Genomic DNA, 144,179 nt, shown 5'->3' with positions numbered 1-144,179 from the left:
ATAAATTTGTTGCCTGGTGTGGGGTCTATTTCATTAGCTCCATATCAGATGTCGCCATCAGAGTTGGCGGAGCTGAAGAAGCTTGTTAGGAGTCTTTCGGCGAAAGACTTCTTTCGACCAAGCGTGCCTCCCTGGGGAGCATCGTTCAATTTTGTTATAAGGTATGATGCCTTACGCCATTACATGAGTGTGATGGGACTTTGTTTGGGAATGTGAAATTCTCTTCAGGGAAACTGAGTGTGTAACACTTGGTATTTGTGGCAAGGACCACACGCGATCTTGTATATGCGAGGTAGTGCATGTACAATTCGTTTGTGAGTTGAGTGGTCTCTATGACTCTAGGTTCACATGTTATTATTGATATGTTTCATATGTAACTGGCATGTAGATACCAGGGATAGTGCTGAACATGAAGTAATTACGATAAATCGTGGTAATGTATCGATGTTATTTCACCGTTATTGACTTTTAATTTTGCAGAGGCCATGGAGATTGAGGTATACTGTTGCATTTAGTATTCAAATTATTATGTTACTAAGATTAAAAATTTTGCAGGTGTACGTGAACTAAGGTACGTTACTATGTGAATTAGCATGTTAACTAACATGTATGGGTTGAAATGAACATGATTATGATTTCATACTGTGAAATGAATATGAATTTATTTTGAAAATAATGATTTATCAAATTGTAAGACTAGTCGATGTTAGAGTCATGGAATAGGACCAAACTCACTCGAGTTTTGTGTGGATTTTTGAGTTGTGGGGTTAGGTCACCTCTATTGAGAGAGTGACTGGTGATCCCAGAGAATTGAATGACGTTTTTTATGTCATTGTGAAACTTCAAGATTTGACGGTGACTTCCTTGTTTGAGGATGCACTTCTCGAGATTGAGACTGTGAGAGTCGAGAATGAGCTTATGGAGAAAACCAGGACGATATATCTTGGATTGAGATGGGACATCTTTGTTTGTGTGTCCAGTTGTTGTTATGCTTGAAGGTGGAGCTTGAACACCAAAAGCCATTTGGTAAGCTTCAACCTCTCGAGGTACCGCAGTGGAAGTGGGAAAGTATTTCCATGGACTTCGTTGTGGGATTGCCTAAGATTCAGGCTGGTTGTGACTCTTTTGGGGTCATCGTGGACAGATTGTCAAAGTCGGCCCACTTTCTTCCGGTAAAGGTGAGCTTTTCTTTAGAGCAGTTGGCCTAACTGTGTGTTCACGAGATCGTGAGGCTTCACGGGGTACCCGAGAGTATCTTCTGTGATAGGGACCCGAAGTTCACATCTCAGTTCGGGGAGGCACTGCAGAGAGCTTTTGGAACTCAGTTGAGACTGAGTACAACCTATCACCCTCAGACTGTTGGACAGACTGAGCAGACCATCTAGACCTTGGAGGACATGTTGAGAGCTTGCACTTTGGTGCAAGGCTCAGCATAGGATAGGTACCTGTCATTGATCGAGTTTTGTGCAACTGTGGTTTCCTTGCTAGCCTGGGCATGGCACCCTATGAGGCGCTGTTTGGTAGGAGGTGTAGAACTCCTATCTTTTAGTCTGCGGTTGGAGATAAGGAGTTGTTTGGCATGAACTTTGTCCAAGATTCTACCCAACAGATTCAGATGATCGAAGGAAAACTGAAGTAGGCGGATAATCGCCAGCAGAGCTACTTTGATGTTAAGCATCGTCCACTGGAGTTCAGTGAGGGTGAGCACGTGTTTGTGAGACTTTCACCTGTCACCGGTGTTGGTCGGGCACTTGGAGTGAGGAAGCTGAGGTCGCGATTCATTGGGCCATACCAGTTACTCGGTAGAGTAGGACCTGTTGCCTACCGGCTTGCCTTGCCTCTGAACTTGGCCAACACCCACGACGTGTTTCACATGTCTCAACTTCGCAAGTTTGTAGCGAACCCTTCACACATGGTGCAACCAGATGATGTGGAAGTTCGGGAGAACTTGAAAACTCTCATCGGACCACTTAAGATTCTCGACTGAGGCGAGAAGCAGCTAAGGAGCAAGATCATTCCGATGGTCAAAGTGCAGTGGACCGGAAGAACACCTGAGGAGTGTACTTGGGAGCGAGAGGACGAGCTTCTCCAGCAGTACCCAGAGTTCCGAGACAGGTATGTTTCTGATTTTGAGGGCAAAATCCTAAAAAGGTGGGGTGAATGTAAGAACCCGCAACGTTAATTAAGGAAGTTAATTAAGTAATTATGAGAAATTAGGAAATAATTCCATAATCGACCTTAATAATTATGAGAAGGCTTAAATAAATATAGAAAGTGATTATGAATGCTGAAAGTCGCTTTTCGGACGAAAAGTGCAGATACCGGTTCTACTACTCGGTATAAATGCGTACCGATGAAGTATCCCGGAAAATTATAATAATTGTGGGAATATTCCTAAAATAATATTTACGACTAGTAAAACAAGTTTCAGGTCAAAATAATTAGAAATGATGCCAGAACTGATACTGGCTATGGAAAAGCGCGTACCGCAAAGATGCCGCGAAAAATAAAATAAAAATATGATAAATCTTAAAAAAATGAGTAGGTTCAGAATCCTAATTTTGGAATTAAAATACTAAGCATAACTATTAGTGCTAATACTGTGCGCTTAAGATTAAATTGGCTATAAATATGACTTTTGCACTAAACCCTAGGCATTCCCTATTGTTTCTACGTGGCTTTGGGTTGCTGACCAGCCTCTTTTTCACTATTCCATTGTATCTTCTCCATCCCTAGAGCCTAGAGGTCCATTCCTCCATGAAATCTTCACCTAAACACTTAGTGTGAGTGAGAATGAGCTTTGGGAGTGCATTGGTGGTCCGTTTCTGGTTTGTTGCAGCATCTAGTTGGTGTGTGGGAAGACTGAGCTCTATGTTTAAGGGCTGAGTTGGTGTTCCTCTTGGATGAGAGCCATTTCCTTGCCTTTGGAGGCTTCAAGGAGCCCCCTTTTGATGTCAAGAACCCACCTTTGATCACATTTTTGTTTGCCTTGTGAAGTCAGTTGTGGTGTTGAGTAGAGGATCCATTGCGTGCCTCATTTTCAGAGTTTTAAGCCTTAGAAGTTACACCATTATCACCCTTGTGCATTTTGATGTTTTAAGCTTGTTTAAACAATTAAAAATCGTAACTTGAACCATTTGATAAAAGGAATGTGTTTCTGGGTTCATAGCATGTTAATAAACATCTATTTAAGGAGTTCTTGGACTCCAGATCGAGTTTGGATCATTGGAGGTCAATTATACCTTAAAAATTCAGTTTTCTGCATTCTGTCGAAGAAGTATTCGAATACTTGTCGGGAAGTATTCAAATACTTTCTGGAAAAATGCAGTAATCGAATACTTCGCGAGATAACAGCGACCTAGTTTAGTAAAATTGCGATATCTTGAGCTTTAGAGCTCTAAATTGAGTGAGGTTTGGACCTATGTGAAGCTAACACATAGGTCTACAACCCTGTAAACTTTCAGATCCATTGGATAATTGGATTGCTCTCGGTTTATGTTTGATATTGCGACCCTATTGCTGGAAATTCAGTTGTTGTAGGAACTTTGCAAAAATCATAACTGGAGTTATACAACTTCGATTGAGACATAAAATATGTCGTTGGAAAGCTTGTGATGTCTAGTTTAACATATTAAAATCTTAGAGTATTGGGATACTTTTCTGGGAAGAAAAGTATTCGGATACCTTGAAGAAGTAGTCGAATACTGGGTAGTATTCGAATACTTGTGTATGTGGTATTCGGATACCTTGTGGTATTCGGATACTGAGGGAAAAATATTCGGATACCCTGTGGTATTCTAATACTTTAGTGAAAGTATTCGGATACTTTCTGGAGAGCTGTAGTATTCGAATACTCATCGATGAGTATTCGAATACCTCCTATAGAAACAACATGAAATGACTTAAAATGATATGAAAAACCTTAATCACTTAATGTAACCTTGAGTAATGGTTATTGATGATTAATTACTGTATAAACAGATTGTGACTGTGTTGTTTGTGGGCTTTTAAGCTTGTGTGAGCTCTTGGTTGTATTCTTGGTTTGGATAGCTAGCTTGCAAGTTAGGCTTTCGTGTCCTCGGTTTAGCCATTGTTAGTTCCACCATGTCCCATGGGGGTATGGTTATATGCATGATGTTGTTTTCATGATATATTAATTTGTTGAAATGTTGTTGAGCTGTTATATGCGAGTGCCTTTATGATATACATGTGGTGTTCCACCTATACGGTAAGCCTGAGTATGTGGTACATACAAGAGGGTGAGGCTGTGGTTGAGGTGCAAGCGATGTTCCTTGTACTAACTGTAGGTAATAGACATATTCCTCCATTTCTCTAGCTAGTAGAATAGTGATAACACATATGGCATGAATATCTGTTACACTGCATAGTTTTGGAACTTATATTGAATTACTGCTTTTAGAACTTATATTGCACATGTAAGTGAGTTTGGGGTGGAAGATCCTTGAGGACCCCTTGTCTTACTGAGATTTCTGTTTAGAGATCTCACCCTATGTTTGGGGCACCATTTCAGCTTCAGGTAATGCGGGGGTTGAGACCTCTAGCGGCAGGAGGCCGGAGCTTAGCTGATATTGCTCTTTATATGCTGACATGTTTGGATGCTGGATTATATCTGCTGATGATATGCTATTATCTTGTTATTATTATGTTGCTGTTGTTGAGACTATGTTTGGCTGTGTTGCCTTATTTGGTGAGCATGAGGATTATCCATGCCACATAGATTGACTGTTTTAGTTTAGTTTTGAGCTGTAATAATGTATCAGGATTATGTCCGGACTACGTGTTGTAGTTCCATGATTTTAGATACTCACTGTTATTTATATATGAGGTATTCCAGTTAATGTTGAATTGCAATTACATACAGGCGATGTTTTTAGGGAAATGACTAAGTAATCAACTTGGCTAAGTATAATGACGTCATAATTGAAAAGAAAAAGATATTTCGCATTTTTAAATTAAGCGTGGCTTAATACGATGATATGAAAACAAACCGGATATATACGGGGTGTTACAACATACATATCATATAGCATTTGCACTTAACAGCTCAATAGCATTTCAATAAAACAATACATGAAAACACATCATGCATATAATCATCCCCTCGTGGGACATGGTGGAACAAACAATGGCTAAGCCGAGGACACGAAAGCTTACCTTGCAAGCTAACTATCCAACGTCAAGAGTCCACACAAGCTCAAAGTCCAAACACAGCAGAATCACAATCTGTTTTGGACCAACAATAATATCAATATTCATATTCTCCAAGCATACAATAAAAAGACAACGCCTTTCCTTTATGTTTCATGTCTTTAGGCTTCTCACAAAGCCACAAGCCCTTAATCACTTAGATTCTGACTTAGATTAATTATTCCAGAAGTCCCACTTCCTCAATCTAGGGTCCACAAACCCATAACTCAGTTTTGTATGAACAATACCTTTACTGTTCTCGGAAAACCAGAATATCCGGATATATGTAAGGGACATATCCGGATATATGCATATCCGGATATCAGGAGACCTCATATCCGGATATCAATATCCGGATATCATATCTGGATATTTCGCGACAGAATGTTGATCCTGCATTTCGCAAAGATATCGATTAAAGGTTGTGTTTTTAACACTTCTAAACGTCCAAGAACCCATTTTTAAGCATCTAAAGGTTCATGTACGTGATGGTTACTTGTTTAACTCATTAAACATGGCAAGACTCCACTTTTACCCATTAAAACTCATGATCAAAGTTGATGAACTTACCCAAGGCTCTTCAAACAGAACAAGGAAAGCTCTTGGATCTCACAAGCTAGCTCCAAGGTACTGACTTCAAGGGTGCACGAAAATGACACCCAAGCAAAAACCTTTCTCTACAAAGATCACACCTTGAAGCTCCCACAACCAAGGAAAAGGCTCTCAACACTCACACAAAGAAACTCAGCCCTCAAACTCTTCCCAACAGTGGCACAAACTTAGAAACAAGGTCCTCTCACTCACACAAGGTAGCTCACACCAAGATATGTTGATCAAAAGAAGGAACAATGACCAAAGGTGGTGTCTTTGGTGAGAAAATGAAGAAGGAAGAGAGTGACAAGGTGGCTGGTCACAAGGCTGAAAGTAGAATTGGCCTTGAAGGACGAAACATGCGTGAGGGAAAAACAAAATTTTTCGGAAGCGGAACACACATGCATATCAAGATACATACTTTAAGACGTATGTCATACCTTGTTCGTGAAAACTCAAGATGATCAAGGTAGGTCTGAAGGGTTCAGACCCTCTAACGTTGATCCACACCACCCGCGTCTAGATACAGGAACTCCTTCCAGTAAGGCCGCCGATTGATCACCACAATAAGGCTTGCTATGCGCTCAGTGTGTGATGCAGGAGGCTAGGTAAAAATGTTTAGAAGAGTGAAGTGTTCTAAGAGAAAACCTCACAAGGGGCGCATAGATGAGTAGAGAAAGGCTTGGCTTTTTCACAAAAACCTAAGGAGGAACTAACTGCTACTTAAGCACACAAGAGGAGCCTTTTAAGTTTCAAAACAAATCAGATTTTTCTCCCAAAAATCTGATCAAAGTGGCGCCCTATTGGGGAGAGAATAAGTGGAGTTGTTGCATTTCAAAAATTGCCAACAACATCCCAGAATATTCTCACGAGACTAAGTTCAAAACCTAGTCAGAAATCTGATCATGAACCATCATATAATCAGCTATATGGTGCGCCCCATATAGCCTAAAAGGTGACCAGATACATTTGAGTTAGTTGCATTTCAAACTTAAATCAACTCACTCAAATATTCTCCCAACAGACCGTATCTTCTGGAGCTGATTTTGATGATCAAATCTAGCCAAAATCAGCACCCCATTATCCTTGGATTATGTCCAAAAGATCTCCTCCTGATATGTTCCAACAAGATCTCATCTTATCCTTTTGTTATGAAACAACTTTTCATAGCCAATTCAAATTCGAATTTCAAACATTTGAATTCAAACTTTCAAACACTTAAATTTTAAATTCAAATTCAAATTCAAATTCTAAATTCAAATTCAAATTTAAAAATTCAAATTTCAAAATTCAAAATTTAAGTTTCAAATTTCAAATTTCAAATTCAAAATTCAAAATTCGAATTTCAAAATTCAAATTCAAATTTTAAATTTCAAAATTCAAATTTCAAATTTCAAATTCAAAATTCAAAATTTCAACATTTGATAATTAATTTAACTAATTAAATTAATTAGTAATGTCTTGGACTATCCAAGCCCATTACTTTGATCCATGTGCCCTCTACCCTATCTGTGGAGTTCCAAACTACTTCTTGGGCTAATAACAATTGTTAGGCTCAATACCTTTAATGCTAGAGCATCTAGACAATTAGGTGTTAGTGTGTGACCCATTAGGTCCAACGTAGCCACTGACATAAATGGGCTTGGGCCCAATAAGCCCACAACCCATCTAATGACAACACAGAGCACTAGCAATGCTTTGTTGCCCCAGAACTAGTTAGATTAATGACTTGATCATCCTATTACACATATTTGGTTGCCGTATATATTTCCTTTCGTCTCGGTTACCTTCCCATAAAACCTAAGGTAAGGAAGCGTATCAACCCCTGCGGTTTAGGGTAAGCTTTATTCGAAATAGGGAATCTTCAATTTACAGACTCTAAAGGCAGATCATCTCATGATCTCTTTTACTATGCATAGATTCCCGAGTCCCTGTAAATGTCACCCCGATTTCTCCGGTTTACAAATAACCTAATCTCTCACAGAGATTTGGCGAATTCCTTCAGCTTATCACCCTAGCCCTGTGTTCTTTCAGGACAAGCCCAACAGTATACCTATGAGTCTCCATGTTTCAGGAAGACGAGGTGCACAATCAAAGCATGCCTTCTAGAACACAGTTTGGGTAATAACTTATGGTCTTAGGAAAGACATACCCAAATATAAAGAGACTACTCTAATGATACTCTCTGTGAGAGTTCCTCATAGAGTCTCTTTGTGGGTCTGTTCAGTGCAAGCTATACCCTTATAGGTCCACCCACGACTTTAGCTAAGACATCTCCATATCTGTAGCTCATGAGGTCTTTACCTTGCATCCAAATACAAGTAGATAAGTCGTGCTAGTCTTACCCGAGATCACTGATCCCCATTCTCAGTGTCTCTAGACTAGGAACATAAAATTAGGAATAAACATGCAGTATCCTTGAATCCTCTTGATCGTGATCTCATCACAGATACTCAAGAGATACCTATTTTATTCCAAGGGGTTTATCCAGTTACTCATATAAATATTAATAGTAATATTGAGACAAAATATGAAACAGGATAAATAGTGCTTTTATTTGCGACAATATAAAAGGTCTACATATGTCCTAATCTAATCAAAAGATTGTCTCTAGGACATCCATATACTAACAAGCTCCCACTTGGCCTAGAGCCAATCAGACCTAAGTCGTATACCCAAAGCCTCATAATGACTTTCATGTTTTCTCTGAGAAACAACCTTTGTCAGAGAATCGGCCAGGTTATCATCTGTGGGAACATAATCTATCTTTACATCCATCCTATCAATGATTTCTCTAATCAGGTGATATCTGCGGAGCACGTGCTTAGATCTTTGATGAGACCTAGGTTCCTTTGACTGCGCAATGGCTCCAGTGTTGTCGCACACCAACTGTATGGGCTCATCCACGCTTGAAACCACCCTAAGTTCAGATATGAACTTCTTGATCCACACGGCCTCCTTAGCCGCTTCTGAAGCAGCTATATATTCAGCTTCTGTCGTTGAACTGCTGTTGTCTCCTGCTTGGAACTCTTCCAAGATACTGCCCCACCATTTAAGGTGACTACGAACCCTGATTGTGACTTGCAGTCATCTTTGTCACTCTGAAAGATGGCATCAGTGAACCCTTTCACTGTTAGCTCATCAACCCCACCATAGACCAGAAACACATCCTTAGTTCTTCTTAAGTACTTAAGGATGGTCTTGACTGCCGTCCAGTGACCCTCTCCAGGGTCCAACTGGTATCTGCTCGTAATGCTTAAAGCATATGAGACATCTGATCTCGTACATATCATGGCATACATGATGGATCCAATAGCCGAAGCGTATGGAATTCCACTCATGCGATCCTTCTCAGCCTGTGACTTAGGACACATGGCCTTTGAAAGATGTACCCCATGACTGACGGGAAGAAAACCCATTTTCAACCCTTCCATGCTAAACCTCTTTAGCATCTTGTCAATATACGTGGATTGAGATAAACCCCGCAGCCTGTTTGATTTATCTCTATAGATCTTTATACCAAGTATAAAGGCCGCCTCTCCCAAATCCTTCATGGTGAAGCTTTTTGAAAGCCACTCTTTCGTTTTTTGTAATGTGGGGATGTCATTTCCTATTAACAATATGTCATCTACATAAAGTACTAGGAAGACGACATTACTCCCACTAACCTTCTTGTAAACACAAGGTTCATCCTCGTTCTTGATAAAACCGTTACTCTTAACGACTTCATCAAAATGAATATTCCAACTCCTTGATGCTTGCTTTAGCCCATATATCGACCTTTGAAGTTTGCATACCATATGCTCCTGATCTTTGATTTCAAAGCCTTCAGGTTGTGTCATGTATACATCCTCCTTCAAGAACCCATTCAAGAAGGCGGTCTTGACATCCATTTGCCAAATTCCATAGTCGTGATATGCCGCTATTGCAAGCATGATCCTAGTAGATTTGATCATGGCAACAGGTGAGAAAGTCTCATCATAGTTAACTCCTTGTCTTTAACGATACCCTTTCGCAACCAACCTAGCTTTGTAGGTCTGAACGTTGCCATCTGCATCAGTCTTTCTTTTAAAGACCCATTTGTTACCAATAGGAACTATTCCTTGCGGTTTAGGAACCAAGGTCCATACCTTGTTTTGATACATCAAATCCATTTCAGATTCCATGGCTTCAAGCCATCTAGAAGAGTCAACATCCTTGACTGCCTCTTTGTAGTTACTTGGTTCATTATCCTCGACGGTTTGCTGATTCTCAATCACAAACCCATACCTCTCAGGTGGATGGATGCCCCTCGTTGACCTACGGAGTTGTGTGTTTACTTCTCCATTGGAGAACGTCGCCTGCGGAGCAGACTTGAGTTCCTCAATCTGTTCATGTGGTTCTTGAACTTCTTCAAGATCAATCTTACTCCCACTGGCTCCTTGAGAGATCAAATCCTTCTCAAGGAACTCAGCATTCTTTGACACAAACACTTTGTGTTCATCCATGGAGTAAAAGTAGTATCCCTTAGTAACTTTGGGATACCCCACAAATAGACATTTAGTACTCTTAGCACTAAGCTTGTCTGATGCCAATGCTTTGACATAAGCTGGCAATCCCCATACCCTGAGGTAACTCAGGTTGGGTCTCTTACCATTCCATATCTCATATGGTGTGGTCTGAACAGACTTAGACGGTACCCTATTTAGAAGGTATGCCGCTGTGTCTAGGGCATATCCCCAAAACGATTTTGGAAGTTGAGTCTCACTCATCATAGACCTGACCATGTCTAACAAGGTCCTGTTTCTCCTTTCGGAGACACCATTTTGGTGTGGTGTGTAAGGTACAGTAAACTGCGAGAGAATTCCATTTTCTCTCAGATAATCCTGAAACTCATGGCTCAGATATTCACCACCACGATCTGATCGTAATGTCTTAATCATCTTGCCACGTTGTTTCTCTACTTTATTCCTAAACTCCTTGAACTTTTCAAAGGCTTCGGATTTATATCTCATTAGGTACATGTACCCAAATCTTGATTTGTCATCAATAAAGGTAATGAAATAGGAGTATCCTCCTCTAGCCTCTATAGACATTGGCCCACAAACATCAGTGTGAATAAGTTCTAATAACTCACTAGCCCTATGACTCTCAAGCCCCTTGGGCTTGTGACAAGTCATTTTCCCAGCTAGACAAGATTCACATTGTCCATAGGATTCCAAATCCATAGAATCTAGGTATCCATCTGCATGCATCCTAGACAATCTTGTTTCGTTTATGTGCCCTAGTCTACAATGCCAAAGATAAGATTGATTATCTATCCTAGGTCGTTTCACAGCTACATTGAGCACTTCAGTTCCCATTTCCAGAACATACAATCCATTTATTAATGAAGCAGTACCATAAATAATATCATTCAAAATGATAGAAAATGTACCATTCTTAATACTAAAAGTAAAACCATCTTGTTCTAAACAAGAAATAGAAATAATGTTTCTAGAAATGTTCGGAACATAAAGACAATTATTCAAATGCAATAAAAGGCTCGTAGGCAAAATAAGGTCGGCATCTCCAACAGAATGAGCAGCAACCCTTGCTCTATTGCCAACGCGAAGATCCACCTCGTTTCTCTCCAATCTCCTTGGGCTCCTAAGCATCTGCAACATATTGCAGATATGAGAACCACAACTGGTATCCAATACCCATGAAGTCGGATTAGCACAAGAATAATTTATCTCAATCATGAAAGTACCTGAGGCAGAAGCATCACCATGCTTCTTGTCCTTCACACTCTTCAGGTAGTCTGGACAATTCCTCTTCCAATGGCCTTTCTTGCAATAATGGAAGCACTCAGCATCGCCTTTGTCCTTGGATGCTTTCTTACCCTTCTTATTGCCCTTCTTCTTCTTGGATTTTCCTTTGGGCTTAAGGGAGTCACCTTTAGCAGGCTCCTTACCCTTACCCTTGGCCTTGCTAGGCCCACCAATCAGAAGAGCTTGTGTCCTATCCTTCTTGATAGACACTTCAGCAGTTGTTAACATACTTAACAATTCAGGCAAGCTCACAAGCATCCCATGCATGTTATAATTCATTATGAATTGACTGAAGGAAGGTGGAAGTGAGGCCACGACTAAGTCATTACTCAGTTCGGCATCCATCAAGAAGCCTAGATTTCCTAGCTTCTCAATCAGCCCGATTATCTTAAGAACATGACTGCTAACAAACATGTTCTCAGACATCCTGCAAGAGAATAGTTCTCTAGAGGCCTCATACCTCTCATGCCTGCCTTTAACGTCATACAACTACTTGAGATGTAAGACAATAGAGGGAGCATCCATATGCTCATGCTATTTTTGCAGTTCAGGCGATATGGATGCCAACATGATGCATACTGCCATCGTATCGTCATCCATGTGTTGTTTATGGGCCTCGAAATCATATTCCGCGAACCCATCTTCCCCTTCCCTAGGAGCTACGGGTAATGCACCATCAAGAACGTAGCCAATCTTTTCGGCCCTAAGAACAATTCTTAGGTTCCGATACCAGTCCATAAAGTTTGAACCGGTCAGTTTATTCGTATCAAGTATTGAGTGCAGTGACAGTGGATTAGTCATACTAAAAACTGAAAAAAAATGTAAAGAAAGATTAATTAATATATTGTCGTGTTACACTTTATTAAAGACTTTAAATAAATTGCCCCTCCCAATATTTTATCTAAGTCAATGACCCTTACCATTTGACTTAGGGTTAATCTACTTTTAGATTTTACCTTAGTGAGATTAAGAGTGCGATTATTTATTTTAACCCTCGTCTGAGACTGCAAGATTAATTTAAATAATGGGTTAATCCTAATCAACAGTATCTCATACCCTCTCTTAACATTAGGTTGACAACTCCTTGTTACTTAGTGGTGCATCTCATGCAACCAACCTAGCATTATTACCCTAAGCCCATAAGCCCGGCTGGGCCTACAACTTATGCCTCGGTTAAGCATTAACCAGCACCCTAAGTGTCTAACACTTCTAATACTATTCTTACTCAACGAAACAGTGGGTCCCAACTAAGTTGTGGAGCACCACTATGTAGAGGAGGTTCGAGTAATATTGGTGGTGGGAGGTAATCATATGCTTAATAATTTATTCCTTTTAAGGGTTCCTTTTATTTAGGGATTTTATTAGGTCTCATCAAGCGCATTAATATATTATCATGCTAGTCGTAACCTATGTCATACATCTATCGGTTTAGACTAGTCGAAATGGGACGTGCATAATAATCATACAAACGCGATTTGTCCAATTCATGAATACTAGACGTCATAAGCAATAAAGCATACATATCGTGATGCACTATCTCATGCATGCTAGTCGTACAAAACATACATGCAAATAAAACAATTTATTTTGAGATAGTCATGGTGCTCGATCTTTTGTCCATCTTGCTTCTCAAGCCTCGGCTTCTTGTTGTCTATACGCCACTAGCCTAAATTCTTTAATTACAATTAAAGAAACTCCAAAACATTTTGGAGGGACAAAATTTAAAATACAAAATTTAAAAATCAAATTACAACTCTAATTTAAAGAGCAAAAATTACACATTAATTTTAAAATTCAAAATTTAAACTTCGGGCACCATGACCATCCCCTTCCTCTTTTGCACCTGAAATGTTAGACAACTCACAAGTACAAAATATTATCATATAATATGTTCTTCACATATGTCTTGATATTTAACAATTAAACATCAAAACAAAAATTAAAATTAAAATTTTCTTAGATTTCTCAATTGGCTGAATTATATACAACCATTAATATAACTCAAACTTTATTGACTCTTTCTCAAAGAACATAAAATTTAAACCATGCATGTAGCCATCTACACTTGATGGCCGAACCATATACTAATGTATATGAGATTAATTTTCGAAAAATTTTATTACATGCTTTGCTCATGAAACAATTCATGAAAAATAAGAAAAACAATCAAAGTGTTCAAAACACCTTTCATGGTCGAACTCCACCTTTCAAAAAGGTGTTTCCTTTTTAAACTTTCATAAAGAAAAGAATGATAACCATGATATATGGATATATGAACACAACAATCAAATTAAGATGTTCATAAAAAACAAAAACAAAACTTTAACCGTTTAAAGTATTGTAAATTAAAATCCATACATAAAAATTGAATCTTTAACTCTTTAAAGAAATTTTAACCGTGAGAAACAAGTTCACAAACAAGGTACCATCACCGGTCTATGGTAAAGTAACCGGGCTCTGCTACCACTTGAAAGTAGAATTGGCCTTGAAGGCCGAAACATGCGTGAGGGAAAAACAAATTTTTTTGCAAGCGGAACACACATGCATATCAAGATACATACTTTAAGACGTATGTCATACCTTGTTCGTGAAAACTCAAGATGATCAAGGTAGGTCTGAAGGGTTCAGACCCTCTAACGTTGATCCACACCACCTGTGTCTAGATACAGGAACTCCTTCCAGTAAGGCCGCCGATTGATCACCACAATAAGGCTTGCTATGCGCTCAGTGTGTGATGCAGGAGGCTAGGTAAAAGTGTTTAGAAGAGTGAAGTGTTCTAAGAGAAAACCTCACAAGGGGCGCATAGATGAGTAGAGAAAGGCTTGGCTTTTTCACAAAAACCTAAGGAGGAACTAACTGCTACTTAAGCACACAAGAGGAGCCTTTTAAGTTTCAAAACAAATCAGATTTTTCTCCCAAAAATATGATCAAAGTGGCGCCCTATGGGGAGAGAATAAGTGGAGTTGTTGCATTTCAAAAATTGCCAACAACATCCCAGAATATTCTCATGAGACTAAGTTCAAAACCTAGTCAGAAATCTGATCATGAACCATCATATAATCAGCTATATGGTGCGCCCCATATAGCCTAAAAGGTGACCAGATACATTTGAGTTAGTTGCATTTCAAACTTAAATCAACTCACTCAAATATTCTCCCAACAGACCGTATCTTCTGGAGCTGATTTTGATGATCAAATCTAGCCAAAATCAGCACCCCATTATCCTTGGATTATGTCCAAAAGATCTCCTCCTGAAATGTTCCAACAAGATCTCATCTTATCCTTTTGTTATGAAACAACTTTTCATAGCCAATTCAAATTCGAATTTCAAACATTTGAATTCAAACTTTCAAACACTTAAATTTTAAATTCAAATTCAAATTCTATATTCAAATTTCAAAATTCAAATTCAAAATTCAAAATTCAAAATTCAAATTTCAAATTTCAAATTTCAAATTCAAAATTCAAATTTCAAAATTCAAATTCAAAATTCAAAATTCAAAATTCAAATTTCAAATTTTAAATTCAAAATTCAAAATTTAAACATTTGATAATTAATTTATCTAATTAAATTAATTAGTAATGTCTTGGACTATCCAAGCCCATTACTTTGTTCCATGCCCTCGCACCCTATCTGTGGAGTTCCAAACAACTTCTTGGGCTAATAACAATTGTTAGGCCCAATACCTTTAATGCTAGAGCATCTAGACAATTAGGTGTTAGTGTGTGACCCATTAGGTCCAACATAGCCATTGACATAAATGGGCTTGGGCCCAATAAGCCCACAACCCATCTAATGACAACACAGAGCACTAGCAATGCTTTGTTGCCCCAGAACTAGTTAGATTAATGACTTGATCATCCTATTACACATATTTGGTTGCCGTATATATTTCCTTTCGTCTCGGTTACCTTCCCATAAAACCTAGGGTAAGGAAGCGTATCAACCCCTGCGGTTTAGGGTAAGCTTTATTCGAAATAGGGAATCTTTAATTTACAGACTCTAAGGGCAGATCATCTCATGATCTCTTTTACTATGCATAGATTCCCGAGTCCCTGTAAATGTCATCCCGATTTCTCCGGTTTACAGATAACCTAATCTCTCACAGAGATTTGGCGAATTCCTTCAGCTTATCACCCTAGCCCTGTGTTCTTTCAGGACAAGCCCAACAGTATACCTATGAGTCTCCATGTTTCAGGAAGACGAGGTGCACAATCAAAGCATGCCTTCTAGAACACAGTCTGGGTAATAACTTATGGTCTTAGGAAAGACATACCCAAATATAAAGAGACTACTCTAATGATACTCTATGTGAGAGTTCCTCATAGAGTCTCTTTGTGGGTCTGTTCAGTGCGAGCTATACCCTTATAGGTCCACCCACGACTTTAGCTAAGACATCTCCATATCTGTAGCTCATGAGGTCTTTACCTTGCATCCAAATACAAGTAGATAAGTCGTGCTAGTCTTACCCGAGATCACTGATCCCCATTCTCAGTGTCTCTAGACTAGGAACATAAAATTAGGAATAAACATGCAGTATCCTTGAATCCTCATGATCGTGATCTCATCACAGATACTCAAGAGATACCTATTTTATTCCAAGGGGTTTATCCAGTTACTCATATAAATATTAATAGTAATATTGAGACAAAATATGAAACAGGATAAATAGTGCTTTTATTTGCGACAATATAAAAGGTCTACATATGTCCTAATCTAATCAAAAGATTGTCTCTAGGACATCCATACACTAACAAAGGCTTCAGAAATTTCAACGTTGGAGGCTTAAAATAGACCTAGGATCATGTGTCACTAGGTATATATAGTCACTTAAGTCTTAATTGCACTGTATTAGCGCTAAATGCTACGCTTGGTATTTTAATCCCAAACTTTGGAATCTGAACCTACTCATTTTTCTAAGATTTAGCATATTTTTATTTTATTTTTCGCAGCACCTTTCTGGTACGCACTTTTCCATAGCCAGTTTCAGTTCTGGCACCAGTTCTCATTATTTTAACCTGAAACTTGTTTTACCAGTCCTGTATAATATTCTAGGAATATTCATGCACTTATTATAATATTTCGGGATATTTCATCGGTACGCATTTATACCGAGTAGCAGAACCGGTATCTGCACTTTTCGTCAGAAAAGCGACTTTCAGTATTATTACTCACTTACTATAATTTTTTAAGCCTTATCATAATTATTAGGGTCAATTATGGAATTATTTCCTAATTCTCACATTTATTTAATTAATCTCCTTAATTAACGGTGCAAGTTCTTACATATATAGATACAAATGGTTCAACGGGAGTAAGAATCTCCAGGAATATTTGGAACATTTCATTTCTGAGCATAATAGCCATTTTCAAGTAGTCTTTGATCCTTTCAAATGGCTAGAATCCGTTACTTGAATGAAACTAGATCTCATAGAATCATATTGAATATTTAATGATACATTCCTTACCTTGTTAAAAAATCGAGATTTTTGGGATTGGAATAGAGAAATGTATGTTAAATGCACCTACAATGGCGTTCAATTATTCGAAACAAAATTTCCAAAAAAATGGCTAATAGACAATATTCAGATAAAGAACCTCTTACGGGAATGATTTGGAAGATCCAAAGCCAAAAGTAGTGGTCTTTGCTAGGAACCACATCAATTTATCCCAAACTTGGTTGTTAAACTCTACTGCAATGATGATACTGTAGGTGAGGTCCTGCAAAAAAATAGCTTGGCGTCAGGATGATAAAAGAAAAAAGCTTAACACCTCTTATTCTTATTTGTTTTCAATATGAAAAATGAATAAGAATGAAATGTCATTCTATGGAATTACGAGTCTCTTTATTAGTTCTTATTTGTGGTATACAATTTCGTGGAATGTGGGTAGTGGTTATAATCGATTCAATAGAAAAGAGAGAATAATGTGTATTTTTCTTTTGGGATGTCTTATCAACAAAATTTCCATTTATCTGAGATTTAGGCATGGGTAGTAATCAATTCTATAATTTATTAATTATTTTTCGCAAGAGAAAATAATCCCACAAACTAAGGAATTGTACAATACATTATGAAATAACCTAAAAACACACTCATTAATTCAATTTGTCTATTTTAAGGCCTCCCAAACAAAAAATACACATTATTCCCTCTTTTCTATCAAATCGATCATAACCATTACCGACATTCCACGAAATTATACACAACAAATAAGAATTAAGAAAAAGACCCGCGAAACTCCATTAATAACTGGTTGTTTTCATCCTTTGGAACAACCTCAATAATTTTAGATTGGATAATTGTTCTCGGATAGCACCAGCTCCACTAGAAATTTCTCAATTTTGAAATGTATCGAAACCTTACCATAATAATTTTGCACTAACAGTTTGCGGCGGTAGTTATTACCATCGTAAATTTGCCAAAACTTTTGATTTCAAATTTTTAACAATGCCGCTTATTTAATTTCACGTTGCGACTGAATTTACATTTCAGTTTGCGATGAATAAAATATCCGCTGGCAAATCGCTAATTTTCGTCCCAAATTCCTTTGCAAGTTGCGACGAAAATCTATACCATTTTAAAGTGGGACAGCAAGTACCACCGTTCTACTCCCACTTAAGACTCTTTCTAGGAAAGTTGAAGTCTAGGTGGTATGAACCTTTCATTGTGAAGAACATGAAATCTTATGGAGCAGTGGAAATAAGCCCTCTTGACTCTGACATGAGCTTCACAGTTAATGGACAACGGTTGAAATTGTATCAGGGAGGAGTGATTGACAAGGGAACAACCATCGTTGCCCTTGTATAGGTAAAGTAAGTCAGGTACGTCAGGCTCATAACGTTAAACAGGCTAGTGGGGAGGCAACCCAACATTTTATTGTCTTCACTTTCGTATAGTTTTACTTTTTTGTTAAATAAAGAAAAACACAAAAAGAGTAGGTGATGAGAAAGTTACAAAGCATGTAGGTATAAATTTTTTCCAAGTTATTTTGTGTAAGTTTCAGTCTAGCTGAGCGCGCCAAAGCGTGCTAACTTAAGAAAATTTAGCTTCCAAGAGTGCGCTTAAGCACACTCAAGCACCCTAAAGTGCACTAAGACAGCGACTTCCTTCATCACAGGTGGGCTAGAGCGCTCTAACGCGCGCTAAAGCACGCTCAAGAATCTCAATTAGGCAAACATCTCTTCCATAGCATGCTAAAATGCGCTATAACGTGTTAAAGCACGAAGAAAGAATAAATTTTATGTACGAAGAGAGCGCTGAGTAGTGCATTTTAGCACGCATAGGTGCTAAAATGACTTAACTTCTCTGCCTGAGCGTGCTCTCGCACGTTTTAGCGTGCTAAGAATGACAAAATTTAGCTTTGAATAGAGCGTCCAAGCCCTTTGTAGAGCGCTTAAGTGCGCTCATGTGCTAAACAAGCCTTAAATCTTTGAGAGCGCGTTGTTGGAGTTTTTAAAATCCTTTCTTTTTCCCTCTCTCTCCACTCTCCTATTTTCTCTTACTTCTTCCCCCATGACTCCCAACCCACTCAAACCCATAAACCATTTCTTTGCAACCTCCACACCATCTTTCCATCCAAACCTTCCTCCACATCCTAACCTTCACAACTCACAACCATTATCACTCACACACCCCACCAACTTCGTCGGCACTTCTATAAATTTTTGGAATTGTCTTCACACTTTCACCAACCTCACACACCTTCATAAGTTCATCCATTGTTGTTCAAGGATACAAGGTATGTATCACTCTCCCCTTTCTTGCTTTGTATTTATTATTATTACCTTGGATCTTTATGATAAACTGAAGTTTCCTTCCCTTCTATAAACCCTACGAATTGAATTTCGTGTGAATAATTAGGGTTTTTAATATGCAATTTTAGGGCTCTTAGGATAAATTTGAGTGCGAATTGAGATTGGTTTATGAGAAATATTTTAATAATATTGATATTGTGTTGTGAAATCTTTTTCTGCATAATGTTAGTTGAAATCGATGATTTTAAAGGGATACTTAGAGAAGCCAATGGTTTAAACTAACAGAAACTACATAATTCAACCCATGGTGTTTGATAAAATGTCTAAATAATGTTTTGTGTAACACCTCGTAGTACTCCGGTTGTTAACATATATGATATTTAGCATACACAGCGAAAGACTTTATTTTAAAAGAATAATAAAACGTCTTATAAAAATATGAGTAAACTTTTTCCAAAATATTTTCACAGCGTTTATCTGATATATTGCATTCGCGTAAAATTAACATCTAATTATACTAAATAAAACCATGGGCCATCACTAGTGGCCGTTGACCATCAGGATATGACATCAAGTGTCATTCCTGACGGAGTCTCCCAGACAGCATAACGGTTGTATTTCGGATAACTGGGAACATGGTCTGACACATACACAACCTGATAGATACAATAATTAAACAGATAGCTCGCAAGTCCCACACGGACTGCGATCCCCTCTCGGGTCAATACAAACAATAAGGCTCCATGCCCAAATAACAGAAACATACATCAAGTCTATATAAATTTCAAAACGTCTAAGCATCAGTAAATAATCCATGGCTCCAATACTACAGTTATGAGCCTAAATAAATACATAACATAGTTTCAATGTAAGATAATAGGACATGTTAATAAATATACATGCCAGCATAGAGTCTAAACATAATAAAGATAAATCAGCAGCGTCATCCACTACTCTAAGGCGGGGGCCTTGCCCCCCTAGAAGCATAACCACTACTTTGGGTACCTGAAATGATGTCCCCAAACGGGGTAAGATAACACATCTCAGTACATAGAGGATCCTCTAATCCCCTGAACCCACTTCCTGCATGATAAGTCAGATATAAAGCATATAATACAAGCATACAATGTAACACCCCGTGTATACTCGGTTTGTTAACATGTCATCGTATTAAGCCACGCTTAATTTAAAATGTGGAATAACTTTTTACTTTCAATTATGATGTCATTGATATTACCAAGTTGATTACTTAATTATTTTCTTAAAACATCGCATGTATGTAATTGCAAATAAACAGCTATCTACACTGAATAACCTCAATATATAATTATAAGTGAGTATCTAAGTCACGGAACTACAACACGTAGACCGGACCATAATCCTGATACATTAATACAACTCAGATCTAAGATAAGACATAGTCAATCAATGTGGCATGGACAATCCCCATGCTCACCAAATAAGGAAACAAGCCCAGCAAGTCTCATCAACAACAACATAATAATAAAGCTAATGACATAATAGCAACAGGCATATCTAGCATCTCAGCACAATCAGAATGACAGATAAACATCAATCAACTAAGCTCCGGCCTCCTGCCGCTAGAGGTCTCAACTCCCGCATTACCTGAACCTGAAAAAGGTGCTCCAAACGTGGGGTGAGATCTCTAAACAGAAATCACAGTAAGACAAGGGGTCCTCAAGGATCTTCCACCCCAAGCTCACTTACATGTGCAATATAAGTTCAAAGCAGTTTAACAATATAAGTTCCAAAATCAGTGCAATGCAGCAGATAATCATGTCATGTGTGTTATAATTATTCTACTGATCAGAGAAGTGCAGGAATACGTCTATTACCCACACAGTACACGCTCATGCTGTACCCGCCCACAGGACCACCACATGGCTTCCTGGCGAGGCGAAACACCACATACATATCATAAAGCAATTGCACTTAACAGCTCAATAGCATTTCAATAAAACAATACATGAAAACACATCATGCATATAAACCATCCCCCCCAAGGGACATGGTGGAACCAACAATGGCCAAACCGAGGACACGAAAGCTTACCTTGCAAGCTAACAATCCAAGCCAAGAGTCCACACTAGCTCAAAGCCCACAAACAGCACAATCACAATCTGTTTATACAGTCATAATCATCAATAACCATTTACCAAGGTTACATTAAGTGATTAAGGCTTTTCATCTCGTTTTAAGTCATTTTAGGTAGTTTCTGCAGGAGGTATTCGAATACTACTCGAAGAGTATTCGAATACTCCTTGTCTCCAGAAAGTGTCCGAATACTTTCACTTAAGTATTTGAATACCACACAGTATCCGAATACTTTACCCCCCAGTATCCAAGTACCACAGTATTCGAATACCAAAACCCACTGTATTCGAATACTATCCAGTATTCGCATACTTCTTCAAAGGTATCCGAATACTTTTCTTCCCAGAAAAGTATCCCTATACTCCAGCAAGGAGTATTCGATTACCAGAGGACAAGTATTCGAATACTACACGAAAAGTATTCGAATACTTCTCCATCAGAATGCAGAAATTCGAAGAGACTTCTGCATAATCCCACTTTTAAGGGTTCAAACATGATTTGGAGTCCAATGTCTCCATAAACAGAAATTCAATACCATGTTATGAACTCAGAAACACATTCTTTTACTCAAATGGTTAAAGTTTCTCTTTTTAATAGATTAAACAAGTTAAAAACATCAAAATGACAAAGAGGTGATCATAGCTCACCTCAAATGCTCCAAACACAGAAAAAGACTCCTCATTGGAGCTTCCAACACAATCCCACAGTACTGACTTCCAAGGCCCACGAAAATACCACACAAGCTTGGACCTTTCTACTCAAAGATGGCTCTTTGAATCCTTAAGTGCAAAGAAAATTGTTTTCTCACAACCAACAAGAAAAACTCATCCCCTCAAGTCACCCAAACAGCAACCACACACACTCAGAAAGTGAGACTCTACACCCTCACAAGCTTGCTCTCACTCACCCACACTACTTTGGTGAAGGAACAATGAACAAAGGTGACTACTTGGAGGTTTCAAGTGAAGAAAAGAGGGTGACAATGGAGGAGAAAGGTGGCAGCTGCTGAAGACCAGAAAACTTCACGTAGAGGCTGAAGGTTTATGACCTAGGGCATTGTGCCCAAGCTTATTTATAGCCCACTTAAGTGTAATCACACAGTATTAGCAAAAATAGCTACGTTTAGCATTTTAATCTCAAACTTTAGATTCTGAACGTAGCCATTTTTCTAAGATTTATCATATTTTTGTTTTATTTTTTGCAGCACCTTTCCGGTACGCGCTTTTACATAGCCAGTATCAGTTCTGGCACGAGTTCTCATTATTTTAACTTGAAACTTGAAATCACAGTCCTATATATTATTCTAGGAATATTCATGCACTTATTATAATTTTCCAGGGGACTTCATCGGTACGCATTTATACCGAGTAGCAGAATCGGTATCTGCATTTTTTGTCAGAAAGCGACTTTCAGCCTTATTAAACACTTACCATAATTATTTAAGCCATATCATGATTATTAGGGTCAATTATGGAATTATTCCCTAATTTGTCATACTTAATTAATTAACTTCCTTAATTAACGGTGTGGGTTCTTACATACAACATAAACATAGCATCATCATATCATCCTTGTGTAACTTCAGGGTCAAAGCCGTAGACAGTTACACATGTGTGACTCCAAGGTCAAGCCATAGACAGTCAACACAACCTCTGTATGAAATAGCTCCCAGAGTCAAGTCATAAGCAGCCTACATACCATAATCACTGGCCAAGATTCTCATAACATATATCATCAGTGCATCATCATAACATCAAGAATCATATAACATCTATATGAATGTGAACGAATGCACATATACGTCATACCACATACTTTTATACAATACAACCATAATGCCTACCATTATGGTAGGGCCACAAGAGAGAGGATGCAACTATAATTAGGAGCTTACCTCACTGACCTTACCACAAGCCCAACTCCAACAGTAAAATACGTATGCTCCAATAAACCCTCAAGTGTCAAATTCTTTAGGCAAACCTAGAGCAGGAATCATTTACATCATTAATACTTAATCACTTAATGATTCCACATTTCATTCTTACATGCCAATAATATGCCCATTACAAGTCTACCAATTATTACATAATTACATATTTTAGTGTATTATGAAGTGTTCACTTAATCTTATCTTTGTTATGCCAATAATTATTTCATACTAATGACAGATTAAAATCATACTTAATGTTGTTATAAAAAAAAATCATACTTAATGTTAAATTATACTAAAATTATTACAAAAATACATAAATATAACTTATTGGGGATTAAAACAATATGATAATAAAAAAATAAATATATTTAAATGAGTATATAATTTAACCTGTAAAATATGTTAATTGTGTGACTTTAGTTTTTAAAATTTTTAATTTGCAAATAAAATTATCTTATCAGAATTGTAAATGTGACAATAAATTTAGAGTGTGTTTTCTCTTTTTACTGCAAATAAAATTTTCTGTAGCGAATGATTATAACTATGTATCATGGATAATATATATTTATAATAATAAAATTATTTTTTTTCTCTTTTTTCAAACATTGTCGGCTGATGTGACGAAAAAATAATATAATTTTATCATTGTAACTATATACTACGTGTAGTACATAATTAAAATCGATTGTTGCAAGAAAATTTTTCTACAGAAAAGTATATTTCCCATAAATTTATTCATTCAAAGATCAATTTATATATAAAGAAATATGAAAACTAAAACATAAGTAATATATTTTTGGACGAAATGATATATTTACTCAATACAATTTTCATAAAAATGATTTATCTTGCATCATTCTTAACCCAAACTCACCTTTTAACTTTGTCCAGCTTTCTAGCATAAACCGACACAACGTGGACCACTTCAATTATCAAATATAGAATATCTATGCAAAATCTAAAGTGCTTTCTCAATCTACCCAAAAAAAAAAAGGTGCTTTCTCAAAAGAGCTCCAAAGGTTAACTAACATCGTCACCGATTTTCTTGAAAATTCCTGATTACTTGTAGGGTCCATGTCCTTCCAACCATTAATATGTCACATGTTCATCCTCTGTACTGATAGCACCCCTTAATTTCCAATATAACCCCGCTATCCTTAAAAATTAATAATTTCTAGAGTTATGATCCATTTTTTTTATTCAATAAATATATCTATTTATTCTTTTCTTTTTTTCTTTTTTTGTATAAGATCTATTTATTCTTAAAAATGATACATTCCACTAATGTAGAATCACTTATAAAATAAAATATTGTGTATTAAACACGTAAGTAAGTTATAACTCTTATAAGTGTAGTATGAGTTATAAATATGACTTAAAATGTTAATAAGAATTTTTGTTCCATCCTTGCTCTTAAAATCTTAGATCTACCACACTAGTTTCTCAACATAATCTAATATTTCCTATCAATCACATTAATTAATATGCTAATTAAAAATATGAAACTAGCATTTCTCTTTTTAAATAATTATTTTACCCCAAAATATTAAAGTGTTAGGTAAGGTTTTTTTTAGTAATTTATATTATTATAACACTCTTTCTAATGTAAAGTGTGGATATTATAAAGATTCAATTTTATTTTTTTGATTTACCTTATGTTTATTTAATTCTACTCGAAAGTGAGGGGAGAAAAAATCAAACTCATGATCTTGTATAAAAAATTATTTCAACCTAAAACCTTAAGATAATGAGCGGAAGAAAATACATTAACAATCTTAATTAATAAAAATATTCCATTCATGCTACAATATTCTCTCTCTCATAACCGAGGCAACTATATCAGATTGCAACAGGTGTGTTTAATGACAACTAAGAACAAAACAAAGATCAGGATTTACTAACATCTGCTCCATAAAACATAAATTTACCAAAGATAAGATTCCTTGTCCCTTCTGGCTTTGGCGGTGTCATAGAAGTTTGTGCTTTTGGTTCTCTATCTGTACATTAGAGTGTTCACAGTTTAGCAAGATAGTTTAACCCAGCTTTGAAAAATGGGGTTTGGGGTACTGTTTGTTGGGATCTTGCTATCTTGTGTTCTATGTGTGAACAGTGTAGAGCTGAAAGACTCAACCCCATGTGATTTTCCAGCAATATACAACTTTGGTGACTCTAACTCAGACACTGGAGGCATATCAGCAGCATTTGTGCCAATCCCTGCACCATATGGTGAGGGCTTCTTCCATAAACCTGCAGGAAGAGACAGTGATGGCCGTCTCATTATAGATTTCATAGGTAATGAACATTGAAACACCCTCTTCTCTTCCTCTGCCTTTCCATATTAGCCTTTTCATTTTGCTGCTAACAACTTAAATACATTTTTTCATTTTATTTTATTGTTTGATGTGTGAAATAACATTTTTAATCACCAGCCACATGAATCAACTTTTAATCATAAGCATATAGATTAACTGGCACAAGTTGTTCTAATTTATTCAGGATATGTGTTAAAAATTTAATAGGGAGAGCTCAAGATGTACCGGTAGAGAAATCTGAACTTTTAATTTTAACTATGCTATTAATACTCTATTGTGCAGCTGAGAAGCTAAAGTTGCCATACTTAAGTGCTTATCTGAATTCCCTTGGAACCAATTACCGGCATGGTGCAAATTTTGCTACTGGAGGATCTACCATTAGGAGGCAGAATGAAACCATATTTCAATATGGGATAAGTCCATTTTCGCTTGACATGCAGATTGTGCAATTTGACCAGTTCAAAGCACGCACCAAACAACTCTACCAAGAAGGTAAATGCTAAGAACTCTGTTATAGTTCAACAAACTGGAACCTTGTTACTCCTTTTATCATTTCGTTTGTTTTATGTGTTGATCTTTGTTTCTTGAAAATTTAGCCAAAACTTCACTTGAAAGAAGCAAGCTTCCAGTGCCTGAGGAGTTCTCTAAGGCTCTGTACACATTTGATATTGGTCAAAATGATCTCTCCGTTGGCTTTAGAAAGATGAACTTCAACCAAATGCGTGAATCGTTCCCAGATATTGTTAACCAGTTAGCCTCTGCAGTCAAAGTAAGTAGCACTTGGTTCACTAGCAAAGTTGCAATAAATGAGTGCTTAAGAACTAGTAATTGAGTATTTGAACACTTAAAAGATTATGAATAACAAGTTCATTGTTAACTAATTGGGATGAGTCTGAAATCTGATTAATAAACTAATTGCAGATTATATACAAACAAGGAGGGAGGACATTCTGGATACACAACACAGCCCCTATTGGGTGCTTGCCAGTGAACCTATTTTACAAGCATAATCTACCACCTGGCTATCTTGACCAATATGGATGTGTCAAGGATCAAAATGATATGGCTGTAGAATTCAACAAGCAGCTTAAGGAAGGACTGATCAAGATCAGAACAGATCTACCAGAGGCTGCAATTACTTATGTAGATATCTATGCTGCAAAGTATGGACTAATCAGCAATACCAAAAATGAAGGTAATTTGTTCATTATTGACATGACTTAGTTAATCTACTAGGTGCCTATCATCTAAAACTAAGAAGCACTATATTTTTGTTATTTATGATTTTAAGAAAGATGTTTGGTAACAAAATAAACAAATATAAAGTCCTGAAACAGCCTCTTTGCAAGAATGCAAAAGTTAGACGGTGTGTGATCGACCCTCATTTTGGCTCTTGTATATAGGGTTTTGCCCTTAATGATTTTAAGCAAGATGTTTGCTAACAAACATAAGCTAGAAATAAACAAACATGATTTTGTGTCCATAGCACATTTTTTTTCTTCAAAATCTGAATTTGTGCCTATATAAATGTTGTCTGTTTCTAGACATTGGCTAAAAAGGTTAGGAGTGAAATGAAAAAGGAACATTGACAATTATTTTTTTTTACTGTGACTGGTCATTTTAGGTAAATCTATTTAACATGCCGGGAACCATTTTTTTTATTTTCAGGATTTGTGGATCCATTGAAGATCTGTTGTGGGTATCATGTGAATGACACCCATATATGGTGTGGGAATTTAGGAAGCGCAAATGGGAAAGATGTGTACGGTACTTCTTGTGAAAAACCTTCAGAGTATGTAAGTTGGGATGGTGTTCATTATGCTGAGGCTGCTAACCATTGGGTTGCTAATCGTATACTCAATGGCTCTTTCACAGACCCACCAACACCAATTACTCAAGCATGTTACAGGCATTAAAAGCATTGAGTCAGAACCATTTCTGTTTGGACATTGTTAAGGGAAACCATATTAAAAAATTCACAATGACACGAGGTTTATTTATGTACTAGATGAAAACCAGAAATTTGGAGCTCCTTGAATGTTCTAATACACAACATTCAGGAGATAGCCAATTCACCGGCTAATTCGTGTTTTCAAATATCTGCTTGCAACCACTTCATCATTGGCCTTAACTCTGTGAAAGCATTTTATTTCTCAACTAGCATGAATGAACTTCTTATGGAAATTTTATATTATGCATTAAGAAATTAAATTGATTACTAGTTGCTGCCTTCTCTGAAGTCAATTGTGTCTCCAAATATGTAATATACTTGAAAATTAGGTAATTTCCAAGTTCTGTGTAATGGGTTATGATGATCTGATTTATTAATGTCAATGTTGCACATTTATGGCCAGGAGGTGTGGATGTACATTACCTGTAGTAAAGAAAATAATTACTTAACCCATTGTTATCACTACTAGAAGGAAATCATGTAGATCTAAAGATTAGATAAAATTTCAGTGCACGTTAAGACATAATATTATTAGTAGAGGGAACTTGTTTAGGGTTAGACAACATTGTATCTAGATATGGCACATTAAGGACCACAGAAAAGACCTCAGTTTATAGAAACAAAGGGCAATGTTTATAAGGCCTACCTGCCACCATAAACGGCACATTTATTACATGATCAACGAAAACATCACACCACAAATAATTTTCATTGCTCAAAGACCAAAGTCGTTGATGTGATAAAAGAATCAAACTTGTGATTTTTTTTTTAAATGGAAAAGTTCAAATATTTCTATTAGGAGTGTTCATCAACCGATCCAAATTGATTCAAACTGCGGTGATCGAACTGAAAAACCGATAACCGAATAAATCGAAAATCGAAAAATCAAAAATCGAAAAAATAATTATATTACTGTTTACTGATGCTTCTATATTTCAAAAAAAAAAAAAATTACAAAGACAACATATGCAAAAGATATGTTATTTGCACAATAATCATGAAATAAATTTTAGGCTTTTCAAAAAATCAAAAATCAATCCAATCCAAACTGAAAAAAATTGGATCGGATCGGATCGGATTTGAAAAATAATCCAAACTGAACGGATGATTACATGATCAAACCGAAGGGATTGGATCGAATGATTTTTGCTTCCAAAATCGATTCAATCCATACTGCGAACACCCCTAATTTCTATGTGATTTGCCTTTAAATTACTTAACCTTTTTATTTATTTTATTATTATTTATCACTTGTGCTTTTTTCCAACCAAGTCCCTCCTTAACCGTGTTAGATTTTCTAATTAATATTGCTATTTTACCTATCTTACAAAAACACTTTATATATGATGAAGTATCAGACCTAATTTGAGACTAAAGAACTCTTCTAAGACTATTGGGCAAAAGAATTACCCAGATAAAGCTGATTGGATAAATTTTTTCAAACTAATGCAGTCAAACACGTCATGAAACCTTACGGGACTAGTCCCGTCATGATCAGAGCCACGTAGGCAGTTCTATCACCATAAAATTTCGGAAGACCATAACTTTTGACTTAGGTTTCTAAATTAGATTTTTTTATTTCACATAAATTTTTAATATTTATGCAATGACACCTCATTTGGCATATTTTATCTCCCACAAACGTAGTTTGAATTTGCAACAATTGTTCCACAATCACAAAAAAGTTTAAATTCAGAAGCTTCTAAGTTCTTTCTGAACCAACACCATGAGCTGCAGCACGTGCCATCAATTTCTTGACCTAGTTTCCCAAGGTTAGCCTCTGAACCAATGATTTTTTTAGCAACAAGGCTTTCCATAAGAAGAAACGTTGTTATCTGTTGTTGTCTGTGTTAGTATATGGATGTCCTAGAGACAATCTTTTGATTAGATTAGGACATATGTAGACCTTTTATATTGTCGCAAATAAAAGCACTATTTATCTTGTTTCATATTTTGTCTCAATATTACTATTAATATTTATATGAGTAACTGGATAAACCCCTTGGAATAAAATAAGTATCTCTTGAGTATCTGTGATGAGATCACGATCATGAGGATTCAAGGATACTGCATGTTTATTCCTAATTTTATGTTCCTAGTCTTGAGACACTGAGAATGGGGATCAGTGATCTCGGGTAAGACTAGTACGACTTATCTACTTGTATTTGGATGCAAGGTAAAGACCTCATGAGCTACATATATGGAGATGTCTTAGCTAAAGTCGTGGGTGGACCTATAAGGGTACAGCTCGCACTGAACAGACCCACAAAGAGACTCCATGAAGAACTCTCACAGAGAGTATCATTAGAGTAGTCTCTTTATATTTGGGTATGTCTTTCCTAAGACCAGAAGTTATTACCTAGATTGTGTTCTAGAAGGCATGCTTTGATTGTGCACCTCGTCTGCCTGAAACATGGAGACTCATAGGTATACTGTTGGGCTTGTTCTGAAAGAACACAGGGCTAGGGTGATAAGCTGAAGGAATTCGTCAAATCTCTGTGAGAGATTAGGTTATCAGTAAACCTGAGAAATCAGGATGACATTTACAGGGACTCGAGAATCTATGCATAGTAAAAGAGATCATGAGATGATCTGCCTTTAGAGTCTGTATATTGAAGATTCCCTATTTCGAATAAAGCTTACCTTAAACCGCAGGGGTTGATACGCTTCCTTACCCTAGGTTTTATGGGAAGGTAACCGAGACGAAAGGAATTATATACGGCAACCAAATATGTGTAATAGGATGATCAAGTCATTAATCTAACTAGTTCTGGGGCAACAAAGCATTGCTAGTGCTCTGTGTTGTCATTAGATGGGTTGTGGGCTTATTGGGCCCAAGCCCATTTACGTCAGTGGCTATGTTGGACCTAATGGGTCACATAATAACACCTAATTGTCTAGATGCTCTAGCATTAAAGGTATTGGGCCTAACAATTGTTATTAACCCAAGAAGTAGTTTGGAACTCCACAGATAGGGTGGAGGGCGCATGGAACAAAGTAATGGGCTTGGATAGTCCAAGACATTACTAATTAATTTAATTAGTTAAATTAATTATCAAATGTTTAAATTTTGAATTTTGAATTTGAATTTTGAATTTTGAAATTTGAATTTTGAATTCGAATTTTAAAATTCGAATTTTGAATTTTGAATTTTGAATTTTGAATTTTGAATTTTGAATTGGAATTTTGAAATTTGAAATTTGAATTTGAATTTAGAATTAGAATTTGAATTTAAAATTTAAGTGTTTGAAAGTTTGAATTCAAATGTTTGAAATTCGAATTTGAATTGGCTATGAAAAGTTGTTTCATAACAAAAGGATAAGATGAGATCTTGTTGGAACATATCAGGAGGAGATCTTTTGGACATAATCCAAGGATAATGGGGCGCTGATTTTGGCTAAATTTGATCATCAAAATCAGCTCCAGAAGATACGGTCTGTTGGGAGAATATTTGAGTGAGTTGATTTAAGTTTGAAATGCAACTAACTCAAATGTATCTGGTCACCTTTTAGGCTATATGGGGCACACCATATAGCTGATTATATGATGATTCATGATCAGATTTCTGACTAGGTTTTGAACTTAGTCTCATGAGAATATTCTGGGATGTTGTTGGCAATTTTTGAAATGTAACAACTCCACTTATTCTCTCCCCATAGGGCGCCACTTTGATCATATTTTTGGGAGAAAAATCTGATTTGTTTTTGAAACTTAAAAGGCTCATCTTGTGTGCTTAATGTGTAGTTAGTTCCTCCTTAGGTTTTTGTGAAAAGTCAAGCCTTTCTCTACTCATCTATGCGCCCCTTGTGAGGTTTTCTCTTAGAACACTTCACTCTTCTAAACACTTTTACCTAGCCTCCTGCATCACACACTGAGCGCATAGCAAGCCTTATTGTGGTGATCAATCGGCGGCCTTACTGGAAGGAGTTCCTGTATCTAGACGCGGCGGGTGTGGATCAACGTTAGAGGGTCTGAACCCTTCAGACCTACCTTGATCATCTTGAGTTTTCACGAACAAGGTATGACATACGTCTTAAAGTATGTATCTTGATATGCATGTGTGTTCCACTTGCGAAAAAATTTTGTTTTTCCCTCACGCATGTTTCGGCCTTCAAGGCCAATTCTACTTTCAGTCTGTGTGTTGATGGAGAGGAAACCACTGTCATGATTAGAAAATTTTGGGATACAGATACCTACTTTCTAACAAGTTGAATAAGTTTTACATAATGAGTCATCATTCACATAGATAAAGCGTGTGAATCGATTGCATGTGTTGCAGCTCATGGTGTTGGTTTGGAAAGAACTCGGGAGCTTCTGCATTTAAACGTTCTTGTGATTGTAGTACCATTGTTGCAAATTCAAACTATATTTGTGGGGGATAAAATATACCAAAAAAAGTGTCATTGCATAGATATCAAAAAATTATATGAAATCAAAAAAAAAATTATCTGATTTGGATACTCGAGTCAAAAGTTATGGCCTTCCAAAATTTTACGGTAATAGAACTGCCTACGTGGCGTGACTAGCATCACTCCTATAATAACCTAAACCAGTGAAATGGATAATTAGAAATATATATATATGTGTGTGTGTTGTAATTAGATTTTTTTAAGATTTTTAGTTGTCCTCGAATTGGTTAAAAATTTTTTTCAAGAAAATGAAGGATTATATAAAAATATGGGTTTTATTAATCTCATGCTAAAATAGATAAGTTATCTCATGTCATAGAGACAAATTTGTGGGCTCCACCACCTGAAAAATAAAAAAATAAAAGAAAAAAGTGGCACAGTTATCGAAGGGTGTGTAGAAGAGAAATTTATCACATGTAGCATGAGAGTAATTTTTTCCTAGAAATATATATAAAAGTTTTATTGTCTTAAATTTGTAAATGCTATGTTATCTTGTTTGCTTGGTTATGCATTAATTTTGGTTGCTTGCTTACTTTGTCTTTAAGGGGGCTCAAACTTTTAAGTTTAGAGGACGAAACTCTTTTAAGCAGGGTAGAATGTAATATCCCAGAAAAATAATATTAATTTATAATATAATAAATTAATAATAGTAATAAATTATAAATTAGTAGTAACCAAGTTGTGTTACTACCAAGTGACTACCAATCAATCTCACCGTTAGATCGATTATGTTGATCTAACGATTATATTTATTTCCATCTTTGTATGGTAGGGGTGTTCATCAACCGATCCAAACCGATTCAAACCGCAGTAACCGAACTGAAAAACCGAATAAACCGAAAAACCGAAAACTGAAAAAAACCGCAAATTTTAATTAGATTGGATCGGTTTTCGGATTGGTAGATGAAAACCGATCCAATCCAAACCGATCAAATATATAAAATTTTCTCTACCTACTTGGGTCTTTCCCCCATCATAGTCCAAAAATTTCTAAACCCAGGACTCATTAACCCATAAACTAAACTCAAGAAAAAATATAAATATTTTATATATGTAGAGCTTCATATCTTATTGTCTAAAAAAAAATTGATATTATCATTTACTGATACTTTTGTATTTAAAAAAAATAAAATTACAAAGCCAATATATACAAAAGATGTTATTTGAGCAATAATCAAGAAACAAATTTTAGGATTTTCAAAAAAACCGAAGACCAATCCAATCCAAACCGAAAAAATTTGATTGAATCGGATCGGATTTGAAAAAAAGTCCAAATCGAATGGATGATTATGTGATCAAACCAAAGGAATTGGATCGGATGATTTTTGCTTCCAAAACCGATCCAATCCAGACCGCGAACACCCCTTTTGCATGGTCATGATTCCCCATATTTAAAGTGGAAGCATTAAATATGGGAAATCATAACCATACAGAGGTGAAAATAAATATAAAGTATTAAATTTGGGCAGCAAGCCCAATCAGAGTTAGCAAATCCAGAAAGATGATCAGAGGAGGTGGAAGAGAAGAATAAACCAGTGCTAGGTGCTCCTTTGATGTATCTCAGAATGCGATGAGCAGCAGCCATGTGAGCATCAGTAGGTTTGGAAACATATTGGCTGAGCTGTTGTACTGAATAGGTAAGATCAGGTCTGGTTGTTGTGAGATACAGAAGTCGACCAATTAGTCTTCTATTTGAAGCTTCATCAGTGAGTACAGTACCAGTATCACAGCTGAGTCTTGATGTTGAATCCATGGGAGTCGAAACAGGCTTGCAAGCTAACATGCATGTATCGGATAGAATGTCTAAGGCATACTTTCTTTGATTCAAGATGATGCCTTTCTGAGATCTGGAGATTTCAAGACCAAGAAAAAACCTCAAATTGCCAAGGTTTTTGATTTTGAATTTTTGATCCACGAAGAGCTTCACACGATTGATTTCTGCCATATCAGTTCCTGCCAACACAATATCATCAACATAGACTAAAAGGGCTGTAAATGAAGATGAGTTGTGTTGTATGAAGAGGGAGTGATCAGCATTGGATTTTTTATATCCAATGGATAAAAGAGAGGAAGAGAGCTTAGCATTCCACTGTCTGCTAGCTTGCTTTAATCCATACAAGGATTTTTGTAGAGAACAGACCTGATTGGGCTTCGAACATGACATACCAAGAGGAATTTCCATGAAGACTTCCTCATTTAAGTCTCTATGAAGAAATGCATTGTTGACGTCAAGTTGTCCTAGGAACTAATTGTTGCTTGCTGCTAGAGAGAGGAGAACCCGAATTGTTGTGAGTTCTGCCACTGGACTAAAAGTATCAAAATAGTCAATTCCCTCTAATTGTGTGTAGCCTTTGGCAACAAGCCTGGCTTTGTAACGTTCAATGGTTCCATCAGTAAGGTACTTGATTTTAAAAACCCATTTACATCCTATGGGTTTCTTTCCTGGAGGTAGATCAACAATCTTCCAAGTATTAGTCATTTCAAGAGCTTGTAGCTCAGCTTGCATGGCCTGCTGCCAATGTTCATGTTTGGCAGCCTAGTTATATGTCTTTGGTTCCACATTAGATGGAACATTTAGACAGAAACTGGTAAATTTGGGGGAACAGGTATCATAAGATAAAACATAGGAGAGTGGGTATGGGGTAGGTTTAGTATTACCTGATGAATTACTGATTGCAGCAGCAAGTGATGGATGAGTGCAATGAAAGTTTTGTAAGTATGTAGGAGGTTGACGAATTCTAGTGGATCTTCTTAAGTTATCAGTTTCTGGTTGGTCAGGAGAAGGTTGTAAATTGTTAAGATTAATGGGAATGGGATGTTGTGTAGTGTTTGAAAAAAGATCATCAAACAGAAGAGACATATCAGGTTGTGATTGTTGTTCTGGTTGTGATTTTGGCATATCAGGTAGTTTAGATGTGAAAGGAAAAATAAGTTCATAGAATGTCACATTCCTTGATATGAAAATCTCTCTTGAAATTAAGTCATATAAAATATATCCTTTGGTACCCTCTCTATAGCCTAGGAAAATTGTTTTGCGGGCTCTTGGTTGAAGTTTGGTTCTATGAGCTGTGATTGTTGAGGCATAACACAAGCATCCAAAGGTTTTCAAATGAGTGAGAAGAGGTGTTTTGTCAAAAAGAAGTTCATAAGGGGTTATGTTATGCAGAATGGGTGTTGGTAAACGGTTAATGATGTATGTGGCATGTGTAATAACATAGGACCATAAGTGGATAGGTAGATTGGAATGGAAAAGGATGGCACGGGCTATATTCAATATATATTGATGTTTTCTCTCAACTACCCCATTTTGTTGTGGGGTTTCAATACATGTTCTTTGGTGTATAATACCTTTCTTCAAAAAGAATTCATTCATCATAAACTCAGCTCCATTGTCAGATCTCAAAGTTTTGAGGGATGTGTGAAAGTGGTTTTCTAGGTAGGTAATGAAATTTTGTAGGTGCTTTCTAGTTTCATGCTTATGTTTCATTAGAATTACCCAGGTAAACCGAGAATATTCATCAACAAGAGTTAAGAAGTATTGATGTCCATGAATGAAGATGGTGGAATATGGTCCCCAAATATCAGCATGCAAAACTTCAAATACTACATTGGTTTTATTCTCACTAGAAAAATGAGGTAATCTCTTCTATTTTGCAAAGTGACAATGATCACAGGGAAATACATGTGTAAAGGGAATAAAAGGAAAATAAGAAGATACACGTTTGAGTGCAGATTGAGAAACATGTCCAAGACGTAAATGCCATAACAAAGCATTATCTGAGTTTATATTTTTTTCTTGATTCTGAGTTTGTGTTGCTAAGGCTCGGGGTTTTGGTGTATCAAGAATGAAGAGTCCATCACATTGTCTAGCTGTACCAATCTTCATCTTGGTAATGTTCTGATAAATCAAACAAAGATTATCAGTAAATGTGAGTGAGCAAGGATGGTGTTTATCAGTTTTGTAATAGAAATCAAATTTACCTTGAATTCTGGAACAAAAAGGGCATTTTTGAGTATGAAGTGAGAGGATAAAAAATGTTACCAGCATAATGGCCATATACACATGTCCCATTAGGTAATGATATAGAAATAGGATGAATTTTTGACAAGGTTTGGAAACAAGAACTAGTGAAACTAATATGATCAGTAGCACCAGTATCTAGAATCCATTGGTGAGAAATGTTACTTGTTGTGTTTAAGGAACAAACATGATGTTGATCTAAAGAATTCACATTAGCTACAGCAGCTTGAGCAAAATTAGTGGAAGATATGTTAATGCCATTGCTATTCGAAGTATTTTGCTGAAGTAATCCAAGAATCTTCTGATACTGTTCTTGAATTTGTGCAAGGTTCATCTGTTGTGATTCATCATGGTTCTGCATATCATCAGTTGCTTCAAACTCATTATCACATTCTTGAGCAGAATTATGAGAGGTGTAATTGGCTTGTCCATTGTTTCTGTACCCAGGTGGAAATCCATGTAGTTGATAACAAGTCTCAACTGTGTGGTTATTTCTACCACAATGAGTGCAAGTCTTCTGTGGACGCATGCTTGGACCTCTTCCTCCATTTGAGCGTCCTCTGCCTCTGTTAAAAGATCCTCGATAATTGGTTTGATTGGAAGAGCTAATTAAAGCTCGAGATTCAGAAATATTCTCAAAAGAAATCCCTGAATGGAAGTGTCGTTCTTGCTGCACGACTAAAGAAAAGACTCTGTCCATATCTGGAAAAGGATCAATCATCATAACAATTGATCGAACACCTGCATATTGTTCATTTAATCCATTTAAAAAACGTATTACCAAATCACGTTCACGATCAGCTCTTACTTGTGTCTTAGCCCCACATGCACATGTTGGAAGGGGCTTCAGACTCTCGAGTTCATCCCAAAGAGTCTTTATTTGTGTAAAAAATTCTGTAACCGATTTGTCTCCCTGTTGAAGACGATAAATTTCTTCTTGTAAATCGGATATGCGAAATACATCAGACTGAAAATACCTTTTACGTAGGTTTGCCCATACATTAGAGGCTTTATCTAGCCAAAGGATTGATTGAGCGATTACTTCTGAAATGGAACGATGCAGCCATGCCAGAACCATTATATTGCATCTATGCCATATTGAAAAGAGAGGATCATCTTCACCTGGAATTGCTATAGTTCCATCCACGAAACCAAACTTGTTTTTCGAACGCAAAGCCATGGCCATGCCTCTCGCCCATGTGTGATAGTTATTTCCAGTTAAAGGTGAAGGAACAAGAACCAATGATGGGTTCTCACTGGGATGCAGGTAATAGGGATTTCCAGGATTTGTAAGAAAATCTATAGCAAAATTCTGATTCGCCATGGAAAGATACGAAAGAAAGAGTAAGGAAAGATTAATGCAGCGGAAGAGAAAGAAAGAATGGTTCAAGAATGAATAACAGAGCAATTAGCTCTGATGCCATCTTAGTTTTCTGGTATTCTTATCTTGAAAGAAATCATATTTCATCATTGAAGAAGAAGATGAAAAATACAATTGAAGAACTTAAAAGATTACAAGCTAAACTATCTACTACTTATACAGAATTAAAAGCAGTAACAGCCATAAAAGTAATAACTGTCTAACTATAATGACTAATTAAGACGAACTAATGAGGCACATGCACTTCCACATTTGTAATTCTTCTTTCTTCAGTATTAGAAGATAATACTAACTTCTATCACTCAATTCAACCTGTTTCTTAAGTGTCACGTACACAAACTCCCCGGAACATTGGGACAACGACGATTTTGCCACCTTTTTTTGCAAATATTTACCGGATTGTCACATCAAAAAACAATTTGTCAAAATGTCACATCACCAAACTCGTTGCACTGTGCAGCGAGATTACATGGCACCATATCAGCAAATTTAAGGCCACGTAATCTCGCTGCACTGTGGAGCGAGATTACGTGGCAGGGCCTAATTCGCTGCACTGTATAGCGAAATTATGTGGCGCCAGTAACAATTTGACACGTGGATTGAGAGGACCAATAAATGCTGATTTTTTTTGTTTTCTTTTTGAAAAATTAATAAACAATAAAGACGATGGAGTGTCCATGGAAAAATGATAAAGACGAATTAATGTCCAATAAATACTGATTTATTTATTTTTATTTTTTTTGAAAATATACACAAAAAAGATTATGGAGTGTCCATGGGAAAACGATAAAGACGAATTAATGTCCAATAAATGCTGATTTGTTTTTTGTTTTCTTTTTGAAAAATATAATACACAATAAAGACGATGGAGTGTCCATGAAAAAAGGATAAAGACGAATTAATGTCCAATAAATACTGATTTATTTTTTGTTTTCTTTTTGGAAAATATAATACACAATAAAGACGATGGAGTCTCCATGGAAAAATGATAAGACGAATTAATGTCCAATAAATGCTGATTTATTTTTTTATTTTCTTTTTGGAAAATATAATACACAATAAAGACTATGGAGTGTCCATAGAAAAATGATAAAGACGATTTAATGTCCAATACATGCTAATTTGTTTTTTATTTTTGTTTTGAAAAATATAATACACAATAAAGACGATGGAGTGTCCATGGAAAAATAATAAAGACGATTTAATGTCCAATAAATGCTGATTTGTTTTTTGTTTTCTTTTTGGAAAATATAATACACGATAAAGACGAATGAGTGTCCAAATGGAGTATTCATGGAAAAATGATAAAGATGATTTAATGTCCAATAAATACTATTTTTTTATTGGTTCTCTCAATCCACGTGTCAAATTGTTACTGGCGTCACATAATCTCGCTACTCAGCGCAACAAATTAGGCCCTGCCACGTAATATTGCTACACAGTGTAGCGAGACTACGTGACCTTAAACTTGTTGACATGGTGTCACGTAATCTCGCTGCACAGTGCAGCGAGTTTGGTGACGTGACATTTTGGCAAAAAAATTTCCTAAGGTGGCAATCCGGTACATTTTTGCCAAAAAAGTGACAAAATGGTCATTCCCCTGGAACACTTGCATATAGGAATTTTTTTAATTGACTCCCTTTTAATCTCACTTTGTAAGCATTGGCTTTTCTTAATCTTGAGACATTGAGTGACAATAACATCATCTAGCTTACAATTTTTCGTGTTAAACACCTCAAGGACTCTAGTTACTAGTATAATCCCGACAAACTAGAGTTGAATACCGAAGACAAACTATATCTCCTCGAGATCTTTCATTTTAAAATGTTTGGACAACATTTGCTTAGAAAATTGACCAACAAGGCCAAGTCAATGGCAGAGGGTGCAGTACATGCAAGGTGTCTGCATCACATGAAGCCTTTCAAAAATACCTTAAACTTCAAAAGCCATCCTCTTCGGGAAGACGTGTTTAGTACTCATTTTACACTATATTGTGGGTATATAATTTGGCTTAATTGGATAAAATGTGTATGGACTTGGGGTTAATTAGGCCTTTATACATTGAATTTTAAGAAAAGCTAAAGTTTAATAAAAGCAAGGGCAACTTGGTAATTTTTCTAATTGGTTGCATTTGTTTTAGGGAAAACATTTTCTAATGTTACATGAGAATTCAATTCTCATGTTATGACCCTTCGATTTACGTGCAAAGCTTTTCTTTTCTTTTTCTTTTTTTAATAAATATGGGGCCCACCACTAGTTGAGTCACAACATGAGAATTGAATTCTCATGCAACATGAGAAAATCAAACCCCTTTGTTTTATACTTTTCAGTTAGAATGCACGTGGTTTAGTTGAAATATCTTAGTTGTCATGCTTCAATTGCAATTCCAGCTGGCGGGAATGGACGGTGACCATCAGATCAGAACACAAATGAAGGGTGGTGATGAATATAACGCCTCGTATTTCTAAAATGTATAATTACATATGAAAATGTGAATTTAGGGGTAAGATTAGTGAAAACCTGAAATTATGGTCAAAATATAAAAGAAGGGTAAAATGATAATTTGTTAAACACGTAACCCTAGGAAAGAAAAAATTGAGTAGAAGGTCTCAAATGGAAAAAGTAACCCCGGAAATGGATTCAGAACGAAAAATTGAGTGGTTAGGCAAGTTTCTGGAAATTTGGTGAATAGTGTTTTTACCGGATAAAAATATTGCGGTACAGTTGTACTGTAAAGCGTGCCAAATGAATTTTGAGCTCTAGGTTTGGAAATAAGTTATAAATGGTACATAAGACTAGGAAATATGAATTCTGGTGAAAATTGATGGAAATTAGGGTTTTTGCAGAAGCGTGCCCACAGCGCGCATAACAGCTTAAAACTATGATTTCTCCGAACGACCGGAGAACTCTGAATTCATCTGACCAAAGACAATTAAAGGACAATGGTTAATGTTAAAAATTGGAGTTTCTAAATAGTTTAAAAATTTATGGACGTTTAGTGGAATGAGCGGGAGATTTGAATTAGTTTGAATCGTGTGAGGTGGCGGTGGGACCCACCCCACTTAAGTGACTTGTGCCACATGGCCAATTCACTATTGTACCATTCTCTTCCTCCCATTCTCTCTCTCCTACCTGCGGCCTCCCCCCCCCCTCCATGAGCAAGTTTGAGCTTAAATCTTCTCCTCCACCAAACTCCCTCATTTTTCACTCAAAACCAACAAAGTTTGTAATCAAAGTTTAAGCAAATCATCATCCAAACACAATCCACCCATTGTTAGCTCTTGAAACCCACAAATTTGAGAGAAAACCCCCATCTATGTCCGTGGTCAAGTGAGGAATTTTGAAGTTCTTGGAGTTGATTGATCCTTCAATGCTTTGGTATGATGTGGATGAGTCCTAGTCCTTGATTGTGGGTAAGTTTCAACACATTTCATTGATTGATTCATTAGATTTGATTTTGAAAACCTAAAGCTATTATGCATGGATTGATGTAGTTAGAAAGCTCCAATTGAAAATGTGTATTAAATAAAAGTGGCTTAGAATGATATTTTATGGTGATTGAGCTCAAAAAATTTATTGGTGAAAAAGTTGATAACTTAGGAAAATTTTGAGTTAAAATTTCAATACTTTGTGAATTGGTATGATTGTAGGATTGTATAATTGATTTATGGAGTATTTGTATGAGTTAATTATAGAATCGTATGGTGTGTGGAAGTGTTGAAATGGATCAAAAATCCTTTGGTGCACGTGCCTGTTGAATTCGGCCAATGAGGGGAAATAAGGATGGATGAAGTAAAAATCATGTAATTAGTGTTGTGTAGTTGTGAATTGTTTTTAAATAGGTTGTATGTTGGTGTGATGTGGTTGAATTGGAAGGAAAATTATTGCAGGTGTGTGAGTGTGTATTCGGCCATAATAGGGTAATTTAAGGAAAATGGTGTTGTGATGGTATTAAATTGAATTACGGGCTTGAATTGGTGTTATGGTGAGCTTAGGAAACCATTGGGACCTTGTAATAAAATTTAGAACATGACTTAGCATTTGAGGCCATTTGGCCGAACCTATGCTTGTGTGGGAGGGATTATGGTGCTTTGTAATTATTGGTTGGTTGCACCTTGTGTTGATGATCCTTGTGTGATCATTGTAGGTTGCCTCTTACGGAAGTAAACTTGGAGTATTGAGTTTGGTGGGTTGCCTTTGGTCCTTGACCAAAAGAATTGTGGTAAGTGGTTATGAAAATATGCATGAATACTTGAATATGCATGTATATGTTTATATTGATTGTAATTGGAATGGAAATGACCTATGTGTAGGCATTTTTGATGGACCAAGCTCGGTGGCATATTGCATTGGAGTTACCTAGAGTGGGAGCTTCCATCACGTAATCCATTGGTCAGTGGCGGACCTATGTGAGTGCAAGTGTGTGCAAGTGCACACACAAATTTTTTGGAGAAAAAAGAATAAAATATATAAAATATATTTTGGGTCATCAACAAAAATTAAAGAACCCAATTTAATCTCTTAAAAATAGTCGACTCGTGATTCCTCTAAATTCCAAAATAGACCTATGTTAGTCCTTTTGAGGGATTAATGTGGGTCTTTTTGAATTTCAGAGATCATGATTTTGATTATCTGAGTCTATTTTTGAATTCTGAGATATAACGAGTAGACTTTTTTTCCTAAGAGATTAAATTGAGGCCCGTAATTTTTATTGAAGACCCAAAATGTTCTATTATAATAGTTTAATTGACTCTTGATTACTTTTTTTATATTAAATTAAAGTTTTCTTTTCTTTTCTTTTTTGTTTATATTCTTTTGTATTTGAATATTTTTAAAATTTTCTTTAAAAAAATTTTCGTTTATTCTTTCATTTTAAGTTTGCAGACATTAAAAAAAAATTCTAGGTCCGTTATTGCCCTGGGTACTAGGGTTTAGTCCCCGTGTGTGCTCCACCATACCTGTTGGGGGTAGTGGTTAAAGGTGTATATTGATAGTATATTATAACATGCTCATGCATTTATGTATGTATAGTGGTACATAGGATGTACTGTGTCTCTGGCCAGTTGACTATTGCCTTCGGGCGTTACAAACTTCCACTCGATAGGTCTCCGTGAGGGAGTTCCAGTTGACCTGAGGTCATGGGGTGTCATCCGTTGAGGAGCACTATAGGAATGTCTCGGGTGTATATGGACGGAGGGTGCCTTGGTTGATGTTCTGGGAACACTTCCTTGGATGAGAACCCGTAGGCTATATGTCAAGGCCAATAGGCCGGATGTTGCGTGGCTTTGGCATCAACCATTCCAGCTTTATCGTATTTTTACTCCCTACACATCCCTACTTCACTAAATCCCTTGCTTTATCCCTCTTTGGTTGTTGTAATATGTTATTGATTTACATCTAAGTGAGCCATGGGGCGGAGTAAGCTCCAGAACCTCTGGGTTACTAAGATATATTCGTATATCTCACCCTGTTTTGGGGACTTTATTTCAGGTAGTAGCAGTGGGGCAGGAGTTGTGGGCAAAAAGCCCGTAGGATGAGCGTGCGGATACAGATTTTATTTTGCATTTTGAGTCCATGTTGGCATAGGCTAGACTTAGGGCATGAACATTGTATATGGAGTTAGGTTTATGCATATTGTCATATTTGCTCATGTCATCTTTTTCCTAAGTCTAGTTGTACAATGATTATGTCAAATTATGAAGTTAAATTCCTTATGTTGTAATTGGAGATTTATTTGTATTATGTTTCACTGGAGAAATATCAATTGTAATATTTGGAACTTGTGTAATATTGAAGGATGATGTATAATGAAAGGGCAACAGGCCAATTTTAGTTGATAATTATGTGTATGAAGAAAGAATACATGTAAATGGATCATAGTGATTGAAACGGTTTAAGTTTTGAAATTGTAAGTAATGAGATGTAAACTGAGTAAATTGATATAAATTGTGATGGGTTACACCAAGACATTACTAGTCTTGAGTTCCACCCTTGTATATTAGGTACCCTTGATGATAGATAACACACTTTTGATAAAGTGGGATAAGTTGAATAAACAAATGAGATGTTGTTGAATTTTTTAGAAAATAATAGATTTTGGGTGAACTTTGCGAGAGCATATCTCCCTCCACAGAAGTCCAATAGGGACTTGGCCTACATTATTTTGAATCTTGAGATGTCAAACACATAGTGCCAAAATGTTGTAGCCATTGGAGTTGTACACAGACCTGTAAAGTCGTTTGAGTAGAGACTGTCCGGAAGTGCCCTGCACATGGGGCTGTCAGGTGCTGTTTTTGGAAAATTATTCCCGCCTCAATTCTTGGTCAAATTAGGCCCATGATATGTCAAATTTAATATTGAGGTGTCTAGTTTACTGTATACAAATTTGAGAGAAATTAGTGGAGTATTTTGTTCAGAATCATTGAAAGAGTATAGGCTATTTGGAGCCCTGTTTGAGGTTGGCGGCTGCTTTGCTTGTCCAACTTCAAACGGTGATAACCGGAGCAAACAAGAACTTTATGGAGCGTGTGATAGCTTGTTGTAAAGATAATTACGTCTAGAATAATATACTAAAATATAGGAGGTTCGTAGCATGCGGATCTCTCTCAATATCCAGATTACTGAACCATGTTCGGTTATGTAAAAACCATAAAAGTGAGAATTATGCTAAGTGGATTTATGGAAACCCCTTAGTCACTTGAGAGAAGCATTATATGATATTTAGGCATTATTTATAATTATTTCGCGTTTAGTTTTCAGTTATGATCACAGCTTTTACTCATTACGTTTTATTATTGTTTTAAATGCTCGCGTAATGAAAATGAAAAAGTTTACTCGCATCTTTATAAATGAACTGCTGTGATTGTAACTGCGCTTAATATCATAATCAATGTTAACAATACTGGTATGTAACGGGCTGTTACAATGAAGAACTAAGGACGGGCATTTTCAATTACAGTTTCTATTTTCCGTTTTGTTAGTTTTTCTGTGTTTTGTTGAAAACTTCTGCAAGAAGGTGGAGGATTAGGGAAGAACCAGAACCAACTTTGAGGAATTCAAGTTCATAGGCAAGAAGAATTGGAGCTGAGGAATCTGCATCCAAGTCTCTTTAATTGCAACAAAGCACATCTTCTCCAAGATTTTTTATTCTTCGTCTGTTTTGTTTTCTTTAAGCTTCATTGCATAATTCTGTTTAAGACAATTTGGTTTTGTAATCCTGGAAAAATTCCTTTTCAGCTTTAATTCAGTATTATGTTTCAGTTTCAATTCTGCTTTTATTATAATTCTTGCACTATGTTAGGCTAGATTCTTGATTGGGTTTGGGAGGATTAGATGTGAATTCAATTTTTTTTCTAAAGATATTGCAATTGATTCATCGCTTCATGACTAGTCCGATTCGAGACGGGTCCCGAAATTAAAGTTTTAAATTTCTCCCAAAGATGGTATTGGGGAATATCGAACACATGCATCTGGCCAATGAAACTTCAGGGTTGGAAAACCCAGAAGTGCTGTAACGAGTTTTCTTGCATTCGAGGCATGTTGTCGCAGATTTTGGGCTTCAGGTGTTCAACGTTCGCAAACCATGAATTCCTAAATCCAATCGCATTTATTCTCGATAAAAAATCCAATCATCTATGTTTTTTGTTTAGAAATCAATACATACTTTCTTATTTTACCTTTACTCTCATTAATTGATTATTGTTCTTTAATTTCTTGTTTTAGAATTCTTTTTCAATCAAATTTCTAATTAGCTAGCCTTTTTTACCATTATAGCCTTTAATTAATAACAAATTATCATCTTGCCCCTATTTATAAACTATTCAAAAAAATTGACTTTTTCACCAAACATAACATCAATCTACCCATATTTGATCGTTGACCATATATTTACCCGAGTACTGAGCCATTTACTCGGGTATATTTCGCGAATTATAGGTGTTCTTACGTAATTTGAGTTTATGCTCGGGTATTCAGTTAAATACCCGAGTACACACCTAGATACCTAGGTATTTGTCGGCCATAAACCCCTATATCAGTGGGTTTTGGCCTCTTTTATCATTTATATGTTTTGTACCCTCAAATCTCTCTCCTTTCTCATCTCTATTCTGAGTCGTCAAGATTGTATTTCATCCCACCGTCTCAAAATGCCTTATCTTGTGAAATCATTGGCATTACACCTACTTATTCTTATTTTTTCTCAAAAATCTGAACCAAACCCAAACCGAGACCCAATTTCGTGTGAAAGATGAGTTCAAGTTTAAACACGTATCTGTAGTTATTTACCATAATGGGAGGCAATTTAAAGGTCCCAATGGTGTCCGATTTGAAGGAAAAACAAAAACAATGAAAATCAAAGTAGGCACTATATACAATGAACTGAAGGAGAAAATTCATCAAAATTGGGGCTACAAGGCAGCCAATCCATTCATTGCATGATAGCCAGGTTAGAGACTGTAGTTTATATGGATACAATATACTATATTGGTAACGATATCAATGATGATGAAAATGTGGAGTTTGTCACAGATGCATTTGTTGAGTAGAAAGTATTAAAATTTATTGAGATATATCTTGAAGTTGATGTTGGTCAGTCTTCATCTTTACCGACGCATACAAGCACTCCACAATGTTTTGGTCAAGAATATACAGTTGTCGATTTATCTGCACCTGCTCAGGTGTTAAGTCAGGTAACATTGGATGAGGGTGAGGAGGATGAGGATGTGGATAGCGAAGAGGAGGGAGAACCTGAAAGTGTTATTCCACAAGGTGATTCGTCAGATACTGATGTAGAGGGTAATTTTGAAGCTAACACGAATGTGGTAAGCCTGAGTTCCCCGGCCATGTCACACGTCTTGTTGACCCAATTAGTAGTGGTAAGTTATTAAATTTCAATTTGTATTGAACATTTAATATTTGTGTTGCTATTGCTTCTGATAAAAATAATCATGCTTAAGATGTAAGGACTTAGATAAAGCCATTTTGTAATGAAAGCCAACATTATTCATTCATTAATTGGGCACACCCTAATGATGAGTTGGGGATTATTTATAGTGACGATGACTTGCACGGAGGTTGGAAATTAGGGGATTTGTTATTTGTGCAAAAAGAATTTGGTTCCAAATATGAAATGCAACATGCCATTAATGAAGGGACGCAGGACAGCCATAGTCGAAAAAAGTGATGAGCATAGTTTTGTGATGAAGTGTCGAAACCACACTAACGGTTGTCCCTGGTATATGAGGGCAATCAAGCCCAAGAATGGAAATAATTTAGTGGTCCGTAAGTGGGACCAAGATCACACCTGCCCGAATCAGGGTCTTGCCCAGGATCATAGACAGCTGGATTCAGAGGTTATATGTGCAGCCATTATGAGTATGTATTGTATGATGTGTTATTACATACGTTACGTTTATGTTATTTATTTAATGAAAAAATTTTATTGACAATATTTTGAACTTGCTTTGTTTTTTATAGGTATGTTAAAGGAAGATCCAACTTTAAAACCAATTCTGATACAAGAGATGATACAACACAAATATAGATACAAAAATAACGTATAGGAAGGCTTGGATGGCAATAATGAAGGCCATTGTGAAGTTATATGGTGACTGGGAGAAATCATAAGCATTCTTGCCCGATTGGTTGACACACATGACGCAGATGAATGTGGGTTATGTGTTCAAGCTTGATACGCATCAATGTTGTGACGAACGTAGGGTTTATACGGAGAAGGCCGTCTTTCATAGGATTTTTTGGACATTTCACCAGTGCATTCAAGCATTCAAATACTGTAAGCTGATACTTCAAATTGACGGCATTCATCTGTATGGGAAATACAAAGGAACTCTTTTGATTGTGACGTCAAAGGATGGAGATGGATATTTACTATCTATTGCCTTTGTTGCTGTTCTTCCAGGTGAGAAATTGGAAGATTGATCGTGGTTTCTTGGCTTTATACGTTTTCATGTGACACATAGGAGAGGTATTTGTCTAATATCCTATCATCACCCTAGCATCATAAGAGCAGTCAAAGATCATGCCGGTTGGCAGCCTCTATTTTCCTATCATGTGTTTTGTCTACGTCACATCGAAGCAACTTTAATACTAAGTTTAGGAATGTGGAATTGAAGCAGACATTGATGAAACTAGGTACAAAATTTCATTAATATATAAAATGGCTCTCTTTTTTTGTATGTTAAATATGCTAATGCATTAAACCTATTTGTTTTGCAGGGTACACGAGTTCAAAGATTCATTTTGACATGAGATTTAAGGAATTTATCGACAATAATCTAGAAGTTGCTTCATGGATGGATCGGATCCCAAAAGAGCAATGGTGCAGGTCTTATAATGAGGCAGAACGCATGTTTGGTCATATGATGACTAACCTATCTTGGTGTGTGAATAAGGTCCTCTGGGAGCACGTAATTTGCCGATAACGACATTAGTCAAGATGACATGTAGTAGACTTGTTGAGTATTTCGTCAGGAAATGTGATGAGATCCAGAAAGATAGGGCACAAGGTTGGAGAATTTCAAAGAAGGTTGAGGCATCCTTGCAAAAGAATGATGCATATAATCAACCTACACATGATGTTGGTGACACCATGAGGGTGGACTTGATCAATTGCAAGTGTCAGCATGGTAGGTTCACAACAAGAAGGTACCCCTGCAGCCATGTTTTAGTAGTTTGTAAGGTAGCAAAGTTGAACCATTATGATTATGTTGACCCTATATTTTCCATCCCAAACATTGCTAAAGTATATGCTTTACACTGGTATCCGATCGGCAATGAGCTGTTGATTCCACAAAACATTGGCCCAACTGTAATCCCGGATGCAAGGTTGGTACGTGCAAAAGGAAGACCAAAGTCTTCAAGGATACAAAATGATATGGATTTGGTTGAGTCTCAACCTTCGAGCAGCTAGAGTAGATCTAAGCATTGCAAGCAAGTTGGTCATTACATACGTACATGTCCATTGAAGATTAGACAAGCTTGATTATGTATTATGGATTATAGTGTAATATATATTATATTGTGGATTGTATTCTATTTTGCATTAATCTAGTATCTTTTATTTTAACTTGTATTGTATTATGTATTTCAAAAAACTGTTGCAAAGGTTATTTACTTTTTGCGTATAAATTGGTATGCTTATTATAATCCTACATACGTATTATCCACCCAATTACCCCATCCCCAAGTCACATTCTATAAGTGCATAGTTGTGCACAATGTCCCGGATGCCAAAAATCTGTGGAACAGAAGCTGGGTTGGCATTCCAAGTTGATCTACCTGAGTACCCTAAACTGGTAGTGGGTTAATCATCATCACCATCATCAGCTGCACCAGTATAGGGTTGACAAAAACGAGCCAACCCGTACCCGCCAAATATGAGCCGGGTCAGGTTGTCAAAAATGAGCTGCCAACCCGAGCCGAGCCAGTTCATGAAAAAACGAGCCAACCCGCGGGTCAAACGAGCCAGCTCCCGGGTTGAGTTTTATTTATTTATTTATTTATTTTTATAAAAAAATACAAAATATAATATACAAAAATGGATAAAACGCACGCATGCTGTCATCATTTTTCTTCCTTCTCTAAACCTAACTCCCTAATCTTCTCACATCCCTGCCATTTTTATATTGTTAGGTTGTGCTGACTCTGTTTGGTTCTGTTGTGACTTCGGCAAGTGTGCCAGTCGTTAAGTAATAAAAGTGTACCGGAGTACGAGATCGTTCTCACGAGTATCGGATTTTCAAACACTAGTTCACTAATTGTGATTTAGTTGGACAATCAAGAATTGGATTTGAGAGAATTGAAATTGAAACAAGCAATAACATGCAATTTAAAAAATTCAGAATTAAAAAGACAATTGAAAAAGATGATGATTGATTAAAGATTAAAAACAAGCGTAATTAGGGTTTCGACTTCCCCCAATATCCTCGTTATGCCATGAATTAAACAGTCAAGAACCTTTTCTTAATATAATGCCAGTCAATTCTTTCTAAGTTAATTAGGGCTCAATTCCTTGTTACCCTAAATCTATGTGATCTTGAAAGAACTCTAGTTCCCCGATTATTCCCCAAGAAAACATGCATTAAGATCAAGAATTTAAAGATTGCACAATTGCCCTATGTCTATCCCTAGATCACAAGGATTGTGATAAATTTATCAAATCAGGGTTCATGCACCAACATTCCTATTGTCATACAATTCTCCTAAATCAATCTATAAGTAGCAAACCCATAGAAAGCATTAAAGACAGATAAATTTATTCAATTATAAAAAGAAAAGAATTCAGAGAAAATTTAATTCATAAACATAAAGATTCAATTGGGTTCCATCTATCCCTAACTACATAAAATTCTAGCCTAGCATACTGAATTAAAAAGCAATAATAAAGAAAAGAGAGCCCCAAGCCTTCATTGGTGTGATGTTGACTTAGTTCCTCAGTGTTCCAGCGCTCCGCAACGGGATTCCTCCTTTAGGTCTCTGTGTAATTCTTTAGATTGGTGAATTGGTTAATTGGTGTGACCCTCAGCTCCCTATTTATAACCATTGAAGCCATATCTCTCCATCAAATCTCCCCTAAATCTATATCTATTAATAAATCAAGATTGATTTGTTTCCACTTTCATTCCAAATATTACAAATATGTATCAATTGGCAAATCAAATCAAATCTTGGGCTAATTGGATTCGTAATTGGGCGCTCAAGCGCGCTACAGGGCGCTTTAGCGTCCTCTTGTGCATCAATTCAGCTTTGCTGCTTGCCCACATGCGCTCGAGCGTCCACCTGTGCGCTAGAGCATGCTCCTCGAATGTAAAATCTTGCAGTCTTGGGCGCTTGAGCGTGCTGTTGGGCGCTTGAGCGTCCTGGATTGCTCAAATTAGTTGTTTTCCCTGCCTAGACGCACTCGAGCATCTATTCTGGCGCTCGAGCGTGCTCTTCTGGCCCTTGACTTGTAGTATTTTGACTTCTTTTGGTCCATATTGAGCTGCAACTCTTTATCATGATTTATTCCTTACTTCTTAGCACCAATAAGTGTGGTTTTACCTTCAAAATGCAAAGAAAATCAAAACATCAGCTCAAATTCCTATCTTATGATTTATATGTTGTAAAACCTTGAATTCCATGCAATCTACTACATATTTCTCATATAATTTAGCCTAAAAACATGGTAAACCAAAGGTTTATCAGGTTCAAATATCTTACCCACTTGGTAGCAAGTGGTTCTGATTGTTTCTTGATATTAATGCAAATTTAGTGAAGAAAATTCGAAACTAAAATATTTTGCTTTTATTTCTCATTTTGTAACCCTTTGTTTAAGCTGATGGAAGCCACATAGCTGTTGCATTAATATTACAGGGTCATTTAAATGGGCTAAAAATGAGCCAACCCGCGAGCCAATTTTCGAGCCAACTCGCGAGCTATTTTTTCAAGCCAACCCACGAGCTATATTTTTTAGCCAACCCTAACCCGACTCAGGTCGGGTTGGGTTTGGTTTTCTGAGCAAACCCTAACCCGGCTCGTTTTTTTCGGGTTGAATGCAAGTTGGGCCGAGCCGGTCGGGTTGGCCCGTTTTGCCAACCCTACACCAGTATCATCATCATCATTATCAAGGCTTGCATCCACAGCAAGAATATTAAATATTAAAATTTTGTTAGGTTTAATATACATATTAAATATTAAACATCACAAACATCACCTACAGCGGCATCCTCCGTCTTATCATCGTGGTGAAGGGGGACTTCAAGTGGTTTGGGTGCTTTCTTCCAGTACCAGACACCCACGCGACTCTACATAATCCCACACTGCTTAAGTAGACGCTCACTGAATATGGCATTCCATCTTGTGGCAGTCTTCAGCATCTGAGTTTGCATAGGCACACCAAACCTATGCAAAATCTTCTTCACTAGGAATGCAAAAGGCAATTCAGCCTTCATAGACTTCGAAGCCTTCCACATCAGGATACATATGTAGTGCCTCTGATTCACCTTAATATGGTGAAGGATGTCCCACAAAACACAAAGTCACCCTCTAGCACCTTCGAGTGATTATGCTTGTGCTGGAAAATAATATGTGCCACACAACATAGTGTAATATGTGGGCGGGCACCAAGAGATTGCTCATAGGATAATGAGCAAAATGATCAGCCTTTGCATCAGCCTTCCTGGTCTCCGCAACAATCGCCTCCCGATCATAACCACCAAAAATATTATGGGAGTCTCTGTCATACGTGGCTGCATCTGGTATATCATCAAAGTCAAAGTTGAGGAGCTTCGTCTAGATAGGGGCAGTCATGACAATATCAATCAGGACAATATCAATCAAGCAGACGCGGGAAGTCAGCTTGCCATGTAGGTAATGGAGGGTTCTGGTAGAAAGCCCTCACCATAACCTTCGAATACGGGCATTTCATCTCCGCAAGCACCAAGAGATGTGTCTCATCAAGAAGTGGCACAATGTCAAACCGCTCCATGTTGAAGAATGCCAAATCCAGTGATTTCGCCTCACATATTTTGCAGCTCATGAAGGACTTCACAAACTTATTGTGTGTTGCAATGTCATTCTCAAATAAATATCCAAAAGGCATGTCAGGAGCCTCATGAATAGCTGCCTCTAGCTGAGAGGATAGGACCCATCATGTTGGCGCTTGGTCCTCCACTTGATAGCCACCTCTTTCTTCGAACCACATCTATCAGCCATTTTTTTACAATGTCAAACTGAAAAAACACAAATGCACCTGTATTAATACCGGTCAAAATATAATTAACACTCAAAGATCAAACATCACTTCGTGGACACAAAAAATTAAAGCCACTCTCAAGAATCATAAATTGAATTAGCAAGCAGTCCAAGCACTAGCAAAATGCAAAATGTAATCAACGATTAAACTATATTTGGGCACTTGAAAGGTACCCACAAACGAAAATCAGAATTTGGGTTAGGGTTCATCAAAAATTAAAAACTAAAAAAAATACCTTTTTTCGTTTTCAATCGATTGAAGGAAGAAATGGTGGTGGACAAAGGATGATCGTAGAGGAAGAAACTGGTCCAACCAGTGTGGTCAAGGAACCAATGATTTTGCCTTTTTTGCAACTCTACCCAAGTATCCTTTTTGTAGATTTTGAAAAAATGAAGGCTACTGGGTTTTAAAAAAATCCTACTCGCAAAATCTACTTGGGTATCCCTCTCCCTACATGAGTAAATAATTCAATTTTTTTCTCGGATTATGAACAATACCTGGGTAGCCCACCTGCACGCTCGGGTAGTGTTTTTTTTCGAAGGATACTCGGGTATTTTACAGGGTCAACGTTCAAACAAGAACAAATGAGTAATATCTTTTGGTAGAAAGGCAAAATAGTAATTTTTTATTAATTAAATGCTAAAATAGTCAAAAAAATCTTCCAAAGTCCCACGAGCTGAAATCTTGATCATGAAGAAGCTGCTGCTGAAGCACTCTCGAGGATGGTTAACAAAGTTGTTGAAGTTGCTCATTTAATGGAGCATGTTTCCCCGGACCCACCAGATGGAGAAGGAGAAGAAAATGAACAAAACGTGCATCAATCCCCTTAAGATGCACAAAAGGTTTCTCATGCTACTCAAAAACTTTCTGAAGTAGAATTTCAAGTTCCTAAAGCTTCACCCAGTTCACAAACATGTCTTATCATTGTATATTTGTACATGTAAGACACCAAATCGATGTGTGATACCAAATTAGCATTTATTATTAGCTTTCATTAATAAAATGATTCGATTGTTATCACTTAATCCTTATTAGTATCCATAAGAATTCGTATTTTTTGGCTTTGTTTTTTCTTAGCATTTATTAGATTTACCTTTTTAGCATTTTAAATCCTTGTGATAAAAGTTCAAATGACTGAATGAAATATAAAATAAAAATCAATTCCGCTTACCAAAAAAAAATAAAATCACTTCCTTCTAATAATTCTCTAATTCTTTTCTTTTTCAGAATGAATCCCTCATTCTCGTCCCTCTCTTTCTCTCTTCTTCTTTGTCTTATCTCTTGCAATTCTGACAACAGTAGAATTATCATTTAATAGTACCCTTCTACCATTTGAACTGTGAAAGAATCAAACCATCTTGGACTATCCAAGAGCAACTTGGAAGGATGAATTCCAAGTAAAAAAAAAAAGTTGAAAATGAATCAGATATCTATAAGAAAGGTGATTGATGATTGATTCTTTAAGGTACTCTCTGCCATTGAATAATTCAAGCCTAAATTCATGCAATTTAAAGCTTGGTGGGTGCTGAAATATGACAATGAACTCAAAGCTCGTATACAAAGACTTATTTATAGACCCAAATCATTGCAAATCAGGTATCACATTTCTAAAAATCACATTACTGTCTCTTCAGTTTCATGATGTTATTTATGCACTTTTAATTATCCATTTATGATGACAAGGGGAGAAAGGAAAAGAATAGGAATTCCCTCCTGAATACCCTACCCTACGGGTTAGTTGTTCTTAGCATTCAAAGTAGCTTTTTGAACTGAAAAAAGAAAAAAGTTTTGTGATATATTGCATTCATTAGTTGTTCTACATCTGTCAAACTTTGTAAGATGATGTACTAATCACTTGTCCTTTCAAACTTGAGAATGCTTGTGTGTCAAAATGGGTTCATAAAATTAAGAAGGCACAATTCAACCACTCTTATCATGCAGAGAGGCATCTTTATTTTAAAAATGTTCATGGTATGTAACTAATCATAAATATGTTTTCAGGCTGGATGTTACATTAGTCTGTGAATTAAGTCATATTGGTCATTCATTGGTGAATAAATTTATAATTATCGTTAAAATGAGATATAAACAAAAAGAAAATATTATTATTTGAACTTTTGCATGAAAAGGTTAGTAAAGAAAAAAAAATTCATATAACTTTTTAACTTAGAGGGTGAGCCTTGGATAGAGGTAAGATTATTACTTTTGAAGGAAGGTCATGCTTCAAATCTAGAAAATAGCCTTTTTGTAAAATTACAAGGATAAGCTACATGCATTCAACCCTCACTTCAATCTTTGCAAGTTGGAAAACCTTGTATACCAGGATTTACCCTTTTTCAAGACTTTTGAATTTTACTTTTAATTATTTACATAATTTATTTTTTTTACCGTAATTCTTTCAAATTAAATCTTAATTTTGTAATGGTAAAAGTAGCACTTGTCATTGTTAGATTTTAGAAACTAATAATAATAAAAGTTTTCCTTTATAGTGGTTATAATTCACTGTATTTATATTTTAATTTCAACAGTCAGATTAATAAGAAATTTAGTTTAACCTTTAAAATGTCAGTGCTAATTTTTCATGATAAGATGATGTAATGGAGAATGGAGACAAGACAACGACATAATTCTCAGGAATTCAACCTTAGATATTTTATCATTCCTACGTAACATTAAATTAAACTGCAGTGTCAGTCTTAGGTACATGGAATTAGACTGCAATGTCGTTCTTACATATTACACAACCATAAAAACTCATGGACCATATTATACAACCGTTACATAACGCAATAGGCCAGTTTCTACTTTATACACATTACACAACTATAATTTGCTTATACTCATTGGCGATGTCCTTCTGGCAGATCAACCACTTTGTGGAAGGGCACTGTCCTTTGAGGTAAAGATCCATCTTCTTCATCATCATCAAATTCCAATACATAACTGTTCCAATCACCCAGAGAGTAAACAATCATGATACAGTGACAAACATACCAGTTGAACTAAAAATACGAAGGGACCAGACTCCAAAAGGAAAGTTATCTCTTTTGTTTTACTTTATATTAGATTCCTAATACTTGCTCTAACCTGTTTATTAACAATGCCAATTCAAATTCTGGCAGACTAGCACATTATAAATTGGTAAGATTCTAGAATCTCATATTGGAGATGTAATATTCAAATTATTCATGTGTCTTCAATTAACAGTTTTAAGCTTTGGAAAAAATTGATTATGACATGGTATCAAAAGCCTCTATGAGCAAGTGGTGCAGAGTTTGATCCTTATCGCCTCACTTAATAGCTTAACATTTTGGGACAGTTAGTTCATGACATATGAAAAGTAGAGTAAACAAAAAGGGATGTGCAAAAAAAATTTGTTTTCATTATTTCCAATGAAATCAGAAACTTATATAAACCTATTTATATCCAACTTCAATAATCTTTACGGTATTTGGAGTTAAGGATTGTAGGCAACACAACGTAAGGGAAGGCTAGCCCTTTTACCTTCCATAAATTTATAAAGAGAAGCCTAATAATTCTCTTAGTTACTAAAGAACAGAAAAGACAAAAAAGACAAGCACTCAATACTTTTTAAAATTTCAAAACTTCTTTCTTTCCCTCTTACGTAACAAGGAAGATTATTAAGCTGGTCTTTTCAAAAGATTTAGCATTTCTCATCTATAAATCTTGTTTCACATATGCCAAGCACCATAGCTGGATAAATGAATGTTTGCCAGTTGACATGTCAGAAAAGCTTATGGTAAAAATAGATCATGTTGCCATTGATTTCCTGAGACAAATAATATTTAGAAAAATGAATTCCATGAAGCCTAACAGATTATACTTACTCATCTGTCTTCCTCTGCACAATTGTGAAATGATGGAGATTACCCCAGAACATGCACAATAATAGTACTGGTTAGTATAATGTCAGAGTCACCAAAGTAATTACTAGCAAGGATTTATAGTTCTACAAATTAATGGAAATAAGGAAAAATCAAGAAGTCATTCCACTCTGTCAAGGAAAAGAGAGAAGTATTACCCTGCGATGGCCGCCATGAACAACTGTTGCTTTATAAAGTGCAGTGGTTCCTGGATAGACTGCCAAAACATGTTTTCCAGGAGGGAAATCTTGGGCACTAGAAGGATCATTACTCTTGGGAAAAGGAATGATATTTCCCATGGGAAGCTTGTATTGTCTGAATGCAGCAGAAAGAACCAACAAAAATATACACGCCATTCAAATGCAGTAACAAATACTTCACAGATTTCCCTACTAATACTTGAAGACAGTGAAAAGAAATTCCAGTGAAGAATGGATCCCCTCATGTGATATGAGGTCATGTGAGAGGATTTCGGCAATTTCAATACAAATCAACAGCGATAAGAGAATGATTAAGATAAAGGATGAAAAAAGGATCAACGTTTATTTGTATATGGATAGCTAAGATCCTCTCACATGGTTTTATGTCACATAAGATGATCCATTCCCAATTCCAATTTAAGTTTGAAGTAGCAACTCAAGCAAGGCAAGTACACAATATGAGCACTCCAGTTAACATAATAAATTTCCAAATAGGTTACCTTGGGCCACTGCCCTCTTCATCGTCACCAGGTTCCTCATCTAGTACTTCAAATCTGTAAAATCATGTCACAAGAATAAATAAAATAATGAAAAGGGCAATTAGAAATAATTAACATCCAAACTGGTACTATTCTTCACGTAATTATTACAAACCATAAACGAGCAACAGTAACTTGTACACTGAAAAAAAATTGACCTATTCAAACAGGTTAAAGTTGTCAAATAACAAACTCATTCAGTTAGGTGCAGTCAGGTAGATTCAATCCTAACAAGGAGCTTTTGATTGACCTAAGTAAAGCAAGCACAGGCCTATTAGCATATATCAACGTTTTGCATTATATTTTGCATAGTGTACCAGTAATTCAAACAAAGAAATAACGAATAAAGAGGAAGAGAAAAGAAACGAATCACTGAATTATCAACTCCACTTTGATTTAACGTAAAACAGAGTCATACACATTTCCAGGACTGAATATAACTCATGAAAATGAATTAAAGAAATACTAATCTCCCAATCAACTACCCGATTGTAAGATGAATTACAATGGAACCATGACCCTTCACATCAACTGAGATACACCCCTCCCAGTGCCACTACCCACACTTTACTCAATATTCTCCACCCCTATTCTCATCCCACTAACTAACTTATATTCCTGAATCTTCAATCCCACTCACCCCAATATTCCCCTCTCCATTAATAGCCTGCCACATGTCCATTCCAGTAACTAACTTCAGTTTGTTATTAGCTCCTCTCCCATGGCCCCAATGCTTGTAAACTTTGTCATAGAATTTGAGAGGCCCATCAACACCCCTCCCTCAAAATTCACCTTGTCCCCAAGGTGAAAGGAAGGAAATTGAGCTTGAAAGTCTGTTAAATCCTCCCAAGTTCAGTCACAGTCAGCCAACTCCTCCCATTGAACCAAAATTTCCACTTGACCATCAAGTAAGCATCTAGCTTTAAGAATAGCAGCTGGTTGAACTTGTAACTCCAATGAATCAAACAAACAGTGAGGCAAATCTAACACAGGAATAGAAGGATGAACAGCTCTTTTTAATTGTGAAACGTGAAAAACAGTATGAACCTTTGAATATGAAGGCAACTCTAATCGATAAGCAACTGGACCCACGCGTTCCTTGACCTCAAATGGCCCATAAAATCTCGGGCTCAGTTTCTGATTTACCCTCTTAGCTAAGGACTTCAACTAGTAGGGCTGAATCTTTAAAAATACCTTTTCTCCTACTGCAAATTCTTCTTCCCTGCATCCCTTGTCAGCTTGTGACTTCATTCGTTGCTGGGCTTGACATGAATTTTGTTTTAATTCTGCCAAGATGGCATCACATGCAACCATCCATGTATCCACTGCTGCTACTAGAGTGCTTCCATGTTCAAAGGAGATAATGGTGGGTGGGTCACGACCATATAAAGCGCGAAATGGAGTCATTTGAATAGACCGGTTGTAAGAGGTATTGAACCAGAATTCTACCCAGGAAAGCCATTTTGCCCAACCCCACGGATGGCCTTTGGCAAAGCTACGCAGATAGGTCTCCAAAGTACGGTTAACTACCTCTGATTGACCATCCGTTTGTGGATGGTAAGCAAAACTAAACCTTAGTTTAGTGTCTGTCGGCTTGAATAACTCGCCCCAAAAATTATTGATAAAGACCATATCACGATCCAATACAATCGAGTTTGGAATACTATGTAAACGTATCAGCCCCCGTAGATTTCAACAGTCCACTAATGAAATCCATTGAAGCCTCTTCCCACACTTGTTGAGGAATTGGTAATGGTTGCAGAAGTCCAGCAAGTTTCAAATTGTCATATTTCTATTGTAGGCAAATGCCACCAGCCCGAACAAATGCTGCAATATCCTTAGTATCTCTTTCAATAAAAAATAGTTGCCACTTTCTTGAAGGTTCTTAGTTCCCCTAAATGACCGCCCCAAGGAGATGAATGAAATTCCTATGAAATACCAGGAATATGTGGAGTAGATTTAAAAAGAACCAACCTGTTACAAGCAACCCTTTAACACATGGTAACCCAGCTGAGAATTGGCATCCAACAACACCTCAGGTAGAATAGTTTTCGTGGTTGGATCATTAAGCACTTCTTCTGACGGTTTCTGCAAATTTGAACCGGTGACTAAGGTAGTTCCTTGCAGTCCATGACGCGCGACAAAACATCAACAGCAGTATTTTCAGCCCCTGATTTATATTGTATCTCGAAGTCATACCCCGTTAACTTAGCAATTCATTTTTGTTGGCCCTCCACCATAAGCCTCTGTTCCGTCAATATTTAAGACTCCTTTGATCCGTTCGGATTAAAAAATGGCGCCCCAGCAAATAATGACGCCACTTATGAACAGCAAAGACAATAGCCTTTAATTCTCTCTTGTAAACTTACAAGGATTTATCTTTTTCAAAAAATGCTTTACTAAAGGAAAGCAATTGGGCATTCTCCTTGCATCAATACTGCTCCCATGCCAATGCCAAAAACATCTGTCTCCACCACAAAGGTGTCATCAAAATTGAGGAATGCCAAGGTAAAGAGCTTCAACATTTCTTCTTTTAAGGCGTCAAATGACAGTAGTGCTTCTTCTCCTCATGAAAAATTATCCTTCTTGAGCAATTGCGTTAACGGCTTGGCAATATGACCACATTGTTTAACGAAATGCCTATAGTATCCATTTAGCCCTAAAAATCCTCTGAAACCCTTCAAATTCTTAGGAACTGGCCACTATTGTATTGCCTCTAATTTTTGCGGGTCAACCTTCACACCCTGCTGAGAAATCAGATGACCCAAACATTCCAGCTCACCTTTTGCAAACGTGCAATTTTTATAATTGGCAGAAAATCGATTTTGCCTCAGGATGTCTAACACCACCCTTAAGTGTTCCACATGCTGATCCACACTGTTACTATACACTAGAATGTCGTCAAAAAAAACTAAGACGAATTTCCATAAATAAGGTTTGAAAATAGTGTTCATTAAGGATTGGAAGGTAGAAGGTGTGTTTTGCAACCCAAAAGGCATTACGAGATACTCGTAGTGACCATCATGTGTATGAAAAGCGGCTTTTTCTATATCCTCACCTCTCATTCGGATTTGATTATATCCAGATTTCAAGTCAAAATTTGAAAAAAATTCCAGCACCATTTAATTCATCCAAGAGTTCATCAATTATTGAAAGAGGAAATTTATTAGGAATAGTTACCTTGTTCAAGGCTCTTTAATCTGCGCAGAACCTCCAGCTCCCGTCCTTCTTTTTCACCAAAATCAAGGGACTAGAGTATGGACTGCAACTCGGTCTTATCATCCCAGTTACAAGCATCTCCTTCACAAACTTCTCAATCTCCTCTTTCTGATAATACGGGAAACGGTAGGAGCGTATGTTGGCAATGTTTGCACCTTCTTTCAATATTATTTTGTGGTCACATTCCCTCGGAGGTGGCAGCTCTAAAGGTGGTTGAAATACATCTTCATATTGCAGAAGCAGTTCTGAAATTTGTGGGACATCTATCTGTGGGTTTGATAGCTCCATATTAGATTATATTGTACGCTTTAGCTTAGCTTTTATTGGTGTATCTTGTCTAATATATTTCTAGATGAATAGAATTCATCCTCTCTTTCTGTTTGTAATTAGTTAGTCTGTTAGAGTGTTTGTTTCAAATATGTGTGAGTCTTAAGCTCTATAAATAGAGCTTTCTTGTATCTCTTTGTTAGAATATCAATACACATCAATAGAATGTATTTCTTATCTTCTCTCTCTCTTTAAACTCTGATACTCCAAAGCACAGTACCCAAGTTCCACATAGTACCTTTCCGTCCTTTTCTTCCACGAACGAGTCATTCTTTTATACGATACCTTGCTACAAAACAACTCAGGGTCTCCTTTCAAGGTTACAACCTTCCCCTGCCAAGGAATTCGAAGCAGCAACTCTCTGAAGTTAGCTTGGATGTCCCTCAATTCCTCCAACCACGTGAAACCCAGCACCAAATCGACACCATTAAGGTTGAAAACAAAGAAATCTTGGGTTACTGACAAGTTGGGTAGTTCGAGTGTCACTCCCTTGCAGATTCCGTTACCTGGTAGCCATCCCCAACCTCCGCTCTAAAAGACTTCCAACTGAACATCGGCAGACTCAAAACGTCCATTGTGCTTTCACCAATGAAGTTGTGAGAAGCTCCTATGGCTAACAACAACAACACCTTTTGGCCCAAAACCTCCCCCCATAGCTTCAAAGACCTGTTGGCAGTGATCCCCACCATGCTTTGAACACTGAATTGGAGAGTTTCTTTTTGTTCTCCTTCTCCTTGACAAACCTCTTCCTTTGTCGGTACCTCCACTCCTTCACCCAAAATCATGACATGCAATTGTGGGTCCTGGCAAACATGACCTGGACCGAAGGGTCCATCACAACGGAAAAATAAATTCTGACGCCAACGATCATCTACCTCTTCTAAGCGACGGAATCGGTTCCCATGGCGACCGTCTGTCGCGTTGGCCATCGGCTTGGTCTGCTGAGAGGACACTCCTTGCTCTGTTGTAGCACTCATTGTTCGATTAGGGTTCGAATTGCTGGATGATGAGGATTGATTTGGGGCACCCGTAGGTGTGGTGGCTTGATGGGCTATAACAACAGGCCCACTCCTGCCCCATCTTGATTGCCCCCTCCCCTGTTTGTTAGTGTGGGCCTCCCACTAATACTATTGCCACTTCCAGGCCCAAATTCGTTTTGGCCCATGTTCACTTCTCCACTTCCCAGCACTGTTTCTCGTTCTTCAACCCATTGAGCCAGCAACATCATTCGCCCAAGATCATCAGGTTAATGTAGACGAATCTCCGCTCTAATTTCCAATTTCAGCCCTATCAGAAAGGCAGCCTGCGTCATCTCTTTATCAGCATGCCTCAATGGAGAATCGAGCTCCAATGCTCTTGAACCATCAGATTTCAGTGAAACTCATTGACAATAACTACTTTTCCTGGAATCAAATCGTCAAACCACAGAGATCGGCAAACAAAGATGTTGGCTCAATGTGTGAAAGAATGTGAGTTTGAATTAGGGAGGATGACCCGAGAAGTGAGTTGTTGGGGAAGCAGGCTGGGAGGTGAAAAATTGGGCCTTACTGCACAAGGAATCAGATATACACAAATTGGGCCTGGTCGAAATGGGCCTCAAACTAATAATCTGAAAACAGGACCCAACAACTAGTGACCCATTGTCCATGGCCAGCATTATTCATACAGATCCTAATCAAAATGAAGAGGAGGCTAGGGGGCAACGACGACGACAAATCCGAGAAGGGTCGCGACAACGAATGGCGGCCAAGATCCAAGAGGGAGACCCTGTTTCCAGCGACTCACACAAAAAGAAATGGAGGACAGAAACTTGGGTTTCAGGTGCGATGCTCCTTATTTAAGGTGCGTAGCGGCAGAGCTACAATTGCTCATTGGCAGCATTTGTGCGGACTCAATAATGGTGGGAATGGTTATAAGGTTGGAAGTCCATAGGTTTGAGAAGGAATACAGCTTGTTTTCTCTAGTATGCCTGCGATTCAAGATTTTTTCTTTTTAATTTGGGAGGAATGGATGCTATTTTGGGGTATATGTGGTTAAAGAGTATACCATGGGAGGGGGACATGGTGGAAATTAGGGGTAATCCCAAGTTGTCTAGGTATTGGATTTCAGCCAAGAAGTTGGGTAAGGCATGGAAAAAGAGAAGAGAAGGATATTATATTGAATTGGGATATTTGACAGCTGAGTTAACAAAAGTTGAAGCATCGTCATCATCTGTTTCGGAAGTGCTACAAAAAATTTCAGGAGTATTCCAAATTCCAACAAGCTTGAGAGCTTCCCTATTTCCTCTCCTAATTCCCCAATTACAAATAACAATCAGCATGAAGAAACCCCACCCTAAACATCTATATAACTAATTCCTAACTAATGGGCTTGGATACTTTATTAAAGGCCCATCAATATTTCCTTTCAAAATTCACCTTGTCCACAAGGGGAAGAAAAAGGATAGGTAATGTGGGAAAACTTTCACCCGGATCTAATTGTTTGAAACATACAGATCTCGTTGTGCTTGAGGCATAAGAACTGTCATTGGCCACATTTAATTGTATTTTTCCTCTTGTTGTCTTGGAGTTGAATTTTTCCTCTTGTTTGTTATTACTTTTCTGCAATTTAATTGTATTTTCTATCAATACCATTAGTTTCTGTTTTGGGTTCCATCAATATCATACTAAATGTGAAGCTAAAACATTGTTTTCAGCAATAACATAAAAAGTACCCCATAGCATAGAGAAGACAAACAAAATTAACCTTCAAATTATATTGGAAAGAAAATGCTGACATTTCATCCACAATAACCCATGGTTTGGGTGAGAAGAAAGAAAGCAACAGAAAATTTTGAATTTTTTCTTCTTTATTTTTCTCTCTTATTTACTTTTCTCTTCAATTTTTTCTTCAACCAAACAAGACCAAATTTCAAACTTTCAAAACTTTATTCCTATGGAGTTTCTTTCTCTCAATCCAAACATAGGTAAGAGTCTACATCAAATATAGGTGAACATAATCACCTGATCGAGAGGACATTTTCCTTTTCTCTTTTCTCTCATCCAAGCTGTTAAATACATTATTAAATCAATACAATAAAAATACAAATAATCTTTTTATATTCATTCCAGAGAACTATGCTAAGCATATAAATTTATCATAACTCAAAATTGTTATCAAACAACATTCCATCACTGGTAACAAAGTGCATTTCCAAATTATAAAGTAGGTCCTCAAACCAAGCTCGATATTAAGAAAGATTGTAAAGAACCAATTCAACCTAAAAGCTTGAGCTATTAAGTGAAGGCCTTTTTAATGGTTTTATATATCTCTAACACACCCCCTCACAAGAGAGCCATTGGGCTTGAAAGGTGAATGATGCATTAGGCCTAGCCTACCTATACTAAGAAATTCCACACAAAAAATGGGAGGCGGCGAGGATCGAACTCGGGACACCGAAGCTCTAATTCTATGTAAAGAATCATTTCAACCCAAAAACTTAAGCTATTGGGTGAGGCTACATTAATGGTTTTATATATCTCTAACAAAGATAGAATAGGCTAAATATACACTTGATTCACAATATAATACTCTGTGCTAAAGCTAATAACTTCAAGGCATCAATGTGGTAAAATATTTTCTCAAAAATTAATAGGGATAATTACATTGACCTCCACTAAGGTTAGCACTTATTACACCCAAAAACCCTCTTGTTTGGAGAATTACACCCACATTCCTTATGTTATGTACCGTTCTTACATCCCTACACCCTTCATTGTATAAGAAATTACACATACCTCCCCTATGCTATGTACAAACTCAGACAAAGTCCCCTTATAGATAATAAAGTAAGGAAGGTGGGTATGATTTCCCAAACTATGGTGTCAGCATAATAAGCACTAATTTCAGGGGAGATATGTAATTACTAATTACCCCGAATTGAATGGATGTGAACAGATTTTATTGATAAGTTGAACTCAACACTTGACTACTTAATTGCAGAATGTATGCTTACTCCTTTGATTCCTTATCAAAATGAATCACTTTTACAACAAACCATTCATCCTTATCAGCATTACGTGGTGTGACCCTAGCTGCTACCTGAGAAGCAGAAGCAAAAGCGAGAACAAATTAACTTAATGAAATATAACTCCAGATGTTTCCATGTATGAAAAATAATATCTATAAAAAGAAACAGAGCATTCAATATTTACTGATTTATATTGATCAAACTTCAAGGAAAATGCATACCTGTTCACCCTTAAGACTGGCAAGGTACTCAAGTTGATTTCGTCTTGAAATGTCTGACTCGGTCTTTACTCGTTTCCTTTTCTGCTCATTACCTTCTGTAACATATGTACTGTCAACTACACAAGGTACATAAAACTGACATCTAATTGGAACTGAAGTCATGAAAATATAATTTACATTATTTTAACATAATAGCACATAGCTCATTAAATTTATTAGATTCAACTAAATTATTTCATGAACCATTTTCTCATATTTGTACGTATTTTGATTCTCATGTTTGCATAGCTTCATATCATCAACTGAAGCAGTAAAAAGACATTACCACACTGTTAAGGAAGCAATGCATCACCATGAATTAGTCGGGTTTAGCAACAGGATGCAAAAGCACTCCTGCTAATGAGTTATTAAGTTTTGCTAATCAACACTTCCAAATCATGATCTTTGTAGATATATATCCGGAATTGGTTTCCATTCTCCTTCCACCATATAGGTGGAGAAGAAATAAATTTAATATATATGAATCAATTAATATACAACTTTAAATTTTACGTAAAATTGCACACTAGCATGCCCTCCCTCCCTCACTTTTTCTCCTGCACGTAGCTGGACTATACATGATTGACCAAAATGGCAGCAGAGATGTCAATTATATTGATGAGTATCCAAAGCGGTAGACTTTACCTTTTCCTGGAAAAGAAAAAGAAAAAAACACGAGAGAGAAGAGAAAGGGAGAAATCTTAAACAACCACAAAATTGCAACATCCTCCAACAAATCAATAGAAACTTGGCATATAGTTGTCACAAAATGGTCAAACAAATTATCTCTCATTTTTTTTTTCTTCCCCCAGAAAAGCTAAAGTCTAATGCTTTAGATACTTGCTTCAGTTGTACAATCTTGGTCAATCAGCAAAATGAATAAGAAGGAAATATTAAGAGAACAACATAATAAAAGATTCAGAACACTTACAAGTATTTATTTCATGGATGAATTCTATATGCATAACCTTAAGTACAGAAGCAATAATAGTTTAAGCAAAAGACAAATTTACTAATTACAATTTTGAGACAAACCTATTCTTCTTCGTGGTTGCCCTTGTGGTCCCGGAGGCAGTAGGGTATCAAGTTGGTTTATCAACATACTGGAAATACTACAACCACACACAACATCAAGAATCATATACGCTATAGAATGCCTAGCCTGAACAGAGTATAAAACAGTTACTCCAATGTTAAAAACTGTGTGTTGATGATTTTCAAACGGTGTAAAATGAAGTTCACATAAAATGCTTCGGAGCTACAAAGTAAACATACTTTGCTTCATTATCAGAAAGATCTTTGGCTTGAGTGTACAACACTTTAAGCCTTGCTAATGAGCTATCCCCAGGCTTCTCTACCACTTCAGGAGCTGCATTGAGAAGAGAAGAAACTATTAACAACCAACTAAAGAGACACGAATAGAGAATACAAGAATAACTGAATATCAGATCTTGATTCCCAAATATGGAAACAAGTAGAGCCATTCAAGTCTTACATCCACTTTAAGAGTCTATGGCTTTGTTAGATTACAGACATTCCACCCCATGGTTCCCAATGATTGACTAACTCAAATCTCTAATATTCAAAGTTCATATCCTAAAGCCAGAAAATTAAAACTATAAGCAAGTGACATTTAATTTTCAACTAATCATGCCTAGTGAATCATTTTCATAAAGTCACTAAAATCACAGAAAGAATTGTCAATTTTCTGATTTCAATAAGTTTTCCAATAATCCTTTTTTTAAAATTGAACCAAATTAACATTTGCTTTCCATAACAATTTGGATATTATATGAATTACCCTTTTAAGCCAATGTAGTTTGCAAACAGAATCAAATACAAGATACATGAGAAGTATGCATATCAAAGAAACATTGATTATAGAAGACCCGAAAACACAAAGTTATAATTTTATTCATCAACCAGCTAAAAGAAAAAAAAAAAATTCATTTCCTCTCAACAAAATGCTTAATGGAAGATTGAGGAATGATGAAGTTATGATTAGTTATGAGGAAAAATCATAAATAATTTCCAACACTCATTAACATGATGAACATTCTAGAAGGTGCACAAAAAGGATGAAGTTGCATCATTTAAAAAAAGAATAAATAAATAAATAAAAGGCATGAATAGAAAGAAGGAGAGAGACTCACTATTTTGAAGCTTCTTGTGAAGCTTGTTGATTTCCACCAAAACATCCTCCTGATCTTTCCTTACCCGATCCAGATCTTTCGAGCTCTCCACGATTGCTGCAATGTCTGGCGACGACATCGTTTTAATCAGGAAAAAATATATATATATAAATTAAAACCAGAATCCAGCTACGATTCAACTCTCAGTTCTCCTTCCGACGTTGCTACCATACCACTTCGAAATCGAAACTGCAATCTCCAATTTTATTTTTTTTCCCAAAAAAAAAAAGGGGGGGATATTTTGTCTTCCTCTGTTTTATTTATTTATTTTTAAGAATTCAATTTTTGAGTGTGGGATTTTCAAATAGTCACTTCTAGGCTTCAAGCCATTATGATCGGTATTCATTTCATTGGACAATTAATAACTTATTTAAAAAATAAAATCACAAATACATGAATGTTTTAAAAATAGAAACTAAATAAATTTGATTTTTGTTATCTCATGTAACGTGTACAAAAATAAGTAAAACTCATTAAAAAAAAAATTCATCTATTTTATTATGTGTTGCATAAAATAAATTATCTCACGTAAACAAATCTATCAAACAATAAATGGTGGGAGAAGTCTCCTGGCGAAGCCACGTCGTTGTCTGTAGTCTGTACTATGTAAGGTGGTAATTTTTTGCGGCTTTTTTACGAAATAAATTTTAAAATACTTATATTTTATTATTTTGGCCTTGTTTAAAAAAAAATTTCAAATAGACTTTTTAATATTAAAAAATTGATTTCTCCCGAACTGATTTCTCACTGTGTATATATATGTGTGTTAGGAAGTTGGTTTTTCATAAAATAAATTTCCAGTATAAATAAAAAATATTAAATTAATTCCTTAAATTAAATAATTTTTTTCTTATTTGTAAACTCTAAATTATAAACGCCGGGTGCTAAATATATATTTAAAAAACAATACTTATAATAAGACATTAAACATAGTTTAAAAAAAGGTAAGATATGATGTTTTAAATTAGGACACAATATTGCAAAGAAAAGGAATTTCTTTAAGAAAATATATTATATATTATTCATGTTACAAGAATTATTATAGTAAATATTTTTCTTTTTCTTTTTTTGCAAAGAGGTTATCTTTTTAAATAACACAACTTTGTGTTATTTTAGGTAAAATAATTGTGTTTTAAGTTTTTTACATTCTCTTTACTCTATTTTTTTTTTCTCTTTCTTTCCAGTTCTGTAGAGAAAAGATAATGTAAAACATCACCAAACATGCTTCACATTATTTTACTTAAAATGACGTAAAGTTATTATTTAAAATTTTAAATGATAAATATTTTTTTTCTTTTGCTTATCTCCTTCATTTATGCATATTCCATACCATTTTGAATGAATTTTTCTTTATAATACCGATCTCGTTACAAATACAAATAGATTGTGAGCTTAATGACAAGTTCTTTGTTATGACACAAATCTAGACTGTGGTACTAAGACTAAATATCCTTTATTTCGCACAACTCTGAATACATATAAGTCAACATTAAATTTTTTTCCAACTTGTACACTAGGGACACTAATTGCGTGTAATCTAAATCAATTTAGGTACACACAACAACATGTAAATAGAGGAATTTAAGTGCTTTAAATATGTCACAATCACATAACATATTATTTAGATTAACTTCCGAATTTCCTCTCAAGCTGTCTTTCTAGTGAGTTAACTAACTCTACCACCAGAAAAGGAATCATGTGAAACATGGAGTCATGGTTGTTAAAATCACGATTTATTATAATGATTTTATGTTTTTATGATATTTTTTTTATCAAAACGATTTTATCAATATTCCAAATGCTTTTATATTTTTACGATTTTTTACATTACAATTTTACGTTTTACGATTTTTTAATCCCCTTTCAATTTTATTTAAAATCTCAATTTTGAATACATTGCTAGGAGTAAACGAATTATTATAGGCCACGTATTAGGAATTCTTATTTTTGAGTAAGAATTGTCATATGTAATGGCCCGAAATTAAAATAAACATGGAGTCGCTATCAATTTTATTTTATTTGGAAGAATTAGAAAAAAAATTATTACAAACTAGTCTTTAAAATTTTAGATCAAGGTTCAGGAGTTTAATTATGTGCAAGGAAGCGTGAAAACTTAGGGTGCGCATGACAACCTTTTCGGAATTAATTTTTTTTAATATCTGTTCCCGGGAACAAAAATGGATAGAAAACTCGTTTGGTAAAACCGGTTTATTTTTTTGTTCCCGGGATGAACCGGATTAATTTTTGTGCTAAGGAACAGAAAAAAGAATCAGAATATTTCTGTTTTTTTTGTTTTCGGGCACAAAATGAGAAACACTTATATCTCTTAATAACTTTCCATCTCTACCATCATCACCACCACCACCACCATCATCCCAACACGACCACTGCCACCATTGTCGTCACTGTCGTCGTACCACTAGTGCTGTCGTGACCACCCCCACCACCACGATGCCACCGCCACCATCACCACTACCTCCACCCATCACTACTACCATGCCACCATCACCACCACCACAACTACCATCGTTGCAACCACCACCACCACTACCGCCATCAACCACCACCTCCATCATCGCAACCACTACTGCCACTGCCACCACCACCATCGCCACCATTACCACCACTGCTACCATCACCACCACTGTCACCAACCACCACTATCATTGTTGCAGCCACATCGACACCGCCGCCGCCGCCACCAACCACCACCACCATCGCCACCATTACACCACCCCTGCCACTACCGCCGCCACCACCACCACCACCACCACTGCCGCAGCCACTGCCACCACCACCACCATCTCCATGATGCCATCACAACCACCACCACCATGCCACCACTACCATTGTCGTCGCCACCAATGTCACCAACCACCATTGTCGTAGCCACTGCTGTCACCTCCACCACAACGCCATCGCTACCATCACCACCACTGTCACCAACCACCAGTATCATTGTTGCAGCCACCACCGACACTGCTGCCGCCACCACCACCACCATCGTCACAGTCACTACTGTCACCACCACCACCATCGTCACCATTACACCACCACCGCCACTATCACCACCACCACCAATGTCACCTACCACCGCAACCACTGCCACTGCCACCACCACCACCATCTCCATGATGCCATCACAACCACCACCACCATGCCACCGCTACCATTGTCGCTGCCACCAATGCCACCAACCACCATCCCCACCACCATTGTCACAGTCACTACCGTCACCTCCACCACCATCATCCCTACCAATACCACCGCCATCGCCGCAGCCATTGTCATCACAACCAGCACCACTATCATCACCACGTCAATACCACCACCATTGTCATACCGCAGCTGCCTCCACCACCATGCCACCCTCTGCCGCCGCCGCCACCACCACAACCACACCATATTGAAAGGAAAATGATGATCCAAAATTTTTTATATTTAATAGGAATTATTTTTTGTTATATTATTTGTTGTGTTATCAAACGCATTTTTCATTCTCGGAATAAAAATTGAATATGTTATCAAACACATTTTTTTTCTCAGAAACTGTTCCAAGAAACAGAAATAGAAAAGAATTGTTTCTTTTCAGAAATAGTGCTAGGGAATAGAATGGTTGTCATGCATAGGGTTGGCAGAACGGGCCAACCCGACCCAACCCGCATTCAACCCGGAAAAAACGAGTCGGGTTAGGGTTGGCTCGAAAAAAAAACGAGCCAGAAAATCCAACCCAACCTGACCCGAGTCGGGTTAGGGTTGGCTAAAAAATATGGCTCGTGGGTTGGCTTGAAAAAATAGCTCGCTAGTTAGCTCGAAAATAGGATTGTGGGTTGACTCGAAAATTGGCTCGCGAGTTGACTCATTTTCAGCCTATTTAAATGACCCTGTAGTATTAATGTACCAGCTATGTGGCTTCCATTAGCTTAAAAAAGGGTTACAAAATGAGAAATAAAAGCAAAATATTTTAGTTTCAAATTTTCTTCACAACAAATTTGCATCAACATCCAGAAACAATCAAAACGACTTGCTACCAAGTGGGTAAGATATTTGAACCAAACAAAGCCAGCACAGCCTAACAATATAAAAATGGTAGGGATGTGAGAAGATTAGGGACTTAGGTTTAGATAAGGAAGAAAAAAGATGACAATATGTGTGGGTTTTGTCCATTTTTCTATATTATATTTTGTATTTTTTTATTAAAAAAAAAAACTCAACCCGCGAGCTGGCTCGTTTGACCCGCGGGTTGGCTCGTTTTTTCACGAGTTGAAACGAGCCGGGTTGGCTCGGGTTGGCAGCTCATTTTTGCCAACCCAACCCAGCTTATTTTTTGCGGGTTACGAGCCAACCCGACGGGTTGGCTCGTTTTTGCCAACTCTAGTCATGCACACCCTTAATCTCATTGCACTCTTGCACATCCGTTTAAAAAATGATTATCTTAAATTAATTATGCGAATTATTAATAACTTTTAAAAATATTTATTTGATCCCTTTGAAAGAAAAATATGATTGTTTAAGAAGTGGGAAAACTAAATTATTAAAATTTTATTTTAGCTTAACGGAAAGAGTTCTGCTCCGACATATCCTTTGATGCAATGAGGAATTCAAAGCTACGTCATTCTTAAAAAAAAAAAAGATGGTGTGTTGATTTGATTTTAATTTTTGAAAATGATTCATTTAGAATTTTTACATTCAAGAGTTTCGGATTATCAAGTTATCGCAACTAAAATAATCTGAGATGATAATTGCAGGATTAACAAAATATCTCAACTCAACTAATCCCTTTAAAATTAAAGCATTTTTTTTAAAGAGCTTGGGTCATCAAGTTGTCACAACTAAAATGACCCAAAAATAAATGAGATTAACAAGGAGACACGCCTAAATTAATCCCTAATTATGAAAAACAAGTAAATTAATACAAAATAATAAATTTAAGATAATCTTGAGTCACCAAGCTGCCACAACTAAAATGATCCAAAAAACATGAGATTAACAAGGCATCATGCCTAAATTAATCCTTAATAAAATTTTAAACTATATAAAAATTAATAAAACAAATAAAGAGTATAATAAACACAACAATATGCAAAGAAATAAACAATTATAAGAAAATTTCTAACAAAACAAATAAAGAGCATAAAAGCATGCAACAAAAAGTAAATAATTATTAACTAAAGGTAAGTTGGACTACCTCAAATGTGACAAAATTTGATGTATGGAGCCAAGTTGTGGAGAGTTACTCCAATTCAACAACTTGATGCCAAGGTGACAAAAGAGCCAACCTAATTTCCCTCGAAACAAAATTTTTATTATAACACTAGCTTAGTTTTAAAACTAAGCCCAAGTACTTTAAAGAAAGAAAAAATTACTATGACACAAGCTTTAATCCCTAGTGACTTTTTATTTGTGGTGGTTTTCTTGGTAAATCCCAAGTGAGTTCCAGTGTCTGTGTTTGTGTAGTAGGGGGTTTCTATGATAGAGTGGAAGGAAGAAGAAGGAACAAGAATTCTTTAATATGAGACATTTGAGGTGAAGGGATTAAGTTTTTTTTAATGTTGAACAACCATTTTTTGACATTCTATCTCACACCACAAGAATCAAATCAAAAATTGGACCAGCTAGATTGAAGTATCACAAGAGGGGAGCACGCCAACCAAATTTTAGGACGATCCAACAGTTAAATTAGGAGAAACAGTCCTCTCAAAATCGCTGCTTGCTATAAAATCATCTAGAGAACTGGTTCGATTTTAGATTTTTTGGGAATAATATAGACTACGAATCAAGGAATCCACCGTTGGATATAAAGGATAATGAGTCAAGATTTTGCTAAAAAAAACTTCAACTTGATCGCTGGTGGATGAAAGAGATATTGCAATCGGAACAGGTCCTACTCAATGTTGTTATATTTCCTGAAATGGTCTTCCTTCCATTTTCCTTCTAATTGGTTGCTCTCTTCCTTTTTCTTATTTAAAGTCAGAAATCGGTGTCTATAACTTTCTATTTTTTATTTTATTATATTTTTTTGGCATTTTTAAATATTTGGGAAAAAATAAAGTGTTCATATCCTATGTCGCTGATAAATGTATATAATTTAATAAATAAATGAAGAGTATAATGTTCATGGGAAATATAATTTTTGGGAAAAGATTTCTTAACTACTTGACGGGAGTAACCATATCTTTTGAATTACAAATATATAAAAATAGAAATAATCATTTTCATTTTATCCCTATCGAAGTCATGTTTCATTTTGTCATTAGAATTAAATAATTTCATGAACATTCTTGACTCTTGTGAAGCGGATTATTGCATTTAGTATATGTTGGTTATTTTCATTTGTTAAAAAAGCTAGTCAAAATGATTTGTATAAGAATTATACAATTTTGAGATATTATGCAATGTTGAGCTCATGAAAGAAAATATCATGATACCCCTTCAACCTTATCTAAGTCCTAAAAGTGTACTCCAATAGGTAAATGGACTTAGATTGTTGCATTGAATCTTCAATCTTGATTCTTCAGATGAAGTTGATGCTTGACATATTGGATTTGCTAATACTTGAACTTTGTTATACTTGATCCTCTTTTACCATGGTTTGTAACACTAAGCTTCTTTTGAAGGTTGTCCAAAATTTGTTGTCATTGATATTGGATTTCCTCTTTTAATTCTTCCTTGTTGCTCTTGACCCATTTTCTCTTAATTACGAGCTATCTTCAAAACTCATCTATGTTGTTGTCACTTTGTTATCTTATTATTCTTCTTATTTGACTCTAACATGTATCTTCAATATTCGCATTTGGGTAATTTTTTTTATTCTTCATTAAAATTTTCTCTTGTTGTTGTTTTCTCTTTATTATCATCAAAACATATATAATTAGAACGTGCAAAAATATAAATGGTAAAGATATAAATTACTAAAATGTAATAAATAATATAAAAGAAACCTAAGTGTATTATTCCATCGAGACTAGTTAGGGAAAGAAGAGAAAATATAAGTTTAACAATGACTAATTATTCGTTTAGCATATATTCATAGGAAAAACATTATCATACAAATGATAAATTTAGCAATATTATAGTAAAAGAAACACAAGATAATACACTTCATATGTAACAATTTATAACCACACATTTTGGGAATTTCTTTTCTTAAGTAACTCCAATTAAAAATATTACTTTGAGGGAGCTACATAAGAAATAAAGAATAAGAGATAGACAAGAGTTTCTATTGTTGTATTGCAAGTATACAAACTGAAAGGTTGATTTTCATCATGAAAAAGGTTAGGACATCTTAATATAATCATATGTACATGAAAACTATGAACTCTCAAGATCTTTGATCATAATCTTGATTATTGAATCTAGAATATTATTATTTTTTTCATGAATATTTACATTTGATATTAAAGCATAGGTTTTAAGATTTATGATTGTATGAATTGATTTTCAGAATCTACGTAGTATATGTATAAGGAAAAATGTTTCTTCTGCCGCAAGAGATAAAATTATATCCAGCAACCTTAAAATGATGTCGTTTTGTGGTTTAGGAAAAAAATGTAGGGTATTTTGAAAATTTTATTTTCCTCTTATGTAATGAATTTTACTAAAATCAATACCCGTATTTTTTTTAACCCTAAAATAACGTCGTTTTGGAGTTGTAAGAAATAATTTAATCTCCTGTTGCAGAATAACCATTAATCCATATATATATATATATATAGTCACGATTATTTTATACCAGTGTAAGTTATACTTTCAATCTTGATCTCTGATCCTATTTATATCTAATGGTTCTGATTTATTAGATATTTGAGCCGTTAGATGAAAGCAAATCAATGATCAAGATTTGGTGTAAGATTTCTTATTTTACATCGGTGTAAGAATATCATGTCATATATATATATATATATATATATATATATATATATATGGAAAAATATTTCTCCGGCAACTTGAGATAAGTTTATCTCCAGCCACCCCAAAACTACGTCGTTTTATTTATTTATTTTCTTATATTAATTGATTCACCTATGAATGATTATAATTTCCATTTTCTCTCTCTCTCTTTCTTTATCACCATTAATCCATCTTTGTACGGTTATGATATTTAATAGCCGGAGATAAAATTATCTCAAGCAACTTGAGAAACGATAAGCTCATATATATATATATATATATATATATATATATAACATTTAGTTAGCCGTGTTTTAGGTTGATTAGTCTCTGTTAAATTTATTAATTTTTAGGATAATATCCATGGGTGTTGGGCAGCGGCCAAGGAGAGCCCAAATAAGAAAAAATATCATCCGCACATCAAATGGGCTTAAGCAGCAAACTCACAACAAACGGGTCCGACATTATATCTTAAATCAAAACCGTAAGTTATTGGATGTATGAATCATTTCACTTATATGTATTATGCTTAGTTGATTCATTTCACTTCCACATGAGTGATAAAGCTCTCCATGCTAAGTTTAACACGACTATATTTCCAGCGACTCAAATACGAAATTACTAATTAATTTCACACCTTACCAAATATTTGGTAGACGGTTTAACAATTTTAAAGACAAGTATAATGTTAACAAAATTCAACCTTTTTTTCTATCTTAAGAAATTATTGAAACAAAAAGTTTAAAAGAAGAAAAAAGAGAGTATAATTTATATATTTTAAATTAGAAAAAAGTGGGCTTTTTGACCCTTTTGCCCCTCATTAATTAATTAATAACCAATTTGCCCCTGATCAAGAACTATCCACCAACCTGCCCCCTTTTAGTCGACTACCTTGCGGTTTTAGTCGAGCAAATGGTCAATCTTCAGAAAGTGGACTTCCGCAAATTTAGTCGACTAAAAAATCATCTTAATCGACTACATTTTTGGGATATTTAGTCGACTAAGTATCGATATTTAGTCGACTAAATATCGACGGATTTGTTTTTTAAAAACCCCTCATTCGGCAGAGGGGGAGTATGATGACCTAATCGACTAAGGAGGCGGCCCAAACCCCAAATCCGCAGGAGCAGCTGAAGAACGCCCCAAACCCTTCCTTTAGGCGTGTGGATTGCCCCCAAATTTGGTCCAAATCGTGAAATCTGAAGGATAGGTAAGGTTTCTTAACTTGCATTGTGTTTTAGGTTTAGGAATTTTTTGTATTTGTTTGTTGTCCGAATTTGTGAACTCTAATCAAAGCGTTTGTTGTAGGTTTTGTAACCCTAATCTACTAAGGTTTATTTTTTTGCATTGTGTGAATTTTTTTGTTTGAAAAGTTTGTATGGGGCAAAAGTTTGCTTTTGGTTTACAGCGCTTATGTTGCAAGTTTTCATTACCATCATGACATGTTTCATATAGTTAAATGCTGACATGTTTCATTGTAGGTACCCTAAACAAATGACGAGCCGCAGAAGACCAAGCGATGAGGGCAATGAGTCACTTGAGAGACGCACCAAGCATAGGCAAGAGCGGCCTTCTTCGTCAAGGCGACAAGACGAAGAGCCTGATACTGTTGACCTCCCGTATGGGTATCTGTTTGAGGACGACCCTGCCGTCCACGCTTCATTCGTACGTGACCATTTGAACCGGCCGTTATGTGCTCCAAAATCTTTGGATACAGCCTTTTTTGATAAGGAGGGATTTGAAATTGTGGGGGTGTTGGAGGCGGCACATCTGAGGGTGTTGGCCGAGACCCTATGTCTGTATTCAGAGCTTATGGTGCGGGCCTTCTACCATAACCTCAGCTATGTACAGGGCGAGCTGAGGTCGAGGGTCTGTGGAATAGAGATCATCATGACGGCACCTGCATGGTTGGAGATACTCAGCTATGATTTTGACTCTTCTCAGACTGTGGTGTATGACGCTGATAGTGGTGTAGTACTTCCAGGATATGTACGAGAGGATGCCGTGCAGGAGCAGAGAAGAGTCCGTGGGGAACACTTGCACTATACGATGGGGTTGCTTTCTGTGGAGTCCCGTATACTACACTATGTCCTCACCCACGTTCTGTTTCCGCGATCTTTTAATCATTCCAGGGTGTTGGAACATGACATTCCCATTATGTGGGCTATCCGACATGCCCAGATGGTGAACTGGAGGCACTATATCTGTTGGTTTATGTTTAAGGCCAAACATAAGGGTCATCTTCCATACGCCTGTCTGGTACAGAGGATATTGGTTCACTTTGGTGTTCCCATGGAGACTGAGCTGTTGAAGAAGACCACGGGCTATAATTGCAAGTTCGGAAAGCGTCTATTGGAGCAGTGCAAGATTACTAAGAACACGAGATCGGGTGTGTGGGAGTTTAGTGGTATGCCCCAGGTTGAGGTTCCTTATGTTGCCCCAGATGACCATATTGTTGAGCCAGATGTGGAGGAGGAGGAGGAGGAGGAGGAAGAGGATGTGGCTGAGGTTGAGGAGATAGCTGAACCTGAAGGTGGATTTTCACTGCGTGATGTCATGAAGGGCATAAATGCAATGACAAAGAAGATAGGAAAGATGGCGCTGGCACATAAAAAACGGAGAAAGAAAGGGAATGAAAGGTTTAGACACATACAGGGAAGGTTTAAGGGTGTGGAAGACAGGCTTGCTCGTCTGGAGCTTGCAAGAGGTGGTTAGGTAGCTGAGGCAGCAAGGGATGTGGGTCATGTGTCAGATGAGGACGACTCGGAGACGGACACAGACGGGGATGACGAGTAGATTTAGGGTGTACATCATGTTATTGTGTTTTGTTCATGTATTTCCTTTAAGTCGTTGATGTAATGTAACTTTTTTTAATGAATGCAGAATTGTTATTTTTTTTGGATCTATGTTATGTTGTGTAATGAATTTAATTCCATTTCAATATTGTATAACTTATGAATGGAACCTTTTTAGCAATTTGATCATCACGGCACAAAACAATATTGAACAGGTCACATTCGTCCATAACACATCACAGCAAATCAGTACATGTGTTCAAAAAGGCTACATCTTGTATTGTTAACCGTAAACAAACGTTATGACAACATACGACTTGGTTTTAGGAATTTAATGTCCACATGGGTTTTTTGACTCGGAAATTATGCTCCCTAAGTCACACTCCCTTAGTGGATCAGTGTAGAGTGGAAACCTAGGGCAAAAAACATGGGTAATTCGGATTTGGGGTCCTAAACCAACAATTTAGTCGATTAACCTGTACTGGTTTAATCGACTAATCGACTAAATTGTTGGTTTAGGACCCCAAATCCGAATTACCCATGTTTTTTGCCCTAGGTTTCCACTCTACACTGATCCACTAAGGGAGTGTGACTTAGGGAGCATAATTTCCGAGTCAAAAAACTAAGATGAGTCAAATACAAATATCATTACATCAAATACAAACATAGCACCGTCATTACATTCAAATACAAACATCATGAGATCAAATACAAACATAGCACCGTCATTACATTCAAATACAAACATCATGACATCAAATACAAGCATATAAAACCATAAATGCCTATAATGTTAAACCATCAAAACATTAAGCCCTTCCCCTGCTTCCTCCGCAATTTATCTTGTATTGGGAATCCTCATAGGACATGTACGTTTGTTGTGACCAATTTGCTTACACAGGCTACATCTACTCTGATTGCTTGTCGGTTGAGACTCAACCCAATCCATCTCATTCTGTATCCTTGACGATTTGGGTCTTCCTTGTGCATGTACCAAAGATGCATTTGGGATAATGGTTGGGCCATCAATTTGTGGAATCAACAACTCATTGCCCATTGGATACCAATGAGCAGCATATACCTTATCAATTTGTGCAATTGAGAACACAGGATCAACATAATCATAGTGGTTCAACTTTTCTACCTTGCACACCGCTAAGACATGACTGCAAGGGAATCTTCTAGATGTGAACCGTCCACATTGACATTTGCGATTGAGCAAGTCCACCCTCATTATGTCACCTGCATCATGAGTTGATTGATTGTAGGCATCCTCAACTTCAAATAGCTGCAGGTCCCTATCAAAAACCCGCACACGGAGGCTCACTGTTAATTGATCATTTTTTTGGATGATATCCTCAACTTTTTTTGCAATTCTCCAACCCTTTGCCTTTGCCTTTTAGATCTTTTCACGTCTCTTGACGAAATACTCAACAAGTCTACTTTGAGTCATCTTCACCAATGCTGTTATAGGCAAATTACGTGCACCCCTCAGGACCTTATTCACACACTCAGATAAGTTAGTCGTCATGTGACCAAACCTCCGACCGTCCTCATCGTAAGACCTGCACCATTTTTCTTTGGGAATCTGATCTATCCATGAAGCTACTTGAGGGTTACTGTCGATAAAATCCTGGAATCTGATATCAAAATGAATCTTTGAACTCAAGTACCCTGAAATACAAAATGATGCGTTAGATACAAAAGGATGAATTATATACAATTTGTACATATTAAAAAGAAGATTGTACCTAGCTTCATCAGGGTTTTCTTTAATTCCACATCTCTGAACTTAGTGTTAAAGTTGCTTCCGATGTGGCGTAGACAAAACACATGATACGCAAATGGTGGCTGCCAACCGGCATGATCTCTTACAGCCCTGATGATGCTGGGATGACGATCGAATATTAGACAAATGCCATGCTTATGCGTGACGTGAAAACGCATGAGGCTAAGAAACCACGACCAATCATCCAATCTCTCACCAGGAGGAACAATAGCAAATGCAATAGGGAGAATGTAACCATCTCCATCTTGTGAAGTTGCAATCAAAAGAGTTCCTTTGTATTTACCGTACAAATGCGTGCCATCAATTTGGATTATGGGTTTACAATATTTGAAGGCCTCAATGCACTGGTGAAAGGTCCAAAATACTCGGTGAAAGACAGCCTTATCCGTATACACTCGACGTTCATCAACACATTGGTCTGTATCAATCTTGAACACAGAACCCACATTAACCTGCGTCATGTATGTCAGCCAACCAGGCAAGAATGCATACGATTTATCCCAGTCGCCAAATAACTTGACAATGGCTTTCATTTTAGCCTTCCAAGCTTTCCTGTAAGATATGTTGTATCCATACAAACGTTGTACCCTCTCTTGAATAAGAACTGGCTTCAATGATGGATCTTCTTTTAACATACCTATATAAAAAAAAACACCGGCCAACAGTCAGAATACAAACTGATTAACGTTAACATACCTTAGGAAGTTAGATATATCGAATAATACATACTGATAATGGTTGCACATATCACATCAGAATCCAACTGTCTATGATCCCGGGTAAGACCTTGGTTTAGGCAGGTGTGTTCTTTAACCCATTTACTAACCACCCAAGTATTTCCATTCTTCGGCAACAATGCCCTCACATACCAGGGACATCCATCATTATGGTGTCGACACTTCATCACAAATCTATGGTCATCACTTTTTGCCACAACGGCAGTACGGTGAGCCTTCATACAATATAATTTGACTGCATGTTGCATTTCAGATTTGCTACAAAACTCCTGATACAAATATAAAGGATCCCCTAATTGCCAGCCATCGTGATCATCATCGTCACCATACAATATCTCCGTCTCATCATTAGGGTGGGCCCAATTAATGAAGGTATAATGTGAGCTTTCATTCCAAAATGGCTCGACCTCAGAACCTACGGATGCATTATAATGCCACCGTCAATACCATTCATAACAAAAAAAATAATTGCTAAATTAAATCTTTAAAAAACAAATCTTACCACTGCTAACAGGGTCAACACGAAGTGGTCTCGTAACCTGCGAACCCGGGGATGGTGAGCTTGTGTCAGCGTCGAAATCACCCTCTACGTCAGTATCTGACGTGTCACCTAGTGGAATAACACTCTCAGGTTCACCGTCCTCATCGCTGTCCATATCGGCATCCTGTTCATCCTCATCTATTTCCCGCAGTGTTATCTGACTTATGACATGTGCAGGTGCAGATAAATCGACTACTCTTTCTTCATGACCAAAATACGGTTCACTTCTTGTATGCATGGGTGCAGATGAAGATTGACCACAATCTAATTCAACATATATCTCAATAAAATTTTGAAATTTTCGGTCAACAATTGCATCTATGACACATTTGACATCTTCATCATCACATATATCGTTACCAATGTAGTAAATAGCATCCTTACCAACTGTTGTCTCTACCCTGGCAATCATCCGTTGAACGCATTGGCTGCCTTGCAAACCCAATTTTTGCTGAATTCTCTCCTTTAACTCATTGTATGTAGTGCCCCGTTTGATTTTCAACATTTTCGTTTTTCCTTCAAATTGAACACCATTGGGGCCTTCATAATGCTTTCCATCATAGTAGATCATTGTCACATACATGTTTGGACTTGTGCTCATCTTCCTCACGAAATTGGGACTTGGGTTCTGAAATTGGGGGTTTGGGTTCGGATTTTGGGGTTTGGAATTGGGCAATGACAATGATTTCACAATATTAGGTCTGTAGAGATGGTGGGATGAAATACAATCGGATTGAGAGGATTACACATGAACAAAGGGAGCTATTTAGGTTTACACAACAACAACAATCGAAATGAGACCGAAAACATGGAAAATATAGGGTTTCAGTCGACATTTAGTCGACTAAATATCGATACTTAGTCGACTAAATATCCCAAAAATGTAGTCGATTAAGATGATTTTTTAGTCGACTAAATTTGCGGAAGTCCACTTTCTGAAGATTGACCATTTGCTCGACTAAAACAGCAAGGTAGTCGACTAAAAGGGGGCAGGTTGGTGGATAGTTCTTGATCAGGGGCAAATTGGTTATTAATTAATTAATGAGGGGCAAAAGGGTCAAAAAGCCGAAAAAAGTGTGTATCCTTTAAAAGGATTATTCTTTTAAGAGACAGAAAAAGTTAGATCATGAGGAAGAGAAAAAAAATTCACTTTTTCTCCTTCATAATTTTTTTTTCTTAAAAGATACAATTTTATATCCTTTAAAATAATACTCATTTTTTGCTTTAAATTATCTTGTTCATTGAACGGTTTACTGTAGAGTGAGAAAAAAGAAGAAGAAGAGAAAACAAACGAGGCAAAATAAACAAAATTAAAAAAAAGGTACTACGTCATGGTAATGATTGGATGACGAGAATTAGTAGGGCGTGAGCAGTGGTGGCCCACAGTGAAAGTCACAGTAGGTGCCATGCCAATGCTATATATAGTTATATCGAGCCAATGCTCCTAACCTCGTCCTCATCGATAGCGAGTAGCCTCTTGTTCGACCCTATCAATCAAACAAATATTTGATGACATAACAATTAACAACTTCAACAACATCTTCGTTATCATAAAAAAACAACAACAAATCGTAACCTCATTCATCATCATCTTCCTCTCTTTATCCATTCTCAATTGTCTCTTCTCGACTCAACATCAATTACGTGCAAAGAATTCATCTGGGTAAGCTGAATTTCGCTTATGATTATTATTATTTTTGATAGAATTTGTATCTTCTTAATTATGTTTGTTCAAGAATCCTGCATTGTTCATTCATTAATCAATGAAGGGTACATAGGTGGTTGTTTTTACCTTTTTCCCATTTGTGTGTGCGTTCTTTTTTTACTTTTGTCTTAGTAATCAGAGCCATGTATGTGCTTACATTGTATCATGTTAGTTAAAAAATAATAATAATACAATAAAGTTAAAAGGAGAGGGTTTAAAACCTTAATCGTGGACCCGTCCTGAATTGGATTAGTTGCGAAGTAACAAATCGATTGAAATATTTAAAAAAAAAAGTTAAGGGGAGAGGGGGTTGCCATGCACATTCACCCATCACCCAAACTTACTAACAATGGAAATTCAACCTAATGGCAGCTGAGCCAAACCTATATGTTGAAATTAACTGATTGAGTTATAAAACTGATAAGTTTTATATAAAATGAAACTATAAGAGTTTAGGGTGGTACTATTAAATGGTTATTGATATGTCATAAGTGATTTTTAACACGACTACTCTGTTTTTGACATGTATTACTTTTTCAGGGGTAATCCTGCACACTCAATGAGTTTATACCTCAAAAAATATTAAGTACTATGGGAACTCCCATACGAAGGTTTGGCTTGGATATAATTTCATTGACATAAATTGCTCTCATGAAAAAAGAAATAGCAAAGAAATTCGATTTACACCTGAATACATATATTTTTATTTTGGCCTGTAGTGGAAATACCAAAAAACCTTATGAAGCAATGAGGCTTACTATAGTATCAATTGCTGGAGTTATTTTGGGCTTCTTTTTAGGAGTGTCATCTCCAACACTATCACTAACTAAGGTGAATAATCTTTCACCATATCTTTAAATTACACTTTCATATCATGTCAAGTGATGTAGCTAACACTGGTGAATTTGTCCCATGTTATTAATTGTTAGATGAATCTCCCATCTAGCATTTTTCCATCCATTGATCTCACATATGTTGAGGACAAGTACTCAAAAATTCAAACCAAATCTATATGGGATGCCTGGGCTTCATTTAGGGGTGACAGAAGCATGTCCAATGGGCTTAACAAATTAAATGAGACAAAGGTATGGTTCTATACTACTAATGTTTGATTGTACTTTTATGGTGTCAAAATGCTTCATCACATCTCATTCTTATTAATTTTCTACTTTATCTTTTTTGGGATTGATGAGGGTGGACTATTATTACAATGTTGGTCTTGTCATTTTCTTTCATAATAAGAAGATGGTCTCTTAACTCATAAATTCTGATTAAACAAAAAAACTTGAGATAGTTTTCTAGAAATTCACAACCTATATTATCTTGTCCTTCATGGTCAAGGCACAGGATTAGGTGCTTGAAGAGCGACTTGTGGACTGAAAGCAATATGTCATTGTCTACTGAGATCATAAATTAAAAATAAATGCTTCAAGAAAAAAGCTACTCTCGAGATGATAAGTAAAACATGATTAGCCTATTATATAACTTGGCTTTAACCATTGATGGTAAAGGCATTATTAAAAGTTGAATGACTAATAGTGTAACTTGATATTGTAGTTACTTTTATAAAAAAAGGGATGACAAATAGTGTTACTTTCTGACAGAAAGAATTTGAGAAAACAGATGTTTACAACTCACTATCGTAATAATCTGTTTTCCAATATTCTTAAGATGATGATCACTTTTTTACATGATGCAAAAAGTGACCAGTTTTAGACAGGCATTGCTGGTTAGTAGTTTCCAAAACTGTTAAACATTTTTATGTCTGGCTGGTTACCGGGTAATCTTTATAACCATGGTTACATATATTAGCTCTTTAATGTCACCTGGTTTCCTTGATTCTTAAATCCCATTTGGTTAATACATTATTTCCATCTAATTATTCAATCTTTTGTCTCTAGCTTAATTTCTTAACAACCTGGAATATATACATATCTGTAATGCCATGGTTTTTTGTCAGGAAACTACTAGTGCATATCATTTCCAATCTTAGCATCTTGCTCTGAATCTATATTTGATTATGATGCAGATTTGGGTTCCTACAAATCCTCGAGGGGCTGAAAGGCTACCCCCCAAAATTATTGAATCTCAATCAGATTTCTATCTTCGCAGATTATGGGGTCTGCCCCAACAGGTGGGCATATTCACTGTACCTTAATGTAAAAGATACATTTCAGCAACAAAAAAAAAAAATCATTTTCACCATAAAGGAAACTTAGTTAAATTTGTAAGTGTTTACCATAGTATCAAAGTATTGAACCTATTACTGAGAAAGTGACTTACATTTGTTTTAGTGGAGGTGACTGAATACAGTACAAAGTAATATAACAAATATTTGTGTAGTCCACAAGCATTAGCAAATGAACCTTGCTCTAGTAAGCTTGAATTTCACATGTGAGGAGTTCCTAATTGAGAACAGACAAATGACAATTTGTTAAACAAGCATGTATGTGACATTAATGGACTCATACAAAGATAAGCTGCATATTCTAGCTTGTTTTATGCCTAACTGATTGGCATTGAGTACAATGTAACAAATATTCTCCGTATACCCAAAATGAAAAAATGCTCCTGATATGGACAATAGGAATTTATAAGATTTTTCTTATGATTATGAGTTACAATTATTTATGGAAAGTTGGTTATTATTTTCAACCCCAACTAGTTCGCAATAAATGTGTTGTTGTTGATGTTGATGTTCCAGTTACAATTTTGTCTTCTCTAATTTGTCTCTTTTCTTGATGGAGGTGGCACTTAGGACCTAACTGTCAAACAGAAGTATCTTGTAACTTTTACTGTTGGCTATGATCAGAGAAACAATATTGATGCTGCAATCAAAAAGGTCATTTCTGTCTGATATTTGTTTTTTTTTTTTTTGCTCTTTATATGACTCTTGTACTTAACATTACAGTTCTCTGACAAATTCACCATTGTGTTGTTTCACTATGATGGGAGGGCTACTGAGTGGAATGAGTTTGAGTGGTCAAAGCGAGCAATCCATATTAGTGTTAGGAAGCAAACAAAATGGTTGGTAATGGAATTCAGTAGTGTTTTTGTTCCAATTTATAAATTGTAACAAGTTTTTCTCAGGCCTCTATTCATCAAGTTTTAACATAAAATCTTGAAATTTGGTTCAAGGTGGTATGCTAAACGCTTTCTGCATCCTGACATTGTGGCACCCTATGACTACATTTTCATTTGGGATGAGGATCTAGGCGTGGAGCATTTTGATGCAGAGGAGTAAGTATCAAAATTCAAAACCATCCCTTTAGTGTAGGAATCAAGGTGTTGGTGAAAATTTTAATAATTTTTTTTTTATTTCAGGTACTTGAAAATGGTAAGAAAACATGGTTTGGAGATCTCACAGCCTGGTCTAGACCCGAGTAGTAGTTTTACATGGCAGATGACAAAGAAAAGGGCTGATGTTGAAGTCCACAAGTAAGTGAATAACTTAATTGTTTAATTTCATGTATTAATTAAATATGTTATCACTGCTTGCTCATTAACAACAACAATAACAAAAGTCTATTCTTACAAGTGGGGGCTGGTTACATGTATTAAACAATGCCATTGTGCTCTATATCAAATTTTTGGAAAGCCCATTTAGACTAAGATATTTTTTATTGGTTTCTCTTAAGAGTTTTCCTTAGTCTTCCTCTACTTATGTTTATTGAGCTATTCTAAAGCAATTAATTCAATCCAAAAGTTTAATATATCATGTAAAAGCCACATTAATAATTTTATATTATATTTCTCTAATACTCCTCCTCACAAGTCCATTTATATGTTTTAAGAAACTTCATAATATTTAACTATTTATTAATAGAATAAAGGCTTGTCAAGATCAAACTTGTAACTATTTGGTCACAGATGCTGTGATGTCATATTCAATCCAAAAGTTTAAATTGTTACATAAAAGACACATTAATGGTTTTATATATATTTCTGAAATAGCTATCCTCTATTAAACAGTTATCTTGCTGCTTACTCATTAACAACAACAACAATAACAAAAGTCAATTCCTACAAGTTGGGGTTAGTTGCATGTATTAAACAAGGGGAGGGTGTTATATTTACAAACTTTTTGTTTACAAACTCTTACAAATTATATTATGTTCTCCTGAGAGAACACTAGGTTGCACTATGTTCTCCCGGGAGTACATAGTGTAATTTGCAAAAATTTGTAAAAAAAGTTTGTAAACGGATCCTTCCTCATTAAACAATGCCATTGTGCTCTAAATCAAATTTTTGGAAATCCCATTTAGACTAAGATCTTGTTTATTGGTTTCTCTTAAGAGTTTTTCTTAGTCTTCCTCTCCTTATGTTTATTGAGCTATTGTAAAGTAATTAATTTAATCCAAAAGTTTAATCTATCATATAAAAGCCACATTAATAGTTTTATATTATATTTCTCTAATACTCCCTCTCACAAGTCCATCTATATGTGCTAATAAAATTTATAATATTTAATCATTTATTGAGGATCAAACTTGTAACCACTTGGTCACAGATGCTCTGATACCATATTTAACCCAAAAGTTTAAATTGTTAGATAAAAGACACATTAATGATTTTATATATATTTCTGAAATAACTATCCTCTATTAAACAGTTGTCTTGTTGCTTACTCATTAACAACAATGTTGCAACCCAATCCAATGGGCCTAAGGAAGACAGGCCCAAGCGTATCAGGAAGCAGCCTCCGTACTTATTGGACTATTTTCAGTGACCTGACCTTTAGAAGGAGTAACTTGGCCCAACTCACTTGGCCCAGTTCACAGTGATTGTATGCCTTTTGATATGATCAATGTAATTCAGGAAATAGGATAAACTTGTAAAAGCTTTTATATAGCCCAAGGGGGGCGTGAATGAAAATCAGAAAATGTTTGACAAACTTCTTTCTCTCTAATTCATCTATTTTCTCTCTCTTTTCTGTTATCGTCTCTTATCTCATCCTCCCAGATCTAGTGACTCTACAAATTGGTGCTTTCATCAACCTCTTCCTCCCTTTCAATGGCGGAAAACACACGTATGCGTGATCTGCAGCAACGATTGGACGCTCTCGAGCAACAATTCAATACTGCTGAATTGATCCGTGAACAACAACACGTTGATCTCCAAGAAAACCAAACCCAGCTGCATGACGCACATCAAGAATTACAGACTTCTCACAACCGCTTCATTCAAGATCTCACCCAATTACAAGAATCGCACCATAACACACGTGGCATATTGGGTCACAATCCTCCTACAGGTGCTAAACAATCTAGGTTTCGCCATGTCAAGCTTGATTTTCCACGTTTCTCTTCTGGAGATCCCACCACTTGGATCACCGCCGTGGAACACTATTTTTATTTTTACCAGGTTGCTGCCCTAGAACGGGTAAATCTTGCTGAGTTCCATCTTGATGAACCTGCTGCCAGTTGGTTTTACGGTTCAGATAAGAATGGCTTATTAACGGATTGGCGTATTTTCTGTACTGCGCTTCACCGTCGTTTTGGGCCTTCTGAGTTTGAAGACCCAGCTGGTGCACTGGTTAAAATCTAACAAACTGGCTCTGTCTTGGATTATCAATCTTCCTTTGAGAAATTGGTCAGTAAGGTACCTGGTTTATCAGCCACATTGTTACAGAGCATTTTCATTTCGGGATTGAAACCACTCATCCGCAGATCAGTTCTTACCCTACGACCACAGGATTACCATGAGGCTTTTTCGTTAGCACGTGTTTTTGAGGATCAGTCAAATGATCACAAATTCTCTCGTCCTTGGCAACCTGCCTCTAAACCAAACCCTAACAACCAAAATTCAATTACCCAGTTCCCTTCCAACCCAATCCCAGCAATACCTATTCGACGTTTGTCCCAAGCTGAGATGCTGGCCAAACGAGAGAAGAACTTATGCTACAATTGTGATGAGAAATATTCTTTTGGGCATAAATACAAGGGGCGCACTACATTATTGTATTTTGAAGGCACTGACGAAGAATATACCTCATATGTCATTCCAAATACAGATGTTCCCGTGGCTGAGGAGCCACCTCCTGAAATTAGCTTTCATGCCATTTTTGGCAACCACAACTCACACTCATTTCGCCTCACTGGGGCCATTAGAGGCAAAAATGTGCAGATCCTAGTAGATGGGGGCGGTACCCATAATTTTATTACTGCACGTATGGCCTCCTTTCTTGGCTTAACACTTCACCACATTAAACCTTTTCAAGTGCAGGTGGCAATGAGGATGCTTTGCAGTGTTCCGCTTCTTGCCTTGCGGTCTCACTAAACCTCCAATCCTACACTTTTACTGTGGATTTGTTTGTTTTGGATTTGAAAGGTGCTGATCTTGTGTTGGGGATCCAATGGTTGGCCACTTTGGGGCCTATTATCACTAATTATTCTCAGATGACCATGTCCTTTACCCATATGGCACACACTATATTGTTACAGGGCAACCTAGCCATTTCTCCATCTCAAATTACTATTGCTCAATTCCACAAGCTCATGTCCCAAGATTTGGTATCCTCATGCTTTATGTGCCTCAATAGCACCGCTTCACAACCGTCCTTTCCCGTGCCACATGACCCTCCCCCTCCCTTCATTTAACATATTCTAACTGCTTTCCAAAATATTTTCCATGACCCCACCACCCTACCACCTGACCGCACAACCAATCACCATATTAATTTGTTTCCTTTCTCCAAACTCGTCCAGGTTCGCCCTTACAGATACCCTCACTTCCAGAAGATCGAAATTGAACGTATGGTCAGTGAGATGTTGGCCACCGGTGTGATTCGTCCTAGTCAATCATCCTTCAGCTCCCATGTGCTTCTGGTTCAGAAGAAGGATGGCACATGGCAATTTTGCGTTGACTACCGTGCCCTAAATGCTATTACAGTCTCGGATAAGTTTCCAATACCAATAGTGGACGAATTATTGGATGAACTCCATGGGGCGACAATTTTCTCCAAACTCGATCTCCGTTCGGATTATCATCAGATTAGCATGCATCTATCTGATGTACATAAGACAGCCTTCCGCACTCATTCTGGTCATTTTGAGTTTTTAGTGATGCCATTTGGCCTCTCCAATGCCCCTTCAACTTTCCAGGCCACTATGAATTGTGTGTTCCGCCGGTTCTTGCGAAGATTTATTGTGATCTTCTTCGATGATATCCTGGTGTACAGCCCATCTCTCCAGGAGCACGCTTCTCATTTGAACTAGGTTTTGTAGACCTTGCAACAACACAATTTCTTTGTCAAATTAACCAAATGTTCTTTTGCTGTGCAGACAATCCAATTCCTCGGCCATATTATTTCGGCTGATGGTGTTTCCCCTGACCCCACTAAGGTGCAAGCGGTACGTGAGTGGCCTACTCCTCAATCGGTGACCCAATTGCGGGCCTTTCTAGGCCTATCTGGTTACTATCGTCGTTTAATCAAAGGGTATGCCACCGTTGCAGCACCGCTTATGAATTTGCTCTCTAAAGATGCTTTTAAGTGGACCACAGACGCTGAACAAGCCTTTGTGACTCTGAAAGAATTAGTGACACATGCCCCCATTTTGGCTTTGCCTGATTTCACACTCCCATTCATTATAGAGACAGATGCCTCCGAAGTGGGCATTGGGGCAGTACTTTTGCAATCGGACCACCCCATCACTTTTTTTAGTCTTAAACTATCAAAGCTCATGCAATCCAAATCTATTTACTTCAGAGAAATGCATGCCATAACCTCTACTGTGACTAAGTGGAGACAATACCTCTTGGGTACGTCCTTCATCATACGAACAGACCACAAAAGTCTGCACCACTTGATGACCCAAGTGATACAGACCCCAGAGCAGCAACAATTCCTTGCGAAATTGTTGGGGTACCATTATACCATACAGTACAAACCAGGAAAGACAAATACGGCTGCTGACGCTCTATCACGCCAGCAGGAGGGGAACTTGATGGTTTCATCCTCCCCTGAATTCATGGCAATAAGCAATCCTATAGCTGAGTACAGTTTAGTTATACAGTCCGAGTTACAACAGGATTCACATGCTACACATATACTACAGGAATTACAGTCCAATCCTTCTAAATATCCTCACTGGCAGCAGCTCCATGGGGTCCTCTTTCATCGTCACCGAGTGTATATCCCTCCAGGTTCATCCTTAATCCCCACCCTTCGCCACGAATTTCATTCTTCCAAGAATGGCGGTCACGTAGGTGTACGTTGTACGCTCCTTCGGCTTAGTGCCACATTTACCTGGAAAAGCATGAAAACAGATGTTCAGAATTTTATCCGAAATTGTGAGATTTGTCAGAAAACAAAATCATCGAATCATTCGCCCTACGGTTTACTCCAACCACTCTCAGTCCCAGCGGACATATGGTTCGATCTGTCTATGGACTTTATAACCCGTTAACCCAATTCCGGTGGGTTTACAGATATTTTAGTGGTGGTGGACAGGCTCACCAAGGGAGCTCATTTTGCGGCTTTGGCACCCAAATACTCAGCAGCCAAGGTGGCTCAGGTATTTTGGGATACCGTAGGGAAATTGCATGGTCCTCCAAGATCCATTGTCTCGGATCGCGATCCGATTTTCACCAGTGAATTTTGGAAGACATTGTTCAAATTACAGGGAACGTCTCTCCACTTCAGCTCCACTTATCACCCTCAATCAGACGGCCAGACCGAGAGGGTGAATCAAATTTTAGAACAGTACCTTCGCTGTTTTGTCCACGAGAATCAATCAACTTGGCACCGCTTTCTGAGTTGGGCCGAGTTCCATTACAACACAGCACACAGCAGAGCAACGGGTACAACGCCCTTTCAAGCCACCTACGGTCGATCCCCACCGTCCTTGTTGGAATACTCTAGGAACAACTCCCCTAGAAGCTGTAGATTCCGATTTACACCAGCGCGCCTTGATCCATGCCACATTGAAACAGAACTTAAAAAAAGCACAAACAGCGATGAAAACTCAAGCTGATAAAAGACGGAAAGTTTATACCTTTAAGGTAAGAGACCAAGTGCTTTTGAGGCTTCAACCGTACCGACAGCTTATTGTACACAGACGTTCATCCCACAAACTGAGCCTCCGTTTTTATGATCCCTTCACGGTCCTAGAGTGCGTCGGCCAGGTGGCTTATCGACTACAGTTGCCTGAGGAATCGAGAGTGCATCCAGTCTTCCACGTTTCACTTTTACGACCTTTTCACTCAGATGGTCGCTACCGCATCCATGACCCCTCTTCAACTGTAGCACACTCTCTAGCGATGCACCTACCGGCGGCAGTAGTCTCGCATAGAAAGATTTGGAGGAATGGGCGTGAGACACCTCAAGTGTTGATTCAATAGCAGGGACTCCCTCCTGAGGACTCAACTTGGGAAGATGAGGCCCTTTTTCGTTCACACTCCCTCACAAAGTTTTCACCTTTGACGTCCAGGGTAGCCATGTGTTCCACAGAGGAAAAGACTGAGCTTAAGGGTTTGCCAACTACTGACCCTTCGCTTACTTGCATCGACCATGACACTCATTTAATTCCTGCCGCAAGGGGATGTTGCAACCCAATCCAATGGGCCTAAGGAAGACAGGCCCAAGCGTATCAGGAAGCAGCCTCCGTACTTATTGGACTATTTTCAGTGACCTGACCTTTCGAATGAGTAACTTGGCCCAGTTCGCAGTTATTGTATGCCTTTTGATATGATCAATGTAATTCAGGAAATAGGATAAACTTGTAAAAGCTTTTATATAGCCCAAGGGGGGCGTGAATGAAAATCAGAAAATGTTTGAGAAACTTCTTTCTCTCTAATTTATCTATTTTCTCTCTCTTTTCTGTTATCGTCTGTTATCTCATCCTCCCAAATCTAGTGACTCTACAAACAACAATAACATGTATTAAACAATGCCATTGTGAAATCACATTTAGTGGTGGACCCAGGATATTATGTTTATGTTCGCACAATTAGTGGCGGGGGTTTGGGGGCAGCGCCCCCGAAAATTTTTTTTGTAAAGAAAGTTTAAATCAATGCTTTATGTACAAGGTCATGAACTCGCTCATAATCTAGTTGCTTCTATAACAAGCTACAGGCAATAGTTTGACCAATCATTCCCCCTAAATGTTACCAATCCTCCAAAACAAATATGAGAATAAACTCCAGTACATCCATACATCATCATTCTATTTATAATGGTGAATAAAAAAGTCAACATTACCTGTACAGAAGGGAAAGCTCTCATCTCTAGAGATTAACTTATTTGAGAATGTCACATCTGCAATCAATCCTCTCTTTTTAAGCCAGAATATAGGATCAAAGCTGAAAGCAAATCGCAATAAAAAAAGTAGTATATGAAACATGAATTAAAGCAAAAATGAATAGAACAACACAATAAAAAATACCAGATAACAACAAAAATAATAGAAGCTAATACCACGTTGGCAGTAGAAGACGACAAAAGCATTCTTCGATTTTTCATTCTTTGAAAATATTGCATTATATCTTCATCATCAATATTATCAAACATATCACGTTCAACATAAGTTAGCATGCATGCGTTAAACCAATCATCACTTATCCGATTGCGCAACTTATCCTTAACAAAAGTCATTGCAGAAAAAACTCGTTCAACACTAGCAGTTGCTACCGGTAGAACGAGTGCCAACTTTATCAACAAATAAACCAATGGATAAACAATATCCTTTCTCTTCTCAACCATCTTCAAAGCAAGGTCAGAAATTCTTTCCAAATTGACAAAATCAGAATCAGCTCTTACATCAACAATAAAATTACCAAGACTTGAAGAAAGAAAAGGAATATCTGCAAGCTCATTAAACTCCAAAGGATAAAATCTAGCAAACTCAATCAACTTTTCTTTGTTAAAACTAGCAAATGAATCACGAGGGTCAAGACAACTCAAACACTCAAGCAACTTCGTATTGACATTATCAAATCGATCACCCAACTCTTGAACCTGAGTATCTATCACTGTATTAAATAACTCCACCTTAAAGTAGTGCAAGAATGTGAATGATTCCAATCTCCGTCTTGATCTTCCTTTAGGATAATAAACATCCTCCATATTTGGAATGTCAATATCATATTTATTTGCAAAAATGTTCGTTTCTTGAAGCAATTCATCAAAACCATTATCTCTCACCTCTTGTAAACGAGACTTGACAACCTTCACTAAACCAATTGCATTTAAAAGGTCTTGATCTTTTCTTTGTAATGCTTGTGACAACTCATAAGAAATCCCCAAGATAAGTTGCATAAGATGCAACAAGAATGCAAACTCATAATCCTCCATGGCATACAAAATGCAACCTGCATCAGTTCTTGCAGCATCATTCCTAGGCTCGTCTTCAATAATTTTCATCAAGGAAATTATTGGAGAAAATAATGAGATAACACTTGTAACTGTACCAAAATGGGAACCCCAATGAGTGTCTCCAGGTCGCTTTATGGTTGTCTCTTGATTTAAACCTTTTCCAGTTGGTATTTCACCGCGAGCAATTCTTTCAACTATATGCTCATATTGATTCATTTGAAGAATTTCCTTCCGCTTGCATGAACCCCCCACAACGGTAGCCATCTTTTGAAGCTTGTCAAAAAATTCTTGAATCTTTTTGTGATGTTTTGCAACCTTCACAAGTGCCAATTGTAACTGATGAGCAAAACAATGAATGTATAATGCAGATTTGTTCTCTGCCAAAATCAAACTCTTAAGCCCTTTGAATTCACCCCTCATATTACTAGCACCATCATAGCCTTGACCACGACATAGTAAGTATCTAGCACAATCTAAAGAAGCTTTCAGGCGAATACGGTAATCAATTCTTTGTTGTTCAGAAATATTTGAAAAGGCAATATCAATATGTTGGTTTTGCTTCATCAAATCTTGACCAGCTTGATAAGATCTATTGTGAACACTCCTATGATCTCCAACATGAACTTTGATTCTATCCTTCTTTTGCCAATTTTTGAACCCCACACCGACAAATGCCTCCTTCGCTGAACCACTACCTCTAACCTCCATATCAAATAGATAACAATATAAGCAAAAACATGCATCTCGTGATACACTATACTCCAACCAAGAACCAAATTCTTCATACCACTTAGAATTGAATCTACGCATTTTTCCAAACATTTCCGTTTGAGGGAATGGTTTAAGAATTGGTTGAGTTGGACCCTTGAGCAAATAAGCTCTCCGAATATCCTCTCTCTCTATAGGATTTGATGTCATTGAATAAAGTGAAGGTCTTTTTCCTGGATCCGCTTCAAGATTTTCTATATTAATTTTTGCTTCAGGTGGTGATTGAAAACTTTGAAATTGAGATGCTTGTGGTGGTACACTTTGTCTTTGAGATTGAGGAGAATTTTCAACAATTGAAACATTTTGTCTATGAGGTTCATAGGATTCAGGTTCTGTATTTGTGCTCTTTTGACGTTTGAAATAAGATTGTATCCCTGACATAATTTTTCCAAGACCTGTGAAGGGTACAGAAAAATAATAGAGAGAATAAGTTAGTACTTTTTTATCCCAAATAAATATTATATGGATTCAAAATTGCAATATGGATTCAAAATTCACTATATCTGCCTGATATGATCAACGGACTTCCAAATGACAGGTCTGGAATATGAAATGGGAACAACTGCAATAATCAAAATATAGTTTAAACTTCAAATATCAAAGAGATATAACATATAAACATTTGATAATGACAGATGACAGATAAATATATATTTGATAAAAGTCCTTTTCCTTACCCAATACTTTATTATCTAATTATTTGAATATTAGGTTGCTGTTACAAACTTTGATACGTATAATAGAGAGAATCCCAAGATTTCAAACTTGGTGTTAAAAAGCCGTTTCTTATTAATTAAATAACCAAAAGGCTGGGGACTATGAGGCTTTCATTTATATTTTTGTTGAGGCAAATGTTTGTGGAAAACTTTTATGCTTAAAGGAAATGCTTTTCTCAAATTCACAACTAGTGGGGAACTTTATTCACATTCTGTTCTAAGAATAAATTGAGTAATTAGCTCATTATAATATGATTGAACCAAACTATTTAGATGTGAACAATGATGTATATTTAGATTGAACCAAGCTATATTTATAGATTTTATCTAACCGACTTTTCCTAATATATATTATAATATTTAAACTTCTACCACTTTCTTCAATTTTCCACAGCCTTCTTTTTCTTCTTGCTTTTCAAAATTGTCTTCTCTTCTTTTTTTGTTTCTTTGACTAATTTATATTATTTAACCAACTTCTACAACTTTCTACCAATCTGTTGCCAATTTCCGTGTTTTTCTGGTAGATGGTAGATAGCTCTTATAGCTTCTTCATTTTTCTAGACTAACAATAGGAAAAAATTGATTTCCAACAATTAGGACTCAAATGAAATGAAAGCTCACAGAGCCATAAAGTTATAAAATGGCAATGACAAAAGAACCAAGAACTACACAACAAAAGAACTAAGAACTACACAGCAACAAAAAAAACAACAAAAAAATTAATGAGGTGGAGCTTGCCTCAAAAGCCAAATCTGCTTGCCTCAAAAAAATTAGAGTTTTGATGTGCTTGCCCTCAAATCTGCGCTGAATGGAAGGAAAGATGCTGAATGGAAGCCAAATCTGCGCTCAAATCCGCTTGCCCTCTTTTGCAGAAAGAAAAATGAGTGAGAGCGTAGGGTGAGAGAGGCTTGCCCTCTTTTGCAGAAAGAAAAATGAGTGACAGAGGTACGGTGAGAGGCTTAGCTGTGAGAGAAAGTATAAAAAAAAAAAATAAAAAAAAAAAATTTACAAATTTCCTGTGTCCGCACGTGCAGTCATTTGACCCAACGTGGGTCCGCGCCTGATCAAACTTATAACTACTTGGTCACGGATGCTCTGATACAATATTGAATCCAAAAGTTTAAATTGGTAGATAAAAGACACATTAATGAGTTTTTATATATTTCTAAAACAGCAATCCTCTATAACATCTATCTTGCTGCTTAATCATTCATTTATTTACTCCATCTTCTAGCTTAAACTATATTTTGTTAACCTCTTGCAGGAAAGCTGAGGAGAGAAATGGCTGGTGTCCTGATCCGCATACTCCACCTTGTGCTGCGTAAGCAAATGTTAACTTTTAAAGGATTTAGTTCTTAATGATATGCATCTTTCTTCTTCCATTGTCTTGTAGGCTTCTAAAAGGATCATACATATATCACTTTGATTTTTGAAATGCTCAGATTTGTTGAGATCATGGCTCCTGTATTTTCCCGAGATGCATGGCGCTGTGTATGGCATATGATACAGGTTTTATGGCTTATTAGCGTCTTCTAATGCTATTTTCACTACATGATCAATTCATATCTTACTTGTTTTTCATATGCTGCCTTACAGAATGACCTAATTCATGGATGGGGTCTTGATTTTGCTCTCAGAAAATGTGTAGATGTTAGTATTTATGCCTTTCTTTTATTAAGTACATATTTTGCCATGATTGGATCTAATGAGATTTATTTTCTTAATTGTATGCAGCCCCCTCATGAGAAAATAGGAGTTGTTGATACTCAATGGGTTCTTCACCAAAGCGTTCCTTCACTTGGGAACCAGGTAAATGAAGCTTTAAAGATTTTTACACATTGTCTTTTAACATGGATTAAATGGTTTTGTTTTCCTTGTTATTTTTCAATAGGGGCAAGCAGAGAGTGGAAAGGCACCATGGGAAGGGGTATGTATGAATTTTTGTTCCTATCACAATTCAATTGCGATTTCATGTGGTTGTACTTTTTTTTTTTTTTTTAGTAAAGCTTCATTTGGGTCTCTGTAAAATTTAAAGTGGACCCATTTTAGTTCTTTTGGCGGACTAATGTGGGTCTTTTTTGAATTTGTGAGGGACTACAATTTTAACTAAATGAGTTCATTTTGAATTTTTTAAGGACCTCAGGACTAATTTTTTGTGTGTAAGGGACTAAAGTGAGAACCATATTTTTTGTTAGGGACCCAAAAAGGACTTTACTTTTTTTTTTTTTTTTTTAAGTTAACCCAACCCTAATTATTTCTTTGAAGCGAGTTGGCTACCCGTATCCCACAAGCTTAGATCATGTGCTTTTACTTTTTTACCATTTTACTATTGATACATGGAATAGAAACTTTTTAGCATTAATTTTGAATTTACATCCATATGTATTATAAGAACAATGATTTCAAACTTTGCTTTGTATCAGGTACGAGAGAGGTGTAACAAAGAATGGACAATGTTCCAAGAGCGTATGGCTAATGCAGAGAGGGACTATTTTCAGGGGATGGGAATTATTCCCCTTAACTCCACAGGTAGCTAAGGCGATGATTACGCAAAGAAAGGAAGCTTTCAAAACTACCCCTTACAATTCACTTCTTTGTTAAACAGAGTAGCTTGAACAAGATTAGCTAGATTCTTCATTCATAATCATGACATTGCATTAGTTCATGTTATTGAATAATAGCTCTCCCAGCTCATCAAATACGCACGTGGAAATTGAGTCTGAAAGCAGTTGCAGTTAGTTCGAGTGGTTCAAGTCTTGTTAGTTTGTTATAACGTGTTAACTGTGCTGCTTACGTGTATTTTCGTTATTGCTCATCTGAAGTCAAGTGTGAATTTGTAATATAAATATAGTTTTCCTGTACAATCAAGATTCATTATACAGAAAACACAATTACTCATTTTCTCAGATTCTTTACATGTGAATAGGAAGCAATGTTCCAGTACATTTATATGCTTTTCAAGAATTTTAAACATCATTACAGATTACTATAATCAACAATTTTTTTATATCCCTTCAATGAATTTGCATCTCAATATTAAAAGCAAATACTTTTAAGATAAAATCACTCCCCATTAAATTTCGTTTCGCGAGGATGGTGATTAGGAAAGACACAGGCCTTTGGAGAAAACCCACTTTAGCTCTTAATAGTCGATTCAGAGTCAACAACATACCTTTATCACTAAGGATCAATGGGTTTGAAATTCAAATCTTGAACTTAGGAACAGGTTAACATGAACTTTGAAGAATGAGCAAGGCAAATTGAATTTAGTTATTAAATGAAACTAAACTTCACGGTTGTAGATAACTCAATTACAGAGTTATTGGTCAAAGTGCTCCAATGATCTACCAATTTCAAATTAAAGCAAGAAAGACTTTCATCAAAATAGTTTCCCTTTTGAAGTAAGAGAAGCTTCTCCTCATACATGGCAACATGTGAACAATTTTCATGAGAAAATTTACTTTCTCTCTAACAATCACACGAAACCAACTTTTCATTGCCATTTTGTTTAAATTGATATCTCCCATATTAAATCCTATAGACTCTTGATTCCTAATTTCCTATTAAAGGTCCAATTTTTTTATTTTATTTTTTTAATTTCTTAGAGGTGTCCTTATCCATTTGGATGATACTAATCCCCTTCACAGCATAGAACGTGAAGGTTTTTGCTATTGGCCCTATTCAAAGGTAAACATCAATGTCCAGCGATGGTGCTGGTAATGGTATCTACGAAGCTTATGGTAGAGATGACTGGCATTGATAGTCCAGAACCTCCAGCCACAATCCGATGATGCACATAGAAGGGGTGTGATATGTGGGAATGGTGAGTTCTCTGAGACTTGGTAGGTGTGGTGAAATGTAATGAGCAGGAAGTGTCTCCCCGTGGGCACTGTACGTGCATTTATACAGGCTTTCGGGAGTAGTTATCATGGAAGTCGTGGTCTTAAAGCGGTTTTCACAGAGGGTGATCGTGGGTAGCAAAGAGTGGAGGGGAGAATCGTCATTATAGATCCACGACCCGAGCTCATGGGCTGAAGCCTTGGCCGGATAGATCTTCACCAAGCGGGAAGCCCTTTTGGAGAAGGTGTGGCATCTTCTCTTTTCATATATAAATGCCCATTTTCCAACTTGGGTGTTCATCTTCCAGTCTCTAACTTCCCGGTGGATGTTCTACGCCACTTGGAGGATCCTTCCAAGCTTCATCCTCTCTGGTGGCGCTTTTTTTGTATTTTTGAGTTGATTGACCAAGCTAGTGGGCTTGCATACTTTTATCACGTTTTCTTTTGCCTTTTTGTTATGTTTTGGAATGCTACCGATAAGGGTAGAAATTGCCATGGCTGGGTACCTTTGAAAGATCGTCCGAGTTTGAGGTAGTGTACCACCTTCGAAGATAACTGGAAAAATTCTAAATCGGACTTCTTCAAAATTTGGGCAACAAGAGACTTTGTTAATCAGGCTTCGTGCTTGGGGAAGTCGGGTGCCTTGGACAACAAGGGACTTAATCACGTTTGCCTTAGACAACGGGGGACTTAATCACGCTTCCTACTTGGGAAAGTCAAGTGCCCAGGGTGCCTTTTCTAACACCCCATTACCGGATCGGTGTGTTATCATCAATTATGATATTAAGCGCGCTCACGATCTCAGCAGTTATTTGAAATTACAGGAAAACTTTTTCTTTTTAATATTGTTTGCCCTTTTAAAATAATCATATTAGACAATATACTAACTATGATCAGTACTCAAAACTTATTGCAGAATTATAAAACCATAAGCTTAATACCATACAACTTAAATTTGAAGGTTGCTAAGTGGTTCCCATAAACCAACAAAGCTTAAAACTCATTTTATCCATGATTAGCACTAAATGCCTTCACCTTTTTATTTATGCTAAGAATTTTATACTTCCTCAATGATTCTCATTTCTTACTATGTTATATATTTATTTGTTAGCTTCGCGTGGGTTCAAACTGCGCTTAATTTGGAGCACCGTAGCTCAAGTTATGAATTTTCTAAGCAAAGGGGTGCTGATTCCATAGGGGCCCCGCGCTGATAGCGCCAGAAAATAGGGGAACAGCGCCAGAGATACGATTTTCCATTGATTGGTGGCGCTAATAGCGCCAACATGGCACCAAAAGCGCCACAGATATGGAGATAGGCACCAAAACAAGGAAATTTAACCTACTTTGGTATTTCCCTCATAACTTGAGTTATACTAATCCAATTTACACAACCTTGGTCTCGCTGGAAAGCTAAAAAAAAGATCTATAACTTCCAAGAAGGCCAACGGGTCCAATTCTATCATATAAGAGATAAAAATTGGGCAGCACTCTATTTATATTTTCAACAATTACCAATTCTCCAATCATGTACCTAATCAATTATCCTCCCAATATTCACTTGACTATTTCACAACTCAACACATTCAATATGTCATTGACCGTTCCATCAATTATACACCTACATAAAATATTCTTTACAACAACAACTAATTCTTAACCATAATCCAAGTGGCATGGACATCCCCCATACTCACCTATATCCTAAAATGATAAAATGAGGCATATACAATTGGAATCCAAAATACAACTAATAATCAAGAGACTTAGGATTACATATGAACAACAAAAGCATGGTAAATACAACTACATGCAATACCATGTTCATATACTAAGTCATATACACAATGAATGTCGACATATACATATACATATACAAATCTCCCAAAATGACATATGAATCTCATGCACCAAAATCTATCTCCACCACTAGGTGAGCTTCTTGCCCGAACTTCCAATGTGCTCACCTGAACCTGAAATGGTTCCCCAAAGAGGGGTGAGATATACATATATATCTCAGTAAACCACACGCATGTCAATCAACATGTCAATAATGCAAGAACATACTATTACACACATTTTCAAAGAGCACACATCCAACCATCACCCCCAACTTGGGCATGGTGGAACACACAAGGAGATTAACCTCAGTTCCAAGAATTTACCTCAACTCCACAAGCAATGCTCTCCAACGTAAGCTCCAAGCTTAATCCACTTCTATTGAGTCTGTGAGAGGTAACCTATAATGATCAAACAACAATTATCATCAACAAGTTGATCAACGAGTCACAACGATTTTATAACCCACAATAAACCTCACCATTATATCCAACACTATCAAACCATTTGACATACCCAATGGGCACCTTACCACAATTTCTCTCAAATGTGCTTACATAGCCATTAATGACAACATGCAAGGTCCAAGACAATTCCAATGATTCAAATATGTTTAATGTTCCTCTAACCTCCATATTAAATTCCCCAACAACTACATATAAGGTCCATCCACCATTTTAATGACTTCCACCATAAATTTCAACACTTTCCAACCATAAATTTCACTAAGTTAAAATTTACATGTCACTATAATTTTTATTGGTTCAATCATCATCATAATCATTCTAAGCATTTAATTCCAAATGAGACATACCATTTAATGCTCCTAACTATCACAACTCATCAACACATAACCAAACACTCATCCATTTTATGATTTCTAAGAAAACTCAAAGAGAGTGTTGAAACTTACCACCAATGGTCTTCAAATGATCCTAGGATAGGTTTACAACCAATTAATCAAGCCAAGAGAGCTCCAAAGTTACTCATCTACTCAACAAATTCGAAATGCTCAAGGAGGAAGAACTCTTCACACAATGCACCCCACAAGATGCAATCAACATGAAACACACTCACAATCTCAAGGGGAACAAGTTTGTAGTTTATAGTTTCTCCTAAAAATAGCTCTAACTCAAAGTGGAATTTGAGAAGCTCAAAATGCCCTAAGAATCGTGGAGGGCTGCGAGAGGAAGAAGAAGAAAGGAGAAAGAGTGTGCTGAAAAAAAAATGACTTTACATGTGTCTTGTTCTCTCATGTAAGTGAAAGATGGATCCCACTGGTCACTTAACTCACTTAAACTTACTCATTTAACCCACCAATCATCACTAAATTTATAATTCATTAATTTTATCCCAACTCCTCATATTTTTATTTCCTATAGCATAATTTTATTTTTCACGTTTACCGATAAAATTTACATCGCAATATTTCATCTGGTAAAAATTACTATTCATCAAAATTTCTCAAAACATACCTACGAACCCCAAATTTCGTACTAAATTCATTTCCAATATTATTTTTCTCAATTTAATCTCTGATTTATCATTTCACTGTCCAGGGTTACACAGTTGAAAATTTACCATTTTGCCTCTGATAGGTATTTTGACCCCAAACCTCAAGATTTTCAGTAATTAAACCCTCTCACCCTCAATTTAGCATTTAATATCACAATTAAATATGCAAGATGTTATACCTCTGGCAACAAGGGAGTTCGTTAATCACAATTTTTACTTAGGCAAGTCGAGTGCCTATGGAAACAACAGACTTTGTCAATCCTGCTTCCTACTTGGGGAAGTCGGGTGCCTTGGACAACAAGGGACTTAATCACACTTCTTACTTAAGGAAGTCGAGTGCCCAGTGTAATACCCTGTTACCGGATCGGTGTGTTATCATCAAATATGATATTAAGCGCAGTTACAATCACATGGATTAGTTAAAACTACGGATAAACTTTTTCACAAAGCATTGTTCATTTACTTTTAAAAATTAAACTGTAATTATAACCGTGTAACATTATCTAAAATGAGACCACTTTGCTTAACAATTAACTTTAACCTTTTCATTAAGATAAACTAGACATCTAGGGCTTTTCGAAAAGATATTACAATAACCATTTGGTTAAGTATAGCCGGAGTTATTAAATTCGCAACGTAGCTGACAAAACCGGATTTTCAGAATTGGATCATCAAGTTCAATCCTATACTGACATTGATATACTCATCCAATGGCTCTAATATTTTACATGTTTATACCTCTATGTGTTAGCTTCACATAGGTTCAAACCTCACTCAATTTGGAGCTCTGCAGCTCGAGTTATGCCAATTTTACTAACTTATGTTTGTGCTGAAAACTGGCTTCGCGCTTAAGCGCACTCTTGGAACTTTTTTTTCGCCCGATAGAGCGCTTAAGTGCACACAGCCTGTGGGAATTGGTATTTTTCGGCCACAGGCGCTTAAGCCACCTGCGCGCGCTTAAGCTCTCAACTTGGGCGCTTAAGCCCCCTGTGGCAGAGAGTTTCTCCACGCACAGGTGCACCAGGGCGCTTAAGGCCCCTCTTTGGGCGCTTAAGCCTGCTGAGCAAGCTTAAGCCTCCATTTTTGGGGCCTAAGCCCCCTCCTCCTGGGCAAAACACTAAATCTCATTTTCATGTATTTCTCTTGGGAAATTAAATCCCACACACCACACAACCTAATTGACAATCTTACAACATCAATGCTTCAATAATTACATCTTCTATACCATTTCATTGTACAAAACAAAATGAAGGGACATAACATCACATTCCATTAATATATCAATATCCCTATTACATCCACGTTCTTCAAAATAAATACATGCCAAAGGACTTAGCTATCAAAAGACATGATCAAAGCTATTAACCATATACAACAATGCAATTACTACAACAATGATCACGGACTAAGTCCTCTATACTACATCACTTGGCCTCAAAATATACATGTGCAAGGGATGACATAAATAGCAAATGGATCTAACAATCCTAAATTGCATGCAATCCAAAATATCATGCTATAAACATATGACATCTAGTTCAAGTACGACCACTTGTCACCAGAGGCTCCGGCAACATCTACACCTGAAAGGAAGTCCCCACAACACGGGGTGAGATATAGGAATATATCACAGTAAACCAGGGGTCCTTAGAGCATCTCTCTGCCCCATAATTCACTCACAGTGTAATAGCAATAACAATGAATAATGCAATAAATACATATCTATGCAGTGTGTAACAAACATCTCCAAGAGACATCCCTCGAGCTCTTATGTTGTCCCAAGGATACTCAGTGCAAATAGTCTTACTGGCCAACTAAACTACCAAGTATGAAATACGCATCGTCATGCAACATACAAAATATAGAGAAACACCATCCTATGCCACACCCAGTGCATACACATACGTATAACAAAGCACTAAACTATTTTATTGCATTTACATACACTATCAACAACCACTACCCAATCAGGGCTTGGTGGAACAATAAATGAATCAATTTCTAAGGTCCGAAGGCTTACCTCAATTTGCTTTCAACACATTTGTTCACCACCAATTACAACAATCAAACATCACAAACAAACAACAATCCAAATGAGCTAATCAAGCTCCATAGCTTCCTCCAATAAGTGGTCTTTCAATGTTAGTCCAAAAGGCTCAATCCTAGCAATCACATGGACACAAATCAAACATCAACCAACCAATGGCTCAACAAGGGAAGCATATTTGTTACCAAGGCATTCCAACTTTACAAAATTTATCAAAGATGACCCAATGGTTTCATAACTCATTTTCACCGTTTAAATGTCATTCCTAGCATTTTTCACAACATACACTAAGCCTCAACCCTCCTTGAACATAGCCTATCTACTCATATTATTATAAAACCCTAAAATTTTCAACTTAATAAAAATATGAAAAATTTGAGGGTTTCTTACCACAATCAACCCACAATGCCTCAAGGAAGGCATTCTAACTCTCCAAGAGACAATGCAAAGCTCCAAACTCCTAGAAAAGCTTAAATTTTGTGGCCCCTTCAAGGCAAAATCTCCCAACTCAAGCCTCCTCAATGGTATCCAAGCTATGGGTTGTGTTTTCCTAACAAAACTAAGCAACTTTGCCTTTTGTCCCACTTGAATCCATGAAGAAACCAAGAAGCTAGGTCTTCAAGCTTTCTCCGATGGCTTCTTCAATTTTTTTCAAAGAGAGTGAGAGAGAGGGACGATGGAGGTGGCAAAATGAAGGATAAAGTCTTTTAGAAAACATAAAGCAACTTTCAACTGGTAAAAACTCATCTATCTATTCACCTCTATTCACTTCCAAACTTTACCCAATAGACTAGAATATTTTTCTAGAAACATCCCTAATTTTACTTTTATATTTTGGGTACTTTTTCCTACACACATTTTTACCCCATAATTTTAACTGACTGCACTTTTTACCTTTAAAGTGACCCTAATTCATTTAATTAGATATTTTACTTATTTTAACCCACTAATACACGCTTAATTACTTAATTACATGTAATTTACTAATTAATCATGTTGGGGCTATTATAGTCACCCTACCTTTTAGCGATTTTGTCTGTAAAATCAAGAAAATACATATCCTTAAACTCAGGATATTGCCGGAGAAGCTCGTCCTCCCGCTCTCCAGTGGACTCTTTAGTTGTCCTTCCTTCCCATTGGATTTTCACCATAGGAATAGACTTATTTCTCAGCCTCTTCTCATCTCTTTCGAGTATTTTCAATGGCCCGACGGGAGTTTTCAAATATTTTTGAATCTCAACATCATCAGGTTGAACCACATGAGAATGATCAGCTACATATTTTCTCAGCTGAGAAACATAAAATACATCGTGCAAATTTGATAATTGAGAAGGTAATGCAAGCTGGTAGGCAACCAGTCCTACCCTACGTAGAATCTGGTAGGGATCAATAAATCTCGGACTCAGTTTCCTCACTCATAGGGCTCGTCCAACACCCGTAACAGGCGACAACTTTACAAATACATGATCTCCCTCTTCAAACTTCAAAGGCCAATGCTTGAGATCATAGTAACTTTTTTGACGATCCTGAGCCTTTTTCAAACGATCCCTAATCATTTTGATCTGCTCAGTATTCTCCTGAACAAAATCCAATCCAAATCACTCCGTGTCCCCAACCTCCGACCAGCAAGTAAGTGTCCTATACTTGCGACCATACAAGGCCTGGTAAGGAGCCATACCCAGACTAGCATGTAAACTATTATTATATGAAAACTCAACCAGCGGGAGATATATGTCCCATGCAGTACCCTGCTTCAAGGTGCAAGCCCTCAGCATATCCTCCAACGTCTGAATGGTCCTCTCAGTCTGACCATCCGTTTATGGATGATAGGCAGTGCTCAGTCTCAACTAAGTGCCACGAACCTCCTGCAATGGTCCCCAGAAGCGATAAGTAAACTTCGGGTCCCGATCACTAACAATGCTCTCAGGCACCCTTTGAAGCCTCACAATCTCCTTCACAGAGAGCCTAGCCAATCTCTCAGCAGAGAAATCTACCCCAATTGGAAAAAAGTGTGCGAACTTTGTCAATCTATCCACAATCACCCATATAGAACCATAACTAGCCTGTGTCCGCAGCAATCCCACTACAAAATCCATGGAGATACTCTCCTATTTCCATTCAGGAACGTCTAGAGGTTGCAACATACCAGACAACTTTTGATGTTCAATCTTGACCTTCTGACAAGTGAGACACTTGGAGACGAATTCAGCAATGTCTTTCTTCATAACAGGCCACCAAAAATTAATCTTTAGATCCTGATACATCTTTGTAGCTCCCGGATGAACAGTGAATTGACCCCTTTGTCATCACTTCCTCTGCCAACTTCCTAGGCACAACAATACGACCCTGATATAATAATATACCCTGCTCATTCCAAGATACACCACTCTGACCCTTCAGTCGTTTAACACTTTCATTCTGCAGTTGCGCTTCTTTAATTCTGGTCAGCAATTCATTTTCAATTCTTGTAATTTCGATGTCACTGATTCTACCTACAAAAACTTTCGATAATTTAATATCTCTAAACCTCTCAATCACATCATAATCTCTCATCATCATGCCCGCTAAGCTCATAGATTTTCGGCTTAATGCGTCAGCTACAACATTAGCCTTGTCGGGATGGTATTTCAATTCAAAGTCAAAGTTTTTTAGAAACTCAATCCACCGTTGTTGCCTCATATTCAATTCTTTTTTATCAAACAAGTACTTCAAACTCTTGTGATCACTAAACACGACAAACTTCATTCCATACAAGAAATGTATCCACTATTTCAGCCAAAAAATAATCGCAGCAAGTTCCAAATCATGGGTTGGATAGTTCTCGTCGTGCGGTTTCATCTGCCTCGATGCATATGGCACTACTTGCTTATCTTGCATCAACATACAACCTAATCCCTTCTTAGAGGCATCACTATATAATTCAAACTCACCTTCTGGATCAAGAAGTACTAACACCGGAGCAGTCGTCAATTTCTCCTTAAGATTATGGAAACATTCCTCGCATTCATGCGTCCAAATAAAGGGAGCATCCTTCCGAGTCAAACGGGTCAATGGCAGAACCATTGCAGAAAACCCTTTGATAAATCTCCGGTAATAACCAGCCAAACCCAAAAAACTCCTTATTTCAATTACGGTCTTGGGTCTCTCCCAATCCATAATTGTCTCTATCTTACTAGGATCAACCGCCACTCCATCAGCAGAAATGACGTGACCCAAGAATTGCACTTGAGAAAGCCATAATTTGCATTTTGATGGCTTTGCATGCAATTGTTTCTCTCTAAGAATTTGCAACACCGTTCTCAAGTGATTTGCATGCTCTTCCTTACTCTTGGAATATATCAAGATATCATCAATAAGCATAATCATGAATTGATCCAGAAACAGTTTAAAAATGCGATTTATATAATCCATAAACACCGTCGGAGCATTAATAAGTCCAAATGGAATTATCTGGTACTCATAATGTCCGTATCTAGATCGAAAAGCAGTCTTTGGAATATCTTTCTTGCTTGATTCGGATCTGATGATAACCTGACCTTAAATCAATTTTGGAAAAGACACAAGCACCCCTCAACTGATCAAGCAAATCATCTATGCGAGGGAGAGGATACTTGTTCTTAACCATCACCTTATTCAACTAACGGTAATCAGTGCACAATCTCATGCTACCGTCCATCTTCTTGACAAATATAACTGGTGCTCCCCACGGGGACACACTAGGCCTGATAAACTGCTTAGCCGAAAGCTCCTCAATATGCTTTTTTAACTTGGCCAGTTCCGGTGGTGACATCCGATATGGAGCCAAGGAAATAAGCCCCACACCAGACAACAAATAAATCGTGAACTCAATCTCTCTCGGAGGTGGAAGTTGCGAAATCTCATCTGGAAACACATCCACAAACTCCTTCACCACGGGAATAGTGTCAATCTCCTCATGACTTCCACTCACTAACCCCCCCACAAAGACATATCCCAATCCCCGGCTCTCAAAGCCTTTCTAACCTGCAACACAGATAGATGTGGAGAATAACTAGTAGCAAAATCATCAGCAAAAAGCACAATTCTTTTTCCACAGCAGTCTATCATAGCATAATTTTTTGATAACCAGTCCATACCCAAGATAACTTGAAGACTGATCATAGGTAGACAAATGAAATCCAGTACATAGTCTCGACCTTCATATTTAAATTCAACATCCTTGCATAAAACTGACGTATAACACTTCTCTCCACTAGCAGTCACCACTTTCATTGGAGGAGAAATTTTGTACATATGTAAATTTAGCCCAAAGGCCATAAAATCAGACATACAAGAGTGTGTAGCTCCTGAGTCAAACAAGACCTCAATATCTATATTATTGATATAAATTGCACCTTTCACAAGGTTTAGAGCCTTCTCTGATTGCTGACGGTCCATGGTGTATACTCTACCAATAGTTTGAGACTCTATCATAGGCAGAGCAACAGAAATAGGAATAGTAGCAGCCTGAACTGTCATAGCCCTCACTTCACTTTGAGGGCACTGCCTAGAGTAATGACCGGATCTTCCACACTTATAATATATAATTTCGCCCGTAGCACATGGACCTCGGTGTTCTTTTCCGCATCCACTACACTTTGGAGGAGATCCTCTATCAACAAAGTTTCTATGGTTCCCGGGCTTCTTGAACCTATCCAATGGATTGTTCACATTTAGCTTCTTTCCTTTCATCTTCTTATTCTTCCAGGAACTAAAGCCAGTTGCTCTACTAGTATCTGATGTTTGTTCCTCAGAAGATTTCTTGCTTTTTGGCACACTATAAACTTCTTCCACCTTCCGGCATTGGTTCACAAACTTGCTAAACTCACGGATATTGCAAGTAGACATCATCCGAGACATTTTCTCATTCAGACCCCATTGAAATTTGGAGGTCATCTCGGCTGAAGTAGGTAGGGTTCTCCCGTAGTTAGCATATTTCACCAATTCATTTAACTTGGCAAAATATTGGTCAATTGTCATTGACCCTTGCTTCAAATCATTGTATTCGTTCTGCTTCCTTTCCTTAACCTCCCTAGGGAAGTAGTTATTCAAGAACAAAGTCTCAAAAAACTGCCAGGTGATTTCCTGGCCTTCAGCCTCTAAGGGTTGCACGGTGTTCGTCCACCAATCTTCGACTTCACCTTCCAGCATATACACCGAGTAAACCAACTTCAATGCATTAGGGCATCTCATCACCCTAAAAATCTTCTCCATAGCCTGAAGCCATTTAGCAGCAATCAACGGATCATAGCCTTCAGTGAAGGATGGAGGTTTGTGTTTTCGAAAGGCGGTTAATCGCCTTTCCTCCTCATCTAGCCCACCAACATGTTCTACATGTGGTTGATGAACCACAGTATGACGACTAGAACCTTCATTTTGGTGACTAGCCCCTTCTTCATTGTTACCTGCTTCACCCTCTACATGGAGAGTATGTGGAGTAGGCGTGGCAGTGTGAGGAGGAGGAGTGGGTGGTATGTTCTTATGTCTAGCACCCCTCAGTGTCCTCAACTCATTCATCATAGCGGTCATAGCATTCTGCGCATCTTCATTCGTCTTCATCAAATTCTCATTAGCTTGATGACTAGCATTCAACTCCTTTTACACGGCTGCCAGACTGTCTGCCACGGGATTAGACTGTCCACCTGTTGCCCCACGACCACTTCGGGGTCTAACTAAAGCAGCCAAAACAAGATCTGGCTGAGCATTGGCATTCGATGCCTCAGGGTTGTTTCGATTCCTGGTAATGACACTAAACATGTTACGCAAGGAAATGAGTTGATCAGGCTCACACTCGGTGATCACAGAAGCAATAATAATAAAGATTACCAAAACAACTATAAAGCATTAAACACCAAACAAACATAACAATAATCCACAAGTTTCCCTAAGAAACTGCTCTAATACCATAAAATGTAACACCCCGCTACTAGACCGGTGTGTTATCATCAAATATGATATTAAGCGCAGTTACAATCACATGGATTAGTTAAAACTATGGATAAAATTTTTCACAAAACATTATTCATTTACTTTTAAAAAAAAAAAATCGTAATTATAATTGTGTAACATTCTCTAAACTGAGACCACTTCGATTAACAATTAACTTTAACCTTTTAATTATGATAAATTAGACATCTAGGGATTTCCGAAAAGATATTACATTAACCATTTGGTTAAGTATAGCCGGAGTTATTAAATTCGCAACATAGCTGACAAAACCGGATTTTCAGAATTGGATCATCAACTTCAATCCTATAATGACATTGATATACTCATCCAATGGCTATAATATTTTACAGGGATATATACCTATGTGTTAACTTCACATAGTTTAAAACCTAACTCAATTTGGAGCTTTGTAGCTCGAGTTATGCCAATTTTACTAACTTATGTCCGTGCTGAAAACGGGTTGCGCGCTTAAGCGCGCTCTTCGAACATTTTTTCGCCTGGTAGAGCGCTTAAGCACTCTCCAACGCTCTTAAGCACGCACAAGCAGTGGGAATTGGAATTTTTAGGCCACCCAGAGCGCTTAAGTGCTCTCCAGGGCGCATAAGTCCCCTGCACGTGCTTAAGCTCCCAACTTGGGCGCTTAAGCCCCCTCCGGTAGAGAGTTTCTCCACACAAGGGTGCACCAGGGCGCTTAAGGCCCCTCTTTGGGCGCTTAAGGCCCCTCTTTGGGCGCTTAAGCCTGCTGAGCGAGCTTAAGCCTCCATTTTTGGGGGTTAAGCCCCCTCCTCTTGGGCAAAACACTAAATCTCATTTCATGTATTTTTCTTGGGAAATTAAATCTCACACACCACACAACCTAATTAACAATCTTACAACATCAATGCTTCAATAATTACATCTTCTATACCATTTCATTGTACAAAACAAAATGACAAGACATAACATCACATTCCATTAATATATAATATCCCTATTACATCCACGTTCTTCAAAATAAATACATGCCAAAGGACTTAGCTATCAAAAGACATGATCAAAGCTATTAACCATATACAACAATGCAATTACTACAACAATGATCATGGACTAAGTCCTCTATACTACATCACTTGGCCTCAAAATATACATGTCCAAGGGATGACCTAAATAGCAAATGCATCTAACAATCCTAAATTGCATGCAATCCAAAACATTATGCTATCGACATATGACATCTAGTTCAAGTACAACCACTTGTCACATGAGGCTCCGACAACGTCTGCACCTGAAAGGAGGTCCCCACAACACGAGGTGAGATATACAAATATATCAAAGTAAACCAGGGATCCTTGGAGCATTTCTCTACCCCATAATTCACTCACAGTGTAATAGCAATAACAATAAATAATGCAATAAATACATATCCGTGCAGTGTGTAACAAACATCTCCAGGAGACATCCCTCGAGCTCTTATGTTGTCCTAAGGATACTCAGTGCAAATAGTCCTACTGGCCAGCTAAACTACCAAGTATGAATTACGCATCGTCATGCAACATAAAAAATATAGGGAAACACCATCATATGACACACCCAGTGCATACACATACGTATAACAAAGCACTAAACTATTTTATTGCATTTACATACACTATCAACAACCACTACCCAATCAGGGCTTGGTGGAACAATAAAGGGATCAATTCCCAAGGTCCGAAGGCTCACCTCAATTTGCTTTCAACTCGACCTTTGTTCACCACCAATTACAACAATCAAACATCACAAACAAACAACAATCCAAATGAGCTAATCAAGCTCCATAGCTTCCTCCAATGGGTGGTCTTTCAATGTTGGTCCACAAGGCTCAATCCTAGCAATCACATGGACACAAATCAAACATCAACCAACCAATGGCTCAACAATGCAAGCATATTTGTTACCAAGGCATGCCAACTTTACAAAATTTATCAAAGATGACCCAATGGTTTCATAACTCATTTTCACCGATTAAATGTCATTTCTAGCATTTTTCACAACATACACTAAGCCTCAACCCTCCTTGAACATAGCCTATCTACTCATATTATTATAAAACCCTAAAATTTTCAACTTAATAAAAATATGAAAAATTTGAGGGTTTCTTACCACAATCAACCCACAATGCCTCAAGGAAGGCATTCCAACTCTCCAAGAGACAATGCAAAGCTCCAAGCTCCTAGAAAAGCTTAAATTTTGTGGCCCCTTCAAGCCAAAATCTCCCAACTCAAGCCTCCTCAATGGTATCCAAGCTATGGGTTGTGTTTTGCTAACAAAACTAAGCAACTTTGCCTATTGTCCCACTTGAATCCATGAAGAAACCAAGAAGTTAGGTCTTCAAGCTTTCTCCAATTGCTTCTTCAATTTTTTTCAAAAAGAGTGAGAGAGAGAGAGAGGGACGATGGAGGTGGAAAAATGAGGGATAAAGTCTTTTAGAAAGCATAAAGCAACTTTCAACTGGTAAAAACTCATCTATCTATTCACGTCCATTCGCTTCCAAACTTTACCCAAATCCAATTATCATATCAATAAATTTTTAAATTATTCGAGGATATCATAATTCAAATATTCAATATATATTAGAATAAAGCTCAAATCCAATTATCATATCAATTACAAATAATCAAATCATATCAATTATTCATTATTTATACTTATAATCATTAAAAGGTTATACCAAAAATAATTAAATAATTAATTCTCTTAATTTCTAGAGGTTAAAAATAATTTAATTTAAATACCATAAGGGTTACATATAATATATTTCGAATGAAACCATCCTAAAATTTCCTAAGGATTAGGATTACCTGGTCTCCATGTTTAAAAATTTATCCCTTGGAAGGAGAATGATGCTTGAGGGGAAATGCAGATCTCCGAGTTTGAAAGTTTATCCTTTGAAAGGAGAGAGATTCTTGAAACATAGTTGGTAGACAAAAGGAAATAATAGAAATTGAAGAGGTTTGGGAAGAATAAGGAGAAGAGAAGAAGATAATTGGGAGTGATTTGGTTTGGTTAGACTAAGTCCCTATTTATAGCTGAATTTTTTCTTTCTAAGTTGGGCTCACGATATGGGCTTTGTAGAATTTATTTCCTTTTCTTCCTGAATTTTTTTTTTTCCTTTTTCTTCCTAGGATTTAGGATTATTTTCCTTTTCTTCTTAGTTTTCTTATAGCTGAGAATATCGCTGACTCATAAATGACTCATTTGCCGACTCATTCTTATTAACTAAGATATTGTTGAATCAAGATATACATAGTAATATTATTTTATTTTTAATTTTATTATTGTTATTATTAATTTTATTATTACTATCTTTTATTATTATATTATTATTAATTTGGGGTATTACACAGGGTTCATGTGGCAACAAAAGACTTTATTAATTTGGGGTATTACACTTGTATAAGTTGAAAGGATTCTAATTATGAAAAGAAATCTTACAAAAAAAAATGAGTAATACTTCTACTGGCGAGTTCCTCCTTACTTTTTTCCTTCTTCGTTGCAATCAGCTGTAGTACCATCATCTTGCCTGTTTGGTTTGGCTTTGAAATATGGTGGATACTGGGTGTATGGGTAAGGAGCTCGAGGTGATAGTATCACCTGTTGATTTCATGGTTGCACTCCTCCTTTATGACCTCTATGGAAGCAAGCTACCTGTCCCTAATAGTCTTGCCTCTCTTCACGGAATGGACTGGGTGGTCCTTCCATGTTGCGAGCTATTGGGTGAAAATTCTGGTACTCCTGATTAAGGGTGTGATGGTGATTCCCGTGTTCTTGATCATATCCTTAAGTTATTCTTTCATTTGTCCTCCCTCCTCCACGTTCCTTGTCTTTGCTGGTTCGTGGCTATACTCTGCATGACCTCATGGTGATGGTCATGTATGTGCTCACTTCGAAAATTTTCTTGGTTTCGGGTAGTCCGTCGACCAGCAGGGCTTCTAGACTCCCGAGATGTTGACGATGATTTCCATGATTCTTGTCGTGACGAGCTCTCTCCTACCGCCGGTGTGGGGACAACAGGATGTAACTTGGAACTAGAGACTTGGATTCTCGATCACGGTGGTTAGGTGGTGAGGTGGCTTGTCTAGATTGGCTCTCTTCTGAACGAGCTCTCCTCCTTCTCCTATTTCCCATTTGCTCCCTATAGAAAGCTCGTTGTTCTTTAACAAGTTGGAGTAGGGCTTTCCTAACAGTATTAAGGAAGCGACTCCTTGTGTCAGACTACAACGAATGCTCTTCCTCCTCTCCAGGGAGTCGTCTGTTGTTTGATAGGTTCCCATGGTTTTCGTCACTTGCCATAAAGATCAGAGGTGGGATTAGAAGTTTATGGATTCCCATAGACAACACCAGATGTTTGAAAATGAACATCAATGTCCAGCAATGGTGCTGGTAGTTATAACACCTCGTATTTCTTAAAATATAGTTATATATTAAAATATGGATTAAAAGGTAGGATAAGTGAAAATCCTGAATTAGGGGTCAAAATACATAAGAAGGGTAAAATGGTAATTTGCCAAACACGTAACCCTAGGAAAGGAAATTGGAGTAGAAGGTCTCAATTGGGAAAGCTAACACTGCAAATGGATTCAGAACAAAAAATTGAGTGGTTAGGCAAGTTTCTAGAAATTTGATGAATAGTGTTTTTATCGGGTAAAAATATTGCGGTACAGTTGCACCGTAAAGCGTGCCAAATAAATTTTGAGCTGTACGTTTGGAAATAAGTTATAAATGGTACATAAGACTAGAAAATACGATTTCTGGTGAAAATTGATTAAAATTAGGGTTTTTGGGGAGGCGTGCCCACATCGTGCATAACAGCTAAAAATTGTGATTTTACCGAACGACCGAAAAACTCTGGATTCATCTGATCAAGGGTAATTAATGGACTTTGTTGAATGTTAAATTTTTTATGTAATGGATAATTCATGAATTAAGTGGTGATTAATGGGTTAAATGAGTTGTTTAAGTGGTATTTTGTCTTATTAGAGGCTACGTGGCAATCCAAGTCACTTAAGCATTTTTCCCTTGCACTTTCTCTCTCCTGGCAGCAGCTCCTCCAACGTGAAAACAGTATCCAAAACGCAGCCACCATGGAAAGGAATGAGAAGCTTCTTGTTTCCTTGATTTCACTCACTTCCACTCATCAAATTGAAAATTGTTGAACATCAAAGTTGTCTCCCTCCCTCTTGTGAACATTTTTCATGTCAAGAAGTCCTCCTAAAAGTGAGTGCGTGAGGAGATCATTTTGTGATGAGGGTGGTGGTTTTGGAGAAATTCAAGAGCATTGGAGCTTGTTTTGCTTGGTTGCACACTTGAAACTCATTCATAGGAGCCTTGTGACTTGATTGGTGGTGAGTTTTCTTGATTTTGATTGAGTTTTAATATGATCATAAATTGAAACATAAGCTATGTGTGCATGGATTGATATGGTTAGAGACCTTAAATTGAAAACGTGTGTTAGATATAAGTGTCTTAGAATGATGTTTCATTGTGATTGAGCTCATAAAATTTATTGGTGAAAAAGTTGATAACTTTAGGAAAATTTCATGAGTGGTATGCATGACTTTGTGAAATGGAATGGTTGTAGGATTGTGTAATTGAGTTGTAGAATATTTGTATGAGTTAATTATATGATTGTATGATGTGTGAGAGTGTTGAATTGAATTGAAAACCCTTAAGTATCTACCCATGGAGAATTCGGCCATTGAAGAGAAGTAAGGAAAGATGATGTAAAAGTCATGTGATTGGTGTTGTGTGGTTGTGAATTGTGTTTAAATGGGTTGTATGTTGGTTTGATGCATGTAAATTGGAAGTGGAATCATTGGATATGTACAAGTGTAGGTATTGGCCTAAAGGAGGATAATTGGGGAAAATGGTGTTGAGGGGTAATTGAATGAAATTAAGGACTTGAAACGATATTGTGGTAAGCTTAGGAAGCTAGTGGAATCTTGAAATAAAATTAAGAACATGGTTTGGTATTTATTGGCCATTTGGCCAAACCTATGCATTATGGGGGAGGGGGACTTGTGGTGCTTTGTATTTGTGATTGGTTGCACCTTGTGTTGATGATCCTAGTGAGATCATTGTAGGTTGCCTCCCATGAACGTGAACTTGGAACGGTGAGCTTGGTGGGTTGCCTTTGGTCCATGCCAAAAGGATTGTGGTGAGTATTTATGTAAAAATTCATGAATGCTTGAATAACCAAGTTGATGTGGTTATGTGATTATAATTGATATGGGGATGACCTATGTGTAGGCATTTCTTGTTGGACCAAGCTCAGTGGTATTTTGCTTTGGAGCTACCTAGAGAGGAAGCTTCCATCAGGTAATCCTTTGGTACTGGGGTTAGTCCCTGTGTGTGCTCCACCGTGCCCTTGGGGGTAGTGGTTGGAGGTGTATGTTGATAATATATTATAACATGCTCATGCATATATGTATGTATAGTGGGTACATAGGATGTACCGTGTCTCTGGCCAATAGACTGTTGCCTTCAGGCGTTACGGACTTCCACTGGATAGGTCACCGTGAGGGAGTTCCAGTTGACCTGGGGTCATGGAGTGTCATCCATTGAGGAGCACTCTAGGAATGTCTCGGGTGTATATAGATGGAGGGTACCTTGGTTGATGTTCTAGGAACACTTCCTTGGATAAGAACCCATGGGCTATATACTGTGGCCAATAGGTCGAATGTTGCATAGATTTGGCATTGACTATTCCAGCTTCATCGTATTTTTACTCCCTATGCATCCCTACTTCACTAAATCCCTTGCTTTATCCCTCTTTGGTTGTTGTAATATATTGTTGATTTACATCTGAGTGAGCCATTGGGCGGAGTAATCTCCAGAACCTCTGGGTTATTGAGATATATTCATATATCTCACCCTGTTTTGGGGACATTATTTCAGGTAGTAGCAGTGGGACTGGAGCTGTGGGCAAGAGGCCCATAGGTTGAGCCCTTGGAGATTGAAATATTTTGCATTTTGAGGTCATTGTAGCATAGGCTAGACTTAGGGCATGAACATTGTATGTTGATTTAGGATTATGCATATTGTCATCTTTGTCCATGCCGTATTTTGTTTAATTTTAGTTGATGATTTACCATGTTGTATTTTGAAGATTTATTATGTTGTAAATTGGAGGATTTATTTGTATTATGTTTACATTGGAGAATTATAATTTGTAAATATTGGACCTTGTGTAATCTTGAAGCATGATGTATGATGAAATGGCAATAGGCATATTCTAGGATATGATTTATGTTTAATGTAAAGAATGCATGCAATGGAATGATGTGATTGAAATAAGTTAAGTTTTGGACAATGTAAGTAATGAAACGTAAAGTGAGGAAATTTATGTAAATTGTAATGGGTTGTAAGAGCACCAAGGCATTGCTAGTCCTTGAGGGTCACCCATGTCTATTAGGTATCATTTGAGGATAATAACACACTTTTGATAAAGTGGGATAGGTTGAATAAACAAAGGAGATGCCGTCGAATTTTTATAAAATGGAAGATTTTGGATGAACTTTGGGAGAGTATATCTCCCTCCATAAAAGTCCAATAGGGACGTGTTATACACCATTTTGAAGATTAAGATGTCTAATATATTGTTTCAAAATTTGGTAGCCATTGGAGTTGTAAGCAGACTTGTAAAGGCGTTTGAGTACAGACTGTTCTGGACGTCCTACTGCAGGGGCTGTTGGGAGACCGGTTTTGGAAAATTTATTTCTCCCTCAATTATTGGTAAAATTAGGCCCATGATATGTCAATTTGAATCTTGAGATGTCTAGTTTACTGTATGAAAATATGAGATAAATTGGTGTAGTATTTTGTCCATAATCGCTGAAAGAGTAGAAGCTGTTTGGTGTCCTGTTTGAGGTTGGCTGGCAGCTTTGCTTGTCCAACTTCAAACGGTGATAATCGTAGCAAACGAGAACTTTATGGAGCGTGTGATAACTTGTTGGAAATATAATTAAGTCTAGAATAACATACTAAAAGATGTGAGGTTCATAGCATGTAGATTTTCTGAAGTTTCCATATTACTGAACCATGTTCAGTTTTGTAAAAACTGTAAAAGTAAGAATTATGCTAAGTGGGTTTATGGGAACCCTTAGTGACTTGAGAGAAGTATTATATGATAGTTAGACAATAGTTTTAATTATTCCGCATTTAGTTTTCAGTTATGATCACAACTTTTACTCATTATGTTTTATTATTGTTTTAAATGCTCACGTAATGAAAAGGAAAAAGTTTACTCGCATTTTTAAATGAACTGCCGTGATTGTAATTGCGCTTAATATTGTAATCAATGTTAACAATATTGGTGTACAACGGGCTGTCACAGTAGTTGTATCTACGGAGCTTATAGTAGAGATGACTGGCAATGGTAGTCTAGTACCTTCAGTCACAATCCGATGGTGCACATAAAGAGGGTTGTGTGTGTGATATCTAAGAATGGTGAGTGCTTTGAGACTTGGTAGGTGTGGTGAAGTGTAATGAGCATGAAGCGTCTCCCTATGGGAATTGTACGTGTATTTATATAGGCTTTGAGCAGGTATCGTGGAAGTCATGGCCTCAGAGCGGTTTTCCCATAGGGTGATCGTGGGTAGCAGAGAGTGGGAGGAGAATTATAGGTACAAATCCACGACCTGGGCTTATGGGTTGAAGCCCAAGCCGGATAGGTCTTAACCAAGCGAGAAGCCCTTTGGGCCTAAAGCCATATGCGAGATCCAAGACCGTACCCGAAACAGGCCCCAAGTTGCTTCACATAGGTTGCAAATCAGATATCTTTCGACTCCAACGATCCGCTCCTAAGCACAACTCACTTACCAATTATGCCACCCCTTGGGATTAAGGTATAACTTTGAATTGCTTAGCTTAATACTCCTCATCAGTGATCCTATAACATTTGATTTTCACTTGTTTTTCTAAGCAAAATCCCCATAACTCTTCATTACCCAAAAATCAAACCATTTCTATGTTCCTTTTATAGGACAATGAATCACTTTAGTAATAATACATTCATCAAAGGGAGCAGCAACATATCCTAAACTTCCGTATGAACCATGTAGCTTTGGTACTCTATCTTTGTAAAGATTTCTTTTTTCATGTCATTACTTTTCATATTAAGTAAAAGAAATACCCATTTCTATAGTGTGGAGGCACGTGGAATCACCAAAACAATATGCTAAACCTACACATGAAGCTTCCAAAGTCATGGTGATTTATGAAAGGGGAAAATGAGTATCATATAATAGGATGTAAAAAAATTTACCTGCTGACCCATTGGTTTCCACACCAACTTTTTTTTATATTTTTTATTATATGTGTGGGACCCATATACATTTTTCTTTCAGCAGGAAAAATTGTTTTGCTTCCTATTACATGATGATCGTTTTTCCCTTTATGAAATTTAGTAATAATCTTAAGATGTATTAATGAGTAATGAGTATTAAGAATGGGAATGCGAGTCATCATGCAAATTGACCAAGGTATCAGGTCAACTGGTTGGAGCTGAAAGTGAGAACATAAAAGAGACAAGGTTATTAACTGTGGAATCATGGCTTTTTGACCTTTTTACCCTTCATTAATTAATTAATAACCATTTTGTCCCTCATTCAAAACTATCTACCAATCTACCCCTCTTTAATCGATTAAGTTGAATATTTAATCGATTAAATGGTTAAAACTGGAAAAAAATGGTTGACTTGAAGATTTAATCGATTAAATCTTCAACTTAATCGATTAAATCTCCAACGAGCAACAAAGAAAAACATATTGTTAGACGAAAGTGGCGTCTGGGGTGAGAAACACTGACACTGACTATAACACCTCGTAAATCTAAATATGAAATTATATGCTATAATGTGGGTTTAAAGGGAAGGATTAGTGAAAATCCAGAAATTAAGGCCAAACTGTGTGAAAAGGGCAAAATGGTAAAATTACCAAACACGTATCCCTAGGCATGAGAAATGGAGTAGGAGATCTCAAATGATAAAAATAATGCCGGAAATGGATTCAGGACGAAAAATCGAGTGAATAGGCAAGTTTTGAAAAATTTGATGAATAATGATTTTTCCGGTGTAAAATACTGCGGTATAATTGTACCGTTACGCGTGAAATTATAATCATGATTTTTATGAAGTAAAAATATGACGTGAACGAGAAAAATATGTAGGCTGTGAAATTGTAGTTGAAATTAATGTTTGAATTAAAGTTAAATCGCGTGTGGGACCCGCCCCATCAAAACCACTTAATCCACTCACCTTTTTCTCCTCACCCACGACACTCTTTCTCTTTTTCTCTCTCTTTCCTCTCTTCTTCCTCTTTCTCCCGTGCGCCTCCATGGAAGCATAGGGCAAGAAATTCTCTTGCCCTTTTCCACACAAATGAACCACCAAATAAAAAATATTCCAACATCAAAGTTGTTTGCATTGAGATTGTGAGTATGTTTCCCTTCTTGAGAGAGTCATGAAAGTGAGAGTGTGATGAGATCTTTTTCCACCTTCCTTGGGCGAATTTGAGGTGTTTGGGGAGCTTTGGTGATGCTTTGGCTTGAGGGGAGGCTTGATTATCACTCCTTAGACCATTTGCAAGCTATTGGTGGTAAGAATTCTTGTTCCCCCTTGAAGTTTCATGGTAATTAGAGCTGGCAAAATGGGCCGAGCCCGCCGGGCCGGCCCGCCCCGCCCGCCAAACGGGGCGGGGCGGGCTGAGTTTTCTAAACCCGTTGCCCGCCAAGCCCGCCCGGGCTGATTTTTTTTTTTTTTTTAAATTTTAGTGTAAAATGTGACGGGCTTGGCGGGAAGCCCGCCCCGCCCGCCCAAACGGGGCGGGGCGGGCAGAGATATCTAGCCCACCTTCAATGGCGGGGCGGGGCGGGCCAGCCCGCTTTTTGGCGGGCAGGGGCGGGCAGCCCGCTTTGCCACCTCTAATGGTAATCATAAAAATTGGTTTGGGTTTTGATGAAGTGTGTTGAATGGGGGTAGTTAGGAACCTTTAATGGTGTTGTCCCTTTGTAATTTATTGCTCTTGATGATGTATAGTGGTGATTTATGCAATAAAATTTATGGTGATATTGGATTTTGTAACTTAGTGAAATTGGTGAAAATTGATGAAAATGGGGGATGTGAACATGAATTGCAATGGTTGAGAATGATTGATTGTGTGTTGGTATATGTAAATAATAGGATTATATGATGAGTATAAGTGTTGAATTGGATTGAGAACCTTGTTGGATGGTTCCTTGTAATTTTCGAACCATGTAGTGGGAAGGAAGAATTGAAGTGAAAATATGGTTTTAATCAATGGTTGATACATGGTTAGATGATGTAAAAATGATATAGTTGATGTTATATGATCGTGATTGGAGTTTAAATGAATGGTAGGTTGGTTTGAGGTAGTGAAATTGAAAGGAGGAATGTTGGATGTGTTGTGTGTGTGAGATTTCAACCATATTGAAGGAAATAAGGAAAATGATGTGAAAATGTGGTATAACCAATGAGTGATGCCTTAGTGCATAAATGGTGATTTAGTTTAATGACTAAAATGGTTGAAGTAATTGGATTAAATGTAGTTGGCCATTAGGCCTAAGTTGTTTTGTTGAGAATTATTGTATTTGAAAGTGAATTGGTTGTCTTGAAATTGTATTGATGATCACGTTGATTGATCATTATAGGTTTCCTCTCTCGGACTCACAGAGGAGAGTTAAGCTTGGAGCTTACGTTGTGGAGCATTGGCTTCAGAGTTGAGGTAAACCTTTGGAACTTGGCTTTTATTCCCTCGTGTGTTCCACCACACTTAGTGGAAGGTTGTGGTTGGATTTAATGCCTTTGATTATGTATAAATGCATGTTCATGCATTATTGACATGATTGTGTGACATGCTTGGAGCATGTTGTGTGATATAATTGTGATCTCTGGCCAGTAAATGTGTGTTGGTTTGGACTTCCGCTGGAGATATCCTTTGGGGATTCCGGTCGGGTTTTGCCGTGGAACCGACTCTGGGAGCGGTTCAAGGATGATCCAAACGTGGGACTTCCGCTGGATAGGGCTCATGAGGAGTTCCAGTTGGGTTTTGCCATGGGGTCGTCTCAACCATGGGAGAGGCACCAGGAAGATTCCGGGAGTTATATGATGGGGTCCTTTAAGGGAATCCTGATGTGGATGTCCTTGGATTTGTGCCCAGTTGTTGTGTGATATTTGTATGTTATGCATTTTATATGATGATCACTGTATGCACATTGAGTGAGCCATGGGGTGGAGTGATCTTCTAGTACCCTTGGTTTACTGAGATATATTTGTATATCTCACCCCGCGTTTGGGGACATCATTTCAGGTCATGTTGAGCATGGTGGATCTCCGGGCAAGAGGCCCGCTTAGTGGAGGAGTAGAGCGTGAGGTGCATTTGGAGAGTATGACATATTGAAGGATTCCATTTGATGTACATAGCATAGTAATTAATATTTTGGACTTAGGTTATGAACTTGTTGCATGTGGATATTGCCATGCTCTTGTATATTTATGACTATGTGTTAGGTCCTTTAAAATTGATGTATAGTTATGCCTCTTGTTGATTTTTGTATTTTGAGTGAGCATGAGACTTGTCCATGGCCACATAATAGTATTTTGAGGCATTGAAAGACTTGAGTTGTAAATAGACCATTGGTTGTGTAAAATGGCTATGATATTGCAAATGGTTGTAATGATGCATTGATTAATGAATATGCATGATGGAAGGGCTTAGAGCCTACATTAGTACCTGTGTAAGGTGTATATTAAGTATCAAGGTGTTAGGAGTATGTTACATCACTCATTTTGTGTCTTTAAAGCTGTCATCTGTCATTTTTACTGCAGAGTAATCGATTACCCTTCATTGGTAATCGATTACTTGAAACAGAGGACGAAAATTTGAGCCACTGTGACCAAAGTAATCGATTACCAGAGATTGGTAATCGATTACCTAGTTCAGGAATCGACTACCAATATCTGGTAATCGATTACCAGAAAACAGGGGAGCCCACATTAAGGTTCTGACTTCTACAGTAACCTCTAGTAATCGATTACCTCAAGGATGGTAATCGATTACCACTGTGTTGAATTTTGAAAATGTGTTTTCTAAAATCTAAAATGAATGGTATTGCTTAGAGAGTTTATGTTGGGTATATTTTATGCTTCCGCGAGCTTTGTATTTACAATTATGGCGTTGTTTTAATTGATTACGGAAATGGTTAATGTTTAAAGCAAAGAATGTAAGAAAAGAAAAAGTTTACCCGTAATTTAATTAACTCAATTACTATGATTGTAACTGCGCTTAATACCATATGCAATGATTACATTTTCGGTACGTAACAGGCTGTTACACTGACACAAAAAAATGGTCTGCTATTACTGTTCAACGATCAGAATTCTCAAGCAATTTACACTACTTCAAAACACGACTCTTATCAGGATATACCTTTCAATTCTCAAATTGAATCAAACAAATACTGTGTTAAATAAAAATAATCCAAAAATCATCGAAGCTTTCGGTTAACGATAATGGCATTAATTAAAGCAAGAAAGGAAAATTCATTTTAATACAGAGAAGAAAGATAAAAGTGACAGAGGCTGAAAAAGTTGAGAGACGGAGGCTGAGAAACGATGCAAACAAAAAGGAAAAAGATTAAAATGTGAAAACAATGGCTAAGAAGTAGAACAGGAAACAAGAGGAACGCACCCCAAATGCCACACCACAACTCAATATGCTTTTCTTTGTTGCTTGATGGAGATTTAATCGATTAAGTTGAATATTTAATCGATTAAATCTTCAAATCAACTATTTTTATCAGTTTTGACTATTTAATCGATTAAATCTTTAACTTAATCGATTTAAGAGGGGCAAATTGATAGATAGTTTTAAACGAGGGACAAAATAATTATTAATTAATTAATGAAGAGTAAAATGGTCAAAAAGCCGTGGAATCTTGCTTCTTAAACACATTGGAACTCATAAAAAAGTATGGTAATAATTTATTTTTAATTGAAACAGAATAATAATTTTGTCCGTGTTGTGTTGCCCATCTCGTAAATATCATGTATGTGTGGTGTTGTCCAAGCTTTGTAAATTGACTTTCTGACCATTATATAAACATTCCAATCGATAAGTAATCAAACAACAAAAAATAATGTTTTTATTAACACATCTTCTTAAAAAAAATTGTATTATTAAGTTAGACTTATTTTTAAATAATTATTGTTAATTTAAGTTAAATAATTAAGTAAAACTTATCACTTTTCGAGCATATTTAGTTACAAAGAATAGAAGATGTGTAAATTGTTTTATGAATATAAGATGTAAATACAAATGGCATATTAAATGTACCAAAAAAAATATTAGATAAATAAAAACGTATAATGCTTTAAAAAATTAATTAATACTTTTATTTAAGTAATTAAAAAGTTATGAAAAAATAATTAAGAAAACATAGAAATGATTGAATTCGAACTAATGTCACTAACTAATTATCAAATTAACTAACAGAAACGAACACAAAGCATAGAACTTGGAGTGAGAAAATCCCCAAAAAAAAAGTAACTCAAACCCGCGCTATTCTCCCGCTTCACAATTTTCAATTTTCCGCCAATGGATTCGGCCATGTCTACGGAAGAACACGACGAATGGGAGCTCCGACATGACGACGGATTCGTCTACAAATGCAAGAAGCGCCGCCTCCACCCGCCACCGTCTTCGACGGACACCGACGAGGCCGAGGAGTGGCGGAGAGAGCGCAAGAAGCGAACCCTGTTGAAGCTTAAAGCCAAGTACCAGAGTGAGATCCTTCAGTGGGACACTTTGTCAAACACCTTGCGCGCAATGCACAAGGGTGCGCTTCGGCTTCAACAGGAACGCGAACGGGTGCCGGAGCGAACCCCTTCGCTCGCTTATCCTTGGGAAACGATAAAGGGTGCGGATTCTGATGGTGGGTCATTGGTTGATGAGCTTCTTTTGCAGGTAATTGAATTTGGAACTTGGTTCTTTGCGATTGTGTGGTTGTAATCTTAGTGGGGTTTAGGTGAATGTCGAAAAGAAGGAGAATTGGAAAATGGGTCTTTGGATTTTCGTTGTTTAGAGTTCGCTTCTTCTTCTTTTTCTTTTTTTCTTTTTAATTGGCATGATAACATTATTATCAATTTTTTTTTTTGTTCTTTGATTCTGTTGTCAGAAACCCAGCAATAGTTTCAGGTTTTGTGGATAATTTTTCAGCTGAGTTCCTCTTTCCTACCTGATTCTTTCTTTTTCTTGAGAAACACCGAGGGAAAATCAATTACTCTCCTGGGATAATAATTGGCATCAGTGTCTCTGATAAGTGATAACTACTTCTCAGAATAGATGGACTCTATTCACTTTGAGCAATTGCTAATCAATTTTTAAGGCCTTTGTTTAAAACAGTGCCTGAAGATGTTTAAAACATGCAAATGCAGAATGCAGCTACCATGATTTCAGCTCCCAGTCGATAGGAGTGGTGATTCACTTGCAGAAGATTAGCATCAATAAATTTAGATTTCTCACTGTAGCTGATTACCTTGGTTTGCCATTTCTTAAGATTGCTTTGTTGAGTTTGCGCTGTGTTTGGTTAGAAGCAGTGTTGTACCTTAAGACGAGTTGTCTCAATATGCTGAATCCCTTGGCCTTAAAAAATAAAGAATTTTTAGCTTCCATATATGGTGTGTGCTGAAAATCTAGATTCTATACCTCAAGATGGTGACTAGTTGTCTCAAGATGCTGAATCCCTTGGCCTTTCGATCAGTTTTTATCAGGATACTTATCATAAGCTTAGTTTCCCTAATTTAGTGCTTAGGAAAGAGGTCAGAAATAAATTCCAGTAGGTATGAAATAAACATCAAGATTGTTGCATAGCTATGTTCTTCTCAAGCTAAGAAAAAGTCAGAGTTTAGTGTATGAAAATTAGAACTTGTTTTATTCAGCACTTAGCTTATTAACTACCACATGCAATAATCTATATTTGATACTTTTTTGCTCTTGTAGTAGTCTAACATCCTTTGCATACTTCTAGGCTGATATCCTAGTGATAGGGCTCATGTCAGCTTACTCCTGATTTTTATATGTCAACCATACAGGTGGAAGTCCAGGAAGCAATAATTCGTGATGTTTCAAATTTATGTGATGTAGCAGAATCAATGTGCATTAAACAAGAAGAAGAATTTAAGCAACTATTGTTTAATCTTCCAATCTGGGCTTCACCTCATGAGATCATGGAATTGCTATGCAATGATTGAGCAAGTTTTCTCTGCACGTTGTCCTCTTGGTAATGAATATGAAATTTAAAGGAAGCACTTCCACTATTTAACTACTAGTCTACTGGTGATCTTGACCAGTTTCCTTAATTGTAATTCTGTAAGATTATCATGCTCTACACTGATGCCAATTAGGCTCACCTTTTGTAGATTGGTAAATATCTTTAGATTATTTGTATTTAAGGGTTATGCACTTGGAATGAGCATGTGATGAATGATGAATAGATACAGAACAATGAACTCAAAAGTGAGAAGAAAGTCTCTCAAAAATCTTCAGTGAAGCAAAAAGATTAATGTTGTTTGCGATATTAGTATATAGTTCATTAACTTTTAGAATCTAATGCCATGATGTGATTTTGCTGGCTTTGTTTCGAATGATAAGACATTGCTTTATTTTATTTTGTCTAAGCTTCCATATTAGTGGATGACTTGGTCATGCTATGCTCGAAGATGTGATGTTATAATTTCAATGAGGAGACCTAAAAAGTGGTTTAAAATCTTATAAAGGCGTATGGTTTAACAACTCCCCCCCCCCCCCCCCGCTCACAAACTTGTTAGAGTTTAATTGATGTGGCATCAAAAGTAAATAAATAAAGTAAAAATTAAGTAAAAATACTATTGGGGACAATTAAGTAAAAATACTATGCAATTTATAACTTCAACAATATCTTAATCCTAAATAAGAGAAAATATATATAAATTAAATAAATAAATATAGGGAACAAAGATTAAAAATAATCATTAAGAACCTAAAAAAAATGGGTTTATCTCTGAGGTCTCTAGGTAATCCTAAGGAGATTTGAGTTATGAATAATAACCTTGATGTTATGTATTTATGTTGAGATAGATCTTTGGCCAGTAGATAGATATATGTTTACAGTCACTTTCCTTGGAACCTGACAACTTGGGATTAGATATCTAAGGAAACAAATGGGTTTTCTTGAAAGTGAACTGTACATATGGACTTTCCTTAGAATAAGCATAATTCTTTGGGGTTTGATTCCTATGAGACACTATCTTTAGTACCTCTCATGAAAGGACCATAGTGTATGGACTTCTCGTTGAGCTAATCTGACGGGGAACTCTTTGGGGGCAGATACCTAAGAGCCACAAACAGAGTGGAACTCTCTTGGAAGTTCCATATAACAGAATAGAATAGAAGGAACTTCTCTAGGAAAGCATTCGGGACATCCTTGGGGTACAGACACCTAAGAGCCACTAAAAGGTGGAACTCTCTTGGAAGTTCCACGGAATAAGTTATAAGGGTTCATGTTTTCTCATGTTGCATGAAAACATGAGAGAATAAAAGTAGAGACAAATTAAATGTGGGTCCCATATTTTATATTAAAAAAGAAAAGAAAAATTAATTGGCACGGAAAACGAATTTGTGTAGGAAATTTTTTTGGTCTCCTATTGCATGAGAGCATGATTTCCCAAGTTATAATATATGTTTGATATGTAGAAATGGATGCATGCATGCTTTGCTTCCCTTAGAGCAAGCCCTACGAGGAACTCCTCGTGATATATTGACCTAGGAACCAGCCCAATGTGGAACTCTGGATGGTTAATATCAAAGAGGAATAGCCCTATATGGTTATCTCTTGGAAGTAATTGTGTCTATGGACTTTCTTTAGAGCCAGCTTTATGAGGAACTCCTTGTATGGTATTTCCTAAGAGACACCCATATGTGGACCTCTGTACAGAAACATCAAAGAGAAACGGCCCTTGTAGATTTCTCTTGAAAGTTCATACAACTTGAGATGAGATGAGATAAGATGAAATGAGACAAGATGAGATAAAATGAAATAAGACGATGTATTATATACTATGTTATATTGATGTGAGAATGTAGTTACCTTCCTTGGAGCGAGCCCTTGAGGAACTCCTTGGGATCAGATATCTAAGAGGCTCAGTCCCCTCTTGAAAGTAACTGCATTTATGGACTTTTCTTGGAGTGAACCCTTGAGGAACTCCTTGAGGCTTAATGCCTAGGAGACACATGTTTCTCTTGAAAGGACCATATTATAGGGACTTCCCTTGGAGTTAGCCTTCGAGACCTCTTTGTGGTCAGATACCTAAGAGACCTAACAGAGATCTCTTGGAAGTTCCCTGTGAGTTGAGATAATGTATGAGAGTAAAAGTATGTAGCATGAAAGGGACTTCCCTTGGAGCTAGTCTTCGAGACCTCCTTGTGGTCAGATACCTAGGAGACATAATAGAGATCTCTTGGAAGTTCCATATGATATGATGTACGTATGCTATGCTCATTTTACTATTTATGCACTTGAAGTGAACTATAGGGTGGAATGATCCTCGATGGACCTTAGTTTACTGAGATTTTTATCTCACCCCGTGTTTAGGGAATCACATTTCAGGTACCTTCACATATGGAGAAAGAGCAGTAAGTGGCAAGGAGCCTGTATATATTTTATGGCATAGCGTGTAGATTTGATTACCTTTTTATGTATAAATGCATATGTAATCAGATTTTGAGTATTCACATGAGAATGTACATTTTGAGGCTTAGATGATGGCTATGTATATTTTGCATAATTCTAATGACGTATATTTGTTTAGAGAACAATGTATGTGGATTATGTAATTTTAATGTTAATTACATTCATGTTCAAGAGACTAAGATGATGTAATTGGGCATTTATGTTGATATGTAAGCTATGGAAATGAGATATTGACAAGGATGAATGATATATTGTGAAAAGGTGTATGAATATGAAGATTAATATCTTGCTTGAGATGCAAGGATGTAGATGAAAGCCTAAGCAAGTAGATGCTAGATGATTTATGAGATATGACGAATGGTCAATTAGGTACCACTAAGTTTGGGAGACATCCCTAAACACCATAGGACAACCAAGTGCTGCCAAATTTTTATCCTGGCTATCAAGGATTACATTGACTCTTTTGAAAAGTAGCGAACAAGAAAGTCTTATGTTCAGGGAATGGGAGCGCCCATTCAGGGAACATCTTATGTATAGAGCACGTCACTTGGGAACGAGAACGTCAATTGTTCCAGAAATAGAAAAGTAATTTTAACACCATGTTAGCTTGCGGGGCTTCATGGTAATGATATTAAGTTAGTGTAATATGTTTCCGCATAAAGTAAGAGTTGCAATTAAGTATTTGATTTATGTGAATACGAATTAATGTTTAAAGAGAAAGTAAAAAAGAAAAAGTTTTATCCGTAAATTTAATTCAATTACTGTGATTGTAACTGTACTTAATATCATATGCAATGTTAACAAATAGGATGCATACGGGATGTTATACCTATCCTACCATATGTACATAACCTTGATCTCATCTCTTGTCATAGCAAACTCACACTTTATATATTATGTCATACTCTGACTTAACATAAATCATTTAGACTCTAACTTCTCCATAATTCTAATTTTTAGTTAAACATCAACTTTAATTTCATCAATAAGCATAATATGATATGCAAAGAGCATATAACATGGCACATCGTCTTGAATATTGTTTGTTAATTCATCCATAACTATGGCAACAAGGGATGTTTTTGCACGACAAAAATCCATAGTTAGTTTATTGGGTTTAATTTTTATCATGTTGTAAGAGATAATTACATCTCCTACACACATATAAAAGTGTGTGAGACCTTTTTTTTCTCTCTCTCTCTTATCTTCATATTATCCCATATGAGCCCCACACACTTTTATATGTATATAGAAGATAAAATTATCTCCTACAATTCCTAGTTTATTAGGTAACAATTTGTAGCCAAACTCTTTGTTTTTTTTTTTTTACTTCATGTGAAATTACTTTCTTTTTAGGTTTTTTTATCTTGATAATTTGTGATCTGTTAGACAGAATATAAACTTGTCTTTCATTCCTATATGTTTTTTGGTTCACAATTAATATATTTTATTTCTCTTAAATGATAAGATCATATCTTAAATGATAAGATCATATCCATGTAATTGAAGGTACTTTTATAATTATTTATACTAGTCATTTTTTCTTTCTTTTTTTCATTTGCCTTTTAATCTTACTATCTGAAATAATTAAATTTCGGAAGCTAAGATTTTTGTAAGTTCCGAATCTGCTAGCCATTTAAACACAATTATTGATATGATGGACCGATTATGACTTTTAATGCCTCTCCTCCATTTTTTCTCTTGATTTTGAAACTTCGTTCTTCCTCTTTAATTCTTATATTTGTCACTATCGTTCAAAATGTAACTATCAATAAAGATTTGAGAGAAGATAACTATCAATAAAGATTTGAGAAGATAATTTTCAATGAAATTATTAATATTACTATTCCAACTAGTTTATTCTTAAACTTGTACCTTTTCCCATTTTACCTACCCACCAAAGTGTCTTTAAACCGGTGTTTAAGACCTGGTTCTAGCATGATAGTTCAACTTAGTTTGAAGCCGGTGTTTTAGGTTTGAGTGTTTGAAAATTAGATTCAGTATATTTTTTAGCAGGGTTCAAGTAATTTTTTGAGTTGTCCTTTTTTTTATACATATTTCGAGTTGTCTTAATTTAGCTTTGTCTCTCACGATATTTTAAAATTTAATGTTTATGATAAAATTAATTATTGAGTCCAATTAATATTTTTTTACATAATATGATATATTTTAGGAATAGATTATTCTACCTATCTCTTTTTTTGTCTATATTTACTTATCACTATCCAACATCATTAGATTAGAATCTCAACTACCTTTATCATTTCTCTCTCCTATTGAGATTGAGATTCTGATCTAATAGTGTTGGAGAGTAGTAGGCAAAGGTAAGCAGAAAAAAGACGTAGGTAAAATAACCTATCCCATATTTTTATATTGATATCGAACATGCTGGGTAGGAACGTTGATGTATCTCTTGAAGCAATGTCGGATCCAAGACAGAGAGTTGTAGGTTCGCTGTCGATTCTCCCTAAATTTTGATTTTTTAGTATTATACATATAATGATGATATTTTTTAATAATAATAGATTATTAGTCCTTATAATTAGCCCTTTATGCTAATCTTAATAACATTTATAACTTTGATATTTATTTTCGTCTCCTATTGTGAATTAAAAGGTAGAACTAGTTGCCCTGTATCCCACCACTTCATGACCTCTTTCTGCATGATTGGATTATGTCTTCTTTGTTGCTCAATGAAGTTGCTTTTTGGGTCTGGCAACAGAATCTCATGCATGCCTAAGGTTGGGCTAATACTCTTAACATCTATTATGATCCAATTTTTGATTTTTTTTTAAATTTTTATGCATATTCAGCAAATGTTTTTCCTCATTGAATTTTTGGCTATGCCTAAGGTTGGGCTAATACTCTTGACAAGTTTTTGACGTCGTTGCCGGGGATCAAAGGCATACATTGTCAGATTTTTTTTGTGATTGCTGTTCTGAATTAGTTTTTGTTATTTTCATTTTTTGACTATTTTAGTATATCTGTTAGTCTAGCTTATTTTTTATTTTTTCTATTAGCCTTTATCTTTAATTTTTGTATATTCATCTTATTAGTAGATTTGTTTTTATTTTTGTTGTTTTTATTCGTCTTGTGATTTTAATTTTTTGTATACACTCTTGGTATAGATGCTACTGTTATTTTAATTTCTAGTCTATGTTAGTAATTTGGTTGTTAATTTTTTTATATTTGTTGTTTTCTCTTTTGAGTTGTTGATTTTAGTTGCTATTTTTTTCCTTGATTCTGTTTGTTATGTGTAAGAACTCGCACCGTTAATTAAGGTATTTAATTAATTAATTATGCAAAAATAGGAAATGATTCCATAATTTACCCTAATAATTATTAAGAGGCTTTAATAATTATGATAAGTGATTAAGAATGCTGAAAGTCGCTTTTCGGAAGAAAAATGCAGATACCGGTTCTGCTAGTCGATATAAATGCGTACCGAAAAAGTATCCCGGAAAATTAAAGTAAGTGCATGATAATTACTAGAATAACATGTAGGACTTGTAAAACGAGTTTCAAGTCCAAACAATGAGAACTGGTGCTAGAAACCGGTACTGGCTTTGAAAAGCGCGTACCGAAAGTTGCTCAGAAAATCATAAGAAAAATATGATAAATCTTAGAAAATTATATAGTTTCAGAATCCAAAGTTTGGGATTAAAATGCTAAGCGTATCAATTAAAGTTAATACTGTGAGTTTAAGTGGGTTTTGGCTATAAATACACTCATTAAGTGGGCACAAAACCCTAGAACCTCATTCCTACGTGAACACCTTTGGGGGCTGATCAGCTTACACTATTCCATTGCTAACTTGGTGCTTCTTTGGCTTGTCTTCACCATTTCTTCATGAGAAACCACCAAATGATCATCTTTTCTCTTGATTCTTCCTTGTAAACACCTTGTGGTTGTGTTGGGGTTGTGTGAGAGGCTTGGTTTCTGAGTTGGTGGGTTGTTTTGGGGTGCTTTTGGTGCTGACTTTGGAGGTTGGGGTTGTTGAGCCATTGTAATGGCATTTTGAGCTCCAAGGAGCTTCCTTTGTGAAGAAAGGGCCAAGCTTTGTTGGCATTTTCGTTTTGTGTTCAAGTCAGAATCTTTGAACCTTGTTGGAGAGCTCCAAGAGCCTTCCTTGTGGCTGAGTTTGAATCTCCATTGGTATACCTTGAACTTTCCTTTGAATTTTCGTGAAAATGGCTGGTTTATGTTATAAAATGAGTTAACTTTAATCATTCAAGCTTAAGGTTGTTAATCTAAGTCTAAAATGTGGTATTGGACTTCTGTTTTGGGTCAAGACCGGACCTTGGGTCATGGGGTGGCAATTTGGCTTCGGATTATGCTGAAAAAATCTGCATAATGCTGTTCTGCCCGCGTGGTAATCGATTACTTTTGATTGGTAATCGGTTACCATGTGTGGTAATCGATTACCTTGCTGGTGGTAATCGATTACCATGTGCAGTAATCGATTACCAGTACTTGGTAATCGATTACCACCTGTGAAAATGACCAGAAACCTGTTTTGTGCAAATGTGTCAACAACGACCTAGTTTAGTAAAATTGAGATATCTCGAGCTACAGAGCTCTAAATTGAGTGAGGTTTGGACCTATGTGAAGCTAACACATAGGGCTAAAACTCTGTAAAATTTAGTAGCCATTGGATTAGTGATTTGATCGAAGTGTCTATTTTAAGTCGCGTTTTGGTTGCTGGAAATTCCGTTTGCAGCAGTCACCTTGCGTAAATCATAACCGGAGTTATACAACTCCGATTGAGACATAAAGTATATCGTTGGAAATCTCAAGATGTCTAGTTTAACATTGTAAATATTAGAATGTGAATATTGATATAATTGTTGGTCTAAAACAGATTGTGATTCTGCTGTGTTTGGACTTTGAGCTTGTGTGGACTCTTGGCTTGGATAGCTAGCTTAGAGGTAAACTTTCGTGTCCTCGGTTTAGCCATGTTGTGGTTCCACCATGTCCCATGGGGATATGGTATATGCATGCTGTGTTACATGCTTTTGATGTTTTGGAAATGTTGTTGAGCTATTATATGTTAGTGCCTTGTTGATATGCATGGAGGTGTTCCACCTATACGGTAAGCCTGAGTATGTAGAACATACAAGAGGGTGAGGCTGTGGGTGAGTTGCAAGCGGTGTTCCTTGTACTACATGTAGGGAATAGACGTATTCCTACATTTCTCTGGCCAGTAGATAGTGATTACACATATGCCATAGATATCTGTTGCACTACATAGTTTTGGAACTGATAATGATATAAATGCTTTTTGAACTTATATTGCACATGTAAGTGAGCTTGGGGTGGAAGATCCTTGAGGACCCCTTGTCTTACTGAGATTTCTAGTTTAGAGATCTCACCCCACGTTTGGGGAATGCTTATTTCAGGGTCAGGTAATATTGAGACCTCAGGCGGCAGGAGGCCAGAGCTGAGTTAGATTGCTGTTATATTATGCTGCCATGATTGGATGCTGGATTTGCATGCTGCTTATGCTTATAGCTTCAGTTATGTTTGTGGAGTTTTATGATGAGACTGGTTGTGTACTATGTTTATTTGGTGAGCATGGGGATTGTCCATGACACCTAGTATTGTTATGTCTTGAGTCTTTGGAGTTGTATTAATGTATCATGATATTGTCCGGATTACTTGATGTAATGCCGTGATCTAGCTACACACTTTATCTATATATTGAGGTATTTCAGTAGATGTCTTATTACAATTTCCATACAGGCGATATTTTATGAAATTGATTAAGTAATCAAGCTAGTAATTGAAAATGACGTCATAATTGAAAAGAAAAAGAATATTCGGCATTTCTAATTAAGCACCGCTTAATACGATGTAATGTTAATATTCCGGGTATACACGGGGTGTTACATTTTATGGTATCAGAGCAACGGTTCAAGGGAAAAGCCTGTATGTATTGCAATGATTAGGATGTTTGGTTGTGTCTGTTTTGCGTGTTTGCTCCGTCGAGTATTATTATGATAATGCATATGTGACCACATTGCGTGGGCCTGATCAACTCATAATTTGTGTAACTTGTGCAGAGTCATGGTAAGATCCGGGAGAAACCGCGAGACTTCGGAGGATCGGCCCGATCCTGTCCTGGCTGCATTAGCTGAGATGCAGGCGGCCCGACTAGCCGACCAGGAGGCCATGAGAATGGCAAACCAGGCCATGCTGGACGCCGTCAGAGAGGCAAACAGGAAGGCCACTGAGGACGTGTTGGAGGCTAATCGTCTGGCGAACATGACGATGTTTACAGTCATGTTGGAGGAGATGAGGAATGACCCTGATGTTGGTCATGCTCCACTGCCACCACCTCCACCGCCACCACCACCACCACCTCCACCCAGTCTGCAGGATGACTCTCAGAGTCAGATAGGAGATGGCAGTCATCTTACGGGGGCCATGCAGACCGTCCCTGTTTTTGTTGAGGATCGTGATGAGATCGATCGCCGGCTGAATGCTTTCCGTAAGCATAAGCCACCTGCCTTTGATGGATCCTTTGATCCTGTTGTTGCTGCACGTTGGCTTCAGGCGTTGGACAAGATTTTTCGGGTCATGCAGTGCACAGATCCGCAGAAGTTGATGTTCGCTACTTACCTGCTGGAGGGCGATGCCCATGAGTGGTGGACAAACCTTTCTCATATCTATGAGATGCAGGGTCATGTGATGACTTGGCCTATGTTCGAGGATTTCTTCTTGGGTCAGTACTTTCCATATGACGCTCAGGAGAGGCAGCAGGGAGAGTTTGACAGATTGGTTCAGGGCTCGTTGTCTGTGGACGAGTACCTGGCCAAGTTCAACCAGTTGGTGAAGTTTGCACACTTCAGGATGGCGAGGCCTACTCCTACATTTCTGGCTGCTAAGTTCCGCAGGGGACTTAGTGAGGATATTGCTGGTTACCTAGCTGGTTCTGCTTCTAGAGATTTTGGGACACTGGTTCAGCAGTGTCGTGATATTGAAGATTACTACAGCTCGAGTAAGGCCAAGAGGGCCAAGGTTGCTGAGGCGACGAAGGTTGCAGCTGGTAGTTCCACTTCTTGGCGAGACAGGAAGTTTGGGAACAAGGGCAAGGGTAAACCGTTGGCAGCTCGGCAGGCGCCGAGTTAGTTCAAGAGGACTTCTGCTCAGGGGAGTGCAGCGAGACCTCCTGCTCCCAGGTGTTCGGGATGCAGGAAGACTCATTTTGGGCCATATTCTACCGGCCAGTTGATTTGCTTTCAGTGTGGCAAGGAGGGCCACTTCTCCAGAGATTGTCCGTCGGCGACGACGAGGGCTTCCGCAGTGCAGGCAGTGCCACTTCAGATGGTTCCCCTTCCACCTACTTCGGCACTGGCAGTGCCACCATCTTCTGGGAGAGTGTATACTTTGGATCGTCAGCAGTCGGATCGAGCTCCGAACCTTGTCAGAGGTACTGTTACGATTGGTTCATCAGCTGTTGATGTGTTGTTTGACTCTGGGGCTATGCATTCTTTTGTTGCTACCCCGATTGCTGTGGGGCTTGAGTTGCCCAGTGATGTGCTTTCTCCACCGATGCAGGTGACTACCGCCACCGGAGAAAGATGTGATGCTACCACTGTTCATCGCGATGTGGCGTTTCAGTGGGATGGCCGTGAGTTCTCAGTGGATCTGATAGGATTGCCGATGGCCAACTTGGAGGTTATTCTGGGCATGGATTGGTTGTCCAGAAATTATGTGATGATTGACTGTTGTGCCAAGCGTGTAGTGCTGTCTCCGTGTGATTCCACAGCCAGTTCCTCGCCATACATTTCGTTGCTGCAGGCTAGGAGAGCCTTGAGAGCAGGGGCATTTGGTTATGTCATGTTGGGAGGTTTGGTGAGTGGTACACAGGAGGACATCACCGGCATTCCTGTGGTGAGGGAGTTCCTTGAGGTGTTTCCTGAGGAGATTCCTGAGTTTCCGCCACAGAGGGAGATAGAGTTCTCCATAGATCTGTTGCCTGGTGTGGGGCCGATTTCCTTAGCTCCATACCGGATGTCGCCACCGGAGTTGGCAGAGCTGAAGAAGCATATTGAGGATCTTTCAGCGAAAGATTTCATTAGACCGAGTGTGTCTCTTTGGGGAGCACCAGTTATCTTTGTGAAGAAGAAGGACGGGACAATGCGATTGTGCACCGACTACAGGCAGCTGAACAAGGTGACAATCAAGAACAAGTATCCTCTTCCTCGGATTGATGATCTGTTGGATCAGCTCAGGGGTGCTTGTGTGTATTCCAAGATTGATCTCCGGTCCGGATACCATCAGATTCGGGTGAAGCCGGAGGATGTCCCGAAGACCGCATTTCGCTCGAGATATGGTCATTTTGAGTACTTGGTGATTCCGTTCGGTCTCACCAATGCACCTGCTGTGTTCATGGATTACATGAACCGGATTTTCCAGCCGTACCTGGATCAGTTTGTGATCGTCTTCATTGACAATATTTTGATTTACTCCAAGACGGAGGAGGAGGATGTGGGGCATTTGAGAACTGTTCTGCAAGTGCTGAAAGAGAAGAAGTTGTATGCAAAGCCTTCCAAATGTGAGTTCTGGCTCAAGTCTGTGAAGTTTCTTGGGCATGTTATTTCTGCTGAGGGAGTTGCAGTGGATCCGAACAAGATTGAGGCCGTGCTGGATTGGGAGAGACCCAAGACAGTTACGGAAGTGAGGATCTTTCTGGGTTTGGCAGGTTACTATCGGAGGTTCATCAAGGGATTCTCCACCATGGTTTTGCCATTGACTCGCCTTACTCGGGAGGAGACTCCATTTGTGTGGACTCACGAGTGTGAGGTCTGTTTTCAGGAGTTGAAGGAGAGACTGACTACTGCTCCTGTGTTGGTCCTTCCTGATCCTGCGCTTGAGATTAAGCTTTACACCGACGCCTCCGGGAAGGGGCTAGGTTGTGTGTTGATGTAGTTGGGAAAAGTGATTGCCTATGCTTCGAGGCAGTTGAAACCTCATGAGGAGAACTACCCTACTCATGACTTGGAGTTGGCTGCTATTGTGTTTGCTTTCAAGATTTGGAGGCATTATCTTTTTGGTTTGAGGTTTGTGGTGTTCAGTGACCACAAGAGTTTGAAGTACCTGTTCGACCAGAAGGAGTTGAACATGAGGCAGAGGAGATGGATGGAGTTCATAAAGGACTATGACTTCGAGCTAAGGTATCATCCTGGCAAGGCCAATGTGGTAGCTGATGCTCTGAGTCGGAAATCCAGTAGTTCATCCAGTTTGTTACTTGGTAACTTTGATGTGGTTGAGAAGTTCCGCAACTTGGCAGTGACCGCTCTGTGTGAGAGTGTACTTCTCGGATTGGAAGTATCTGATGTTGTGAACGAGCTGCTTGAAAAGATTAAATAGGCACAAGTTCAGAGAGAGTGTCTGGATTATGTGAAGAACCAAGACGGTGTGTCTTGGAATGAGGATGGAGAGCTTTTGTTTCAGCAGAGGATTGTAGTTCCTCGAGGCCCGTTGACAGAGGAGATTATGGCAGAAGGCCATAAGGGTCAGTTTTCTATCCACCCTGGTGCTACTAAGATGTATCAAGACTTGAAGAAGAACTTCTGGTGGCCGGGCATGAAGAAAGATGTTGCTATCTTTGTGTCTAAGTGTTTGGTTTGCCAGAAGGTGAAGATTGAGCATCAGAGACCGTCTGGTGAACTTCAACCTCTTGAAGTACCACAATGGAAGTGGGAAGGTATTTCCATGGACTTCGTGGTGGGATTGCCGAAGACTCAGGCAGGTTGTGACTCTTTTTGGGTCATTGTGGACAGACTGACGAAGTCTGCCCATTTTCTTCCAGTGAAGGTGAGCTTCACTACAGAGCAGTTGGCCAAGCTTTATGTTCGCGAGATTGTGAGGCTTCACGGGGTGCCCGAGAGTATCATTAGTGATAGGGACCCGAAGTTCACTTCTCGGTTCTGGGAGGCGCTGCAGGAGGCTTTTGGTACGCAGTTGAGATTGAGTACCTCCTATCACCCTCAGACTGATGGACAGTTTGAGAGGACCATCCAGACCTTGGAGGACATGTTGCGAGCTTGCACGTTGGAGCAAGGCTCGGCATGGGATAGGTACCTTCCGTTGGTTGAGTTTTCTTACAACAACAGCTTTCATGCTAGCCTGGGCATGGCGCCCTACGAAGCACTGTATGTTAGGAGGTGTCGGACTCCTACTTGTTGGTCTGAGGTTGGGGATAAGGAGCTTTTTGGCTTGGACTTTGTCCAGGATACCACCTTGCAGATCCAGATGATCCGTGAAAAGTTGAAGCAGGCGCAGAATCGCCAGAAGAGCTACTATGATGTTAAGCATCGTCCGCTGGAGTTCAGTGAGGGTGAGCATGTGTTTGTGAGACTTTCACCTGTCACCGGTGTAGGTCGGGCACTCGGAGTGAGGAAGCTGAGCCCGCGATATATTGGGCCATACCAGATTCTTGGTAGAGTAGGACCTGTTGCCAACCGGCTTGCCTTGCCTCCGAACCTGGCTAACATCCACGACGTGTTTCATGTGTCTCAGCTTCGGAAGTACATAGCAGATCCGTCGCACGTGGTGCAACCGGATGATGTGGAGGTTCAGGAGAACCTAAAGACTCCCGTTGGACCACTCAGAATTCTCGATCGTGGCGAGAAGCAGCTGAGGAGCAAGATCATTCCGATGGTCAAGGTGCAGTGGACCGGAAGGACTCCTGAGGAGTGTACTTGGGAGCGTGAGGACGAGCTTCTCCAGCAGTACCCCGAGTTTCGACCAGGTATGTTTATGATTTTGAGGTCAAAATCCTAAAAAGGTGGGGTGAATGTAAGAACCCGCACCGTTAATTAAGGTATTTAATTAATTAATTATGCAAAAATATGAAATGATTCCATAATTTACCCTAATAATTATTAAGAGGCTTTAATAATTATGCTAAGTGATTAAGAATGCTGAAAGTCGCTTTTCGGAAGAAAAGTGCAGATACCGGTTCTGCTAGTCGGTATAAATGCGTACCGAAAAAGTATCCCGGAAAATTAAAGTAAGTGCATGATAATTACTAGAATAACATGTAGGACTTGTAAAACGAGTTTCAAGTCCAAATAATGAGAACTGGTGCTAGAAACCAGTACTGGCTTTGAAAAGCGCGTACCGGAAAGTTGCTCAGAAAATCATAAGAAAAATATGATAAATCTTAGAAAATTATGTAGTTTCAGAATCCAAAGTTTGGGATTAAAATGCTAAGCGTAGTAATTAAAGTTAATACTGTGAGTTTAAGTGGGTTTTGGCTATAAATACACTCATTAAGTGGGCACAAAACCCTAGAACCTCATTCCTACGTGAACACCTTTGGGGGCTGATCAGTTTACACTATTCCATTGCTGACTTGGTGCTTCTTTGGCTTGTCTTCACCATTTCTTCATGAGAAACCACCAAATGATCATCTTTTCTCTTGATTCTTCCTTGTAAACACGTTGTGGTTGTGTTGGGGTTGTGTGAGAGGCTTGGTTTCTGAGTTGGTGGGTTGTTTTGGGGTGCTTTTGGTGCTGACTTTGGAGGTTGGGGTTGTTGAGCCATTGTAATGGCATTTTGAGCTCCAAGGAGCTTCCTTTGTGAAGAAAGGGCCAAGCTTTGTTGGCATTTTTGTTTTGTGTTCAAGTCAGAATCTTTGAACCTTGTTGGAGAGCTCCAAGAGCCTTCCTTGTGGCTGAGTTTGAACCTCCATTGGTATACCTTGAACTTTCCTTTGAATTTTCATGAAAATGGCTGGTTTATGTTATAAAATGAGTTAATTTTAATCATTCAAGCTTAAGGTTGTTAATCTAAGTCTAAAATGTGGTATTGAACTTCTGTTTTGGGTCAAGACCGGACCTTGGGTCATTGGGTGGCAATTTGGCTTCGGATTATGCAGAAAAAATCTGCATAATGCTGTTCTGCCCGCGTGGTAATCGATTACTTTTGATTGGTAATCGGTTACCATGTGTGGTAATCGATTACCTTGCTGGTGGTAATCGATTACCATGTGCAGTAATCGATTACCAGTACTTGATAATCGATTACCACATGTGAAAATGACCAGAAACCTGTTTTGTGCAAATGTGTCAGCAACGACCTAGTTTAGTAAAATTGAGATATCTCGAGCTACAGAGCTCTAAATTGAGTGAGGTTTGGACCTATGTGAAGCTAACACATAGGGCTACAACTATGTAAAATTTAGTAGCCATTGGATCAATGATTTGATCGCAGTGTCTATTTTAAGTCGCGTTTTGGTTGCTGGAAATTCCGTTTGCAGCAGTCACCTTGCGTAAATCATAACCAGAGTTATACAACTCCGATTGAGACATAAAGTATATCGTTGGAAATCTCAAGATGTCTAGTTTAACATTGTAAATATTAGAATGTGAATATTGATATAATTGTTGGTCTAAAACAGATTGTGATTCTGCTGTGTTTGGACTTTGAGCTTGTGTGGACTCTTGGCTTGGATAGCTAGCTTAGAGGTAAGCTTTCGTGTCCTCGGTTTAGCCATGTTGTGGTTCCACCATGTCCCATGGGGATATGGTATATGCATGCTATGTTACATGCTTTTGATGTTTTGGAAATGTTGTTGAGCTATTATATGTTAGTGCCTTGTTGATATGCATGGAGGTGTTCCACCTATACGGTAAGCCTGAGTATGTAGAACATACAAGAGGGTGAGGCTGTGGGTGAGGTGCAAGCGGTGTTCCTTGTACTACATGTAGGGAATAGACGTATTCCTACATTTCTCTGGCCAGTACATAGTGATTACACACATGCCATAGATATCTGTTGCACTACATAGTTTTGGAACTGATAATGATATAAATGATTTTTGAACTTATATTGCACATGTAAGTGAGCTTGGGGTGGAAGATCCTTGAGGACCCCTTGTCTTACTGAGATTTCTAGTTTAGAGATCTCACCCCACGTTTGGGGAATGCTTATTTCAGGGTCAGGTAATTTTGAGACCTCAGGCGGCAGGAGGCCGGAGCTGAGTTAGATTGCTGTTATATTATGCTGCCATGATTGGATGCTGGATTTGCATGCTGCTTATGCTTATAGCTTCAGTTATGTTTGTGGAGTTTTATGATGAGACTGGTTGTGTACTATGTTTATTTGGTGAGCATGGGGATTGTCCATGACACCTAGTATTGTTATGTCTTGAGTCTTTGGAGTTGTATTAATGTATCAGGATATTGTCCGGATTACTTGATGTAATGTCGTGATCTAGCTACACACTTTATCTATATATTGAGGTATTTCAGTAGATGTCTTATCGCAATTTCCATACAGGCGATATTTTATGAAATTGATTAAGTAATCAAGCTGGTAATTGATAATGACGTCATAATTGAAAAGAAAAAGAATATTCCGCATTTTTAATTAAGCACCGCTTAATACGATGTAATGTTAATATTCCGGGTATACACGGGGTGTTACATTATGCTTGTTGGTTTGGTGTTGATATTTGACTATAGATTTTTCTGATATATAATTTTTTTTTCTTTGATAGTTGCTATTTTTTTATTTTTAGATTCCCTCTTGCTTGTTAGTTTTCTTTTCTGTTAAGTGTCTGTTGTTTGAGTTTCCTAGAAAACCTTGATCTTCTAGAGAAAATGGATCAAAATTATTTCCAATGGTCTGATGAAAAGGATGCTCAAATGAGAGTGCTTGGAATGCATGATGTAGATTCCTTTACAGCACTCTCTGCCAAATGTGATGCACTGTCAACTTTGATTAAGACCAGAAATCAAGTCATAGAGGCCAAAATGATCCATCACCAAGCTGTCCAGCCAATCCCATGTGTCTCTTGTGTTTATTGTAGTGGTGCACACCTCTTTCAAAGTTGCCCATCCAACCCAGAGTCTGTTTTCTATGTAGGAAACTACAATAGAAATCAAAATAATTTTTCAATAATTTTAACCAAGGTTGGATGCAGAACTCTGGTTTCCACTATGCACAAGGACAGGGGCAGCAAGATGGCCCCTCAAATACACAACCCATACCTCATTTTCCTTCTCAAAACTGCCTGTAACAGCCCCCTAGGAAGCAGCCTACATGCCAATACTCTCAAAACCAACAAGTGGAGTCATCTTCTTCATCCTTAGAAACTTTGCTTAGAGACTTTTTGGTCAAGAATGAAGCTAAGCAAAATAGCTTGGAGGCTGTTATGCATAGTACATCTGCCTCTCTTAGGAGTTTAGAGACTCAAATAGGTCATTTAGCCATTGCTATAAATAATGAACCTCTAGGTATCCACCCTAGCAACATTGAAGAACCTAGGAGAGAGTGTCATGAGCAAGACAAAAGGCTTGAGCTAAGAAATGACAGGTTGGTCATCCAACTTGAAGATGTAGTTAGGCCATGTGAACTGAAAATTCTTGTTACTCAAGATGAAGAAAAGGCAAAAAAAGAGCTGGTTGCACCTCAAGAAGATGCTAAGAAAAATTCTTCTCAAGTAAAAGAGCAAGAACCAGCCATTCCTATGCCTAAGAGTCTTGCAATGGAAAGCCACATGCAAGGGGTAGAACCTGCAACATCTCTGCCTAAAACAAATGCAGAAAGCATTAGCAATAGGTCTCCCCATCCATTCCTTTTGAATGTGAATGAGGAGAGAGTCAACTTTAATGTGTTAAAAGCCATGAAGTATCCTAAAGAGATAGAGGGTTGTTCCCTTATGAGTATAATTGACCACATGGTGAAAGATAGGCTTAAAGAGGAGGATGGCAAGGATCCAATAGAAGTGGCTATTTTAGATGAGTGGGAGCTGGATAAAGAGGATTTAGAGGAGTGTATAGGCTGTGTGGAATTTAAAGCTGCAACTTATTGGAAAGAAAAACAGTTTATGCCCTCAAGTCTACTTTAAAAAGAGCTAAAATCTCCTTGGCCATCCATAGAAGTTCCATTAATCATTGAACTTAAGCTTTTGCCCACCAATCTTAGGTATTTCTATTTAAGAAAAAAAGAAACACTACTTGTGATTATGTCAAGTTTACTCATTGTTTGTGAGGAAAAAATTATGCTGAATATGCATAAAGATTAAAAAAAAAAAACCAAAAATTGGATCATAGTAGATGTTAAGAGTATTAGCCCAACCTTAGGCAT

General features: G+C 37.3%; 4 protein-coding genes across 7 annotated transcripts; 3 read left to right on the top strand and 1 right to left on the bottom strand.

The window, feature by feature from the left end:
• Positions 1-25,371: 25,371 nt before the first annotated feature.
• LOC133302324 (GDSL esterase/lipase At5g14450-like) lies at positions 25,372-27,956 on the top strand. The gene is made up of 5 exons (XM_061502082.1): positions 25,372-25,688; positions 25,991-26,200; positions 26,305-26,477; positions 26,630-26,903; positions 27,377-27,956. The coding sequence occupies exons 1-5, from the start codon at positions 25,448-25,450 to the stop codon at positions 27,622-27,624; spliced, it is 1,146 nt and encodes a 381-aa protein (XP_061358066.1). The 5' UTR covers positions 25,372-25,447; the 3' UTR covers positions 27,625-27,956.
• Positions 27,957-54,865: 26,909 nt separating this feature from the next.
• LOC133302325 (SAGA-associated factor 29 homolog B-like) lies at positions 54,866-67,118 on the bottom strand. Of its 4 annotated transcripts, none has more exons than XM_061502085.1 (9): positions 66,811-67,118; positions 65,933-66,026; positions 65,689-65,769; positions 64,619-64,727; positions 64,383-64,468; positions 56,804-56,857; positions 56,262-56,418; positions 56,068-56,081; positions 54,866-55,162 (listed from the first exon to the last, which is right to left on the bottom strand). In XM_061502085.1, the coding sequence occupies exons 1-9, from the start codon at positions 66,926-66,928 to the stop codon at positions 55,060-55,062; spliced, it is 816 nt and encodes a 271-aa protein (XP_061358069.1). In that variant the 5' UTR covers positions 66,929-67,118; the 3' UTR covers positions 54,866-55,059. The 4 variants fall into 4 exon arrangements, with proteins under 4 accessions (XP_061358069.1, XP_061358071.1, XP_061358070.1 ...); XM_061502087.1 differs by having other exon boundaries at positions 64,619-64,713; positions 65,693-65,760; XM_061502086.1 differs by having other exon boundaries at positions 64,619-64,710; positions 65,693-65,769; positions 66,811-67,117.
• Positions 67,119-83,044: 15,926 nt separating this feature from the next.
• On the top strand, positions 83,045-97,880 carry LOC133302326 (uncharacterized). The gene is made up of 14 exons (XM_061502088.1): positions 83,045-83,140; positions 83,239-83,394; positions 84,339-84,443; positions 85,068-85,151; positions 85,221-85,336; positions 85,448-85,549; positions 85,634-85,747; positions 96,372-96,428; positions 96,550-96,616; positions 96,704-96,757; positions 96,842-96,916; positions 96,999-97,034; positions 97,531-97,636; positions 97,789-97,880. Exons 1-14 carry the CDS (start codon positions 83,057-83,059, stop codon positions 97,878-97,880), a joined length of 1,248 nt encoding a protein of 415 aa, XP_061358072.1. The 5' UTR covers positions 83,045-83,056.
• A 26,983-nt stretch (positions 97,881-124,863) lies between these two features.
• On the top strand, positions 124,864-126,824 carry LOC133302330 (uncharacterized). Its single transcript, XM_061502093.1, has 2 exons — positions 124,864-125,311; positions 126,439-126,824. Exons 1-2 carry the CDS (start codon positions 124,943-124,945, stop codon positions 126,595-126,597), a joined length of 528 nt encoding a protein of 175 aa, XP_061358077.1. The 5' UTR covers positions 124,864-124,942; the 3' UTR covers positions 126,598-126,824.
• The last annotated feature ends 17,355 nt before the right edge of the window (positions 126,825-144,179 follow it).

This window comes from Gastrolobium bilobum, unplaced genomic scaffold (assembly GCF_033153095.1).
Source record: "Gastrolobium bilobum isolate Gb01-03AN ecotype WA unplaced genomic scaffold, APGP_CSIRO_Gbil_v1 utg895, whole genome shotgun sequence".
NCBI lineage: Eukaryota > Viridiplantae > Streptophyta > Magnoliopsida > Fabales > Fabaceae > Gastrolobium > Gastrolobium bilobum.
The sequence above is the reverse complement of the archived record's forward strand: the minus strand, read 5'-3'. Positions and strand labels throughout refer to the sequence as shown.

What these genes read in the sequence shown, in the direction of transcription:
- LOC133302324 (XM_061502082.1), top strand. Translation starts at nt 25,448, where the DNA reads ATGGGGTTTGGGGTACTGTTTGTTGGGATCTTGCTATCTTGTGTTCTA. An exon ending in TCTCATTATAGATTTCATAG is followed by an intron (nt 25,689 to 25,990) that starts GTAATGAACATT and finishes TCTATTGTGCAG; the next exon opens with CTGAGAAGCTAAAGTTGCCA. An exon ending in CAGCAATACCAAAAATGAAG is followed by an intron (nt 26,904 to 27,376) that starts GTAATTTGTTCA and finishes TTTTATTTTCAG; the next exon opens with GATTTGTGGATCCATTGAAG.
- LOC133302325 (XM_061502085.1), bottom strand. Translation starts at nt 66,928, where the DNA reads ATGTCGTCGCCAGACATTGCAGCAATCGTGGAGAGCTCGAAAGATCTG. An exon ending in CTTTCTGATAATGAAGCAAA is followed by an intron (nt 65,770 to 65,932) that starts GTATGTTTACTT and finishes GTGTGGTTGTAG; the next exon opens with TATTTCCAGTATGTTGATAA. An exon ending in TTTGATAAGGAATCAAAGGA is followed by an intron (nt 56,858 to 64,382) that starts GTAAGCATACAT and finishes ATGATTTTACAG; the next exon opens with ATTTGAAGTACTAGATGAGG.
- LOC133302326 (XM_061502088.1), top strand. Translation starts at nt 83,057, where the DNA reads ATGAGGCTTACTATAGTATCAATTGCTGGAGTTATTTTGGGCTTCTTT. An exon ending in ACAAATTAAATGAGACAAAG is followed by an intron (nt 83,395 to 84,338) that starts GTATGGTTCTAT and finishes ATTATGATGCAG; the next exon opens with ATTTGGGTTCCTACAAATCC. An exon ending in TATTCCCCTTAACTCCACAG is followed by an intron (nt 97,637 to 97,788) that starts GTAGCTAAGGCG and finishes ATTGAATAATAG; the next exon opens with CTCTCCCAGCTCATCAAATA.
- LOC133302330 (XM_061502093.1), top strand. Translation starts at nt 124,943, where the DNA reads ATGGATTCGGCCATGTCTACGGAAGAACACGACGAATGGGAGCTCCGA. An exon ending in TTGATGAGCTTCTTTTGCAG is followed by an intron (nt 125,312 to 126,438) that starts GTAATTGAATTT and finishes TCAACCATACAG; the next exon opens with GTGGAAGTCCAGGAAGCAAT.